This window comes from Abramis brama (genome assembly GCF_963993115.1).
Source record: "Abramis brama genome assembly, chromosome: 12".
Classification (NCBI taxonomy): Eukaryota; Metazoa; Chordata; class Actinopteri; order Cypriniformes; family Leuciscidae; genus Abramis; species Abramis brama.
The window spans coordinates 10,440,163-10,567,122 of NC_139974.1; the positions used below are offsets into that span (position 1 = coordinate 10,440,163).

At 37.1% G+C, this 126,960-nt stretch overlaps 8 protein-coding genes across 29 annotated transcripts; 6 read left to right on the plus strand and 2 right to left on the minus strand.

Annotated features, from left to right (window-relative positions):
- Positions 1-6,387: 6,387 nt before the first annotated feature.
- Positions 6,388-22,762, minus strand: LOC311093183 (interferon-induced very large GTPase 1-like). Of its 3 annotated transcripts, XM_084130363.1 has the most exons (9): positions 22,706-22,762; positions 22,404-22,461; positions 21,270-21,359; positions 18,211-18,271; positions 18,011-18,117; positions 17,377-17,616; positions 12,282-12,557; positions 11,895-12,167; positions 6,388-11,501 (listed from the first exon to the last, which is right to left on the minus strand). In XM_084130363.1, exons 3-9 carry the CDS (start codon positions 21,352-21,354, stop codon positions 6,862-6,864), a joined length of 5,682 nt encoding a protein of 1,893 aa, XP_083986489.1. In that variant the 5' UTR covers positions 21,355-21,359; positions 22,404-22,461; positions 22,706-22,762; the 3' UTR covers positions 6,388-6,861. The 3 variants fall into 3 exon arrangements, with proteins under 3 accessions (XP_083986489.1, XP_083986490.1, XP_083986491.1); XM_084130364.1 differs by lacking the exon at positions 22,706-22,762 and having other exon boundaries at positions 22,404-22,648; XM_084130365.1 differs by lacking the exons at positions 21,270-21,359; positions 22,404-22,461; positions 22,706-22,762 and adding an exon at positions 19,469-19,537.
- A 4,158-nt stretch (positions 22,763-26,920) lies between these two features.
- tuft1b (tuftelin 1b) lies at positions 26,921-44,312 on the plus strand. Of its 5 annotated transcripts, XM_084130817.1 has the most exons (12): positions 26,970-27,022; positions 33,438-33,504; positions 33,695-33,771; positions 34,859-34,979; positions 35,056-35,121; positions 35,334-35,423; positions 37,909-38,019; positions 38,116-38,336; positions 38,694-38,799; positions 42,124-42,207; positions 42,293-42,384; positions 43,489-44,312. In XM_084130817.1, exons 4-12 carry the CDS (start codon positions 34,947-34,949, stop codon positions 43,559-43,561), a joined length of 876 nt encoding a protein of 291 aa, XP_083986943.1. In that variant the 5' UTR covers positions 26,970-27,022; positions 33,438-33,504; positions 33,695-33,771; positions 34,859-34,946; the 3' UTR covers positions 43,562-44,312. The 5 variants fall into 5 exon arrangements, with proteins under 5 accessions (XP_083986940.1, XP_083986944.1, XP_083986941.1 ...); XM_084130814.1 differs by lacking the exon at positions 33,438-33,504 and having other exon boundaries at positions 26,921-27,022; XM_084130818.1 differs by lacking the exon at positions 33,438-33,504 and having other exon boundaries at positions 26,939-27,017; positions 33,699-33,771.
- Positions 44,313-45,426: 1,114 nt separating this feature from the next.
- ubap2l (ubiquitin associated protein 2-like) lies at positions 45,427-72,202 on the plus strand. 12 transcript variants are annotated; one of them, XM_084131192.1, is made up of 31 exons: positions 45,451-45,493; positions 46,073-46,221; positions 47,238-47,375; positions 49,663-49,740; positions 50,735-50,845; positions 52,059-52,233; positions 52,982-53,077; positions 54,214-54,259; positions 58,213-58,257; positions 58,596-58,702; positions 58,854-58,913; positions 59,001-59,053; positions 59,134-59,219; positions 59,973-60,153; positions 60,435-60,636; positions 60,728-61,050; positions 61,178-61,356; positions 61,458-61,578; positions 61,667-61,706; positions 62,776-62,968; positions 63,048-63,114; positions 63,424-63,742; positions 64,022-64,110; positions 64,209-64,262; positions 64,368-64,449; positions 64,579-64,799; positions 65,319-65,424; positions 66,617-66,766; positions 69,458-69,525; positions 69,630-69,824; positions 70,575-72,202. In XM_084131192.1, the coding sequence occupies exons 3-31, from the start codon at positions 47,280-47,282 to the stop codon at positions 70,668-70,670; spliced, it is 3,639 nt and encodes a 1,212-aa protein (XP_083987318.1). In that variant the 5' UTR covers positions 45,451-45,493; positions 46,073-46,221; positions 47,238-47,279; the 3' UTR covers positions 70,671-72,202. The 12 variants fall into 12 exon arrangements, with proteins under 12 accessions (XP_083987319.1, XP_083987318.1, XP_083987314.1 ...); XM_084131191.1 differs by lacking the exon at positions 45,451-45,493 and adding an exon at positions 45,503-45,674; XM_084131193.1 differs by lacking the exon at positions 46,073-46,221 and having other exon boundaries at positions 45,427-45,493.
- An 893-nt stretch (positions 72,203-73,095) lies between these two features.
- Positions 73,096-80,828, plus strand: hax1 (HCLS1 associated protein X-1). The gene is made up of 7 exons (XM_084130747.1): positions 73,096-73,279; positions 74,324-74,583; positions 77,997-78,217; positions 78,630-78,693; positions 79,423-79,544; positions 79,697-79,817; positions 80,027-80,828. The coding sequence occupies exons 1-7, from the start codon at positions 73,209-73,211 to the stop codon at positions 80,089-80,091; spliced, it is 924 nt and encodes a 307-aa protein (XP_083986873.1). The 5' UTR covers positions 73,096-73,208; the 3' UTR covers positions 80,092-80,828.
- Positions 80,829-82,425: 1,597 nt separating this feature from the next.
- Positions 82,426-88,450, plus strand: aqp10b (aquaporin 10b; the record flags this gene model as incomplete). The annotated part of the gene is made up of 6 exons (XM_084131376.1): positions 82,426-83,374; positions 85,075-85,201; positions 85,275-85,412; positions 85,514-85,632; positions 87,009-87,226; positions 88,207-88,450. Exons 1-6 carry the CDS (start codon positions 83,288-83,290, stop codon positions 88,448-88,450), a joined length of 933 nt encoding a protein of 310 aa, XP_083987502.1. The 5' UTR covers positions 82,426-83,287.
- A 640-nt stretch (positions 88,451-89,090) lies between these two features.
- Positions 89,091-98,708, minus strand: znf687b (zinc finger protein 687b). 3 transcript variants are annotated; one of them, XM_084131435.1, is made up of 11 exons: positions 98,628-98,702; positions 97,283-97,318; positions 94,884-97,185; positions 94,491-94,792; positions 93,461-93,645; positions 93,166-93,342; positions 92,875-93,037; positions 92,188-92,532; positions 91,096-91,208; positions 90,901-91,003; positions 89,091-90,829 (listed from the first exon to the last, which is right to left on the minus strand). In XM_084131435.1, the coding sequence occupies exons 3-11, from the start codon at positions 97,162-97,164 to the stop codon at positions 90,242-90,244; spliced, it is 4,257 nt and encodes a 1,418-aa protein (XP_083987561.1). In that variant the 5' UTR covers positions 97,165-97,185; positions 97,283-97,318; positions 98,628-98,702; the 3' UTR covers positions 89,091-90,241. The 3 variants fall into 3 exon arrangements, with proteins under 3 accessions (XP_083987561.1, XP_083987563.1, XP_083987562.1); XM_084131437.1 differs by having other exon boundaries at positions 94,884-97,205; positions 98,628-98,664; XM_084131436.1 differs by lacking the exon at positions 97,283-97,318 and having other exon boundaries at positions 98,628-98,708.
- Positions 98,709-100,166: 1,458 nt separating this feature from the next.
- Positions 100,167-102,409, plus strand: cks1b (CDC28 protein kinase regulatory subunit 1B). 2 transcript variants are annotated; one of them, XM_084131862.1, is made up of 4 exons: positions 100,167-100,224; positions 100,573-100,646; positions 100,938-101,065; positions 101,156-102,409. In XM_084131862.1, the coding sequence occupies exons 2-4, from the start codon at positions 100,588-100,590 to the stop codon at positions 101,206-101,208; spliced, it is 240 nt and encodes a 79-aa protein (XP_083987988.1). In that variant the 5' UTR covers positions 100,167-100,224; positions 100,573-100,587; the 3' UTR covers positions 101,209-102,409. The 2 variants fall into 2 exon arrangements, with proteins under 2 accessions (XP_083987988.1, XP_083987989.1); XM_084131863.1 differs by having other exon boundaries at positions 100,180-100,318; positions 101,156-102,282.
- A 9,846-nt stretch (positions 102,410-112,255) lies between these two features.
- LOC311093061 (uncharacterized protein) lies at positions 112,256-120,085 on the plus strand. Of its 2 annotated transcripts, none has more exons than XM_084130173.1 (9): positions 112,256-112,425; positions 114,147-115,461; positions 115,760-115,968; positions 116,054-116,099; positions 116,245-116,300; positions 116,379-116,605; positions 118,679-118,841; positions 119,055-119,165; positions 119,277-120,085. In XM_084130173.1, the coding sequence occupies exons 2-8, from the start codon at positions 114,269-114,271 to the stop codon at positions 119,159-119,161; spliced, it is 2,001 nt and encodes a 666-aa protein (XP_083986299.1). In that variant the 5' UTR covers positions 112,256-112,425; positions 114,147-114,268; the 3' UTR covers positions 119,162-119,165; positions 119,277-120,085. The 2 variants fall into 2 exon arrangements, with proteins under 2 accessions (XP_083986299.1, XP_083986298.1); XM_084130172.1 differs by having other exon boundaries at positions 112,288-112,425; positions 113,725-115,461.
- The last annotated feature ends 6,875 nt before the right edge of the window (positions 120,086-126,960 follow it).

The window sequence follows — 126,960 nt, forward strand, 5'->3', positions numbered from 1 at the left end:
TTGCAGTAAATCGCGCTGATTAAATCTAACGATTGCTTATCATATCACGTCAAGCCGTGCAAATTATACTTTGTTCTCAAATTGTTAATGTTAACAACATCAGCATTGCATGACTACATTTAATGCCCTTCCGATATTTATCCTTTTTTTTCCGCATGGGCCCGGTGGCAGTCTCCGAAGTCCGAAGTCTTTTGCATTTTACAATGGGTGAATCTCCAGTTGTCACTGGTGATTGTCGTTTGAACCTTTCTGGATCCGCCATCAAGTTTAATTATATCAAGTGCTGTGAGAAAAGGCTATAAATCTCCACCTCCAACATCCTCACACACAACATAGCCTACTAGCCGAGATGTCTTTATGTGTTCAGATGTGATGTAATGACGCAAAGACAAGCTCGAATTGGAATTAAAAACTGGAATTAAAAACATTATTACCGTTTTGAATCGAGCTAAGGCAAGCAGATAGTTTTGAACTACTTGCTCAAAAATTTATTTTGGATAATTTTAACCCAAAAAAGTTACAGACTGCAGCTTTAACTGTTAAAAAAACATGGTCTACAATAACTCAAATTAAGAATATACTATAATACTCACAGGTGGATTCAGTGTATTATGAGAGCTTCATCTTCCTTGAGATTCAAAAGACAAAATGATGGTCTCTAGTCTCTGTCTAATAAATGACACATAGGCCTATATATACTAAGCAGCAAAGTGGCTTTCGGTTTTTACATGAGCTCAGTTCCTGTCATAGGTGTGGGGTTTGGGGGGGGTTCACTGGTTAGACTGGTTTACACTTACTGAAAATGAAAAAAATGTGTATGTATTGAATGTTAGATATGAGAAAGATTTTGGTAATGTACTGGGAAAACAGTGTAAGATGATAAGAACATAAATCAAGAAGCAAATTACAAACCTGCTGACACAAGCTGATGCAAAGGAATGTTTGACAGTGAGTACACGCTTTTAAAGTGAAAGGTCTGTCAAAGTGAAAAGGTCTATATTTGTTTATTTTGAGCTTAAAGCTGTGCTTCTGAATGCCATTCGACACTGTCATCATAAAGACAAATTGACTAAAGGTGTTTTTACAGATGCAAGATTAAGCAGCCTTTTGTTGAATATATGCCATTTTTGCTGTAAAGTTGATATTGCACAAATAGGAACTTTATTGAAATATGATATTGGAGGCCCCTTTAGACACAGTGCTGATTTGCCATCTTTTCAATAGGCTATTTGAAAACATCATTTATACATGATATTCCTTTTCAAATAAGAAATAAAGTACAAAATGGACAAGTATTTTAATCACATGACTAATAGGAAAACGTATCTTCAAGTGCTTTTCTTGTAATTATGATGGCAGATTTTAATAGTTGAACTGCTGCCCTCACCTGGCAATTGGCATTACACAGAGAAAGTTCTTATAGGGTTAGTTCACCCAAAATTCTGTCATTAATTACTCACACTCATGTCGTTCCAAACCCGTAAGACCTTAGTTCATCTTTGGAACACAAATGAAGATCTTTTTAATGAAATCCGAGCACTTTCTGTCCCTCCATTGACAGCAACTTTCAAGACACAAAAAAGTAGCAAAGACATCATATTGTTGCATTGTTGTTGCATGAACGAGCATTGGAGATTAAAATTTTGTAAATAAAGTGGTAAATTATGTTTTTTTTGCACAAACAAAGCACTTGCATCGCTTCATTAAATTAAGTTTAAACCACTAGTCACATGGATTACTTTAATGATGTCTTTACCTTTCTGTGACTTGAAAGTGCTAGTTTCGTAGTCGTCAATGGAGGGATGGAGATCTCTCAGATTTCATTAAAAAGATCTTCATTTGTGTTCCGGAGATGAACTAAAGTCTTACGGGTTTGGAATGATATTAAGGTGAGTAATCAATGACAGAAATTTTAATTTTGGGTAAACAATCCCTTTAATCTTTTACTGGATATATAAGCAATTCAGTAACATTTCTATGCCCATCTCTATCCCCCCTTTTTTTTTTTACAGAATACACTACCTTTTAAAAAGATTCAGTTTTATAAACTGTATAGTATGTATGAACTCATTCATGGTTTATGTGATTTTTTTTTTCTATTTGGAAAAGCAGATACAATATAAAAATGCATTTTTCTTATGTTTTCTGGCAAATGTAAATGCTGTCTTTCCCAGAAATGCTTCACTTTCTTTCAAACTACATTTACATATAGTACAACAAGTATAGTATTACAAATATGTCCTATTGCGTGATGTGCTACAGAATGTGATCCCCCTGAGAACTGTGGAGAAGATATATTCATATAAAGAGTATTACATTCATGGTTTGATTATAATGCATAAGAAACTTTCAAGGCCTGAATGAAAGCATAAAATGTTTCAAGGTGAAATTCATGTTATTTTGACAGACCAATAACTTGTATTTACTTAATGTGAAAACCAAACCAAATAGAATGAAATGACTAAGTGAGAACAAATGAAGAGTTCAGATAAGTGCCATCTGAAATTTTCTTGTAGAATGATCATTTTTATCAAGCTTGTATAGAATCGGGCATTTATATAGCGCTTTCATATGTACTACTGTACACCCAAAGCGCTTTACAATCATGTCAGGGGATCTCTCCTCAACCACCACCAGTGTGCAGCATCCACTTGGATGATGCGACGGCAGCCACAGTACAACGGCGCCAGTGCGCTCACCACACACCGGATATAGGTGGAGAGAGGAGAGAGAGTGATAGAGCCAATTCAATGTAAGGGGATTATTAGGAGGCCATGATTGGTAAGGGCCAATGGTGTGTGGCCATGACACCGGGGTTACACCCCTACTCTTTACGAGAAATGCCATGGGATTTTTAATGACCACAGAGAGTCAGGACCTCGGTTTAACGTCTCATCCGAAGGACGGTGCTCTTTGACAGTATAGTGTCCCCGTCACTACACTGGGGCGTTAGGACCCACACAGACCACAGGGTGAGCACCCCCTGCTGGCCTCACTAACACCTCTTCCAGCAGCAACCTGGTTTTCTCAGGAGGTCTCCCATCCAGGTACTAACCAGGCTCAGCCCTGCTTAGCTTCAGTGGGCAACCAGTCTTGGGCTACAGGGAGATATGGCTGCTGGTCAATACTTATGGGGGATAGAGATGGGCATATACACAATACTTATGGCTGCTGGTATACTTAAGTTCAGTAATTTCACTTAAATGACAATTAATAGGTAATTTTCATTGCCATTTAAGTGAAATTACTGAACATAAATATACGAGCTTGATAAAAATGATCATTCTACAAGAAAATTTCAGATGGCACTTAGAAGCTTTTGCATCTGAACTCTTCAAATATTTTCTTTGTAGAATTTGTCATTTCTTTGTCATTCTTTGTCATTTGTGTGTGTGTTGGGTAAGTTACTCAGTTACACCACATCAACATGTAAGTGTTCGCCCTATTATCTTTAATGTTATGCACTTGTATGAATAATAATGAAGGATATTTAGAAAGCTTTTTTTTTTTTTTTTTAGCTTTCAAGCAAGTTTTAATTTCAGAACTAAACTTGCAATATGAATGACATCTTTTGTGCCAAGACAGAAAAAGGAAAACATCTTTTGATGTAATGGCTTCATATATATATATATATATATATATATATATATATATATATATATATATATATCATATATATACTGATTCATATATTATTTATCAGTATGAATTTACCTGTCAGATAACAAGTGATTTTCTGCTCTTAAAGACCTGATTTGGAACACAATTTCATATTACACTGTACAATATATATGTATATACTGTCCTGTTTAAAGTTTATTCTTCCACTACACAGTAAAAGTTTTAAAGTACTTGAACTTTTGTCATGTTACTCTGATCTCTCTCTCTCTCTCTCTCTCTCTCTCTCTCTCTCTCTGTGTTACTGAATTGAATTCTAAATTATCTTGTAATCCTGAATTTCTCCTTTATGTCAGTTATTTCTCAGCTTCAGTCAGTGTCCTCCTGTCGATACCATTCATCATTTATTAGGGGCCAAGCACCGAAGGTGCGGAGGCACCTATTGTAACTGTTCCCGTTCTTATTATTCTTCTTCCGCCATGGGAGTCTATGGCAGCCCATAGAACCGATTGCGGGAAAGTTGTAATGGTTTGACATTCTGATAGAGGACAGTCCCAACATTAAATACACCAATTTTGGTGTGTCTAAGTCATTCCCTCTAGCGCCACCACCTGTCCAAAATTTCACTAATATTTTGCTAATAACTTTTGAACCATAAGGCCAATCAACAAAATCCTTTTTTCCTCTGATTCCTGAGCTCATGCCGATTCGATTGCACCCTATGTCGTCATTTTCCGTCATAAAAATATGCCCACCATTTTGAATTTTCCAAAAAAGCTACTTTTTCAAACTCCTCCTAGGCCGTTGCTCCAATTTTCACGAAAATTAAACCAGATCATCTACAGACCATGCCGACAAAAAGTTATGTACTCACAAGCATGACCTGAGGCTACATGCTGCGTTTCGGCACAGCGCTACCTACTGGTCCGGAGATATGAAAAATGGGTAATTTTGCTCATAACTTCTGAACAGTTTGTCCAAAAATCATAAAATTGGTCTCGTTAGATTCAGGGCAACATGTCGAGTCGACTGATATCCAATTTTACCATATCGGCCATTTTGACTGTCGGCCATTTAGAATTTTGTGCTAAAATGCTGTATTTTAAGAACGCATGAACGGATTGTTACGAAACTTGGTATGGGTCATCAGCACGATGCCCTGAAGGAGCGTGAGAAGTTTCGAAACAGCGCCCCCTAGTGGTGAATTTTTTTCCCCAAATGCTTATAACTTTGGGTGTGGTTGACTTATTTTAATGAGACTCATCTCATTAGACTCCTGAATTGTTGCCTTACGGTTTGTGTAGCGTTGTGATTTAGCGCTTTAAAAACATTTGGCTATATCTTCGAAACCGCTAGTCCGATCGAGACGAAACCACCGTCAGAAGTTTGAAAACATAGGTCAATAGCTATATACCAATGCCCAAATGCGAAAATATTGATAGTAAGGGGTAGTAAAATCCAATCAAAGTCATGTGTCAGTCATTTTTTATGTGTTTTTTTTCATATAAATGTATATAACTTCGAAGCGAATTGAGATATTTTCACCAAAATTGACACAAATATGTATGGGCTCACTCTGAGGACACGTAAAAAAATGGTGGGACTGAGCCTCTTGGTGGCGCTATAATAGAATAAAACGTGAAATTCCCATTGACTTCAATACAGTTTTGTGAAATAAAATGCTATACTTAACAAATGCATTGGTGTAAAATTACGAAACTCAGAATGTGCCATCAGCACCATCCCCTGAAGGTACCCAAAATATTTCGAGACAGCGCCACCTAGTGGTCAAAAGTTATAACAAAATGTCCAAAAAGGCTAATAAGTTTTGAATACATAGGCCTATTGAAATGCCACTGGTCTTAATAGATTCCTTGGGTCAAGCCGAGAACATAGATTCCAAGTTTTCCTTATTTGGCCGGACTTCCTGTCCGCCATCTTGATTTTCATTCAAAACCTACTTTTTCGAACTCCTCCTAGACCGTTTGTCCGATTTTCACCAAAATCGAATTGTATCATCTCCAGACTGTGCCGACTAAAAGTTATGGATTTCGTGTCGATAGACGAAACCGTTTTCGTATAGCGCAGCAGCAAAGTTGAGGCATGATGCTAAAAGCACTATTCAGTCTTTATTTCTGCAATGCCTTGACATATTGACACCAAACTTTGTATGTGTCATTGTCACTTCACTCTGACCACATCACATCAGTTTTGTAACTGCGCCACCTATTGGTCGAAAGTGATAATCCATTAAATCATATTTTTTATTATTATTTATATGCTTTTTCAGCCATTTCACCTAAAATCTTCTTTAAATGTCTTTAATTGCTCATTGTTGCTGTTGGTCTGACACTTTCAGCCATGTCTTGTCGTCTTATTCTGCTTGGCCCCGATAATTGCTGCTTGCAGCTATATTTTTATTATTATTATTATTTACCATAAACGGCAAACATTTTTATTCATAATTATAAGATTTTGTTTAAAATATAGGTTTAGCCTTTAAGTGAGCCATTTTTTTTTTTGTCGTTAGGATTACAGTTTTTGGTAACTTTTTAACCATAAATGCTTTGAAAATGTTAATATGAGTGCAGTTTTAGTACAACTCAATAAATCGTAAACTGTGTGTACATGCATATGGATACGTGCTTTATATTTATATAGTATATTTCTATAATTACATTCAGTAAATGTTTAAAAAACAATCATTATTCATTCATATGTTTTTTTTTTACATTAAGTACACACATTAGAATGGCGAATGTAAAATCATAAAACATTTCAAACATTACATTGACACTGTACACAGTGTAAGAGGTTTTCAAGAGTCAGTGTGTTTACAGTGCAGTGAGAAATCTTTCAGCTACTCTAAACCATGATATGGTACAAAGACAAACTGTTAACCATGAGACAAAAGGTCATTCATTTTGTTTCATCCAAACATTGATTGATAGTAATATAAAATAAAAATAAAAATGTTTTTCTTTGTTATCCAATATTGTGGTTAAATACTTAAAAAGATGGCAATGCACAAAACAACATCAAAAGCCCTATTCCTGATTCCAAGGCAGATTTCTTCATTGATTGTCATTCAGGAAAGCAAAAGGAAAATTGCTGTACAATATTTTAAATCCCCATAAGCCAGGGTCACATTCTATGCTCACAGACTCAATGTCTGGTCAGTGATTTCAGTAGGCTACTTGTGTTATTTATTGATATTAACAAATTGTCATTATTTTTGTGAATTCAAAAGAATGTATCATCCAAGCATTTATTTGCCTGATGTACAGTGATGGTATACCAATCACGAGGTATGTCTGCTGGTTTTAAATTGTATCTCTTAGCAAATTTTGTGTTGTACTTAGCAAAGATGTACTTCCAGAAGTCAGTGGCCTCAATACTAGTGTCAGGCTGTATCCTCCAGTCTGGAAAGATTTGTCTGTATTCTTTATTGGGATGCCACTTTTGTCCTGTTTCTTTACAGCGGAAACTCAATTCACTAGCAACAACAGATGAGCATATGTCAGGGACTAATTTCTCTGTATGAGCCCAACTGTATTTATCAATGCCTTGTGGCCGATGAACTGAAGCAAAATGCTCAGTATGTTCTTTTCCTCCAGCTTCGCAAGGTGCACTGCAGAATGGACACTTTTTCCCGCAGCCAAACACTCTGCTGAAGAGCACCTCTTGAGGTCTGTTTACTGAGAGTCTGGTTAGCTTGACCTTTACATCGTTTACACTACGTAGCTGATCTTCTAAAGTCTTATACATTTTGTCTATTGAAGATTTAAGGCAATCTGCAAACTCAGCAGGGTCCGAGTTGTTTAAAGCCAGAGTAGCACTGAGAGTGTCAATTGGTATGACCAACTCTTTATCGAGACATTTGAAGACATTGGTCACAAAATTGCAGCTGTTGTTTGTCATGCTTTTTGCACTTTCAATTGCTGTTATGAGTTGGCTGACAATTGCGTTTAAATGTTTCATCTCTAACTTGAGAAAAGCGTCTTCCTTTGAAAAATGTTCAATGATCTTCTCTGAAATCCACTCGGTTACAAACTTCTCATAATTTAGCACATACTCCAAAATATTTTCGAAGTCATTATCCTGAAGCAGTTGTTTTAAGAGTGAACACTGGAAAAATGTTCGTGTGCTGAAAGCAACGCCTCTTTCGCCTGTCAACATTTCATCCACGATGTCAGGTCCGAGACGTTTCTGGATGTAGTCCATCACGGCAGGGGCGAAGCATTGCTGGGCACACATCTCGGCCTTGTTCTGACACTGGTCTCGCTGGTAGTAGAGGTCTTTAAAGTCAGCTAACCATTGCTCTTTGCACCTTTCAAGAGATGTCAAAGGGTCAGTTCTCTGTATGTAGTCGTCATGCATTTTCTGGAAAGCTCTTGCTGCAATCCCGCAAATGTGGATCTTGAGAGATGCTTCAATTTCAGGGCTGATCTCTACATCCTTGCAGTCTTCCAATTTCTTGTCAATGAAGCACAACAGTTCTTGTATGTCAGCACTATAGTCTAATTTTGCACTTGTTTTAGACGAAATAAATACTTTGCTCTCATTTATTATTCTGTCGCATGACATTTGTATGAATTTGTGTTTTTTATTCCTCTGCATAGGTAGAAGGGAATTCTTGAGTTTTTTAAATATATTGGTTTTTACAGTCATTGCATAAAAAGGTCCAGTGCCACACTTATCTAGACTGGTGACATTTAACAGCATCTCACGTACGGCTCCACCTTTTGTTTCCATGTTACTGTGTAGGAATCTGTATGTTTCCTTCCCCAAATCACATCTTGGTAGTGCTGTAAGGGAAAACTGCTTCACAATGTCATCCCACATTTTTTTAAATTCCTCATTTAGTTCAATATCAGAGAGGTTGTGTTTTGTATTCCTGCAGGCACTGATCAAGTTCAGCACTTTTTCTTTCATGGTATCCCTTTGATTTTGTCTTATAGCCTCCACCTTTTCAATTCCCTTCTGTATCAATACAACATTCTCCAGTTTGTTTCGTAGATCTGTCTCAGTCTCCCTTCGAAGGCCTTTTGCACTATTTAAAAAGTCCTCCTTGTAATTTTCGACAAGGTGAACATTTTCATCCTCGCTTTCAAAGTATTGCTCAATTTTACCTGAAAGGCTTTTCTCCTCTTTGTCAAGCTCTTTACTAGCTTCATCTTTTAAATCAGCCACTACTCTGTCAACGTTAAATGCATTTCTTGTCCGCACTGACATTACACTCATGTTAGTGATTTTGGTTTCAGATTTTGTGTACCAGCCAATCATGTGCTTCTTGAAGGCCCATTCCCAAGTGTTAAACTCAACACAAAGTTTGGAGTAGGCTTCAGCGACAAGACTGTTTCGAAAACTGAAAATAAAGTTTTCAAACTGGACAGCCTTCCAGAGACTTCGTATCCATTCTTCAAATTCCATCAAATTCTGTGCTGGGACTTTTGTCACCTTAAAGATGTTAAGTATCCCATCCTTCAACTTGCTCACCTCCTCACTATAACTAGTGCTAACAGGCGCCATTGGTGGAACTCCAAGCCACAATCCAGGGATGTACCAGTTGTTTCCATCAATGTTATACTCTAGAATGTCTGTAAATTTCTTGTTGTTGCCAAGTTTCTCCATTCTAGCAGCCGCTTCTGTCATTTCATCTAGCTGTTTCAAAAGAATCTTTCTCTCTCTCAAGGTCTTTTCATACACAGCGACATCTGCAGTGTTTTGATGCACAAAATGACAACAGGGCCTTTTCCCCACCTCTTTCATGCGGAGAAAGGCATGGACAACAATTTGCAAAGTGTCTTTCATTTCTGTGGCATTTTCCATGGCAATGTTGACAATAGTAACATCGCTGAGCCCAACAACCACAGTTGCAAGTTCGTTATCGTGCTCGTAACTATTTGCTAGTTTTGCCAACTCCGGAGATTTTAATCCCTCGGTGTCAATCACAAGGATATAGTCACATTGAAGCTCTGATCGGAATTCCTCAGATATGCCTATTAGAAGCATGAAGGCGCCTCTTGTGCATCTTCCACTGCTAACAGCAAACTGAATTCCAAACATTGTGTTGAGGAGAGTAGACTTACCAGTGCTTTGGACTCCTAAAACTGTTACAACTCGTATCCTGTTGTGAGGTGTTGTCAGTTTGTTAAGTGCCGTAAGCACATCTCTAATCCACGTCAGTGGAATGTTTGATGCGTCTCCGTCAATAAGTTCTACAGGGAACCCAGTCAGCATCAACTGAGCACATATTTCTGGCAACTTCTTCAGGGCAGGGTACATCTTGTTTTTTGGGGAGTGTGTTGATTCATAGAGTTGACTCAACTCTCTCATGAAGTGTTGAACTCCTAAAGAGCTACTGGCCATCTCTTTTTCTAGATCTCTAAGATGTTCTTTTTCTTCTTTGGGATTATTACACGCTTCCCTATACTGCTCATCAAGCCTTAACTGGTGCTTTCTTGCTAGATGATCTAAATTTATTTTCATCCATTTGAGAAAATATAACTGCTCAAGTGGGGAGCAGCTCAGGCCAGAGATGAATTGATACATTGTTTCTCTCATGTCGTTGCTTCCTTGTTGCTTTCGTAGTTTCTGGATTTGACTTTTAAGTTCACTCTTGTAGTGCTCAATATTTTGATTCTTTGCCTTGAGTCGACACATCTCTTTCTCCAGTTTGGATAACTCCTTCCATAGTTTGTCTTGCAATGACAGTTCCTTCATTCTGAATTCTGGTATATTTGTGATGTCTTGTGTGATTAGGTCTGCCCTTTTCTTTGCATTTTGACAAATGGTATTGTTTTCATCGACAAGAATCCCTAGATCTGGTGCCATCTCCGACATCTTTTCAATACTCATTTTAGTAGAATCTGCAAGTATATCAACAACAGCCTTCTGTAGAGTATCAACAAACTTAAAATCATTCATGCTTCTATCCCTAAGGATTTTGGAGTATGGTTTGAACTTTGTTGTCAAATCGTCTCCTGACGTTGAACTGTCTGTGGTGCAAACCAGAACCAATTTCGTACTAATTTGCAGAGACTCCAGAAATGTCCGATTTGAGTCCAAATCATCACAGAACAGAAAAACTGCAGAGGATGTTTGGCTCAAGAAGTCGAATTGGGCCTTAAAGGCAGAAATATCCCCACGGAGATTTGCTACAGCTACTGGCTCTTTGAATTTGTCAATAGTTTTCTTTCCCCCAGGGAGATACCAGCTCATTTCAACAAGCCCATTGGACATCTTTCTTGGAATGTTCCCATTTTCCAGTTCCTTGTGGAAAAAAGTGTCATGATGATGCTGATTGTTGCTGAGGAGTTTGTTCAAAAACTCAGATTTGGACACACTGCTTTTTCCAAGTCTGACGAAAGAGACCAACGGCAAATGAGTTAGTACGATGCTGTTTTCCTTCAAACTGTCCTCTTCCAACGAATAAGATCTAAACTGCTTTGTTATGTCCCTCAAGGCCCAAAGCATTAACGTGCACTCCTTTGTGTCACAGTTTGGCAGCAGCAAAGGCACAGAGAACTGACACATTGACATTTTTAGAGCCATTTCTTGCTGGAGGAAAGGATCAGCACAGTGGAACAGAGCTGTGATCAAATCTAGTGGATTGATTCCTTTCTGATCTTCATAGACACCAGAGTTACCAGAATTAGTTACAATTTCAGAGTTACAATTTGAAGCACATTTTATAATTCTGGCTGATGAATTGACCATCATGAGCTTTCTGATGAAAAGCCACGGCAAAGATCTAAGACTATGTGCAGTTTGGACCTCATCAGACGGTTTCCTCAATTCCAACACAGACTGTAAAGTCAGTTTATTCTTCAAGTGGTTTTGTAGTCCCAGTTCTCTTAAAACAGATTCCATATTTATGTCTGAAATGCAAGATTATTCAGTTCATATATCTGTTTCAAATCATTGTAAGTAATGATTGTGTGAAATGCTTCATTCTCTGCTGAAAAGACCAGCAAATACTGTATATTTTGGATGCTGGTGCCACAAACAAGCTTCAGAACTAGCTTTCCTTTTGCATTCACACTCCTTTGAACTATTTGAACTGCATTCAGGATATTAATCTGATCAGTTTATGTATTTCTTGGGGATTGAACACATGACCTTGATGTAATTAGCATCATGCTATACTTTTTGAGCTAGCACCAAACCAGCACTAACCTAAACCAACCTAGATCAGTATGAATGTTCATGCTGGTCATTTCAGCAGGGTCATATTGGTCTTATTATTTGATTAGGACAAAACAGTAACTCACTTGTGCGATGTGTGATTGTAACCGGAGCACTCTCAATTTTTGTGCCATTTATCTCAACTACAGTGCAGACAGAGAAGGAATATTCAGTTCCTGGTTTTAAACTCAATAGATGAACCTCTGCCTCATCTGTAAAAGATTCCATTGCATTGGCTTCACTTCTCAATATCACCCTGAATCTGTGAGGGATCTTGTCATCAATGATCGGATCAATCCATTTCAGAAAAACTGAAGTTGCATCATTTTTGATCTGTATGTTTTCAGGTGGGAGTGGCTCTGTACAAGATTATAAAACATCATTTTGTGCATAGCAATTCCATTTGCACATTGGCTAAATATTATGAAAATGCATTGGCTGTAAATGAGCAGGCTCCTAAAGCAGTCACTTACTTGTGTGGATGATTAAAACGGCTGGTTCACTCTGTTTTCCATTGTTCAGTATTGTGTTAATTGTAGCTTTGTATTCAGTAGCAGGAAGAAGATCTTCCATTAAATTTGTATTTTCATTTGATTTCACAGTCACTGATTCTGTTTTCTCTTCATTTTTATACATAATCACTTGAAATTTGTAGAGACTGGGATCCATTTTTTGTGGTGCCGTCCAATTTAGTTTTACAGTTGTTGCATCCTCTGACACATATTCAAAATTCTCAGGTGCTGGTATTGCTTTGGGGAAAACAACAACACATGAGTAAACACAAATAATAAATAATGCAACCCACCTTTGAGACTTTTTGTGTAAGTTACATTGTTACGTCAGTAGGTGGCGTCAAATCTTTATGAGTGAGTCAATGAATCATTCACTCAACTGATTTATTCAAAGACACTGATTCATTAAAGCTGTTTAGAGAGCATCTGAGCCTTAATCAGTGTTGGGAAGGATACTTTCAAAATGTATTCCGTTACAGAATACAGAATACATGCCCAAAAATGTAATTTGTAACGTATTCCGTTACGTTACTCAATCTGAGTAATGTATTCTGAATACTTGGATTACTTCCACATTGAATTGCATTTTATAAGTGTCGGCCATCAAATCCTGCTTAATAAACAGGCCTATTCTTGTGGGGTGGGGGTGCGGTGATGCGGTGGTGACGCGTAGCCTATGCCAATAAAGCACCTAAAAGCTGTCACAAAGAACCGGCAAAAGTAATAATCATGAATATGTCAAATATAGAAAGGAGAAATTGTAATTGTTTATTAATAAACAAGTGTTTTCTTTGTCAGTGTCGGCCGCGATCTTTACCCCGGTCTTAAAGTAAAAAGATGACTGTGAAAAAAAGCAGTATTTAATTAAATACATTTATGATGGTATTACTACATTTTATTTAATTAAACGCATTTATGGTGAAATTACTACATTTTCAGCTCAATCTGTGTTCATTTTGACCACGAAACATGCGCTGTCACTTTAATTCAGCGTTTGCGGCACAGCAGAAATAGACTCGGTGCGGAAACGATCTCTGCACAGCTGTATACTCACCGCAACTGGGACGGATAAACGGACCACAGTGTGAAAGCTCTAACCTGTTAACATGGGTACGGAGAAAAAAAAAGAAAAAAAAAAAACGCACTGCAAACAGAGTAGGCTGTGAAACGGGCGTTGATTTATGAGACCAGCTCCAGTTCACGCGCTGGCGCCTCTGTGTCCTGATTATCTTTTGTCTGCTATATTTACTTCTTATTTAATCCAGGCAATTGGTTGATGAAACATTGATTAAAATTAAAGCTGCCGTCGGCAACTTTTTTTTGATCATATTCAGTGAAATCGACACTATAATCCGACAGAACAACATAAATAAATTGGTTTTAGAAAAAAACCCGAGCTTCTAACTCCACCTGGAGCGTGTTATTTGTTTTGCAAAAATCCACCGCTCCCGTCTCATCGGGTCCAATCAGCGCAGGGGGGTGTGAGATCTGACTGTCAATCACAGTTCGTGCACACGCCACAGATCCCCTCTCCCTCACACAGACGCGCACATTACAATATCACATGCACACGACACGCCTGAAGTTTGCCTGAAGATTGTAGGAAGCGTGATGGCGGAGAGAAAATCTACTAACAAGCTTCCAATTCCTCTGTTATTGCTATCTATGGATAGATTAGCCAGGGCAGCCTACCTCCGAGTCCATGGTGTTGATCGATGCTGAAGAGACGCGCGCGTTCACAGAAAATCAGGTACACATGCACTGACGATGGGCGGGTGCTCGTTGGTAGTGGGGGAGGGGCATGAGAGTTGTAAACATTCAAAATTTTGGCTAAGTCCACTCAATCTGCCAGACTTGCCGACTGCAGCTTTAAGATACAATTAATACAAAACGAAATTCACTTTAAAGAAAGGCTTTGTGCTTTTTGTTTGAGGTCTCTGTGAAAGTTTTAAAGCAGTCTTTTAGTGCTGCGTTCAGAGCGCTCACGTCCGTAACGGAGAACTGTCACGACCATAACATTGTTTTTTTTTTTTCCTCATGAATGCGAATACGAAAAATAAAATAAAATAAATATTTTATGTTCTTTGGAGAGCCAACCCTTCTTCATCCGGTGAGTAGTATTACTTTTGGTTTGCGCAGTGTAGCCTAATTCACAGAATAACAAAATATATTTTGCCACCTAAAAGTTAAGGATTTTTTGTGTCACGCATGTTTATTTCCCTCATATTAAATTTAAAACGCATGTAGACCGATATTTTTCTAACGGTCTGGACTCCTTTATTAACAGACGTTTCACTATTGGTATTAATGCATTTTCTGAGAATTTATATTTCAAGTTTTGACTGCACGTATTTGAAAAAAAAACGTAGGCCTACTTTAAGATGCTTCTTCAGATTTGAGGTGGAGTCTTTGGACGCTGAAAGGAGGTTGGTTGCTGGCAAGCAGAGGTTGCACTGCACAGTTATATTTCGTTCTCCCTTCTCTTTCTTTAATGTGAAATGCTGTTTGAATTTCCAAGATATAACGCATTCTTGTCCTGCTCTGTTGTTCTGGCTCCATCTACCTCTAGCTCCCGCTGTTCCTCTTCCGACTCCATTAATGGATTGTGACTGGTCACGCAAACCGCACATTTTTTTTCGTTTTCATATTGGGGCTTCTGGGAAATGCATGGAGTTGCCTTAATTTATTTAGAGAGTGAATAAACTCGTGAAACAGAGAAGTATCGTCATGTAATCCATTGATTTCAACAATGTAACTGTATTCTAAATACCAACTATTTAAATTGTAACTGTAACGGAATACAGTTACTCATAATTTGTATTCTGAATACGTAACGCCGGTACATGTATTCCGTTACTCCCCAACACTGGCCTTAATAATCAATAATCAATCTTTTAATAATTTCACGCATTTTTCAGAACAACGGCACTTTTGCTTTTCCGATGTTGCTTAAATAGAGTAAAATGTATCAATGAGTTAGTAAAGCATGATATTGTGAGAGATTTATGAGTGAGAGGGATGTGTTTAGGGGTGGGGTCAGGTAAGGGGCATCATTTTCATTGCATGATTTAGAAACACCCACCAGTATGAAGGCAAATTTAGTAACGCCCACTTTTGTAATGCAGAGACCTCAATCTCATGCAGGTGACATTGTCCTGCCTTTGCTATTTATTTTGATTAAGGATTATGAGAGCACATGCATTTTAAAAAATAACCATGTGCATGCAGTGGCGTCATGCCCATTCAAACTTTATTCCTATTATGCTCCATAATATACCAGAGCCTACAACGACTCAAATGTATTCTTCTGGATGTGTAATAAATCGGTCAGCATCAGCCCGCCCCTTTTTCCTAATATGGTGTCTGTATCAAATCTAGAGCGCTACGCGCGTCTTTCGATAGGAACGCACGTTGAGCTGGCAAAGTTTTACAGATGGTCTTGAAGTGGTAAGTGGGCAAAGCAACAAATCGGCATTGAATTAGTTATCGGATGATATTAAAAGGTAGTGGGATTATTTGTGGTTGACCTGGAAATTTTAACTTGATCAAAAAGTTATGGATTTGATATTAGCTGTGAATTCAGAGCATTAACTTAAGTTGTGTCATTGTAACATTATCAATAGCTAGCCTAGTTTAACCGTAAACTAGTTGGCTAACGTTACTGCCATACAAAGCCATAGTAACGTTATCTGATCGGTTTTGAAACATAATAATGAGCAGTGTAACTACAGTATTTCAAGTATTTTACTAAAGTAATGTTACATATTACATTTGATTTGATTATTTTTTTACATTTCTGTCAAATATTAACCATTTTCAAATAAAAGGGGTAGTGTTAACCTTATTCAGCACTGAAATCTGTCAAACTTTTTTCAAAGTCCTTCATCACATATTAATATTAAAATAACTTAATTTCAGAGCACCACAAAGTCAGACCTCAGCACCTTTATGTACCTTTAATGTAAGATCGTTCTTAGGTCACATACCAATTTAAAATCATAACATAAAAACTGCAATGGTACTGTTTTTAAAATCATGTGTAGTAGGCCTAAGTGTACAGTAAATGTGTGTGTAAACATGCTTTAATGAAGCAGACTTCAAAAGCTTTTGAATTTGAGCTTACAGTTCTTTCATCAACCTGTCTTTTACATAAACTTACAAAATAGATACTTTAACTTAGTCCTCAGATAGAGGAGGGTTGCTGCTAGCTCTGTTAAGGTATTTCTGTCCCTCCCAAACTGCATTGAAATGGTATGTTTAGCAGCCAGAATTTAAAAATTTTCAGGGGGAGAAACCCCCTTACCCCTCCTAACATGATCCATATCACCCGTCAGAAAACAATTTCAACGTTTCAGATTGTGCCCCCCCAGAATTTTGGCTTGCATGACGCCCCTGTGTGCATGGATAAATAATTATAATCAATACAGCAGTATTTCATAAAAAATAAGAATTACCCATTTTGATTTCATAGTGACATTAATCAATGTAATTTCTTCTTGCAACAACTTCTCTTCTCGCATGTGATCACAGCAATAGCAAACCACAACCATCCAATGACCCAATCAGTGCCGATGGACAAAATCAAGGCCCACCTACAGTTTTTCTTGTCCAAGAAGCCACTTCACAATATGGAAGAAAAGACTATCACAACTTCTGTTTCATGCTGACTTTAAGAAATTTTCCAGATTGACAATGGGTAATTTCAGTCTTGATTTCATGAGGTCAGTGAACCATAATCTTTAAAATGTTATAATCCTTTCCCAAAGACTATTGAATGTGCTTCAAATACACATCTAGGCCTAGCTGGTTTCACAGACTGGGCTTAGATTAAGCCAGTATTAGACCTTAGTTCAATTAGGACATTTATAGCTTTTATAAACATGCAATGGCACTTACATGTTTGAAGATTTAATTTCCTTAAATCAACTTTAAATGTTCTTTATTTTAACTAACCTTATAATTTGTAACAAAATGCATCATGTAGCTTTTATAATTTAAAAGTACTTCATCATAATATAATTTACATGACAAATGTAAGCAGTTTGCTATAGTTTACCTGTACACACAGATGCAGAGAAACTCTTCTTTTCCTCAACCGCCACTACTGTGATGTTATAACTTGTGCCAGGCGAAAGCTGTTTTATCTCAAAACGGTTTTCATATGTTGTTTTAGTATAATCTTTTTCTTCATTCTTCCATTCGATTTGGAATTTTTGTTGTCCATTCGCAGCCACATCTGGATCTCCCCACTCGAAGCGCACTGAGTGCGGGCCTACATCAGTGAATCTAATGTGACCTGAGGGAGAGGGAATATTTGGAAAATAATTTAAGGATCAATGCTTTTGTTAAAGATGAAGTGTATAATTTCTCTGCCGCTGACAACAAACAGAACTGAAAATATAATATCAGGTTATTTTGGTTTTATCTTCATATACAAACAGATGGTCCTGCCACAAACTCACGCAACTGGTTGAGCCAGTGTTGCTGCTTTGGCCTTTTTTAGATGCGCAAATCAAGGTTTATTAGAGCCACAGTGTTTACAGTTTTTATGAAAATCATCCCACACATGACTTATAGTTTACCCGTAATCTGAGAAATGACATTATTTACATAATGACATTATTACATGTATTCATAAGAGATTATCCTATGAATACATGTAAATGAAAAAAATGTATTTACTTCTATACCTTCAGTTTCTTCTTCTTCTTCTTCTTCTCCTCCTACTTCTTCTTCTTCTTCTCCTACTTCTTCTTCTTCTTCTTCTTCTTCTTTATCCATATATGTTCCTGCATTCCTATTATACACAAAACAAACGTATTCCAAAAATGTCCATTCAAAATATGAATATATAAAATAAGCTTCTCTCCAGTATTTGATTCTAGTTTACCTTTGAATGCCACTGCTTTCATCCCGGTCCTCCATCTCTTGCTTCAAAGCCTGGCAGTTTTCTTTGAGGTAATATTTTTACAATAATGTTGATTGTAAGACATATTTTCTCTATGAACATCACCTTAAGATAAATACTAATTCAATCTTTCAAGATTTAAAAAATATTTAAAAAATATTAATTTTAAAATGTATTGTTTATGTACGATGTACATCAGTACAGAAATAATTCTTATTTAATATGTAATAATATGTATGCATTTGGATTATGAAATATTTGAAAAATAAAGGACATGGTTGAATTTAAACTACATTTTACTTAAAGCTGCAGTCCACAGTTTTTCCTCTTTGTCGCCATCTCTGTTCAAAATCTGCAATTGCAGTTATTCGCGTAATTATCAACTTAGCGTGGGTTGTGCCTCGGCACGGCACAGCGCGGATGAATCCAATGTTTTGAGGAAAATGTGCGGCTGTCAGTCCCCGCGCTGGTGTGGATACTGCCATTCGCAATCACAGATTCTATTTTTTGGAAGTATGACCAACATAAAGAATTTTTAACCCGATTTTTAAAAAGTAACATCCACTTTTGTTCTGACCAACTAAGGGAAAAAAAGCATTGCAGTAAATCGCGCTGATTAAATCTAACGATTGCTTATCATATCACGTCAAGCCGTGCAAATTATACTTTGTTCTCAAATTGTTAATGTTAACAACATCAGCATTGCGTGACTACATTTAATGCCCTTCCGATATTTATTCTTGTTTTGGCATGGGCCCGGTTGCAGTCTCTTTTTTCTGTCCCCACTCCGAAGTCTTTTGCATTTTACAACGGGTGAATCTCCAGTTGTCACTGGTGATTGTCGTTTGAACCTTTCTGGATCCGCCATCAAATTGATAAGTTTAATTATATCAAGTGTTGTGAGAAAAGGCTATAAATCTCCACCTCCAACATCCTCACACACAACATACTACTGTGTGTGAGGCCTACTAGCCGAGACTCCTTCTTTATGTGTACAGATGTGATGTAATGATGCAAAGACATGCTCGAATTTCCTGCGGAAATCCACCAGTACCACTGGAATTAAAAACATTATTACTGTTTTCAATCGAGCTAAGGCAAGCAGATAGTTTTGAACTACTTGCTCAAAAATTTATTTTGGATTAATTTTACCCAAAAAGGTTACGGACTGCAGCTTTAACTGTTAAAAAACATGGTCTACATACAATAACTCAAATTAAGAATATACTATAATACTCACAGGTGGATTCAGTGTATTATGAGAGCTTCATCTTCCTTGAGATTCAAAAGACAAAATGATGGTCTCTAGTCTCTGTCTAATAAATGACACATAGGCCTATATATACTAAGCAGCAAGGTGGCTTTCGGTTTTTATTACCTGAGCTCAGTTCCTGTCATAGGTGTGGGGTTTGGGGGGGGGGTTCACTGGTTAGACTGGTTTACACTTACTGAAAATGAAAAAAATGTGTATGTATTGAATGTTAGATATGAGAAAGATTTTTGTAATGTATTGGGAAAAGAGTGTAAGATGATAAGAACATAAATCAAGAAGAAAATTACAAACCTGCTGACACAAGCTGATGCAAAGGAATGTTTGACATTGAGTACACGCTTTTAAAGTGAAAGGTCTGTCAAAGTGAAAAGGTCTATATTTGTTTATTTTGAGCTTAAATCTGTGCTTCTGAATGCCATTCGACACTGTCATCATAAAGACAAATTGACTAAAGGTGTTTTTACAGATGCAGCATTAAGCAGCCTTTTGTTGTAAAGTTGATATAAGTGCTTATAGGAACTTTATTGAAATATGATATTGGAGGCACCTTTACATACAGTGCTGATTTGCCATCTGTTCAATAGGCTATTTGAAAACATAATTTATACATGATATTCCTTTTCAAATAAGAAATAAAGTACAAAATGAACAAGTATTTTAATCACATGACTAATAGGAAAACGTAACTTCAAGTGCTTTTCTTGTAATTATGATGGCAGATTTTAATAGTTGAACTGCTGCCCTCACCTGGCAACTGGCATTACACAGAGAAAGTTCTTATAGGGTTAGTTCACCCAAAATTCTGTCATTAATTACTCACACTCATGTCGTTCCAAACCCGTAAGACCTTAGTTCATCTTTGGAACACAAATGAAGATCTTTTTAATAAAATCCTGGCACTTTCTGTCCCTCCATTGACAGCAACTAAAACTTTCAAGACACAGAAAAGTAGCAAAGACATCATATTGTTGCATTGTTGTTGCGTGAACGAGCGTTGGAGATTCATATTTTGTAAATAAAGTGGTAAATTATGTTTTTTTTTTTTTTTTTTTTTTCACAAACAAAGCACTTGCGTCGCTTCATAAAATTGAGGTTAAACCACTAGTCACATGGATTACTTTAATGATGTCTTTACCTTTCTGTGACTTGAGAGTGCTAGTTTCGTAGTCGTCAATGGAGGGATGGAGATCTCTCAGATTTCATTAAAAAGATCTTCATTTGTGTTCCGGAGATGAACTAAAGTCTTACGGGTTTGGAATGATATTAAGGTGAGTAATCAATGACAGAAATTTCAATTTTGGGTAAACAATCCCTTTAATCTTTTACTGGGTATAAGCACTTCAGTAATATTTCTATGCCCATCTCTATCCCCTTTGTTTATTTTTATTTTTTTACTGAATACACTACCTTTTAAAAAGATGCAGTGTTTTATAAACTGTATAGTTTGTATGAACTCATTCATGGTTTGTGTGATTTTTTTTCTATTTGGAAAAGCAGATACAATATAAAAATGCCTTTTTCTTATGTTTTCTGGCAAATGTGAATGCTGTCTTTCCCAGAAATGCTTCACTTTCTTTCAAACTACATTTACATATAGTACAACAAGTATAGTATTACAAATATGTCCTATTGCGTGATGTGCTACAGTATGTGATCCCCCCCCAAAATAAACACAAACTGGTCAGACCAGCGCAGAAAATGTTCTCCAGAAAGGGCCAAATACCAAAGAACTAACCCTGATTGAACTATGACAAAGCACGTGATTTACCGTAAACAGTATTGTGCCTGATGGAACAAGCCTGGTCAATGATTAGTGTCTTTCCCTCAGTGTGTCCAGTTGTGACCACCTTCATGAGATCTGTGGACAAGATATACACTCTCAGAAAAAAAGGTACAAAAGCTGTCACTGGGACAGTACCCTTCAAAAGGGTTCTATGTACCATTTAGGTACTAATATGTACACTTTTGGTACCAATATGTACCTTTGAGGGACTAATATGCACTCTTTAGGTACAAAGGTGTACCTTTTGAAAGGGTACCGCCACAGTGACAGCTTTTGTACCTCTTTTTCTGAGAGTGTATTCATATATAGAGTATTACATTCATGGTTTGATTATAATGCATAAGAAACTTTCAAGGCCTGAATGAAAGCATAAAATGCTTCAAGGTGAAATTCATGTTATTTTGACAGACCAATAACTTGCATTTACTTAATGTGAAAACCAAATAGAATGAAAGGACTAAGTGAGAACAGTCAGATTTAGGGCAGGTGAAGGATTAATCTGTTTTACAGTACAAAAAACAACTGGACGGTTGCTAAGGCAATGTGGTAACACTTTATTATAAGGTTTAATTTGTTAACATTAGTTAATTACTTTAGTTAACATGAACTAAGAATTAACAATACTTCTACAGCATTTATTAATCTTAGTTAATGTTAATTTCAACATTTACTAATAGTCTACATTACAAAAATCAAATGTTGTATTTAATGCACTGTGAACTAACATGAAGAAATAATGATCAGCTATTTTTTATTAACTTTTTTAACAAATCTAGGTCTATTGCTCATTTTTAGTGTGAAGAGACGAGAAACATTTTACGTTTATGACATATTAGGCATACAAATAAAAGTAGGATATGTGCATATTTTAATGCTAATATAATTTGCAAGTAGTTAAAAATGACTATTTCCCAACTTGAATTTCCTAGAAACACTGTCAAATGTTCAAGACATGGTTATGGCCTTGGTTCATTTCAGTTAATACATTAATTTGAACAAGTGAGACCTTATTGTGAAGTGTTACCGGCTATGTATTAGAATAATGGTTATTGTCAGTATTTAGGAAATTGAAGCACCTTTAGCTGATTTAGGAAGGGATGGGGTGTGAGATGATTTTACCTGATTGTTCCTCAGACTCAGAGGCTCGACAACAGCGTCATCTGTTGGCTCGTAAAACCTGGAAATACAATGCATTTTATCAACTGTGCAACGGAGGAATATTTTCTTTGTAGAATTTGTCATTTCTTAATTGTGTTTGTGTGTGTGTGTTGGGTAAGTTACTCAGTTAAACCACATCAACATTAAAAAAATGTTGCCAAAAAGTAGAAAAAAATCTATTTATGGACAAATTAAAAATAATCTAGGCTATTGGTTCGAAAATTCAGAGTAGCCTACACCACACATTTCAAAATTCAACCAACCAGACCGTGCAGACACGCAACGCCAAATGATTCAACAGAAATTGAGGCATCGGATCGTTTGTCATCACGTGATTTTTCTGAAAACAAAATAGGAAATTGCGCTGGGTCAGCTGATTCTCTGCTGACGTTAAAAACTAAGGCAAATATCAAGCAAATTGATTTCTGCAAACATAGGCTATATAGACCTTTTCAGTACTTTGACATTAAAAAACTAGGCCTACTTGGTTTGTTTAAATACTTTTGAGTGCAATTTAGAGTATTAGGCCTAGTAGGCTATAGATTTTTTTTTAAACAGAAATACTGTAAGTAAATAAGACTAAACAATGTTTAAATACACAGATGTGTATTGTAAAATGCTTCAGTAATAGGCCTATTACTCCACGGCCTATTAAGTATGCAAATTATGCAAACAAAATTCCTTGTCAGTGACCTACATGCCAGTAGCTATTGGTGATGAACCATTAATCACTGTTAATACTAGATAAAGAAAACCTGTGGAACCACAATCCACATCTAAACTGCCAAAAATGAACTGAACACTGTTTAATTCAGATGTTTTCCAATTCTAACCAACTGCGGCAAATAACAGAGGACCTCTTATATTAGTTAGTTTTCATTCTTTTAAATTGAATTATTAGCTGAAAACAACACTGTTACTATTTGCAACTTCGAGAGTTTTACTGAAATGGTTAAGTTACACGTTAACGGCTTGATTACTAAAGTTTTTCATGTGTGATCTGATTTTATTGTGCATGTATTATGTAAATGTATTATGCAACTTTTGTTGCTAGAAGGAGGACAACCGAGGTCACTGGAAACCGCACTGATAGCTGTTCTAAGTTATAAATTAAACAAAGATTAAACAAAGATTGTGTTTTACAAAAAAACTTTTTTCTAATCAAATTTTCACGTTTAATTCAATGTGTTACTTGCCATTTCTTTAATTGCTTGTGAGATTTACTATTGTATTAACTATATACTATATCAGTGGTGATAGGGACTGCTGTTTTCACTAACAACACCTCTTGTGTTGTGAAGAAAGGCACATCTTTTATGGTATTTATCAATTTGTGTGTTACACTCACCAGTGTCAAGTAACGATGACAAAGATATTTCATTTAATTCAATGAACTCTGTTCAGACAAGTTCACTTGATTACATGGGTTGAGTAAAACTAACAACAGTGTAAGTTATGCATACAATTAATTGTACTAATGAGTTGTGAAATCTATAATATTACACTAGGCTACTGTTCGAATGTTTGTGGTGGTAAGATTTTTTAATGTTTTTACAATACATCAAGGATGCATTTATTTGATCAAGTAAAACAGTAATATTCTTAAATACAATTTAAACTAATTGTTTTTTATTTTAATATATTTAAAATTTTAATTTATTCTTGTGAGGGAAAAGCTGAACGTTTTACTCCAGTCTTCAGTCAAAAGATCCTTCATAAATAATACGCTGATTCGGTGCTCAAGAAAAATGTCTTATTATTATCAGTGTTAAAAACTGTTATGCTACTAAATTTTGTTCGTGGAAACTGACTTTTTTCAGGATACTTTTATAAATAGAACGTTCAAAATATGTTGTAACATAACAAATGCCTTTATTTCTTAAAAACTTAAACATTTCCAAAAAAAAAAAAACATTTGCGTGTTTCCAAAGGCTCACAAAGAACATACATTTTTTGAAATTATATATATATTTTTTTTAAATCTACCACTTCAGCAGAAATATGCCAACCACACACAGTGTATTTAGACCACACAGCCTCTCTCTTACAGTAACATTGTTTATTTTGCAGACATCTGGCTTTCACAATGTATACTTTCTTATTAAAGCAAAGATCCTTACTCAGCTCATCGCTGTTATATAACTGACACTGTTCTTTTAAAACCACTGCAGCATGAAAATATTCTGCCATGATATTGATTTTAGGATAAAGCAGTCAAGTCATGTTTTTGTTGTGGTGCTGTGTTTGCTCAAATGCCAAGAAAACATAAAGACACGATCATAAAGTGTACATATATGTAAAGTATTGTTTCTGCTTCATTTGAACACTCAAACTTACAGACACACTCCTTGCAAGGGGAGTCATTTCACATTAGAAATAATACCACGCTCTACAAGGGTCAATAACATATACAATAAACATATTTAATGTTTGCACTAGATCTAATCACAGGACAGTAATAATCTAGCTATGTTCCATAACCTGCTGAGCTAGATAGCATTTTAAGGCACTTGATGGGTTCATGTAGAACTCGTTTTTGCATTCCATGGTGCTCTTCAGTTGTTTTTCTGTAAACAAATGCGCCAAAGGTAAACACATCTTGCTGCCTTTCAGCATTTCACTCATGATCGCCACATTTTTAAGATGCTGTGTTAAGTTAAGAAGTTAAACTTTCAAAATCCATCTTGCATTTTACCTTGCGTTATCCTCTATCACTCAGAATTGCCTCAATTATGCTGCCTTCTAATGTAGCACCGAATTCTGAGATATAAAGTCATGTGAAAAAAAGGGACACCCTACTGAATTCTATGGTTTTACATATCAGGACAATAAAAAAATAAATGTAAAAAAAACATCTGGTCCTTGGCATGTCTTAAAATTAGGTAAATACAACCTCAGATGAACAACAACACATGACATAGACTGAGTCATTATTTATTTAACAAAAACTAGGACAAAATAGAGAAGCCATGTGTGAAAAACTAAGTACAAACTTACTGCTGCCATTATAAGCAGTCAGGCACTGCTAATCAAATAAACGTATAGAAGATTTGGCAGTTTGCTGGTCTGGAGCATTCAGGTGTGTGTTAACACAATGCCAAGGAGGAAAGACATAAGCAATGACCAGAGAAGCAATTGTTGCTGCCATCAATCTGGGAAGAGTTACAAGGCCATGTCCAAACAATTAAAGTCCAGTATTCTACAGTGAGGAAGATTATTCACAAATGTAAAATATTCAAGATAGATGCCAATCTTCCCAGGACTGGACGTCCCAGAAAATTCACCCAAATGTCAGACTGTGCAATGCAAAAAACAAGAGCTACATCTCATACAGACCTCAGATAGCATGTTAAATGTTAAAGTTCATGGCAGTACAATTAGATGGGTCAAGTATCACTTTCAAGGAGAAAGCTTCTTCTTTCTAAAAAGAACATGGCAGCACTGTTTAGGTTTGCAAAGTTACATCTGAACAAACCACAAGACTTCTGGAAAAATGTCCTTTGGACAGACGAGACCAAAATGGAGATGTTTGATCATAATGCACTGTGCCACATTTGGCAAATCCAAACTAATGTGAAGCCATGTCCGACAGCCAAAGCTTTGCCAAAATTGGGTCATGCAACAGACAATGATCCCAAGAACACCAGCAAATCTACAACAGAATGGCTGAAAAAGAAAAGAATCAAGGTGTTACAGTGGCCCAGTCAAAGTCCAGACCTAAACCTTATTTAAATTCTGTGGCAGGACCTTAAGAGAGCTGTGCATAAGCCCAAGGAACTGAAGCAATGTCGTAAAGAAGAGCAGGCCAAAATCCATCCAGAACAGTGTGAAGACTGATAAAGTCATACAGAAATGATTACATTGTTACTAAGTTATTGCTGCCAAAAGTGGCTGTATACACGCAACTGAATAGCCTAGTTGGTCATCATTGGGTTCTCTTTTGGCTTTATTTTGTTAAATAAACACAGTGTAAGTTAATATGTAATGTGTTGTTGTTCATCTATTGTTGTAATTACCTCATTTTGGTATCATATGTCCTAATAGGCTTCGTAAAACCATATAATTCAAAAGGGTGTCCTTTCTTTTTCACTGTAAACTCACAATTGCTATAAAGTTCGAATTGAGATAGCCTATATAAAATATGTGAGATTAGATGATAGATAAAAAGTCGCAATTGCCATTTCTTTTTTATTCTTTTTTATTGATTCTGTGGCGGAAACAAGCTTTCATATTTGTGTGAAGAACAAGACCGTAGATGTAAAATAAATGTGCCTTTATTAGTATGTTCATATGACTGGTGACCTCACATTAACGTACATGATTTAAACATATTTCAAAAGTACAATTCATATATTTGTTTACGACTGTTTACTAATTTATTTCTAGAAAAAACGTCTTCCTTGGATACATTAGTAGTTGTGTGAGTCGTCCTGTAGGGAGCGCTGTAGAGAGACGGTATCAGGGCTGGTCCTCTGGTGATGTCACTCACACTGCCTTATACAGGAACACAACATGTGAGAACACACACAAATACAACACATGCAGAGTGTAGAGCGGACAGTCTGACAGTCTGAGGCAAGGTAAAGCGCCTTTTTCATATTTATGTGTATTGTTGAACGCTATAGTAAACTATTGCATATGGAGATTTTAAAGAATTGTATTAAATGTTATATTACTTGATACTTTCTCAATCAATTGGGAAATTCCGATGACTGAAGCTTTTCAGTCGTGAGAGTAGCGGGTTCGGTTGTAATAGTTTATTTAAACGCGGTAACTTACTAGTGGTATCGAATTATTTATGGGAAAAAGTTTTTATAACACTCAACATTACATTTTTAGAATGTCACACAAAAATGTTTGTGGCTTCTCTGCGTTCCATCCTAACCAGTAAGTGTAGCGATAGTACAGCGAGTTCCCCATGTAATTATATTCATAACATGTGTTTACTGTTGTGTTGTTTAGTGTAGGCTATATTCAGTGATTACATGTCTGTGATTTTAAGTGCACCAACTACTAAGCACTTAAAACTTTATGACCGACTTTCTGTTCTGATATGGTTTGGTGATACTGTATCATATCAGATGCCCTCTGTGTGAGAAATATCACATGCTGACTCATTGGTTTATCTCTCTTTATGCCCATCTCTATGCAAACCATTCCAAACACACTTTACTATGTTTGACAGTGCAATGCTTTATGAATACAAATTTAGGCTACATTTGCTTAAAGGTTTAGGTAAAATATGTAAATATTTGAAACGATCTGAATATCAAAAGCAGATTTCCTTCTAGCAAATTCTACAGGTTGTTGTACAGAGCACCAAAATTTATGCATAATTTCACATTAAAAGATAACAGTCTATGACTGATTTCAACTTAGAAATTTGACCCATTCTGACTGTTATCTAAGTTTATGTGCTTTGCTGACTCACTGAGTCCTCTTCTGTGAGATAATGTCTTGGCACAAATGATTCACAGTGTCTCTTGGGGGCGAGATGAGGTCATTCCCCCTCGATCAAAATGATAAATGAGATTGTTGATAATCTCACCTATATGTTTTTTGAGCGTCTTTCTATGCCTCGATGATGCATGGCATGTAGCCTTTCAAAATAAGATGCATGTGTGTGTGAAATCTAGCAGTCATCTTAATGTCAATACAAATTCACATGCAAGGAGAATATGTGTCTATTTATATATTAATATGTCACATATGTGGAGATTTGGCAGGTCTCTGTCAAAGGCAAGTGGCCAAAACATTTGCCAATCTTACAATGAACAAATCTGTTTTTTTTGTTGTTTTTTTTTACATTGCATTTGTATGGTTTGAGGTACTATTCAGTGAAGTACAGCTTGTGGTATTTCATAGAATGATACAGAATTATAGTTCACAAAAAAATAGCTCACCTTCACGATGTTCCAAATCTTTGTGATTGATTCTTCTTGAAAATATTGGAGTATTATAGTATAAAAAATGAGATTTCTACAGTATAACCGTGGCAATTTTGATTTGCGTATTTGTTGCACCATTCTGATACTCTAAACCTTTGATACTTTGGAAATATGTAAATTTAAAAAAGGAATTTGCAACACAAGACCTTAGGGCAGACTTGTCAGCCACAGGCATTGACAGAAAGCTGCATGGAAATGAAACAAAATCATTTGCGTTTCCACTTAAATGATCAGCTTTTGTTGTTTTTGGATCAGTGTCAATACATGAACAAGTCATTACCAGCAATAAAGTTGTGCAACAACAGCAATACATAAACATTCCGATTTAACAAAGACTGAACAAGTTTTGCATATAAGAAGGCTTAACAAGATTCATATCAGCATGAGATGACGGCATGATGCAGATTACAAATGTAATCGGGCTGACTGTGTTTCCACTTGTTTGCAGAAGGCTGCTATTGGGGGTCCACTGAGATCAGCAGATATTCCAGGTTTTTACTGTATGGATGAATGTGCACTCAGCAGCACCTTCTGCAAACTCCTGTTCCGCACCTGAAGGGTGTATGGATATGTGCGTGTGTCTGTACATGTTTGCTAAGTGAAATTTAATAGTTTAACTTGTCAAACCTTTAATTATACCAACCACTTTTGAATGATTTATGTAGGGCTGCCCCAAAAGACAGCTAAACATTAGTCAACTAAAAGAGGCTTAGTCGATCAAATTTTAATTAGTCGTGTAGTTGTATAAAAAAAACCTCCAAAGGAAGTGGTGAAGTCACGCAGTCCGTGACGGACTGATCATTAACACAATCCAAATGTTCGTCTATCATTCATCGGCCTCAAATATGGCTTATCATTTGAAATATGCAAGTATAGTAGCCTAATGTTATAAGAGTAATACATAATTCGAAACTTTCACTCAACAACAAAACTTTTGCTTTTGTAAAATAAAGAAAACAAACAGAATGCGTTTTCTTAGTCTCGGTCTCCGTGAACTTCTTTGATGAAGCGTGTCACAAAAATGTGCTGTTAGCCGACTATTCGCTTAAATTAACAACTACTAGTCGACCAGAAAACTCTTTAGTCGGGGGCAGCCCTAAATTTATATATATCTTTATACAATTGGGTTCCAAAGGTTTGAGACTTCTATATATTTAGCATTTAAAAAAAAAAAAAAAAAATCCCTTACATTGTCACATGTACATGTTTTCATGTCTTTTATTTTGTATAATATTATCAGTCATGTTCCTGGTTTGTCATGTGATTTCCCTGACCCCATCAAGTGTCTTGTTTTCATTGGTTCTTTGTTCCTTGTGTCACTTTTTGATTGGTTCATTGTTTCATTAGGTTCAGGTGTTTCTTGTTGCTCATTATTCTTGGTGTATAAATAGCCTTCATGTTTCATTGTTCCTTTGTCTAGCTTTGTTCCATGTTACTGCTGGTGGTGAGTTTAAGGGGCTGTTTAACACCGGTTTCAACTAAGAATGTAAAACTTGTTATGCTTTTTGGCCGTTCATTTACACGACAACAGCGTTTTGGGTGCCTGAAAACGCAAAGTTTTGAAAAACGGGTTTCAAAGTGCAAGTTTTTGAAAACGGTCTCCTTGTAAACAACAAAAACGCCAAACTCGAAGACGATGACGTCATGCACATGCTTATTATCTAATGGCCTGGCAGCAGAATACAGCGTTTTTAGTCGTGCGTGCGGATCCGTGTGAATGGGGATCGTTTTGACAATGTCTTGTACGCGGAAAAAAACTTCTCCATTTTAAGCATATTGTTGTTGTGTAAACGATTGGGGGCCTGACAATGCAAACTTTTTGAAAACAATACTATTATCACCTCCGCATAGTATTTCTTTACAAAGTGACATCGCCAACTACTGGCCTGGAAGAATAATACAGCATTTTTAGTCGCTTTCGCGGATTCGTGTGAACTGGGATCATTTTGACAATGTCGTCTGGATGCGAAAAATGCAAAGGAAAACTTTTCAGTTTTTAGTACATCATTTTCGTGTAAACGTACCCTTACATTAATTTAGATTCCCAGATTTTTAGTGTGCTGACTGTGCTCTCAGACTTTTTGGAGTTTTTTTTTTTTTTTTTTTTTAGTACCATCAATCTGTTTCTGGTCTGTTAACTGTAAATTCTCTCAAGCAGATGTGCCAGACATGCTTGTACAAAAATGAACACCAATTGCATGTACGCTTCTAGCAAATTCCTCATGATCCGAACTTGAAACAACACATAAGACCGGATTATCTTCTGTATGCAAAGATCGCAATGAAAAGTCTAAAAAATGAGAGGCATCTCGTCTTAGATCTTTTAAGTTCTTTGCAGTGGTCATAATTATATTTCCGACAGGCTCACATTATACTCTCCATTCATACTTGACCTTGTGTTCAGATCACTTGTGTATAGTTCTTTTATCACTTAAAGCATCCATGCATTTACAGTAAACAAGTTCCAGGCACTTAGGCAGTTTTAACCTAGCCTAGCCACAACATGTCCATGTTTTTGGTCTATCAGGTTTTCCAAAGCAAACTACAAGTGCTTTCTCTGTCCTGGCTCAGGTAATGGGACACCTCCGGACTGATTTAATGCTGTGAAGTCTATCGTACACGCTGTGGAATGAAGCCTGGAGGTTGGATTCAGTACAAAGAGTCTGTTTGAAAGTTCATTCTGTTTTCTTCACCCTTCGGAATGGTCATTTTGTGATTTTTAAATGAGCTGTCAGTGAATGTAGACTATAGGGTAGAAGCTGGGCAATTCTGCATTGCAGCAATTTCTGGTCAAATACCTGAAAAACCAAATAACTGCTTATATATGCAAATAGGAGCCTGTCTGGTGTGTCTCAATGTATAGGCTAAACCATTCATAAAAGGACGTCAATCTAATGGCACCAAGGAAAAACCATTAGGCTACAAACAATTAAGGTAATTATGGCGGAAAATGCAAAGTGCTGCATGACCGATGGACGAGTTAATGTGAAGGGTGTGAGAGCTCAACAAGAGAACATTAAGTCTTGGTCGTGAAGTTCACAGGGTGTGGTTGCGCTCCTTTAAAACTTTCTTCATTTTTTCCCCCCAGAATGCACTTTTTTTTCTGTTGATTGTCAGGCTGCATGTTTTTTTTGTTTTTTTTGCCACATTAAGAGTGTTCTATTTCTAAATTGCTGTGGTTGGTGTGTCAGTTTGCAGATTCCCCCCCGAGGCTGTTGTTCTTTCTCTTGCGCACGTCCCCTTCGCTCTGCCTGCAAGGATAAAACATCACAGGGCTGATGATTTTCAGCTCAATATGCACTTTACATGCACACGTGTGCTGCAACGTGTGTGTGTGTGAAATATAGAAGACAGGTGAAGACAGGCTGGTTTGCATATGACAGAAATGAAAGTCCTAGAAAATCAAGGCAGGTGACTCAAAAATGAATCATGATTCATAAGAACGGTACACTGCAAAACTTACATAAGTGTTGTGTAGGCTCTTAAATTGTATGGGAGCAAAGTAAAAGAAAATCACTTATTTTTAATAAATGTAAAAATAAACCATAAACAATTTATTGTTTATCAGACACACTTCAAAAATCCTTCAAAAATCATTCCAATATTCTGATTTGGTGCTCAAGAAACATTTCTTATTATCAATGTTGAAAACAGTTGTGCTGCTTAATATTTTTTTGGAATTTGTGATATGATTTCTTTTCTTTTTTTCTTTTTTTTTCAGGATTCTTTGATCAATCAAATTCTTTGATTCAAAAGTACAGCGTTTATTTAAAGTAGAAATCGTTTATAACATAAATGTCTTTACTATCACTTTTGATCAATTTAATGCATCCTTGCGGAGTAAAAGTATTAATTTATTTTTTACGTTTCTTTTAATGAAATGCAGTTAGCTAGTTCAGATATGTCTTTGATTTACCTGACCAGCAGATAATTTACTTTGTCCTGTAGTGTGTTATTGCATTCATGTTGTGTTTAACATATGTGGTATTTCACACACTAGCATAATCATGGCACATAGACGCTAATCCACAAACTGTGTTCTTATCTCTTTAAGAACCATTAGCATTAAACTCTGAGGCAGCGCATACTAACCTGGTAAAGCCACCTACACCTCTTATAGTTGACTTCCATAGAAGGCTCACCATCTATTTACACAGAAGCTCTCTATCGTGCCTCCACCCTTCACTGGTATCTGGTGTAACTGGCAGTGGAGTGAATCAGCAGACTGTGCGAGTGATCTCACTCTTATTCAATATCTCTTTCCACTGTCTGTGATCTAATCCCAGAGGATCAAAACCTTTTCTCCTCCTTTTCTCCTGCATAGACATGTTGACATCTCGGTTAGGTGTAATCACTTCCTCTGCTGTATGAAGCGGATGTTACTCTTTTGTCTGCAGGAACAAGTTAATTTATAGTAAACCACAGTTTGAATACGTTAGTAGAACTTTGTTTGCGATTGTAAATGCTTTGTCATGATTTATAAAAGGGTTTTGTCATTTTGAAAGGGAAACCGTTTTGTTATGTCACCTTTATTTATTTAGTGCTTCATTACAATACAGATTGCGCAAAGCAGATTCACAGTGATAAACAAGAAAATAACGATCAGTGATGCAAAATTCATCTAGTATTCAGTTTAGAATCAGTGCATACATAGTGTCAGTGCAGTCAAATCAATAATATTACTGAATATTAAGTGTCTTATAAACCCCAACTAACCAAGCCAACCCAAGCAATTGTACTAAGAATTGCACAAATGACTGTTTTCAAACACTGACTGTTTGGTTGAGCCATTGCCGCTGTGTCGGGCTGGTTTGGATGATCCGATAAATTCATCAACATTTTAATAGCAACACAGTCATTGTGTTTACACTTTTTCAGGGAAATCCACCCACTTATAGCGTACTTATACTTGTCTCTACATATTAAGCTAGGATATCATAAAGCGATTTATCACGGAAAAACATTACATCATCTTTAAATCTCTAGATTAACTCCTGAATTATGTAATGTAATGATGGTTTTTTTTCCCATTCTTTTTTTTTTTAAGCTTTCACTTCTCCATCTTTCATTCACATAGCCTTAAAGAAGGATTTTGATTTGTCATAGAAATAAAGGTATACATATGTTCCCATTATGCTCATTAAATTGTACTGTTTTCTGTGGAAATTACATCATTATAATTGGGCTTTTATTGTGTCTAATTGCCAGTTTTTTCCACTGTCTATTGGAAACTTGTCTCGTTTTCTCTAATTATCTATCCTGCACACCTTATGTAATTCTTGTCTCTTTTTTGTTTCCACTTAGAAAGATTGCAAGCGTCACTGGCACTGCAAAACTACATCCAGAATTTGATCGCCAATACTTCGTAGAAAATCTTACAGGTACACACATTTCCTCTCATATTTAGATAAATATATGTAAACAACCATGATGTAATTGTGTGTTGCTTTAACTATAGGGCACTTTATATCCCTATTAAAGCGATTAAAGGGATAGTTCACCCTCAAGTTGTTCCAAACCTGCATTAATTTATTTCTTCTACTGAACACAAAAGAAGATATTGTTCATCAGAAGAAAGAAATTATGACACAATTGATATTTTTGGGTGAACTATCCCTTTAACTATTATAGATTTTATTGTTTTACCCTTGTCTCCAGTCACAGACCTTCAACTTTTATAAAAAAAAAAAAACGTTTTTAACATTGATAATTAAAAAAAAAAGTTTCTTATTTCTAGAACACATTAGAATGCTCTCTGAAGGAGTAATGATGCTGAAAATTCAGTTTTGCATCATAGGAATAAATTACATTTTAAAATATATTAAAATAGAAAATGGTTATTTCAAATTGTAATAATATTTCACAATATTTCTGTTTATGTATTGTATTTTTGATCAAATAAATGCAGCTTTGGTGAGCATAAGAGACTTCTTTCAAAAACATAAAAAAAATCTTGCAAACCCCAATTTTTTGAAGAGCACTATGTATGTGTTGTATGTGCAGCACTGGTTGTATAAAGACAACAATGACAAATCAAGGTAAATATCATCAGTAATTAAAATACTTTTATTTTGCATAATTTCCAATAAATTAGTAATTTTTTAAATTGTCAAAATGTATAATATTATAATACAACATAATTGTTTGACTTTAGGATACATTACATACTAAAAATGATGATATCCTTAGCAAGACAAATGTTTCAGCTGTTTTATAAAAAAAAATAAAAAATCATTGTCATTTCCATCAAATAGTGCATAATATGAGTACAAAATTTACATTTGATAGTTCAGAAGCAACAAATAAAGGTCCACAGGGTCAAAAGTGCACATACAAAACACCCAATTATACACCTACTCAGAAACATCCTTCAGAACCTTGCCAGACTCCCTGGGTTTAGAAAGCAAGTCTCTGCACAAAGTGACAACTTCAGAACGAATGTGCTGATGTCTTTGTTTGCTGTTCCAGCTGTTGTAATTGAAGTGTCAAATAATTCACACCGGACACAATACGCAGCAGAGGATCAGCTGTTGGCAGGAAGCAGAAACGTGTCAAGATGTTGACCGATGAGGTTCCACAGGTGCAAGAGGTCAGTGTTGTCACCGCCCACTCATTAACCATGAAAAATGAGTATGTGTTCATAATCTCTGTGTGTTTGTCTTCAGGTGAGATACTGCCTGAAGACTCTGAGGGAGCAAATGGCAGCCAGACAAAACAATAACAACAATAAGGTACAATATTGACATTTTTACCTGTTCTGAAGGATCTCACAAAATGCATACATACACAATATTAGATATTTCGAGTAGGTATCCATTATTTCCTTAGTTGCTACACTGTATTGCTGGTGTTTTTTCCCATCGGCTTTGAAATGCTTTGCAGATTTCTTCAAATTACTTGGCTAAGTGGTCTCATGTATAAAATAATCTGTTTTGTGCCCTAGATTCCATCTAATGGCTTTAAAGTTGACGTGCTTGTTAGCAAAGCCAATGGCTCCAATGGGTTTTTGAACGGATCTCACTCTAAAAGTCAGGTAAACTATTTGTCATATACAAAGATTATTCATTTGCACCATTATAAATACACACCAATACCTCAAGAATGTATAGGCTCCTTACAAAAGCAAACAAACAGAGACACTCCCATAGAAAGAGAAAGAAAACATTCAGTCCACTCAGTCTATCACATTTCAGTTGTTTTGGACAGAATTTAATGCTGTATTATGGGTAAAAAATACCCTTTCCTCCATTTAAGGGTATTTATCCTTCAGTCTCGAGTACCTTAAAACTTTCGAACTAAATTGAATAACCAATGGATGGAAAATGGGAGTCCTGTTCTCCTTTACGGACTCTACGGACTCCCAAATAATAACGTTAATGTACACGAAGGAACAGAGACAGTTCAGCCCTTTTAATGAGGATACGATGACGTACATGGATAAATAATTTGGCCAAAACAGACATTACCATATCTTGGTTCATAATTGTTTTCATGTAGATGTGCTGTGAAGTTCTGAGATTTGGGAGCGTACACACATTAACTTTTTGCTTCTGCCTGTGAAAAGTCACACCCTTGACATGATGCCTTTGGGAGCAGCAATTGCCAAACTTGTGGCTGCTCAGTAAACAACCTGTCATTCTGCCTTTACTACACACCTACAGCGCCTCCCATGCACAGACTTGATTTTTTCCTTATTTTATTTAATAATAATATTTATGATGGTAATACTATTATCATAAAATATATAATTATAAAACTAATTAATACTTATTATTAATTGTGTTTTCTACAAGGTAGAGAAAGAATTAAAAGAATATATTAAGTATAAAGAACATTCTAAAAGAATATCCCATGTAAGTTATAATATCCACACACCATGCGCACAGAGGATATTTGTACTTATTTTATTTAAAGAAGACCTATTATGCTTTTTTTTAAATTCCATCTTTCTTTAATGTGTTATGTTGCTGTTTGAGCATTAAAAAATGTCTGAAAAGTTACAAAGCACAAAGTATACATCAGTAAGCACTGTATCTAAACTCCCTGAAACAGGAGATCGCAGTCTTGAGTTTTCTTCCGGGAACGCACACTTCATATTATTCCCCATTTGCAACCCCGGCACATTTGGTAAAATGCAATAAAATCAAGAATCTGTTATTCGTTAATTCTCTTTAACCTTTATTTAAACAACAAATGTACAAAGAAAGTTTTCACTAAACAACTTAACTGTATTTTGTAAATATAAACATTTTTTTATTTTAATGGCTGCAACACTCCAAAAAAGTTGGGACAGAGGCATGTTTACACCTGTGTTACATCACCTTTCCTTTTAATTACACTATTAATCATTTGGGAATTGAGCAATTTTTCAAGTGGAATTTTTGCCCAATCTCGCCTGATACAAATACAAGACAGCTGCTCAACAGACCTTGATCATCGTCGTCTGATTGAGTTGTGTTAGTTGGGTGTTGAAACTTCTCAAAGCAGTTGACCAATCACAACACACCAGTCCAGCTGACCAATCAGAGTACATTGCGCTTTTTGTAGTGTTGGGTCAGAGTCCACCTTGTCTAGTCCAAGTCCTTAACCAATTGAGTTTGACTGGGAGATGTTTATTAATGTCTTATCTTAATTTTATGTTGTTTCTTATTGTCCGAGTCTGTGTCAAGTACGAGTAGTCCACCCAAGTGTGTCAGAGTTTATTACTAAACAGAAGGTGCCTCCCAATTTGTGTACTTGTGCACTATTCTATGATGTTTTGTAGTATAAATAGTGCAAGTAGTGTGTTCACACTGAAAATTCCAAATAGAAAAAGTGCACTTTAAATACTCGGATGATGTACTTAATTAACCAGAAAAAAAACAAGCGTGGAATGTTGGACACTGTCGTAGATTTAATTACGTAACGGAGGGGGAGGGGCATCAGACTCCGATGTTGAATGACAAAATAACCTTATAAAATTCATACACTACATGGTTGAGTGTATAAGTGAATAGTGTGCCATTTGGGATGCAACTAGTGTGTTACTGACAGACTGGGAAGAGAGGTGCTGCAATAATGTAAAATATATGAAAAATAATGTTTTTTGAACTTTCAAGCATGAAAACCTATTCTAGTAGACGCCAGAAAACAAAATCAAGACTTTGTAAAAGGGCATATTTTGCCTTATTTATTATTACTATTATCTAAATAGTATATTAAGCATATAAATAATATACTAAAAAATATACAAAATATGAAACTAAGTGCAGCTGCAAATGATGCTACACTTTTTATCATATACTATTGTACTATTTGATCACCATATTTATATTTTATGGTATTTAATTCTTTTTTAAGGTAATACAAAGTATTCATGGTATTAAAATTACGATAAAGGTTCCAAAAGTACATATTGCCATGCTTTTCCCCTGGTATATTTTCTGTAATAGCATGGTACTTTTTTGTAAGGTTGACAATGCAAAATGAATATATTAAATATAGGTGCAATTTTAACATGATTTCTTATGTTTGCACAGGGTCAGGAGGATGATAAAAACTGTATAGCCTTAAAAGAAGTCACCAAACATATGTACACTCGTCTGCAAGAGATGGAGAAGAGACACCAGGAGGAGAAAGCGAGACTACAGGTCAGAAATATAATTAAATGCCAGGCAAATTAATATAACTGTGATATAAAGTGGTTTGCCTAAAGTAAGCACCTTATATTTTGAAACCTACATTAGGCAGAAAACATTGAATTTCAGCGGCGGTTTCTGGAGGATCATAACTCTCACATGCAGAAGGCAGAAACCAAGGCAGAGGAACAGAGCAAAAATGTGGAAGAGATGCAGAAGCGTATGAGTGGTTTGGATCTGGAAAATGCCACACTACGAGAAAAATTGGCTGCTAGTGAGGCTGAACTCGAGAAACTGCGAGAACTGAAGAAAATGGATAGTGAGGACAGGTGAGCCCTTTTTTTTTTTTTTGCCGACCCAAATGGCTGCTGTTCTTCTATACATAATGCATTGTTCTCATATGTTTAACTGTTTCCTTGGCTACATTAAATATTTTCCACCTCCATTTAGTAAGCAATTAATTGGCCTAATTATAACTCTGTTAGTTGCATTGTGCTGCCATAGAAACCATCCTTCAATGTCACGCCTCTCACATGAAATTCGACTTGCTATGACTCATTCCTGTGCGTTGAAAGTAGACTCACCCTGTGTTGCAAATGCAGTTATTTCTTTGTTACACACATGTGTTACTAAAAGTGTCATTGTGAGTGTGTACACATGAAACATACAGGTTTTCTGCACTGCAGGTCTGAACAACTGAAAAAGGAGCTGGCAACTCTGAAAAATAAAAACCATAACTTGGATGACATGCTCAAAAGTCAACAAAGGAAAATCAGAAACATGATCGAACAGGTAATAAGAAACCTGAGCATAAGAAACACCCAATCAGAGACAAATCATTAAATGGCATTTGCAAACCATTTTATTTATGCAATCTGATGTATTTTGAAGTGAAACAGGATATTCAATGAAAGAACATTTTGGGGGAGGACTGGATTTTAAACCAGGGTTTTTGCAGGTCTTAAAAAAACTGTATTCACCCTTACACAAATTAAGGCCTTAAAAAGTTCTTAAATCAGAGCAGAAAGCCTTCATTTCATAAAGTCATGGCATGAAATGTTGCATGCACTGCAAAAAAAAAATCTTTGTCCTGTTTTCCAGTACAAATATCTAAACATCTTTGATACATTTACTTGAGATGCAAATGTAAATATAGGCTTGAAAAAGATTTATGATTAAAACCAGTACAAATATTTGGCAATGGGCTCAGAAAAATCTAATTATTTCAAAGAGAATTTTTCATAACACATTGACCGATATTTGTTCTTGTTTTAATCATAAACGCACTTCATTTTGTACATTTTTTTTTTTTTAAAGACTATATTTACATTTGCATCTCAAGTAAATGTATCTTGATTTAAGAATCTTTAGACCACTGCATTGGAAAACAAGACTAAAATTCTGAGAAAGAACCACTTTTTTTGCATTATGATCAAAGAACAGTAAGAGTTATTTGAATATTCAATTGGCTGGAAGCGATTCAAGGTGCTTTTTATTTGTAAAATTAATTCAAAGTAATGGATATATGATGAAAGTTGTATTTTCAAACTCTGAAGTGTTGCTAATACAACTCATTGTTTCTCCCTATAGACGTTTATGTTTAGAGAACACATTGTCGTATTTTCCCTTAAATTTATTCCTTAAATTTTCTTTAATTTGTCTTAACATCTTAAATTCACCTTCATAAAACCTGCAGAAACCCTGTGTGTGTATACTATATAATGTATTTTTGTGTGTGTGTGTATATATATATATATATATATATATATATATATATATATATGCGCGAAGCGGAGGGGTCTTGAATCAGCCTGAAGGGGTTGTATTCGCTATAACAACCGCCTCGCTATACATTATCCCGCTTATTACATGGCTACCTACCAAATAAATCAATCATTTGACACAAAATATTGATTTTAAAAACGATTGCATTACTTCCGCTAAAGAAAATAGTCCGTTCCGTCTCTACGGTTAGAATCCTGCGTCCATAGTAACGCTCTGTTTTTCATGGCAACGGTGTGTTATACTTAGCAGGGTAAGCTTAGTTTATTTCTTGATAACAGACCGCATTCTACATTAGAATTCAACCAAGCCATTAAATAAATAAATAAATAAATATATATATATATACAGTGAGGAAAATAAGTATTTGAACACCCTGCTATTTTGCAAGTTCTCCCACTTAGAAATCATGGAGGGGTCTGAAATTGTCATCGTAGGTGCATGTCCACTGTGAGAGACTTAATCTAAAAAAAAAATCCAGAAATCACAATATATGATTTTTTTAACTATTTATTTGTATGATACAGCTGCAAATAAGTATTTGAACACCTGTCTATCAGCTAGAATTCTGACCCTCAAAGACCTGTTAGTCTGCCTTTAAAATGTCCACCTCCACTCCATTTATTATCCTAAATTAGATGCACCTGTTTGAGGTCGTTAGCTGCATAAAGACACCTGTCCACCCCATACAATCAGTAAGAATCCAACTACTAACATGGCCAAGACCAAAGAGCTGTCCAAAGACACTAGAGACAAAATTGTACACCTCCACAAGGCTGGAAAGGGCTACGGGGAAATTGCCAAGCAGCTTGGTGAAAAAAGGTCCACTGTTGGAGCAATCATTAGAAAATGGAAGAAGCTAAACATGACTGTCAATCTCCCTTGGACTGGGGCTCCATGCAAGATCTCACCTCGTGGGGTCTCAATGATCCTAAGAAAGGTGAGAAATCAGCCCAGAACTACACGGGAGGAGCTGGTCAATGACCTGAAAAGAGCTGGGACCACCGTTTCCAAGGTTACTGTTGGTAATACACTAAGACGTCATGGTTTGAAATCATGCATGGCACGGAAGGTTCCCCTGCTTAAACCAGCACATGTCAAGGCCCGCCTTAAGTTTGCCAATGACCATTTGGATGATCCAGAGGAGTCATGGGAGAAAGTCATGTGGTCAGATGAGACCAAAATAGAACTTTTTGGTCATAATTCCACTAAACGTGTTTGGAGGAAGAAGAATGATGAGTACCATCACTACTGTGAAGCATGGGGGTGGTAGCATCATGCTTTGGGGGTGTTTTTCTGCACATGGGACAGGGCGACTGCACTGTATTAAGGAGAGGATGACCGGGGCCATGTATTGCGAGATTTTGGGGAACAACCTCCTTCCCTCAGTTAGAGCATTGAAGATGGGTCGAGGCTGGGTCTTCCAACATGGCAATGACCCGAAGCACACAGCCAGGATAACCAAGGAGTGGCTCTGTAAGAAGCATATCAAGGTTCTGGCGTGGCCTAGCCAGTCTCCAGACCTAAACCCAATAGAGAATCTTTGGAGGGAGCTCAAACTCCGTGTTTCTCAGCGACAGCCCAGAAACCTGACTGATCTAGAGAAGATCTGTGTGGAGGAGTGGGCCAAAATCCCTCCTGCAGTGTGTGCAAACCTGGTGAAAAACTACAGGAAACGTTTGACCTCTGTAATTGCAAACAAAGGCTACTGTACCAAATATTAACATTGATTTTCTCAGGTGTTCAAATACTTATTTGCAGCTGTATCATACAAATAAATAGTTAAAAAATCATACATTGTGATTTCTGGATTTTTTTTTTAGATTATGTCTCTCACAGTGGACATGCACCTACGATGACAATTTCAGACCCCTCCATGATTTCTAAGCGGGATAACTTGCAAAATAGCAGGGTGTTCAAATACTTATTTTCCTCACTGTGTATATATATATATAAGATGAGATGATAAAAAAAAATAGGAAGATCCTTTTTTGGTGATAAACAGGTTGTGTTTTATAGTGTTTGCTCCGAGATGAGAAGTGAAAATCATCCTCAGTCATAAATAAAAGATGCTGTCATTTCCCTGCTGATCAGCCTCGGTGCACTTTAGATCTCATGTTACGCATAATAGCTTCGCCCATGAACAATGAAATAAAAGCAAGAAAAGCATTCTGCTTCATAAATCCAGCTCCATTTAATGTCTGTAGATTATGCACATTTTATTTCAATAATGACTCCTGATTAACTATATCCTGGAATACATTTAAAATCAGTTTGAGCGTGATTAGTGCTTGCATTCATTTATTTATATGTCCATACTGTACATGTTAACAGGTGCAAAATTCACGAACCGTAATGGAGCAAAGAGACCGACTGATCGCCGACCTTAAAGAGAGGGTGTCTTTCCTTGAAGCTGAGGTCAGTGTCTGTGTTCTTTCAGAGAACCTCTTTATTTTTTCCCTGCCTTTCACTGTGTGACTGTAACATCAAATGTGATCTACAGAATAGAGAGATGCATGACCGGATGGAGTTTTATATGGGCAGTCAAGAGCCTAAACCATATAACTCAGACATGGGGTCCAAGGTTGTCTACAGGTATTTCTTTCTTATAATGTACACATGTAAAGGAAAAAAAAAAGTGTGTGTAAAGTGGATCAAAATCTAAGATTGAATCTAAGTAAAGCAATTGGAAATGGGAGGGAAATCTCATTATGAAATAAATGTTTTCTATAATACACATTGGCCACAAATAATGGTACCCTTTTATTCAGTACTTTTTGCAACCTCATTTGCCAAGATAACAGTTCTTGAGTCTTCTCCTCTAATGCCTGATGAGTTTGGAGAACACCTGACGAGATCAGAGATCATTCCTCCATCTCTCCAGATCCTTCAGATTCCCAGATCCATGTTGGTGCTTCTCCTCTTCAGTTTTCTAGGTTCAGGTCAGGGGACTGGGATGGTCATGGCAGAACCTTACTTTCATGCTCAGTGACCCATTTTTGTGTGGATTTTGATGTTTGTTTTGGATCATTGTCCTGATAGAAGACCCAACCATGGCCCATTATACAATTTTTAGCAGATGCTGTCAAGAGGATTTTTCTTGAAACCCTTCCAAACAACTTGTGGTGCTGTTTGATATTTTTTTTTTAGGCTTTCTGGCCCCAAGACTCAACTCATTTCTACAATTCTCCAGCTTTGATCCTTGGAGAGTCTTTGGCCACTTAAACTTTCCTTCTCGCCATGCATTAAGTCAATATAGAAACACGTCCTCTTTCATTTCCTGATGATTGGAACTTCTCAATTATTGCCCTGAAACAGGAAGTCATGTCTGGGTAATTTCATCTTTCTAGTCACCCTGGTGCGGTAAAAACTGTAAATGAATATACCTTAAATATATTTTACGCATACGAATTTCTAGGGGTACCAATAATTGTGGCCAACATGTAATAGAAAAAAAAAAACATATTTAAAAAATGTGATACCCCCCCCCCCCCCCCACACACACACACACACTTCTTAGTTTTACTTCAATGAAAGGTTAGATTTTTTTTTTTTTTTTTTTTTTTTAATGAAAGATTAAAAGGATAAACAATGCAGATTTATTTTCACAGCCTTCTTTTATCATATTAACCAAGGATGCCGATAATTCTGACTACGACTGTATATATTCAAAAAAGTATTTACCATTTTGTATTATAGCAAACCTCTGACGCCAACAAGCCCAGGAAACAGGTCACTGCCATTCATCAAAGTGGTCGAGATCAAGTCTTAAACAACATGAGAAAAAGATGAAGATTACTGATGGATAAGAGGGAGACTGTGAGTGAGAGACGCATTGTGGAAATAGCAACAAGCATTCCTTCTCTTCCAACATTTATGCAACATCCATGAGTTTAGTACATATCTAGCAATTATTTTGTAAATAAGAAATACAATACTTTGTATATAGGACTGTTCTGTCTCGCTTTAATTGTAATGTCACATGTATATTGGATTTGTAGATCATACGCTACATTTTCATGCCTCAAGCAACTTTATTAATTGTATTAGATCTTATAAGTGGTGAAATTCATATTTCCTAATGATCTGTCACTATGTCTGTTTCATCATGTTACAATCTGATAATGCAGCCATTGTATAATATTGTTACTGACAGCCAATTTGAGTAATCTGATGAAGCCAAAATTTCTCCCATAGGCTATATAATAAAACACAAACAATATTTCTGTGCTACTTATCTAACTGTGTATGTACATACTATATACTGATATACAGTTCTGAATTAAAATACCTTGCATAGTCTTTTCCCATTGGGAACTGTAATTGTATTGTGTTCTGAAGAACTATTTTTTTTGTTACTGTATTCAGTGCTTGACTCTCTACCATCCATCTCTCATTAAATGTGAAAAATTGTGTAACTGTAGATGGAATTGTTCTACTTTGCACATTTCTCTGGTATTGTATTTAGTTGGTACATGTATTTATCTTAAGGGCTAATAAAACGTATTTAAGACTGCTTGCAATATGTGTAAGTCTGTGTTACCTTTAGTTTAGCGAGCGACTCCATTTTGTTTAGTAGGCTACTTGAAGAAATTGTGTATTTTAAATTTAAATTAATTTTTAAAACATACAGTGACATTATTTGGTTACAACTAATTGTATTAATATTTTTTGTTGGCTGAAATTACTGAAGCAGCCCGTTAATAAGAGGTGGGTGTATGTGCACTTCCTTTTCTGGAGCTCGTAAACATTCAGCGCGGACCACTAGCGACATCTACTGATGGCACTGTGAACTACGGTTACACTGAAACAAATGTCACTGTCTTTCAAATGAAATACGAAATGAAGATAAAAATAAACAAAGCTCGTTAACCCTGTAAAGCCACTATGAATACAAAATTTTAACATCAAATCTCTGTAGTTTTATTTGAGAGGGTCAATAATGCAATAAAATACAATGATGATTGAGAGATGTACAACAAACACTTTCATGTATACAAAGACTTTATTGCATTGGTAAATAGTTTTAGGGCACATTTTAATACAGTAGGCTACCGTTTGATGTCCCAATTTAAAAAGCATTAGTAAACCATGTATCTAAATGTAACCTAGTGTTACAATTAGCTTGTTTGAAACTCATTATGGCCTGGTTTCACAGACAGGGCTTAGATTAAGCCAGGATTAAGCCTTAGTTAAATTAAGACATTTAAGTAGCTTTTATAAAAAACAATGGCACTGACATAAACTGCTTCAGGTTAAAACAGTTGGGACTATGCTTAAGCCTTGTCTGTAAAACTGGGGGAAATGTTTGTAAGTAAATGGTGACAAACTAGTTAACCTACTGACCTACAGTTAAATTTGCAACCCTGTACCATTTTCATTTTAAACAAGTGTATATTAATGTATTTAATGTTTGTTAAATAAATAAATAAATAAGGTTCAATGTCTATTGTAGGCTATAACTTATTCATGGAATTTGTATGTCATAGGCCTAACGTTACATGTATTTGTGATATAGAGTCAAAGACACATAATAACATAACCGACATCAACTAAAGGGTAACAAATTACATAATTGTGTTTAAGTTGTTATATATGCACTCCTACGTAGTCGTCACGTGGTTGGGCTCTGCGAGTGAAGCCGCAGTGGCTGTGATAAACCACGTGACGCGGTGATCCGGGTGTCAGTGTGGAAAAGAAACAGGTAAATTTTGAGTCTTTCGCTTATTGTCTGCGCGAGTCGGTTCGGCCTTGTTGTCGGCATTGGGGAATCGATTTAGGACGCGAAAGAGTTCGTGTTTTGTTTCCTCCTGATTAGGAGGTCGATATTAAAGCCTCCTTCGGTCGGCGTTATCTTCACATTCTGACATCCAGCCTGGTCTTTGGTTAGTACCTCGCCTGTTAATTTTTTCATCATTTGGGGCCTGTAGGCCTCGGTGAAGCCTCGGTGTCGAGTGCACATGTGAACTGACGAGAATGCGCCTCACCCCGGGGGGCGTGTGCCTCCCAGTTAAAACAAACGCAAATTACTATCGTGTCGATTAATCTAACGGACGATTTGCCCAGTCTTTCATTTACGTTGATAAACTAAATAGTTGATTAACCACCGGAAAAGTTTATTTTTGGGCAGCAGGCAGCATAATGATGCCCGATAACCGGCCATGAGGTTATTATACGCAGTCAGAGCGGAAGCCACCCATTATGCAGCGCATGTATGTATTATTTGACGTATAAATAACCCTTTAAGACTATTAAAACCGTGTGTATGTGTGTGTTCATATAGGATCGTTGGATCTGCTTGTTTGAGTTTATACCGAGTTGCTTTTCCAAGGCCCATCGCCTGGACCAATCATAGCCCTTCATCTCTGAAGATTTTTTTTTTATTTTTATTAACTAAGTTTAATAGATTACAATTTGCTTACTCCTTGACCGGTAAGTCAATATAGGATTCCCAGGATGTCGATTTAAGCACCACGGGTAATGTAGGTTAACTTACCTGTTGGATGCCTATTGTACAGCTTGCTTGGCTACTTTTTTAAATGCACAAGGCGATTTTATACGCCTTTGAATGGCTTTAAGTGCCTTTATTCTTAAGCAATTTCCATGTTATATCTAGCAAATTATGTATTTGATTTTTATTTTATGTACTATATGGTGTATTGTGAAAAAAAGAACATCTTTGATGTTGACAATGTGCCTACACCTTTACCCCATGGGCTGTGTGATTGTTTTCACGTCTCCAACATACTCTCAGTGTGACAGATATATCCTCGCCCTATTCAAAGGCCGTTAAGTTTGTTTTTCTTGAGCTTTGTCCGTTCACGCACGTCGTCCGTCTGTTCTCCCGCGGCTGGTCCCGCGTGTTTCTGTCACGCTGGTTGATTCTGTGCGCGTTATAAAGTGCGCAGTTTCTTTCGGCCACCACATGCCCTGCATTTCCTCATGCGCAGAGCTGCTGTGCTGTTTGTTATAACCATACATGTAATATTGCATAACTTGCACCAGGTGGATTGATTTTGGTGTTATTTTGTCGAAATATCTGGCGTGTGGAGTTCCCCCCCCTCCCTCGTGGTTTTAAAACATCGATAAAATGAGGATGTTGAGCACCGGAAGCGCGTTCATAATTGACCTGTTGCTGCTTGACTTGTAAACACCGTTTTGTTTTCACGTGTAATAATTGCGCAATATGAAATTCCCGGAATTGAATTTGTGTCGGTGTTTTGGTAAAGTTGTGCCGTCGTTTTATGGGTAGAGCGTCAGGTCAGACATGTGACGTTGTTTACTTCCAGTTTTGGCTAATCAAAATGGCCACACAAGGTGTATCGTGTTTGTTTGCATCCATGTTTTATGTTGAGATGGTTTGCTTAGACCCTGTGATGGTTTTAGGAATGTTGTTTTAATTTTTAGTGAGCTGTTAATAACATCTTTAATCTGTTTCTCTTTTAAAGGCGTTATTCCATTGTAAATACTGTTATTTGTATATACTGTAAATGATGACTTCAGTGGGCGGAAGCCGGGCCCGGGGCAACTGGGAGCAGACGCAGGGTCAGACACAGAGCCAGTCACAGCACAAGCAGAGGCCCCAGGTAAGATTACTCGCTTTACTTTCTATTGACATTTTCACATTTCTGGGGTTCTCAGAAGCGGAAGTCGTCATTGTTGGGTAAACTTCTTTAGCGATGAAAGGGAGACGACCGCAAATATAATTTTTGTATTTCCATTTGCTCCAATAGCAAAAGAAAAACAAATTGATCGAGTTTGACGACTTTTGAAATGGGAAAAATTATCGAGAGATTGCATTCAGAAAAGGGAAGGATTTAAAATTTGCCATCAACTCCCATAGCTGTTGTATGAGAAACACTCTGGCATCAGCGTTAATTAATTTATTTTTCTTGTAATTTACTGCCAAGGTAATATAACAAAGTATAGCATCATATATGTATTAAATTTTGAAAATGTGATAAACGGTTCATAGTGTTTTGAGAGGTCTTAAGGTACTAAACTAAAATAGTTAACATTTGAAGTGGATCAAAAAAGTTCAGAGTTGTCCTAAGACAAGAACGGGTATTGTTCTAAATTCATGTATAACTTTTAGGGCTTGGCGGTATATCGAGTTTTTACAAAATATCGATATATTTTTTTGAAAATAAATGGAATGAGGCAATACCATTTATATCAATACAGTAGTTTGATACGAGCACATCTGAAAAATAGCTGAGGACGCAGTGTGAGCTCCTGCAGTGAAAGTACATAGTACAGTTTGTCCTAAACATCACAAGCTTATATTAAGGGCTTCATTAAGGGCTTCAAAATAACTGGTAAGATATAGTTAAGTTTTAAGCAGCTTGCCCTGTCAGATGCTCTGACAGATATTGTTGCTGACTGACAGATAAATACTTGCACTGTTTAATGCGTTTGAGATGTGGTGCTTTCCTCAGTGTTAAGCATACATTTGACAGGTATATTCTCCATTTGTAAATGTTAGAAATTCAAACAAATGTCTATTTCACTGTCAGGAGAGGACGAGCCTTCTGCAAGTGAATCTCCACTAAAATTCAAGCTTCCGTGAACGAGCACCGCCGCGCACATAAGCGCCACACAGACGGAGCACAATAGAATAGTAGCGCAATAATTCTGACTAAAATATACATATTGCTAAAATATTTGTTGTTGGAGAATTTTAAACCTACAAGTATATTTTTATGAAAGCGACCATTATAATGGGGTAATCAAATGCAGGCTAATATAATTAGTTTGTGCTTTTGTTTTAGTTTAGCCTTTAGTCAATTTAAAAACAAAAGCATTATTTTTGTTTTTACATAGTAATGTGATTTTTACCACCTTTTTGCACATAATATATTGCATAGCCTACATTACATTCACTATATTTGTTTCCATATCCTTCAATATCAACATTGTTTGTAGGATATCATTGGGCAGGATGTGAAATAAATGTTTTTATTATTTTTTTAAAAATTAAATAAATACAGATTTTCTTTATCCAAATGGAAAAACGTACAGAGATATTTATTGTATATCGCCATTTAGCCAAAAAATACAGAGATGATTTTTTTGGCCATATCGCCCAGCCCTAATAACTTAGAAAATGCTGACTACTGTAGCTTTTGGATGTTAAAATATGTTCTAAAGAGTAAGCCCAAATCTGTGATGCGACATTTACGGGCAGGTTACGTAGTCAGTTATGTTTTCGAGCAGTTTGCCGTTTCAACGGAAAAACGTTGGCATGAGAACAGCACCATTTTGGTGGAAAATGAGTATCCGTGGCATCCATCAGACTGAGGCCTATGCTCCGAGTCAGTGCCGTCTATCACTCAGTATGTTCTGAGTTAAACTAAGGGCTCTAGGAATAAATCACAAATCTATGCCCAAGCAAATGCTATGCCTGACCTATTTCTCCTTAGCTGTATTCTAGCTCACTTCAAGCATTGGATTGTTATACAGTTTGACTGTTATGATGTGATTGTAAAAGATTGCCAAATCAATATCCAGAGTATAAAAATTCACCTGCCCAAGAACAGAAGCTGCATTTTCTTTAAAAAACGTCTTTGTTGGCAGTATGAAACTGAAGCCTAAAGTAACACAGTTTTATGATTGATCATTTTGGAATATATACAAGAAGCCAGCTGATTTTAAAGAAATCATATTTGATCTGTAAACGAGTGCAAAAAATACAAGCTAACCATTGTACACTAATTTTGATGGTATGACATTTTTTTTAAAGTGTTGAGATGAAAGGGAATTATGTATGATTGACAGTTTTATGTTTGAACTTATAATTATTGCTGAATTTTTCACAATTAGTCATTAAATCATCCATCAGACTTAACTATTTTCTCTTTTTTGTTTCTTCAGGCCACTGCTGAGCAGATCCGACTCGCGCAGATGATCTCGGACCATAATGATGCAGACTTTGAGGAGAAGGTCAAACAGGTGAGTAGGGATCTCAAGAGTTTGGCTCACAGGAAAATATTGACAGGTTCTGCTTTACCCCCATCCCAGTTTCAAATGGTCCCTACAATACAGAAAAAGGCCATACAATATTTTTTGGGGGAAATGGCTTGACCGTAGCTTCTAATTAGTTTTTCCTTGGGCTATTTCTGATGCGCTTGTACCTGCGGTTTCATTTTCACTTGCACACAAAAGTTCCCTCACTGCTTTCATTATAGCTCTGACGGGGACCATATGTGCAAAAGTAAAGTTTGAGCTGCTACCGGATACTCTCTCTCAGTCTCACTCTGAGTTGGAGAGCAACATAAGGCTCAGACACTTCATAGTTCTCTCAATGTTTCCATCAGTCCTCTCAGACACTTTCTTTTTGCCTTCAAAATATATGGGCTAAGTCATACACCCATGTGGAGATTATTAGGGGTGGGAATCCCCAGAGGCCCCATGTTATGATATATCACCATTCACATATTACAATACTCAGCATATTGCAAAACGTTTAAAAATCGCTATAACACATTGTGATTTATTAATTTTTTTTTTAAACTGCAAATATCCGCTGAAGGAAAACTTACCAAAAAATCTTTATCCAAATGTTTTCATCTAATAAGATAAAGTTCAGTCTATTTCACATCTTCATATTCGTCTGATGGATAATGAACAAGGACTCTGGCAGTGTAGATATGCCATTGTATAGACAGATTCTAATCATCACAGCGTGCAACGGCTGGCTGGAAGTGCATATACAGTGTGATGGTATTTGCATGTCGAATTAACATGTTTACTTAGCATTATCCGAGCAGTCCGTGTTCAGAAATATATGAGAAGGTGCTTCGTTTACACTCACGGCACGTGTCTAAAAGAGAAAGCACAGATTTACTTGTGCTGTTTGTGATATAACTAAATATTGTGATGCTTTTATCTTTTTCCCCATCACTAGTGTTTACATGCTGCTTATTGCTCCTTTTCTTTTTTCCAGCTGGTTGACATCACAGGAAAGGATCAGGATGAGTCCATGATAGCGCTTCACGACTGCAATGGAGACGTCAACAGAGCCATCAACATCTTGTTGGAGGGCAGCCCTGACACGGTGGGTTTAGAGGTGGAAAGGTTTGTTTGTAAGAGAAATGAAATGGCCCAAAGATTTTTTTTCTCTTTTTTTGTAACCAGTGTTAGTGTGTTTTTTTTATATACTAATATAATATTTATTAATAATTTGATATCTCTTTTTTATTTTATTTTCACTTCTCCTTTTATTTTTAGGTTACATTTTTAATTTGTTGTGCTTAACTAGTTTAAATATATTTCTCTATAGCCCCCCCCAGTTTTAGTAATTTCCTTAAACTTAAACATTTCAGTTAGTTGCCAAAGTTTTCCATGTAATATATTTTCTTATTTCAATCACCGAAAATGATTACATTTTCATTTTGAACATGATTCTGTGATAACCGTGATCATTTTTGTCACTATAATAATGAAATTAAATGTTCATGCCATTTCATCTCTAGTTATGATCAACTAAAATCAACTAATTATGTGTTTTTTACAGTATAATATGCAATTTTCTATAAAAAAAATTATATCTGATTCTGTTCTTTTCTCTGACACGCGTTGTTGGGTGTGGAAGGTTACTAATGTGATTTATCTGTAAATTAAATTAATGCTTTTTCAATAACTGAATTCATTGAAATAAAATGAATTCTTTGATTTGAATATTTATTTGGTAATGCGTCGTGTAGGTCTTAAACTTCAATCTTAAAATGTCTTAAAAAGGTCTTAAATTTGACTTGCTGAAACCTGCAAGAACCCTGAAGAAGGTGGCTTTCTGCTGCTTGCAAAGGGACTCTTTTGAGGAGACAATGGATTGCTAGCCATTCATTTGCCCCTCAGATTGCACTTACTATGCATTACACTGCACGCTCACTCTCGCTTGTATCCCAGGTAAATCATCATCATCATTGTCACACATTTTGTTTGACTAATGAAGTCGTCATCAGCTAAAACGCATGTGCTTTCACATTCACGTGAATCGCGCCACAGTTCCAGTGCTTCTGAACTCAGACCACCTCCTACAGGTTGTCTCTGGTTGGGTACCCCGGTGTGCTCCTGGGTCCGCATGACAGCTTTCACATTACCAACATTTCATGCAAATCGTGCCCCATTTTGAACTAAACTGCCAGTTTGAAAGGACCCCTTAAACTGTCCATCAAAATTATTTAGACTGGATTCAAAGTGTCACATTTCTCAAATCTCTCTTTCATTTCCTCAAGTTTCCCATGTTAAATTTGCCTTTTGCTTTGCAGGACTCTTGGGAGATGGTTGGGAAGAAAAAAGGAGTTTCAGGTCAGAAGGAAAGCACACAGACAGAGGGAGGAGACGAAGGAAAGGAGAATAGAGATAGAGGAGGAGAAAGAGATGTGGCACGTCGCAGAGGAGGGGCCCCGCGGAGGGGCCGTGGAGCTAGTCGCGGACGAGAGTGTGAGTGGAGAGAACGCTTATGCTGCACTTGTTGACACTCCCTTTTTTTGTCTGAAATACTTCGACACTATTTTCCTATCAAACAAGGCGTTTTGTTAAATGATGCAACATTTACTGTCATTTATTAGTCTGTAGTCAGCCTTTTCTCTGTCTCAGGACAGACAGCAGCACACCACAAACCCATCACTGCTCTCTCTATAGTGCTGAAGGGATAGTGTGTGCCACAGTAAAGTTTGAGCTGCTACCGGATACTCTCTCTCAGCCTCAGTCTGAGATTAAGAGCAACATAAGGCTCATATACTTGATTGACTCAAGTCTTGTAAACGCATTTTACAAAACTTGAAAAAACCCAGATGTAAATCAGAAACTTGGGCTGCCCAGTCTCAGTGAGGTAATGATAAAGCAGAATAGATGCTATTATTCCTAAACACCAGAACTAATTATAAAATGTGTGAAAGTTTGCCAACAATTTTTTTTCTGATGATTTTAAATAAATTTCTGATGATAACAAAATAAAGCTTGCATGCCAATTAATGCAAGTATTTAAGTGCAAAAAAATAAATAAATCCAAGCAAAATGGATTTATATGCATTTAGCAGCGTTGAGACATTTGGAAAGCTCAAACTTGCAAGTTGTCTTTTTAAGAGTGTTTTAAAGAACTAATGGAGACTTAAAGGGACCGTATTTACATTTATTCTCACTCTTGTATATTTCTCAACTCATTTCATCCTTTGTTCCCTCTCTTTAGTCCGTGGACAGGAAAATGGGTTAGATGGGGCCAAGGCAGGTGGAGTTGCTGGCAGAGGAATGGAGCGAGGCCGTCGGGGAAGGGGCAGAGGAAGAGGCAAGTACTACCATTGGTTGTGATTAGGGCTAGGTGATAAAACTAAAACGTTAATTATTGCAATACAATTTTCCTTGATGAAACGATAATGTGTATGAAAAAAAGTTTGATCTAATGTTTAATGCACCAAAAGTGTAATGAAACGGAGCCACTCATTTGAACTGCACCACACGGACCATTTATCCGCTCAGCTCAAAGTTCAAACGGCAGCGCATCACGAGCATCAGTAGATGCGTTTACTCGCTGAACAAGTTCTGTCACCCGACAACTAAACAGCACTGTAAGATCCAGTGAGAAGCGTTTGAATTCAGCAAAGAGCACAAATGTCTCTGATTTAAACTAGTTTAAAGCCAGATGAAGCAGCACTGACAAACAGGAGAAGCACTGCACGCCGATACAGTCTGAAGGCTTTTCAATCTACAAATTGCCATACTAAATGTATTTAGGCTGCTGTTTTTCATACAAATACCATAGAAAACATATAGCTACATTTTAGCATGGTATTGAGTTGCTATGTGTGGTTTTAACTGGTTATCATGATCTAAATGTATGTTACTATGGAAGTAGCATCATTTTAATAACTAATAATTAATTTTACCATATAAAAATGAGGTTGTTACAATTTTTACAGATGTTACTGTTTTTGTTAACGAACATAAATTTACTACATCTTAACTCAAGCTACTGTCAAAAGTGCATTTCTAAGAGGTAAAATGTTATATTAATATTGCAGCCTGCCCTGCAATTAGATATGTCATCAAAGTCAGGCAACACAATAGCAACCATTAGCACATCCAGAAATTAAGAAATTTAATTATATTTATTTTAAGGAAAAATTACTGGAAAAGTAAAGAATTCAAAAATGTGAAGTGTATGTTATATTCTGACTATAAAGAGTAGTTTAAAACCACAATTGACGGTCTGGTTTCTACAACTTTCACTTGGGAGCAATAATCTGCCTTTAAACTTGAAAGAAATTAAGAGTTTACTTTTTTTGTGTGTGATAATTATCGTTTTTGACTGACATGAACATTTTTATTGTAATAATTATTTTTGGCCATATCTCCCAGCCCTAGTAGTGATTAACAAATAAATAGGATGATGTGTTTTGGTTTGACTATCTTCCTTTCCTGCAGGTGGAGCTGGAAGACGAGGAGGGAGGTTTTCAGCTCAGGGCATGGGGTAAGTTTGTGTGCCTCCATCCAGGTCATTCCTCTTTTTGCATGAACACTAATGATCCCCCAGAATGACAAGTTCTGGGAAACGCTGATGGTATTCAGCTAGCTAGTAAAATTGATAAACTTTTGCTTCATAAACTGTTAAAGGTATGGCACAAGTTTTTAACATAAAGTGCTTTTCTGGGTTTAAGGCCTGCTGGTGTGCTTTTCTTGAGACTGTATGTGCATTCATAGTCTGTAAACCTTAAAGTTTTTAATGTGTTTTCCATGCAGAAGTTTAACCAGGTAAGTAAGGCTACGTTCACACTGTCAGTCCAAATCCGATTATATGTGTATCTGATTGGAATCTGATCTGAAATTATTTACCGTCCACGTTTTGTATCACAATTGTTCGGATCCGATTTGTGTGTCCAATGCCACTCTAGTTTTCTGGAATATCTGCATTGGTTTCTATGGTATATGCAGATGATGTCTTATTTACATCATGACGATGTGTAGCCGCCGCACTGGACTACTGCATCTTATGAGGCAGAAACGTTCATTTCATTAATGCTGTTGTTGCCGCCGGTCTCAAAACATGTCTCCGTTATATTGTCACTTTCTGCTTGTCCTGCACTTTGCAATGCAAGTCCCTTAAACCATGCAAAATCCGATCAGCAGTCAGACTGAAGCGGATTTCTAGAAATGTGTTTTTTTTTATATTTTTTTTTGTTTTTTTATAATGATTTCAAACCACATGAATATACCTCGAAACGGACTTCATTTCATGTGATTATTCGCCGTTCACACTTGCTAGATCTGATCGTATTTCAATCGGATATGCACAAACTGATTTGGACTGACGGTCTGAACGAGGCTTAAGAGCTATTGTGGGTTTATTTGCTGCTTTTTGGTGCTATGCCCTTTCAGGCTTGTTGATTTACAGCGTTCATTAAATGGTTTCATGTCAACTAGGGTGGGCGTTAGAAAGGTCAACCTTTGAAATTTTTTAATTATCATCACATTTATGCAAAACGCCACCTCTGGGTATGGAATGTCTATGGTTTGGAGTGAAAATGGACAAAGTTGTTACATGATGTGGAAGTGAAGCTCTGCTAAGCCCTCACATTTTCTTATTTTCACCATCACTTCCATTAAACGTGTAGCGAAAACCAATTATATTGAGTGAATTACCTTAGGGGAGTATTACAATACCGTTCAAAAGTTTGGGGTCAGTAAGATTTCATAAAGAAATTAAGACTTATTTAGCAAGGATGCATTAATTTAATTGATAAAGACATTTGTAATGTTAGTTAAAAATGTAATGTTAAATTTTTTTCAATATTGTTAAGAAGAAATGTTTCTTGAGCAGCAATTCAGCATCTTAGAATGATTTCTGAATTATCATGTGACGCTGAAGACTGATAAAAGTAATAATGCTGAAAATCAGCTTTGCATCACTGCAATAAATTGCATTTCAATTTTATTAAAGTTAATTTAAAATTGTAATATTTCATAAAATTATTGTTTTTACTTGATTTAATCAAATGAATGCAGTCTTGATGAGCATGAGACTTCAAGCTGAAAAAAAAAATGACAGACCCTATAACAAATTCGTACTACTTTGGGTAAAAATTTACTATAAATCTGAAAGTCTTTTTGGGAGGGATCTACATCACAACTGGTTGAGGTCAAGAAAACAATAGACGACAACTGATTTTCTTAAGAGATATATTATGGAAATAAAAAACAACAACGAAATGCACAATAATAAACCCAAAGCAAAGTCACATATTGTAAATGTACAAATTACCTAAATCTATCTATCTATAAATACAAATATAAAATTAATGGTTATATGAGCCTGAAATGTTGCATGCAATGAATGTTGTGATGCTTATGACACTGTCCATAGGTGAAAGAAGAAACCTTGTAGACGATGTAGATGTAAATTAGTTCAACACTGGTAAGTGTCCAAACCAGATTCAATAATACATACAGCAATTCCAGAAACAAGCAGAAAAAGGCAATAAGATACAGTGATTGGCACCGAGTCCATTCTATTTCCACCAAATACCATGCAGTAGCAAATGTTACAACCTAAAGAGTTACAAATTTTACCTAGAGTAAAAGGAGTCCTTCTACAAACAAAATATTAACAAACATTAGTATAAACAAAAAAAGGGACCTTACTTTGAGCACAATACGGTACGTTTCCCAATCAGGACATCAGTAACTGCGTTTACGCCGCCGGCGAGAGCGGCAAAATTCGCTCTCGCCGCCCTGCCAACGACGCCGTAGAAAGATTCGGGGACGCTCTGACGTAGATCGAATGCTTGGTCTTTTTTTTTTTTTTTTTTTTTTTTTTTAAACTTAATTTAAAGGGGCCACAAAGCAAACAAGCATGTTGATCGTTATTTTTGCAGACTGACCGCGAAGGGTATATGTTAAACTCATGGAATCTTTTAAATGTGAAAGTAAGAAATTGATCGATGGAAAGAACTTACCAATTATAGTGACATGTTTGCAAACGAAATAAACCAATTAAAAGCCATTTATGTGGTGTGTATTTTGTGTTCATGGTTAAGTGCTAATCTAATTTGCATTCCCGCTGAAAAACAAGCATTCTAGTGTGAAAAAGTTGCCTATAAATAGTGTTGCGCGCTGCCTTATCAAATTCACATGATCAACCTCTCCTCTATTTTGCTTGGGAACTAATGTGGTCGGAACCAAAGTTTACTTGACTACATTCTCTGGAATCCTCAAGCGGAGGACTTCTACATTATGACTGCTCATTACCATAAAGTTGACTTCAACTCTTCTCGCTGCTCTCGCCGTCCAAGATGCGCCGTGCCGCCCTCGCTGGAGGATTTGTTCGCCGCCGACTTGCATTGAACATGAATGACTTCCGGCCCACTTTGACGCTCTCGCCGGTGTGAACGCACAGTAAGGGTACCAGAGGGAAGCCATGCTTTCCTCTTACCAAACAGCTTTTATGTTCTACTACCTACTGTATTTAAACTTAACAAAAAGTAACAATAGTAACTATAGAACAGTAGTAACATTTAACTTTTACAACCCTAAATTTTTGAACGGTAATGTATCTGCATTAGCGATGCATTTGTCAGTTATAGTCACTAAATGGCCACCACACAGTTTTCCCGAATAAACCCCTCATGCTCCACTAAGAAGAAAAGCCTCATTGAACAAATGGTTGAGCAGATATGGTTGATTAATTATAAATAGTTATAGTATTGATGGTAGTTTTATTGCAATATAATGTTTAAATAATAAATTTACAATTAAGTTATTTTTGTCAGTAGTTTAATTTTTCTATATATGTGAAGATGCAGATTTTTTTTTTTTATGTGTTGCCCAGCCCTAAAAGCAAACAAGATGCATTTTAATATCTTCAGTGGCATCGAGTATTGAATGTGTTCAATGTGTCTTTCATGCTTTTTAAAAATCTCTGAATTTCAATGTCAACTTTAGCATCTTAGTTTGGCTATATTTTTATTTTTTTATTTACATAGTGAAACTGCAATATCCTGTAGTCTAGAAGTGCTGATATCCCATCTATGCCATGTCATGCCCTGGACTGATTTTCTGATTCTGTCAAGGCCATTTGTGGTCACTCTTTGATGGTTTCCTTCAGGCTTCTTAACTGGCGCCTTTCGCTTGTTTGGTTTGAAGTGTGCGTTTGGAGTTTGCATGTTTGGTTTTCAATTCTGGACCTCCAAGTACAAGTTTAGCCTTGTATGAGTTTGTAAGTCACACCCCACTAGCTTAGGTGTTTCATTCTAAAGCTTTTACGCCTATAGAGCAGGTGTGGTGGTTTGACCGGTAATGGACGCAAGCATGACGGTTGCCATCGCGCTCTCTCGTGCACACACACAAGCACACTGTTCACACCATGCACCCTCGTCTTTCTGCCTGTGTTGAGATGCTTGTAATTCTCCTTGTTGTTTCTCCCTAAAGCCAGATTGATAAGGGCCCCAGATATGATTTGTCAGGAGATGAGAGGTGAGTTAAATAAATTTATTAGCGTGTTGGTTTTTGTTTGTGTAGGATCAAAGGGTTTATTAGCGATTAGTTGGTTACTGAAGAATGCATCTGAATTTGAGATTCATATGTTTAGCTTCCACCGGGTTGGTTTCAGAGTTTGAGAATGATTGGAAAGCCCATTTGTTTCTTTGGTATAATTGCAATCAGCACATTACGACAAAGGAGTGGTTTTTTTAGGTCATAGTGGAATTGTTGGAGTGATTTTTCACTTTGTTTACTGATGGGCACTGAGTGAATGAGGGAAGCAAGAAATGACTTCAGTGTTTGCTCAAAAACAATTTGAACTTGTTTTTTAGTACGTTCAACCCAGCGGACTACACTGAGCCAGCTCAAACAGAGGAGAGCTACACAAGTGGAAGCACTTGGAGTAACACAGGCAACCTGGAACCTGAGGATGGAAACCGTGAGTAATGCTTTAAGTGTCTCTTGTAAACCCCTCATCCAGTTTCCATCAGTGTTGGCATGTATTCAGGCTGAAGTACACTGAACATTCTATTACAAATGCTTTTTTTAATGGACTGAGTTGCTATTCTGACCCAACTTTGTTTCCGCAGGGCTTGAGTTTACAGGTGGAGAGGGAACAAACTATCCTCGCAAGTTTGACTCCGCCCCTGGTGAGTCTTAATGGCTTGACCAGACTATTTTGTAAAGGATTTGTTCACCTGTTGTCATTGTAAGTGAGCTGAGTGTCTGTGTAACAGGTGCTTGGAGAACTGCCACGGAAGAGTGGGGCACGGAGGACTGGAATGAGGATGTGAGTATTTCAACAGAGACCAAAAACCTTCTTTCCATTTTAAGACTGAGTAAATCTAATTCTTGGTCTCTTCTGTCTAGCTGTCAGAGACCAAGATATTCACTGCCTCCAGTGTGGCGTCCATGCCCATTCCACAGGAGAATGTCACCATTACAGCTGGACAGAGGTATGCTGGTGGCTTTTTAAGGAAACATTAAGGATTTAATTGATCTATCAACGGCATCTGTGAACTTTTCAGTTACCTTATGAAATTATTTTGGCCTGTTATTTATCTGCCTACACTGCTGTTCAAGTTAAGGGACAGTATAATTTTTTTAAGTCACTTTTTCTCACAGAGGCTACATTTTTGATACAGTAAAAACAGCAATATTGTGAAATATAATTACAATTTAAAATTAAAATATTTTGAAATGTATTTAATTCATGTGACTGAAGACTGAGCTGTATTTTTAGCAGCCATTACTCCAGTGTCACATGATCTTTCAGAAATTATTTTAAAGTGCTGATTTGGTGCTCAAGAAACATTTGTTAAAAACTGTTGTGCTGCTTAATGTTTTTGTGGAAACCGTACATTTTTCAGATTCTTTGAATAGAAAGTTCAAAAGAACAGCATTTATTTTATCTTTTGTAACAACAATGTAAATTGTCTGTTCTGTCACTTTTTGATCAATTAATGGATCCTTGCATCCTAGTCCAAGTATTCATTTCTTTAAACAAATATACATTAGTGTTCAAAAGTTTGGGGTCCGTAATAATTTTGTCACAACATTTGAAAGAGTAAGTTTCAGCTTTAAGGAATGCAATTTCAACACTCAAAACCACACTGATATGCTTTCACAGATGTGTACATTTTCCTGATGATCTGCTGCAGTCATAGCATTATGATAACCTTATTGATGTAAGCATGTTTGACGTTCAGGATTGATTTGGCGGTGTTGCTGGGGAAGACGCCTCCCTCCTCTTCCTCAGAGGCAGAGCCTGCTTCGCTTGAAGGCCCACAGCCGCCATCTCTGTCGCAGTCTCTGGTGTTTAGCAACTCAAAACAGACAGCATCACTGTCCCAGTCCTCCTCCAGTGCTCCTTACAGCCAGCACAGCATGGTAAGCCAGGTGATAAATGCTCTGTCCTGTCTTAGCGGTTGATAAAATGTGCATTTTGCGGAAATTGGTTTCAGTTGTTTTTCCTTTTTTATTAAGGGTCAATTTGCTGTAATTATTTTTTGGGGGGCATATTTTAAGCTCTTTTTTTTTTTTTACCCATAATTTCTGTATTGACCAGTCAGCGTCCAGAATTGGAATTTAGTTTTTTAATAAACTGTATCCTACCTAAAGTAGCTAGAGGCACCCAGACGCTTTTTAATTGCTCTTTGTCCTTTCCTCAGGTGAGCATGCTTGGTAAGGGTTTCGGTGATGTTGGTGATACAAAAGGCACCACTGGAGGCTCCACGACTGGTTCTCAATTCCTGGAGCAGTTTAAGACGGCCCAGGCTTTGGCCCAGCTTGCGGCCCAGCACTCACAAAGTGGACCGCCCAATGCTGTTCCTTCTACCTGGGATACCAGCCCCACTACACTGGGGCAATACGGTAAGAGGGCCAACATGGTTTGAATTGCTTCTATGATTGTTTAGCCCTCTCTGTGAAGTCTTATTTTTTTTGTTTTTCTCTGTGCTGTCAGATATAAAACCTCAAACAGAGCCTGTGCACAATCCCTTCACCAAACGGCAACCCTACCAGCCCACCTCCACTTCCTCCTCCATGATGGATGCCTTCTTGCAGAACAAAGCCACGCCCACTTCTACCACCTCATCTCTGCTCCCTCAGTCCACCCAGTCATCTTCACTGCCCCAGGCCGTCACCACCCCTGTCTCCAAGCCCTCGGGACCTGCCCCAGGTCAGCAGAACTCTTCCAGCCCAGCCGACCTGCAGGCGTCCAGCCCCCTCCCCCTGCAGCAGCACAAACTCAAACAGCAGAAGAAGAGGGCTTCCATCACCACCAAGGTCATGATTCTACAGTTCTTTCTGGTCTCAGCTAGGACTGTCATGATTATGAAATTTGGCTGTCGGTCAGATTTGCCTTCTAGCGTTCCATCAGTCCTTTTTACTCAAATGTTGTTGTGATTTACAGATTCCAGCCCAAGCGGTGGAGATGCCAGGATCTGCGGATATATCCGGGCTCAACCTGCAGTTTGGAGCATTACAGTTCGGCTCTGAACCGGTGCTTCCTGAGTATGATACCTCGGCAGCTGTCGCCACGACGACACCAGGCAACCAAGGCCAGAACAGCCTATACACAAGTGCTAGCAAGTGGGTATCTCGCATCACTATATCCAACGACTGAGACTCTTGAATGATGCAGTAACACAATCACAGCCTGACTATTGATTGGTTTTCCGGTTTGTCCACAGTGAGCAAGCAACAGCCCTGTCCAACCCTAATCAGATGGAGCTATATGAACCAAGAGCCAGCCAGACACGGCGCTACCCTCCTTCTGTGTCGTCCTCACCACAGAAAGACATGCAGGCAAAGGTGAGACAGAGTTGCCTATCAATGTACCACCATAAGTCTTGTGAAAATGATGCTTCATCTAAGCAAACCTTTTTTTTTCTGCCCACAGAATGGGTTCAGTTCGATACAGACGTCACAATCTCTGGAAGGTATGACAAGCTTTAACAAATGGTTTCAAAGTAAAGGGCCGTTAACATCAAGGAAGATAATATACATTGCAAACCCATAGTTAACATTATTGTTTTCTACGATAATATTGTAATTGTGGTTTTAACGATCTGACATTATCAAGTATGTCCCTCACTTTACAAAAACATACTTAGAGTGCATACACTGCATGATGTAGCCTTTTCGGTTTAGGCTAGACCAACACGTATGCCCATTTAGGCATGCCCGCAGCATTTTTGAGTATATAGTATGTATATAGTATATCTGTGGGCATACGTATATATACATATGCCAACGTATGCCCGTTCACACGAAAATGCGTTTTTCCATTCCGTTGCGCTACTCAATAAAAATTCCTCTTATGATAAAAACGTAGATGAAAGTTAAAAAATCAGTTTAAACTTGGGAGCTTTGGGAGTCAGTTGTCCACGGCAGTCCTAAACCTGCCAAAGTACGCCACAATAACACACTCAGCAAAATTGTCTGATCATCGTTTATCGACAAAATAGACAAAAAAATGATTACTGATATTTTCTGGTATCGTGCACACCCCTAATGTTAACTGTAAAAAAGCGTTACCCTTTATGATTAGTGTCTTAGTTTCACGTTACATGTAATTACTGTAGATTGTGTATAATTACATGCAACTAACCAAAACCACACCCTAACCCTATAGTAAGTACATGCAGTTAGTTACTCGGTACTTCATTATATAATTACACTAATACAGACACCTTAAAATAGTTGTTAATCATTATATAATTACACTAATACAGACACCTTAAAATAGTTGTTAATCATTCTAATTCTGTGACAATAGGAAAGTGCACATCACAGATATAACGGTACAGTCAAATATCAATTGAATCCATTTTTTATGATTATCCCCCCCCAGCTGATAAATGATAAAAAAAAAACATTGACAGCCAATCAGAATCCATCCCACCTTAGAGAGCTCCATTTGAAGCAGCTGAAAGCGTAACTGTGTACATTAGACCATTATCATCCATTGGTGTGGATGCTGATAGTTACTGTTATTATCCCTGCCAGCTGCAGCAGGCTCTGCAGTGTCCATGAAACCGGTGTCCGAATCAGTCGTCCCACCATCAGTTTCCAACATAACCTCATTGGCTGACCCCTCATCAGGTCCTCCTTCCCTGCTGACTACATCCAATCAGACGCCTCTCAGTGCTCTCGGGCACGAAGATGCCTCTTCCAGCTCACTGGCCTCTCAACACAATAAGTAAGCCATTTCGTTGTTGTTGCTTCAATTTAGTATGTATGGATCAGAGATGCTAATAATACTGCATGTTTCCCATCAGCTCCCACCCTACACAGCAAAACAGTTTGGCACCTTCTTCAGTTCGCACTTCAAACTCAAGTCTGCTGGTGAGTTTGCAACTAAATGCACTTTTTTATATATATATATAGATATAGATATAGAGCAAAGTCAATGCGAAATCCGTATTGTTCCCTATAAATTTCCATTTATTTAAATTTCCTTGGGCTTGTTTTTCATGACTCACCTGTGTACTATATAATTTATTTTCCCCTGAAATGAGTGTCATTTTAAAATGAAGTTCTGTTGATTTATGATTTGTTGATTTATTTAAACAAATGGCTGTTTGTGAATCTTTTATTTATTTGTATTAAATTATCTCTTTTGCTCACTGTGATCTTCCTTCAACTTCATCTCAGCACCCAAATGTGGATGCTGATTCCAGCTTACACTCATCCTTCTCCTCGGTATCTGTGGCTCCATCTTCAGTTCCCCCACCCTCTTCAGCTACTTCAGCAGCCCCCATCTCCCACAGCGTCCCTGTTGCCCCCTCTTCATCTGTCAGTTCGGTCTCAGCGCAGTCCGCCCTGGGCCCCGTCAGCAGTCTGACCATGGGATTGAACAGTGTTGCCGGTGTGGCTTCAATGGTCCCCCCTTTGGCTGCTGCATCTTCATCTGCTGCCTCTGCCACTTTGGCACCTTCATCTGCCTCGTTGTCTCGCAGTACGGCTGCCTCAGGTAAGAATTGCTGTTATTAGTGTTTTGGATCAAATATGACAAATTGTATAGGCCTATACCATTGCATAAAAGTCCTCTTCCTATGATAATGTTAAGTAAGGATCCTTCAGAAAGACTTTTTAGAATTATCTTTTTTTTTTTTTTTTTCTCATTCACGTCATTTTCGACTTGTACAACATCCCTTTCATTATCTCCGAGATATGTAAATTTGTGAAATGCTTGATATAACTGGATAAAACCATTTCTACATCTTTTAATTGTATGCTGCTGCTTCAACAGGGAAAGCACCTCCAAACCTGCCTCCTGGAGTGCCGCCACTGCTGCCCAACCCTTACATTATGGCTCCTGGCCTGCTTCACCCATACCCAGTGAGTGTTTGGCCTGTTTTTTTGTTTGTTTTTTGCTGCTGCATGCTTTGACATATGTGGTATCTTGTTTTAACTCACAAACCTCTTATGTCTTGCAGCCTCAAGTTTATGGCTACGATGACTTGCAGATGTTGCAGACCAGGATACCACTGGTGAGGGCTTGTTCCTGTTTGATAAGCTGAAGTATTTGACATGAAAGCAACAAAAATGGGTTTATTTGTGACGCATGAAGTTGTCATTATTTTTGCCTTATGTAGGACTACTACAGCATCCCATTTGCCACTCCAACCACAGCATTGACTGGCAGGGAAGGCGGTTTGACGAGCAACCCTTATTCTGGTAAGATGCAGATTTATTTTCCATTTTAAATTTGGTTTGTGCATTTTGTTCAGCATCTGGACAGGGAACCCAGAGGTTGTGAGCCCAAAGCTTCATTATCTGAAACAGTGTCTGAAATCTTTCTCTTAGCTGGCGACCTGTCAAAGTTCGGTCGTGGTGACGCCTCATCTCCTGCCCCTGCCACAACGCTGGCCCAGCCTCAGCAGACCCAGACACAAACACACCACACTGCCCAACAGCCCTTCCTCAACCCAGCCCTTCCACCAGGATACAGCTACACCAGCCTGCCCTATTACACTGGTGTGCCCGGTCTGCCCAACACCTTCCAGTACGGCCCTGCCATGTTTCCGGTAAAAGCCTGCTCTGATCCATCTCAGTCCCTAGTATTAAAGCAGGGTTCCTCAAACTCGGTCCTGGAGGGCCGCTCTGTTTAGTGTTTAGCTCCAACACTGATCAAACGCACCTGAGCAAGCTAATCAATGTCTTCAGAATCACTAGAAACTCACAGCTAGGTGTGTTTGATCAGGGTTGGAGCTAAACTGTGCAAGACAGTGGCCCTCCAGGACCGAGTTTGAGGAACCCTGTATTAAAGTATATCTTTGTTGGTGGCATAAACACATTTACATTGAAATGTGACACCTCTGATTTATTTGTTTCACTACTATAACTGGATTTCTGTTTATATGCAGGATTTAATTTTACCAATCATTTAGTCTGCTTAAACTCTTGCCCCTCCACAATTGACTGCAAGCATTTATTTTTGAGTGCACATCTCAATCCAGTCAACAACTTCTGAACTGGTAGTGAAGAGATCTATCTCTTTAGTTTAATTGTGACTTTTAAGGACCGTTTCTGAATGTTCCTCCCAGGTGGCTCCTACCTCCTCCAAACAGCATGGTGTGAATGTCGGTGTCAATGCGTCAGCTACAGCCTTCCAGCAGGCTAGCGGTTATGGATCACATGGATATAGCACTGGTAATGCATTTTCTCACTTTCATGCAACCTTTAAAATGCAGAAAAACTTTCAGATGGAATGATGTTCTTACAACAGAATCTGCAGAGAATTAGTTTACCAGTTTGCGAAAAACTCTACTGACTAGTAGGTCTCAATACCATCTTGTTCCTCTGGCTGAGTTTAAGCCATGTTTAACTAAACTTTCTCAGTCACCTCTAAACCCTACATTGGCCAAGTTTGATTCTTTTCTTGTCTGTGAAGTTCAAGCATGAGACAATTTATCTTATTAAAGGTACAATCCATAGTACTGCTTGTTTGGTTTTGCAAAACCAGATGACCTTCGCAATCACAAGTGTTCTGCATGGAGTTTTGTTTTGTGTCGCTAAGCTTTAAACATTGATCCTACTTGTGGGGTAGTTTTAACAATTGAGCATCATACAACTTGACTTGGAGTGTCGTGGACTGAAATCAATCTGCAGCTTCAAGAATATGGCCATTTTTGAACATTTTAAGAGCAATCATCTACTTGAGAATCTGTACAACTATTGAGTCCCAACTGTGGCATTTAAACTATTCAGGGTTTGCCCACAAATAGTCTTAAGCACTTCAAAGTGCCGCCAGTGGGTGGGTTTCTGTGGAACCAGTGATGTAAGGAGAATGAGGTGGGAGGGAGGTCGCTTGATTTAGGGTGTTGGGTTCACACATGCTTTCCACACGCTGCTTGCTTTTGACCATCCACCACTTTTGAGCACTGTTTTGTTGTACCCTCCCATTCCTTTGCTCTTACGCTCTCCCTCAATCTAACACATCCATCTTTTAAAATATTGTCTCATACTTTAGATTCTTCTTGTTGTTATTGTTTCTTCATTCTTTTCAAGTTCTTCATATTGTCTTTCCTTACATCTTTTCTTGAAATTACCTTTTTCCTTAATGGATATATCTTACAGCTTCATCTTAGTCATTCCTAATGTTCTCTCTTTTTTGCCCCATTCTTATTTCTCCATTTCCATTCCTTTGGTTGTAAATTGTCCATCACTTTCATATCTCCTCTTAAATGTTCTTAACACCACCAGTACTCCTTTCCGATTAGGCCCCTCCCCCAGCTTGCTGCATCCCTGTGCCCCGTCCCCTTCTCTCCTCCTTCCCTCTGGCCCTGCCTGGTGTGTGTCTAATGCTGTGGGGCTGTGGCTGTGTGTGTCTGACCGTTTGCAGGCTATGAGGATTTGGGCCAGGCTTCGGCAGGGAGCGGGGATTTCTGTAAGGGCGGCTACGGCACTGCCGTTGCCGCAGCCGCTGCTGCCGCCGCCGCCGCTGCTTCTGCACAAAACAAGCCCGCCAGCTCTGTCACCGGGCCCGGAGTGGGTGAGTGCAGCCTCACGCTAAACCCCCCAATTTCCTTGTTCCTCCTCCCTTTTCTTTCTTAAGCTCTCTCTCTCTCCCCTCATTTGCTCCTAACTTACTCCTGGTCGAGCTTGATGAAGCCGTCACATGCCTCCTCGTCTCCGATGGAAGGAGATCAGGAAACTCTGTTGAACCTAGGAAGTTCTGTACAGGGTGGAGGACACTGAATTCACACTTCCTTTAGGTTGAACATCAGGGTTGTTACACTCGTGACATAAGACAGTGACAGTCTTTTCTTTAACACTTTCAAAAAGGGTTTCGATGCAAGAAGCCAACTGTCCAAAAATGCATTAGATCAGATTAGTGGTTTTGTTTGAGCTGCCTTTTTCAGTATTTGATCAAATATCGGCAAGTTGTTTCTCTGAAATGGACTACTGTTTCTTGTTAAACGAGGTAAAATATCAGTTCTAATGAGAGCAGAGGTGGTCTCATTTACTAATTTATTTTATTTATTTATTTATCACTTAAAATGATTTATGCATTATATTTTGTTAATAGGTTTTTTTAATCTTGTGAACATTTTGTCAGCTTGATTGATCTGACCTACATTTGTGTTTACACTTGTTGGCAGTGTTCTTTTTCAGGTTGGTTTTTATGAAAGCTGTGTGTGGTTTTTTTTTGTGTTTTTTTTTAATTGCATAATGGTCAACAACATGCTTTGGTTAAATTAAACTAAGAGAAGTCATTTTGAAACTATTAATGGGGATATTTGTGAATAAAGAATTTAATATAAAGATGCATAACTTTTTGTTTTGTTCAAGTACTTTACTACAGAATTGCTCTAAACCATGAGACCAAAGATGAGCTTTACTGTCAAACATTGTTTTCAAATGTACCAAAAATACTGATGTTATTTTATGCTCAAGGGAATTGTTCTCAACGTCCTTGAATGTTTTAAATGTTTTAGTTAGTCACTGAATTACTGAAGTGTCATTTTATTTTAGTTTGTGTGAAAGCCCCTATTATTTGTCCATTAAAATTAACCCTAATTAACTAGCCACCAGGGTGATCCCCCTAGAACTAAATATTCCCCTAGAACATTTTTTTTCTGGTTGCATTCGTTCTGCCAGTAGGAACTCTGACAGACTTGCGTCCTGCCGCTCTGGTTGTTGTGCGGGACATTAATTTTGTTGGTGGGCAGGCATTTATTTTGACATCGCTGAGCCTGTTTAACAGTCCTAACTTGTACGCTATTAGATAGAACTGTTAAACAAAGTAAACGGTATTCGAAAAAGTATTATAGTGTTGGCTGTGGGGTTGATGCCCAATGTCGCTAGCTGAGCAGAAATGCATCATGTTTTGCTTGGTCCCTTCAAAGTTGTGTTGGATTTCCTCTTGGACTTTGACGTCGGTCCATCTATCGCTGTTTTCCATGTTCGTGAATATAGGTTATAAACTGGTGGGTGCATGTTTTTTGCATCGTTTGGCCAATCAACGTTCACTTGCGTCACTGGTAGTTCCTGTTGTGCTGGGTTAGATCCTCATCTGAATTAGGAGATAATTTAGTTCCCCCAAAAAGCAGTTCTCAGTTTCTGCATTGCGCACAAGCCAAAAAGCATACTTCCGCCATTAGTTATAGGAACTATGAAAAGATTCCTTCGGTGCAAAAGCCCCTAATGTTAGAAGAACCCCTTACAAATTGTAACTTTCAACTCCATTGCTTCTGCCACTGTATTTTTCAATGTTTCTTTCTTTTTTTTTTCCAGAATGTACCAAAATTTGTATGATTGGCGAGTACATGACTCTTAACTGAATCCCTACGATATGCTTATAAGTGTTTATATTGGGACTATTTTAGACCTGCTCTGGGATTACAACCACTGTGGAGTAGCCCAATACCTGTGACTTGTCATACAGACAGGGTTCGTACAAGGTGCTTAAAGTGGTTTAATTTGACTTTTTGAAATGCAAGTCCTGGAAAACACTCAGCCATATTTATGAAAAGGCACTTGAAAAGTGCTTGAAATATATAATTATTATTATTTTATTTTTTATTTTTTTACAGATAAATCACAAATACAATCTTTTTACACACTATTAAAACTGTAGCCTGATACTGCTCAAATATGTCCAATGTATGATACAGCTTTCATTCTTCAGGTCAATCATTCATGGAAATATGAGTTGAATGTTCTTCCGCAAGACGCATGCAGTTTTGGTTAACCGCTAGAGTACCAAAAGTAACATCGTAATACCCTTTTAAGTTATTAGTATTTTGATGGTTATGTACTATTTTGTGCCTCATGCACATTGCATGACATGTTGTATGTGTGGATTTTCATTTATTTGCAGTTTTGCGCCTCAATCTGTTAGCCTTGAACTGGTACCGATCTATGACAGAATGTGGTTCCACAGATAATGAGCAGTTTTTACACAGCTGTCCACCTAAAAGCAGTTAAGGAATATGTTCCTTTTAAGTGTCACATTTTAGCATTCCTCACTTGCTGAATTTGCTTATTTTTACACTGGTTTCTCCAATCATATGCAAGTCAGAATTATAGTGACTTGGTTAACTATCTCAGGTACAATTCACATTTATTTGTGTAGCGCTTTTCACAATACACATGCATTTTCTATAAAGCTGCTTTGAAACGATGAGTCCTGATGTTTTGCTAGTTTCAGTGATCACCATTTCATGTGTTTTGACTTTAGGAGTCTCGGTGACATCAAGCAACACGGGAGTCCCTGATATTTCAGGGTCTGTTTACACAAAGACACAGGTGAGCACCCTCGTCAAATTTTAATTTGATTAACTTATAAACTAAATTGAGGCGCCAAGCATGTGGTTTCACAAATGCTAAAGTGTCTTATTCTGTCCTCCCAGTCTTTTGAGAAGCAGGGTTTCCACACAGGAACCCCCAGCGCTTCCTTCAGTTTGCCCTCAGCACTTGGGAGTGGCGGCCCCATCAACCCTCCGGCTGCAGCGGGGTACGCTCCGGCCCCTTACATGCACATCCTGACCCCCCATCAGCAGCCACACTCTCAGCTGCTCCACCACCACCTGCAGCAGGACGGACAGGTGAGCTTGAGCCATGCTGCCGTGTGTTTACCCATCAGGCTCAGGAAATAAAAATCCTTCTTTAATGCTTTTTGTTGTTGATTTATAGTTTTATAATTATTTTCCCCTTCCAAATCAAAGCTTTTCATGTTGCTTGAGTTTGAATACTTTTAAAAATGGTTTAATTTTTATTACTATTAGTAGTAGTATTTTTAGATTTATTATACCTATTTTCTCCTTCCAAATCAAAGCTTGTCGTGTTTGACTTGGAGTACATTTGTTTTAAAAAATATATTCTATAATATAATTTTTTTTTCCCCCATGTCTTAGTCAAATTGTATTTATAATTAAAACATTTAAATAAAATGTGTTCCTTATCTTAAACACTATTTGATTTAAAAGGGGGGAAATAATAGCTGCTATAATAATAATAATAATAATAATAATAATATTATTATTATTATTATTATTATTATTATTATTATTATTATTATTATTATTATTATTATTATTATTATTATTATATGGAATACCTTTTATTTAAATGCAATGTATTAAATCAATTTAAATAACAAAAGGTATTATATTAATATTCTATTGTTATAATATATAATATTAGTTGTTATATTTCCCCCACCCCCACATGTTTATGGCTGTTTTTAAATCCTTATGGGTAGGAAGTCTATTAAAAGAATGTGTTTTTAAATATAAATGTCTAATTTTTACTATTTGAAATTAATTTTATTTCAATTTGATTGTTTCTTCTTTCAGGGTGGCTCTGGACAGCGCAGTCAGAACGCCTCCATTCAACAGAAATCGCAGATCAACAAGTCGGCATACAACAGCTACAACTGGGGAGGCAATTAACCCCCCTGTCCTGTCCTGTCTGGTGTTCCAAAGGCTGGATTAGTGGAACCTTTTTTTTTTTTTCTCCCCAGATACCTCCCCCTTTTCTTTGTCCTCCACGGCGCTCCCTCTCCTCTCTCCGCACGGTCACCCTGCAGTACCAACCCCATTCCACTGGTGGCACTGTCCCGAGAGAGAGATAGCACTGTAAGGCGCCGCTTGAGGAGGGGGCACGGGGGAGAAGTCTTAACGGGGAGCGTGATATCGCCAATATATGGATAGTTACTTAGGCCTTCATGATCGGAGTATTGAGTATTTGGAGTTTGTATTGTTCAAAATGCATAAAAGCCCAGAATTCCCCCCCTCCTTTTTTCTGGAATATGTAACATAGATCTGTTTTCTAAAAGGACAAATGTTTAGTTCTTTTTCCCCTTTCTTTTTCCTTTTACTGATGGATATAATAAAAAGAGAGGGGTTTGATAGAGGGAGAGAAGGCAGGATTTTTTTGTTTTCCTCACATCGTTTGTTATTTCTTTCCTTTTCTGCTGCTTGCTTGATCAGCACCTGCAATCCAGATGTACTTGCACCTCTTCTGTTTCTCCCCCTTCAATGAGTTTTTACCAAATTTTATTTTGGGAAAAAAAGGAAGATATCACTCTAAATCGGCTAGTGCAGTTGTGAAGTTTATTTTTTACCAAATATAAATAGATATATGAAAAAAAAAATGTATAGGTGAGTTCACAGGCTTTGTTTCTGTACTGCGTGTGTATGTGCATGTGTGTGTGAGTTTGGCTTTATTTTGTGTGTGAATGAATGAATTGCATCATCAGGGTGGCCAGTATATGAATGTTCTACTTATAGAATAGGCTTCAATGTGTATTCCTTTTATTGGAGCCTTATTGTACTCTCCAGATGTGAGAAGTGCACTGGTCACCTTAACTTAAGACTTATTTTCTGCAAACTTTTTTCTTTTTTCTTTTTTTTTTTTCTTTACCACCCTTCATGTTGCAGGGAGATTGGATTACGTTAAGGCATGATTTTTGACCTCAGCGTTTTGCCATAAGCGTGAAGTTTCTCTCATTTATTTTGGGATTGAGGTCACTTTTTTTTTTGGCCACCCTGTGTCTTTCCACAGCCTTTGTCCTTCTGTCATACCTGCAGTCATTCTCCTCCTGAAACGCCCCACCTTCTGTCCCCAAATAAATTCTTTTAGTAATATGATTATTAGGAAAGTGCTGATGGACAGAATTGTACTATGGTTTTTTTTTTTTTTTTTGTCAGTGACTTTCTTTTTGTACTGTGCGTTTTAAAAAGATTTAATGGATAAACTTGTCTTGTACATATATATACATATATATATAAACACAAGTACTGTAGTCTGTTTGATGGCTTCTTTTCTCCCCTCTCGAATCCTTACACAGACTTGTTAGCATTTTTGTTTTGTTTCATAATGTTTTTTTATTTTGTAAAAAAATATATAAATATTAAGTAAATAAACAAGAAAAAGACATTTTCATCATTTTTGGATGTGAATGTCTTTTTTAAGAAAACTATGTTTGTGTGCCTTTTAACTGCAGTCTGCTTCTGTGTTCTAGTTTTAAAAAGTTTAATCATTTGTTGCTTTACAAACAAGAAATGTAGGAAAGTAGCCAACAAATGATCTTTTAAACTCAATATGAGGTGTACAGTTGATGCAGCCCATTTTAAAATGTCAAGTTTATAGGTTCCTCAGTTCATTCTTTGCATAGAAAAAGGTTTAGAGAATTTCTAACTTGCGTCTTGTGATATTAAAGCCAAATTGTTGCTATACATGAAACCTGTGTCTTGCAAGAGGTATGATTAAAATGCTAGTTGGGGGTTTGTTTTTGTGATTTGATTGTAGCAGCTGTTGAGAACTAATTTGCTTAATTCCAAATATTCATAGAGAAATTTGAGGTTGTAGGTCTCATCTGAAATAAGCAGCTTTTTTTGCCCTTCAAAAAAAACATGGGTTTATCAGTGGATTACCCATAAAGATTATTGCCACACATTGTAGTCAAGTTAATAAATGTGCTTCACATTTCATAATGTTTACACACACATCATTTTATTCATACATGAACGTCCATGCTAGTGAAGTGGAGGTATTCTTTTATATGCTACTGAACTTTAATAAAGTTCAGAGTTTTATTTATTAAATTAACTAGTGGTGAAGATTTATAAAACATTATTATAAACCTGTTTCCTCTCATGAATGTTTAAACTGATGTAAACGATAAAAAGCTGACATAAGTCATATTTCTCAACGCATTATAACGCTACTGGATATTTATTTTATTTAAAATATTCTTTATTAAGTGTTATTTTTAGTTAATTTAAAGTTCGAAAAGGTATTACATAACTTTTTTTTTTAAGTCGATAATGACGTGGAAGGCATGCGTTAATGCAATGTACGGACTTTTATTTTGAAATCTGTTTTCCGGTGGAAAGATCTCGTAGGATTTCCTCGGTGTCCTGGATCTCTGATGCAACTTTGTTATGGTCCCATTTGTGAAGAATCACTGGATACTTCGTCCTTAAATGAGCGTATTTGATCTGTTTCGTGGGTTTTTCGGGGTTCCCGGTGGTCATTATCGTGGTGATGGCCGCAGGTGAGTCTGCCTAACAGTTCAATGTGGAAATGTACCTGACAGTTGACTCTTAACAGCTATTATGTCGTATATTATTATAACAAACTAATACTAATAAGATATAAGCAATAACATTGTGTATAGTGTTATAAAGTAACATGCTTCACAATATTTCTCAACTCATATTGCTTTAATGTATGGCTGTTTCTGTAGGGTAACGTTAGGCTAATTGGTGTCAATAGAAATAAACGCTTGGTGACTGTTTTATGTGCTTCACATGTTCATTTTATGGATGAGGCTCGCCCAGGACCGACAGACCTGGGCAGATCGTTGTGGTCTGCGCTGACCACTTTTGGCCGGCGAAGACAGACCGATTCTGGATTCTGGATTCTGGACTGTTTTATACAAATAAACTTTATAGAGCATTGTGCTATTTTAAAGTATTTTCGTTTGTCCGCACAATTATAAATGATTTTGTAATACATTTTTGTGCTGTTTTGTCCATCCGTGACAAGTTGCTAAAATACGTGAAGCCATATGGAACATAATACACACACACACACACACTCTTTCAGTTTTACTTTGACACATCAGGACATAAATAACAGTGGGCTGGTGCTAAAACTTAGTAATACACCTATGAATACATTTCTTAATTGTATCATAGATTTTTTATTATTATAAAATGTGAAAAATATTAATAATGAAGAATGAGAAATCAAGCCTCAGATGACACATTAACAGATTATTTTAATATCCTACTATACAAATATAAATAAACTGTATTTGGTATCTAATGCACATATATATATATATATATATAAGTTTCCTGTCACTTTGAGTTTACACATCTTTCTTTCTTTATTAATTAAGTGTTTAATGTTTTATGAAAAATGTAAAGATTGTATTAGTTCTGTTTTAGGAAGTATTAGTTCTGAATGCAAATATAGACCTTGTTGGCCTGGTGTATTTATTTTTCCTACACTGTTCCTGATTAATACACTACAGTGACATTGTTTAGTTCAGATTGGTTTGCTAATTTGAAAACACATGTGTTTTAATCAGGGACCCCTTCTTTGATGGGATGATTCATGAAGATGATGATGATGATGAAGATGAAGACAATGACAGTGGATTTCACTACGATGACTTTAATAGGCCACGTCGGGACCCGTTAGATGATGCCTTCAGATTTGGTTTCAGCGTTGGGCCCGGCGGGATGCGCTTCGAGGAACCTCAGCTGTTCGGCCAGATCTTCAGGGACATGGAGGAGATCTTTGCTGGTCTAGGTCGATTTGATGAGCGCCATGACTTTGGACATAGAGGTACGTTTGCTCTGTTCCTCAAGTTTTTGTTTATTTGCAGTGATTTTTTTTTTTTTCTGTTTTGTGCAAAGTATTTTTCTAGGCATCTGTACATCTTGCATGATTTAAGCAGATTAGATGATGGTTGAATACATTTCAAGTAGTCATCTCAGTAAAATCAAATTAGAAAGTAAATAGATAGAGAATACCTATATACTGTATAAATCACAAAATTAATAAGCTCTATACATGTAATACACACAGATAAAACACAGTGTGTTAGGCAAACATAGTTATACACTCTAAGAGTAGGTTTACACAACAACGATGTACTTAAAACGAAAAGTTTTTCCTTTGCGTTTTTCGCATACAGACAACAACTTCCGTGAAAACAAGGATCTGTGAAAACAACTAAAAATGCTGTATTATGCTTCCATGCCAGTAGGTGGCGATGTCACTTTGTAAAGAAACACTACACACCTATAGACTGAAGACGTAATATGCATGCGTATGACGTCACCGTTTTCACAAATTCATGTTTTTGTAGTTTACATGGTAATGATAAACCCATTTACAAAAGTTTTACTTTTCAGGCCCCCAAAAATGCCATTGTCGTGTAAATGAACGGCTAAAATGCATAAGATTTCCATTTCTAGTTGAAGGGTAAGGATGACACTAAGATGCAGTGTGTGATTTTTAGCGGCATCTAGTGGTGAGGTTATGCATTGCAACCAACAGAAGTTACGGTGGCCAATAGGAAAAGATGTCATCGTCTGAGACAGCAGAGAGTAGCCAGTTAAGCAATGAGGTTTCTTTAAAAAGATAAATTAAGAAATTATGTTTACTTTATTATTCAGTAAAACGATATGTTATTGCAAATATTATTGTTACTTGTTCATCATTGTGTCAGTGTTAACTAGCTTATTTGCACGAAGAACAACATAGTGACGAAACGAGTTTGTCCGTTCAGGGCCACTGTAGAAACATGTCGGCACAAAATGGCTATTTCAATGTAAGGGGACCCGTGGTGTATGTAGATAGAAATGGCTCGTTCTAAGGTAATAAAAACATAACGGTTCATTATGTAAGGTCTTTATACACCACTGAAAACATAGTTAAGTATATGATATTGCATTTCTGTCTACAGATCCTCCTAAATATTACACAATGCACCTTTAAAGTGAGGGTTATTATAGTTAGCTAAAAGTAAAACCATAAAACAAACATTTTCATTACTTGAAATAAAATGAACATTAACTGAAATCAATAAAATATACAAAATCTTATTTTATTTTAGCTTGTTGCAGAGGGAACATTCCTTTTTTCATTTAGTTTAATTGATGTAACTAAAATAAAAAAAATACAAAATTATATATTTATAAAATTTAATAGTATTTAAATCAGGCCCGGCTCCACGGGGGGCCAGGGTGGGCCTAGTCTCGCGTAGCCAGACCTTCAGACTGACGGCTGAAGGTCTGGAATTCATAGCAGCTTTCTTTGGCCAAGGCCCGCCCATAAGGCCGTTTGACCGACATGTCAAACAACCAATTACAGTTCGTTTCGTTCAGCGTCACGTTTCGGGGCGTGGAAATGTCCCCACAACAACAGACCGGCGTGCAACAAGTCAGTCAGCATAGAAAATCAAAGAAGGAGAAGAAAACAAGCAGTAAGTCATTGATCTGTTCGTGCACGTATAACCTCGCATACTTTTGAGAATCCTACGTTTAGCTGATCTTGATAAATGCTCATTGTCACTCATGTAAACACAACAGTTTTTCTTCCGCAATCACACGTCTGCGCTTTGTTTCCCGGCGGACCGAAAATAAACGCGACACTCGCGCCCCCGGAAATCCGATAAAATTCAACCAATCAGATGACGACTTCGACATTCCTGAAGTGTTTCCAGTTAAGTGTACCATATGCATCAGACGTTTAGCCAACGTTCCGTGGGCGTGACGTCTGAGGCTGAGACTAGGGTGGGCCTGGCCCACCCAATCAGAAGCTTGGCCCACCTTGGCCCCACACCACATAACAGCTAATCACAAAATTGTTCAATCTTCAGTATTCAATTGCTGCTCTCACGCTACACACCATGTTCTTATGCAGTGAAACATACATCGTGGAGCAGAAAGGACACTGACAACGCGCTGACAGACAGGACAGATCAGGTTACTTTTAAAATGAAACAAAGTCTCAACTTTCAAATTTGGTAGAGCCTCAGTTAAAGCTGCTGGTGAACCGATCATCTCTTCCTTCTAGTTAATTTATAGCATCAAATAAACATACAGTAAATGAACATCAGAAGGAATGTTGTTTTAACCGTGGAAAGACGTCAGTACACGCCGTTATTCAAGTTCAAATCCTCCAACGTTAATCTACTAATTCTCCTGACTGCTTTCGTCGGACGCAGATGGTGGATTATGATTGGTCAGATCGCCTGTCAATCAAACTTCCTGCGAAGTTTGAATCTTCATGATGACTTGTAATCGAGAGTTACCACACTCTGTAGCCTAATAAAACACAACATGCACAGATTTCTTGTTCCAAAAGGAAAACTTTGTGTTTTTAGCTCATGAAAAAGCAATAACACATGAAATGGACATGGGTGAGTTTGTAACAGAATTCTCTAAAATGAGTAGAAAGCTAATGTTGTAAATTATAGTGATGTAAGTAGATCTTTTTCAAGACCTGCCCCGTTTTCTTCAAATCTAAAGTTACTAAACTGATACAAGATCTGTTGTGTGGTAAAAGAAAAAGAAAAAAAAGATTCTAAATATACATAAGAATGTAAAAATAAAAATGCAAAAAATAACAATGGATCTGTATAACAAATAATAACAAATAACAAATAACAATCTGTAATGTTATACTACATTAACAGACGTGAGAATAATTCTCAAGAAAAACAGCATTTCAGATAAAATTAACATTTTTAGTTTGTAACTACAGCTGTAGCTGATGTTGTAAATGGTATAGTGATGTAAATAGTTATTTTAAAAGACCTGTCCCTTTTTATCAAATCTAAAGTTACTTAATTGATACAGGATCTGTTAAGGGGTAAAAAAAATAATAATATTACAAACGCAAAAAGAGAGAATGTAAAAATAAACCTGTTAAACATTTTTATTTCTAAATAGTAGCAAAATATATATATATATAAAAAATAATAATAATACCATGGACCATGACTTGGCCCACCTTTCATCTCATATCTGGAACCGGGCCTGATTTAAATGATACTAAATAACAATGCTTAAAATATTAAAAGGGCTCCAAATTATAGAGAAGAGCTCAGGCTTCTGTCCCACTGTAACTCGAATCTTTTCCATTTTAAAAGCTTGTAAAAAAAAATATTCAAAAACCTAATAGTGATAGCAATGCATTTTAAATGTATGTTGCTAACTCCTGCTGCTCTCTGTTCCCCTGCCCAACAGATGTCCCATCAATAGAAGCTCCGCCTCCTCAGGAAGGTGTCGAGAAAGGCAGGAGCGGGACAGGAAGTGGTAACCCGTTCAGAGATTTCATGTTGAAGTCTCCTGAGAGCTCACCCTACAGTCCACCCCTCCCTCCCCCCTCTGTGGCACCAAAGGACAAGGATTCCTCATCTCCGCAAGGTCCCAGCAGCCCCTTTCCCCAGTGGAGCCCCTTCTCAAAGGTGAATCAAAGTGATCCGGTGGACTTTTAGAGCTAGGGTGTCCAATCCAGCTCTGTCCTGCAGAGTTTAGCTTCAACCCCAATTAAACACACCTGAACTAGCCAATCATAGGCTGCGTCGGAAATCGCATACTCTCTTGAGTAGGTACTCATTTTGTTTTAGTAATCACTTCACGACCACTAAAAAGTACATTCTATGTAAATGTTTAGTATGAATGTTATCCGGGCGTACTACATTTATTGTCATGATGTGGCCTCATGGGATAGTAAAGTGTCCATCATATGCACACTAGAAACTTCCAGGCCAGTGTCCTGAAGGATAGTGGCCATTCAGGAGCAGGTTTGGACACAGTCACTGTTTCAGAGTCTTTCTATACTGTATTCTCATCTGATTGTCTTCATTTAATTTTTAGTTTCATGATCTTTGGAAAGATAGTCTATTAAGACCGAAGGAGAACGAGAAAAAAGAGGATGGAGGTAATGATCTTTTTTTTATGATTTTTAAATGCAAGCACAGACAGTAATGTTATGAAATAAATAAAAAAATCATCCCCAATTATTCAAGTGAAATAAAAAAAAATGTAATTCATGAAGAAGTTTAGATACTTTAATCTATTGTTCGACATGCACAACTTCAAATAAAAGAATGGTAGATCACTGCAGTTTGAAAATTCAGACTTAATATGAAGGAGTTGGAAAAAAAGAAAATGCAAAGGGGTTTAAAAGACACTTCATATTCAATAATATTATTGATTTGACTGCACTGACACTATCGGATGAATACATAACTGAATTGAGCTGGATGATGACACTAGAGCTTTATTGCTGAATCAACTTCATTTCATAATTGACGAATTGTGCAAATTTGACACTGTTATTGAACTGAATGAATCAACATTGAACTGACTCGAGCTGAATAATGACTATTGTTGTAGAGCAGCTTATAGCCGAATAGAACTCATTTCATAACTGATGACCTTTACACAGTTATTGAACTGAAGCTGAATTACTGTGAAGTGCTAAATAAGAAAAGCTGACTTGACAAAGAAATGTTATTTTCATGTTATCCTTGTTTACCCTACTGACATTTCAACCTTTGAATGAATAGGCCTTGATTCCCTAATTTCTTGCCTGATATCATTGATGCAACTCCTATAAATTGTCTTTGGTTTACAAAAACCTTTTGTCTTCTGGTTCCACCCTCAGATCTGGACTCGCAGGTGTCTTCAGGCGGGCTGGATCAGATCTTGACTCCAGCACCTTCACAGCCAAAGACGAGGTCATTCTTTAAGTCTATCAGCGTCACCAAGGTGGTCAGACAAGATGGAGTGAGTGTTCCTGTATAATTTGATCCTCAAAAGAATTTCTGATTATAAATATCGTAATAATGTACAGCAAGGCTCAAAATATGCCACACATGTGTCCAGATGGTGTCTAACAAGTAATAATCGAGATTGTGTATGTGTGTGTGTGTGTGTAGACAGTAGAAGAAAGGCGAACAGTCAGAGACGGTGAAGGTAATGAAGAGACTACAGTGACCATCTCAGGGGGTTCTGGTGTCCAAGATGGGCCGCAAGATCAGTCTGGTCCTCTCATGTCAGGTTAGCCATTTCTACCTAACACTTTTCCCCATGTGTGGTCACAAAGGTAAAATATAAAAATTGTATTTAATATGAACATTGTAGAATTTAGAGTATTTAAAACGCATTCTGGTTAATATAGTATATTAGCAGTGTTAAATTCCTGAAGCTTTTACAAGATCAGTTTTGATTCTTGAATCACCCAGTGATGTATTTTCTGCATCTTTCAGGCGGTTCTGACATGCAGGATGATTTCTCAGTGTTTTCGAAGTTCTTCAGAGGCTTTCGAGGCTGAAAGGGTTCTGGACACAAACCAAAGGACAATCTCTTTCTCAGCAAACCTATCAACTGCAAGCTACAATGATAATTAGTAAATATTTTCATTCTTATGTATGATTGAATTCTTCAATGTATATGTGGAGATCCAGTCTTGATGATGTGAGTAAACAACAATTATTTTCTGCCACAAAACGACCCTGATAACTTTGCCTACTTCTTTCTTTTGAATATAATTTCCATTAAGGATATATAAATAATTATATCAGTTTCCTGAACTTTGTTAGCCTGGTTAAAACCAGACCATTCTCAGTAGTAACTGAGTTATGGTCTGGCAAAGCTTCATTAATAACTCATTTCCAAAGGGGCGTCACCAACGGACGTCGCTCAAATGCCTCTGGGCGCAATTGGATAGACCTAAAACCAATCAGAGCGATCGTAATTGTGTAAAGTCCGCCCCAACGTTTCTGATTGGTGCCTCGATTTGGACGGATTAGAAATCTGCAAGTAGTCTGGCAAAGAGCCCATTCAAGCCGAGCAAATCTAAATTTGCCGGAAGTTGGTCTGGGTTTTTCCAGGCTAGAACTTTGGGGCAGTTGTTGAAGCCACAGTGTTCTGGAAAGGACGGACACACATTTTTAGTTTGTTGGTAAAGAAGATCCATTGGATTTTGTGAGACTGCAAATTATGGGCCACAGTATAATATATATATAATTTTTTATTTTTTTTCAGAGTGAAATAAAGGAAAAAAAGTGATTTGCCTTGTTTTTCTTCTTTTGTGTGGAAGGTGGGATGCTTCGCTGTCTCAAGTTGATCATTTCCTTTAAAATAACACCAATTTAAGAGAACAGGTCAATATTGATAAATAATAATAATCTCTCTAGTCTAACAATAGTTACACTGATGCAAAAGGGTTCAAAACTAGTGAACAGTTCGTTCAGCTGTATTTTTGCGGCTTGTTAAAATCCTTCAAATGTAATGGTTTCTTGTTGAATGTGAACCTGGATGTAACCTATTCAGAGACTTTATATTTTATTACAGAACTCAATGTTCTTGTGAAAATCCAGCTTTTAATGTTGTTTATATATCAATGTGGTGTTTTTAATATGCTTTAACAACAACCATGTGCAAATTCATGTCAACACCATTGCTGAGTAGTTTCTCCTTAAAACTGTAGTAAATCAAAGACAGTTTCAAAAACGCGGTTTGAAATCGCTGGTGTTTCTGACGTCATAAACTACCTTGTAACCAGTTCTCTCTGAGCTGGTGTGAGTGAGTGGAGGCGGGGCTAATTAGCATATTCTTAGAACAGCATTCTAAATGAGGCAAGGGTGTTGAGTTATATTCAAGCTATTTTAAGATTATTATTTTTTTCAAGGAAAAAAACGTTTAAATGTAATTTTGGTGATCAAATGTAAGTTTTCAGGGATAAAATGATTGACTACAGGGTGACTTTAAAATAAGTCAGTAGTAAATGCACTTAAAAATAATGTAGCAAACAAATCTGGAAAAAACAATATATATTGTTGTGCAGCTGTTTCAGGTTCCTGTTAGTCAGTGTCTTTCCAGTATATGATGTATACCAGTATGTAGTATGTTTAGCAACACAAGGTGTTTCATTTAGAATCTGGCAGTCTTGTTTCACAACAGGCTCACCCAGTTCTGCCACAGACTTACCAGTCTAGAGATTTTCTATCTGTTTTAGTAAACTGACAGTCTGTGGCATTTAGAGCAATGCTGACAACGTGAGCTAATAAGAAAAGTAAACAATAGTTCACTGAACATTTTTCATTTTTAACAGGTATTTAAAGTGCTTTAACAATGAAGAGAAAAAGTGAAAATCTCACAGATGAACACCAAGCCTGGTACACTACTGGTTATGGTGTGTATCACACCCATAATTGTGAGCATTGGTTAGCCTTGCACCCAATCTGATCTTTATCTAGTGACAGATGAAACACAAGTGACATCAGCTTTATGGAGATTGACTTTATACTCAGTTATCTAATGATTATCTCCTCTTAAGTAGAAGCTAAGACAGATATAAGTTTACCTCAAAACTGAGTTTAGCTAAATCAGCAGAGTAACCAGTGGTGTAGAAAGTGTCCGAATTATGTCTATGGGCCACTTTTTTCTTGTCAGAAATGACATTTTTTTTGTCCATTGTCAAGATTACATATAGTACATAATGGGAACACTGAGAACTGCTGCACGGACACATTAACTATTCTGGAGGCAATCATGGACATCAGGGTCAAACATTTACACGTCAGATGTGTAGCTTTGCTTAATTGACTAGAAAACTAGTTCATTAAGAAAAACACTGAGGAAATGGGGCCTGAGAACAAATTTACCAAGAGATAAAAAAAAATGGTATGTGCTTATGTTATGAGACAACATGAATGATGAAGAGCCTGCGTGCTCGAAACGTTACATACGCTATGCGATAGTTGTCTTGAAAATAAATATTTTTGATAATTTTGGAGCTTAGGTGTTGCCGACTTTATACTTTATTTTTTATGAGACAACATAAAAAATGGTTAGATATTGGTTAATGGATAAATGCAGGGTTGTCCAAACCTGCTCCTTGAGGACCAACGTCCTGCAGATTTGAGCCCCAACCCTTATTAAACACACCTGAAACCAGCGAATCAAGGTCTTCAGACTCACTAGAAACTTCCAGGCAATGGTGTTGGAGCTAAAATCTATAGGACGCTGGTCCTCCAGGAGCAGAATTGGAAACCCCTGCATAAACGCTTCAGCTGAGAACAAGGCATCTTCTGTATTGCCCTATTGCACTCTGACTATAGAAAGGGAGAGGTATTTTGCATGAATTGGCAAAAAATAGAACCTTTACTTTTCTTTCAAAATAAACAGAGTAGATGATTTATATATCTGAGCCTTGTATAAGCCAGCAGTGCATCACAGATAAAAGTTAACAATAAACTACTCATCATTTTATTACAAAAGGGCAATGTACTACATGTAATTGTCATTCCTCCCCCTGACGCGCACATAAAACACACTAACCACAACAGATAGTCTGAGTTTACCTATGTGGTGTGATAATTATCCAAACAGAAGACCATGCGTTCTCGAAGGCGCTGACTGGGACCTTCTCAATGGAGCCCTGATAATCATCTGTCTGGAATCCCCGATCTCCCGGCCTGCATTTACTCTTATTGTAAAGAACAGAAAGTACAGAGGGCAACATAATGGATCGTCTGCTGAGGAGATGCCGAATCAAGAGCAGCTTGATCAGAGAATGTCTGGCTGAATTTTTCGGAGTCTATGTTATGATAGTAAGTCTATAATCTTCTGTATTACCCTGTAAAAAAATGATTTAAATAAAACAAAGATTATTGGAGTACATTTTACAAGAAAATACAATTTCAGTCTTTCAAAATTTCATGTTTAATCAATGTGTTACTTGCCATTAAATTTTCTCAAATAATTACAGTGTACTTGTATCTTTTCTAAAATTTGATTTTCTTTGGTAATACTTTAAGGTTCCATGAAATAACATTCGCAATGACAATTTGCTACATTATTTATTAATCTCTGTTAGTTCTTTTAATTGCTTTGGTGCAATTTTCACAAGCAACTGGTACATTTTCAAAACTCCTAGTGCTAATATCACAACAGTTCATCAAAAGTGCACTTTTTTCAAACATTTTAGCATATTTTCATTTGTGTTGGTACAATCCACAAAATCACAAAGTATCATTTTCTCACAAAATAAGTTTCATATAAATGTTTCATTCACAGTAACTGCATTTCATGAAGCTTTTACTATCAAACTTTTGATTTGCATCTCCTCTCGTTCAGTTTAATACATTTGTCTATTATTATATCCATTTGAATGTAATGGTTCAATTAATCATTTGGTACACTTATAGATATCTGCAATTTCCGATATAGGTAACCAAATGTAATTAAATGTTTTTACATAAGCGATTTATCTTAAATGATAACTACTGTGTTCAAAGTGTGTGCACGCACATTTATATATACTATTACAAACATTATGGATTCAATTACATAATGTACTTACATAATGTAAGTGTATTTTCTAATCTGTAGCCGTTACTGTAATTAATTCAGCAGTAAAGGTGATTTAAACATGCTCTTGCATTGTTTGTTGCTGAATGGACTCATTGTTGAAAGTACTAAATTGAAGGATCATACTGTTATTAACATTACGGTGATTAAACCAAATGTTCTCATTATATATTTGTGTTTTGAAACAATAATTATGTAGAATGAAAATAAGTAAAACTAGAATGAAAGCATGAGATCAGGTTTTGAAAGATTGACTGTTACAAGTGTGATCAGTTTGGAGTTTTGTACTAAGCGTTTTTACATCTTGTGAAAATAGTATCAAATCGGAAAAAAAAAACTGTAACATGAACTAACAATGAATAGTTGTTCATTGTTAGTTGAACAGGCCCAGAAAGTAACATAGTGTCCACATCGGGCCGTATGGAATCCACGTGTACCAGATGCGGGCCGGATCTGGGCCGACACATGTTACTGTCTGGTCCATTAAATAATATTAACAGATACAACTTTTGATTTTAATAATGTATTAGTACATTTTGAAATTCATATTAACTAAGATTAATAAATTCAAGGAAAGTGTTTTTCCTTGCTAATTCATGTTAACAGTTTACCAATGAAAGAAATCTTACTGTAAAGTGTTATGTAAATTGTAAAGCACTTATAAAAAGGTGCTTATTAATATCCTATTATCTACTGAAATGTCTATACTGCCTTGTGTATATTACATCTCTTTAGTAGCACATGTGCAAAGAATTTCAGCAATATTCTAGAGGTCAAACTTTGAAGACTTTGAATAATCTTTTGCCTCTTCTCAGGAACTGCAGTCACCATAATGCCCAATAATCTCTGTGCGATAAAGCTTTAAATTACAGACATCATATCTGCGTACACGTTCACACCAGATAAAAAATGTCTTGATGTTACTGTCTCTACACTCCAGCTTTTTGGGTGTGGCTCAGTTGCCCAGGTGACGACCTCTCAAAACACTAAGGGCGACTACCTGTCAATCAACCTCGGATTTGCACTGGGCACCACATTTGGAATCTACATCGCAAAAGGGGTCTCAGGTATAAACTCTCCAGTACAGCTGTGTATATTAATTATGTCCTTGTAAAATAAAATATTTCTCATCTGTTTAAGGAGCTCATCTGAATCCAGCCGTTTCCCTCAGCCTGTGTGTCCTGGGCAGATTCTCCTGGACTCGTTTTCCTTTCTATGTGTGGTCACAGCTTTTAGGAGCATTTCTGGCTGCAGCAACTGTTGCTCTTCAGTACTATGGTGAGTGCATGTTGGCCTATATGCAATCTCTATATAAAAATACTGTACAGTAAGTACATCCAAATGAAGGCACTTATTCTTACAGTATGTATTTTGTTTAGATGCCATAATGGATTTCACTGGAGGGCATCTGACAGTTAGTGGTGCCACTGCCACAGCTGGTATCTTCTCCACTTACCCAGCAGACTACCTGAGTCTATGGGGGGGAGTGGTAGACCAGGTCAGTAACATATAAAATGGATGTTTTAAATCAATGTGCTTACTTACCCACTAAAGTACTGAGGAATTTAAGGTAAATACTGTATATAGGTTAAATTAAGGTTTAAGGGTAGGTTCAGGGTAGGCTACCTACCAGTGTTATTACTACAATAAGTACATATTATGTTCATGCAAAACAGGACTGTAAAATAAAGTGCTACCGACAGACTGCATAAAAAAAAGAAGCAAATATTCCCTCAAACATGATAAAGAATATCAGCTTCATGATATTCAAATTTCACTTGTGTAATAAATTTGAAAGGAGACTGAGTAGAGGTCCACAATATTTCACTAAGGTCCATCCTTAAGGAGATTTCTGGCCTTGTAACTGATTTAGTTAGACATTTGTATTTAACTATTCAAAACGCAAGACAAGAATTCATACGTTTGTATAGCTATTCACAACTATTTGTAAGAGTTTCATAATTAGCTAATCCTTTATTCACGCACAATTATATGCCCATGACGCTGACACGGCTAATTATTACTGATATCCTGAGATTTCAGTCCATGGGAGTTTAACATAAATATAGAGGTAATAAATTCCAGTGCCAGTAAATATTAGCAGAACACTAAGTAATGCATTTCTGTACACCTTTAAAAGGATGATTGTTTTTTTTAAAAGTAGTTTGGGTAGATAAATGACCTCAGGAGTCACGACACCAGGATCACGCTGACCTCCGTTTGGCTGAATCAGGAAAAAACTGTTCAGCTCAGTTCATGGAATTCCATTTCTGTTTAAAGCTATTGTGGTGGTGATGGTATTCCAGGATGCTTTGCAATTGAATGAGTTTGAACAGGTTTGGGTCCAAATACTCTGAAGTGAAACGGGTTTGCAAGTGTGTTCTTTGTTATTTAAACGTACAGAATGTTATCAATGTTATAAAGCTGGTCGTGTATGTGTGTTACCATTGTTGAGATTTCTAGTCCCAGGAGAGTAGTGCACTATTCAACCTAAAGGCTCTATATTGCCATTGATGGTTCCATGTAGAACATTTAGCATTCATGGAACTTTCCATTGCACAAAATGGAACTTTTAGATTCTTAAAATGTTCTTTAACCTGAATTTAAAAAAAGGTTCTTCTAAGAACTCCTCACTGAAAGCTTCTTTGGGGAACCCAAGATGGGTCTTATATGGCATTACTGCGAAAACCCACTTTTGGAACCTTTAGTTGGTGACTTGTTGAATGCAGGGTTTTTATGACAAAATAACACCTATACTCTGCTTGAGAAATTGGTGCATGTTAGTTTCCTTTACAAAATAACAATAAAAGAAAATATTACGTCATTCATAATGCTTTAAAAAGATTTCTTAAAAAACTTGTGCTTGTCCTGCAGATAATTGGCACAGCCGCTCTTCTAGCATGTGTTCTTGCATTGGGAGACCCTCATAACACACCAGCACCTCCTGGTCTGGAGCCTGTCCTGGTAGGAGCAGTTGTCCTGGTGATCGGCATTTCAATGGGATGTAACAGTGGATATGCCATCAACCCGGCACGAGACATCGGACCAAGACTCTTCTCTTACATTGCAGGCTGGGGAGACGAGGTGTTCAGGTCAGTATTACATACACACAATGTCAAAGGCTTCTGATCAGTTAATTATGCACTAACATATTTTCTTTGTTTGTTATTTATACTGTATTTTACACCACTGTTCAGACTTTGGTGTCGGTAACTTTTGTTAATGTATTTGAAAGTCTCTTATTCTCACATAGGCTGCATTTATTTTATCAAAAAATCTGTAAAAACAGTAATATTGTGAAATTAAAAATAACAGTTATCTTTTTTAATATGATTTAACATGTAAATAATTCCTGTGATGGCAAATCAACATTTTCAGCAGCAATTATTCCAGTCTTCAGTGTAACATGATCCTTCAGAAATTATTCCAATATGCTTATTTGGTGCTCAAGAAACATTTCTTATTATTATCAATGTTGAAAACAGTTGTGCAGCTTAATATTTTTGTGGAAACCGTGATACATTATTTTCAGGATTCTTTGATAAATAGAAAGTTCAAAAGAACAGCACTATGATAAGGTATTGACTTGCTAATACATACAAGACATGTTGCTGCTGTACTATACAGCATACATTAATTACCCGTAGCAGATCTATACAGGTGGAGCTGGGGAAGGTGGAGGGTTTCTGAAAGCACGCTGCACTGCTACAGAAAACGCTGACCAAGTATTCGAAAGTTGGCTGCCATTCACAAGGAACCAATCAGCCGTTCTCTATAGAGAACGATGTGATTGCAAGCCAGTTAAGGACCTATCAGTCTGTGCCATCTAGAGTTTTGTGACAAGACTTTGAAAATAGAAATAGAAATCTTTTATAATATTATAAATGTCTTTACTGTCACTTTTGAGCAATTGAATGCATTTTTGCTGGATAAAAGTAATATTATATAGCTCCTTTTATAAAAAAAAAATCGTATAGTCCCCAAACTTTTGAACAGTGGTGTGTATATATATTTACAGATAATTAAAAAAACAACAACTTTTGGACACTAACATGAGAGTATTTGTTGTCAGGGCCGGACATGGATGGTGGTGGGTACCGTTGGTTGTAACATGTGTTGGTGCTCTTCTGGGTTCATTACTTTATGAGCTGCTGATTGGAGTACATCATCCAGACTCAGAGCCAATGGATCCCGAAGGCCTGACAGCGAAGGACCAGCAAACTCTGGAGTTAGAGGGTGTGCAGTCCAAGTTTGACACCATTAAAGAAAACGGCAAGGAAAGGATCTTTTCCATGACCTCAGCGGATATAAGATAAAGTGAAAAGAAACGGTCAAACGCGTGATGGAATCTGATTTGTTACTATTTATATGGTAAAAAATTGGGAAGCACAATATTTGTCAGGCAAAGTTTTATGAACTACATGACCTTATTGTGGTCTTCAGCATCTTGTCTAGTAATTTTGGATTTTTTTGTAGGTTTATAATCAAATATATCAACAATAGCGTTAGGGTAAAAACCCGAAGGCTCGCTGATGTCTTAAAAACTTTACTTTTTAAAACAGTGCAGCACAATATCTATTCAATGCTGAATTGTGGTTCAGTAAAGAGTACTTTATATTTTCTTTTGTTAGCAAAAATCTAAATATACTCAATTCCAGTTCTAATAAAAGTTCTAAAGTGGTAAAGCTTTACAATAAAAAAATGTTTGTTTGTTAATGTTAAGATGAATCATTTTAACAATAATCACTGTGAACTAACATGAACAATGATTAATGCATTCAAAATCGAGACCTTATAGTAAAGTGCTATCTATTAATTTTCTACCTACAAAAATTATTTATTTTATATGTATTTTCAAGATTTTGCTAATGTTGATATTAAACTCTGTGCATTTTACTATTATTAGTGTTTCCCAGCATGCACAGGGACATAAATCATTAAGGACACCATCATCTGTACCGTACCAATTTACTGTTTTATTTAGAAATAGAACTGACACAGATGTACGGCAGTGAAACAGGCAGGTCATCACAGAATAAGATGGCTGTCTATAGACTGTCTATGTATGGGATGTATACATCTATTACTGGAGAAAGTCACACTCACACAGATGATTCACACGATCACAATATTATTTTTAAGAAATGTGGTTTTCGACAAGCACAGAACTTTCTGATAGAAAAGACTCTTATCAAAGAAAAAAAAAATACACAAACAACATTCATATTTGTACATAATTTGCCATAAAACACACAAGCAATCCTTCAAACTCAGTGTCGATTTTTTTCAATCAGATGAAGTCGTAAAAATTACATCAGGTCCCGAACACAAAATGTCACTAGTAGCATTTCAATATCACCTTTCAGCTAAAAAAAAAAAAAAGAGAAAAATACAGACTGAACTTATTCACATTTTCAAATGTAACACCCATATCAAACTGATGTACTGCATTTATACACATGTAAAATGTGCTCAAGTGTATCTGTGGCTGAAATGTTTGCATGTTGACTTATATTGACCTTTTTTGACTATTTAAACTTTACAATTCATCTTTGACCTCATATACGTGTTCTTCTTGCACAAATGAAACTTTTTCCACTCACTTATTTTACGTTCTCAACGATTATCAAAAGACTGATGAATGCTTCAATATAAATAAATATCAGTACTACAATGTCTGTACAATATCATTACATTTTAAAGTCAGTGTTTTCCTTTATTTGTTAAAAAAAACCCTTCACTAGCACCCTTTTTGCTTTAATGCTTTTGTGGATTGACGCTCAGCTCAGCAAAACCCAGCAGACGCCGAATTGCTCGAAATGTAAAGTAGTTTTCGAGCAATGCAAAGCCTGTCTGAGATGCAATTTGACCTTGTGTAAATTTATTCAAAAGGCTGAGGATGTTACGAACAGGGAGCGATTGGAGGAAAGGGGGAAATAACTTTATATCTTTGTATTTCGGAAGACAGATCACATTACAATCATAACGACAGGTTAAATTTTCCAAATTATATGCATTATTTTCAAACTCGTCTTATTGGCAGGTTCAAAACCGTGTCCTGTTTTGCAATGGCTTTTCCTTTCTTTTCTTTTTCCGTTTGACTTATTCTACAAGGGCTTGTCGGTCCTGTGTGCCGTGATGAAGGCCATGCCATGCGTGCGGAAGTGTGTGTTAAGGTCCGAGGTTTTGTCGAAGCGCCGGCCGCACACCCTGCAGCTCACCCCTCCCTCCCCCTCCTCGCCCGCTTTAGGCGAGGACGGCGAACCGTCCTGCGGAGACGCGCCAGGCGATGTGTTTCCACCACGACTGTCCTGCTGACCTTGGCGCAAGCGGTGCGTGATGAATTTGTGTCGGCTGAGAGAGCCGGCCGAGGCGAAACAGGCTCCGCATTGCAGGCACTGCTGAGACGCGTTCTCCGCATCACAGTGGACGGGAATGTGGCGCTGGAACTCTTCCCAATCCTGGGTGGTGAAGCCGCAGGGCGTGCAACGGAACGTGCCGTCGTCTTCCTCCTGCTCGACCGGTCGGTTTTCAGACGCTCGAGTTCTCTTCGCTGGACCCGAGGCGTCCTCTCCCGCGACGTCATCCGTATCGGTGCCGCCCCCTCCAGCTGGAGCTCCGCCCTCATTGTCAAGCTCAGATGAACTGCCCGCCCCGTCACCTGGAAGTGAACGCTTTCTGGTGTTTGGAGCGCTCTGAGAGAGGAAATTAAAATTAATGTGTGGATAATTAAATATAATATACTCTAAAGAGTGTCCAAACTGACCTGTCTGTCTGTTGTCTGTCGCGCTCTAATGCCGTGTCTGACCCGAATGTGCTTCTCCAAAATCAGACGACTACTGAATGTACGCTTGCCCTCTGAGCAGTGCCTGAAGAGAACAACATAATAATCAAAAAAGATCATTTTAGGAAGGAAAAGAAAGATTCAAATAAATTGGTGGTTGATAAATATTTGACTCACGGGCAATGGAAGACTCTCTTGACGCCCTCATGGATTATTCTGACATGACGACGAAGGCTGTTGGCTGAACTGAACGAACGCTCACACAATCTGCAGGGGAACTTCTTCATTAACTAGAGGAAGAAATTAAAACACAAGGCAGAAATAAAACAAATTTGAAGAATTGCCTTTTTTATTAAAAGAAAACACGTGTGTATATATATATATATATATATATATATATATATATATATATATATATATATATACATATATATATATACACACACACATATATATATACATACACATATACATATATATATATATATATATATATATACACATATAAGTCAAAGATGGATTGTAAAGTTTAAATAGTCAATATTGAAAATATGTTTGGGGTCAGCAAGATTTTTTAAATAAATGTATACTTTTATTCAGCAAGGACGCATTAAATTGATCAAAATAGACAGTTAAGACATTGTTAAAAAAATAAAATTTCAAATAAATGCTGTTTTATATGCCTTCAAATAAATGCTTATGAACTTTCTATTCACAAAGAATCCTCCGCAGTCTGCAAATTAGAATGATTTCGGTAGGATATTGTGACACTGAAGACTAGAGTAATGATGCTGAAGATTCAGCTGTGCATCACAGGAAAAAATAACAATTTAAAAAATATTGAAATAGAAACCAACTATTTTTAATTGTACAAATATGTAAACATATTGATGTTTTTACTATATTTGCAGCCTTGGTGAGCACGAGAGACTTCAAAAACATAAAAAATCTTACTGACCCAAACTTTTGCGCGCACATTTTTGTAGAAAAGTAAATTAAAAACTACTGGGGAAAATAATGACATTTTGAATTTTTTTTGTAAATTGAAATTAAATTGATCAAAATAAATAAGCTATTTTAATTATGAGCTATTAAATTATTTTGCTATCAATTATAATTTTGCATCAATTACAAATTCATACAGAGAAATATATATTAGAATCACTTATTTATTATAGAATATATATCTTAAAATATATAATAACTTCTGTGTTTGCGTTTTCTTGTGATTGCTTCTTGCTGTGATTGTATGTTTTCAAGAGTACCAACCGTGTCGTGGTCGTTCTTCATGTGGTCGATGTAATCCTCTCTCTCAGCAAAGCGTTTCTTGCACTCCCTGCACCTCCACTCCATATTCCCGCTCTCTGGAGAGCTCGGCTGATCTTCCTCCTCATTCTCCTCCTCTTCTTCCTCTTCTCTCTCCTCCCCTTCCTGCTCTCCCTCCTCTTCTTCCCCCTCCTCTTCCTCCTCTCCCTCTCCCTGTCCCTGGCTCAACTCATCTGAATTGTTTTCAGCTGGTTTGGGTTTAGTGGTGGAGTTGTTGGCAGGAGCTGAGACAGGAGATGAGGTGGTGGGCGGAGTCTCTGCTTTGACGGACAGGCCTCTATGAGCCGTCTAAGGGGAAATAATGAAAGGCAGCTCTGGTCAAAAGCATGAGTGAGACAGACAGGAAAATAAGACAATTCACATTGAGGTGGCTTTTGTACTTGGTATGAACTTTAGACAAGGTGATAGACGGAAATCACTCAGTAAAAGCCAAACCAAGAGTTTTACTGTATGCCTTTGCTGACACCACATACTTTAGGGGAAGTGAAAAGAATGGGTAACACAAAAGGCAAAATGACAATTCATTAATTTAAAACTAAATCAATTAATATACTTAAATGGCTTGTTTAATAATAAACTAGATCATAAGCTTATTATTAATATTTGAATTATTATTGTTAAGATAACTACCTTGATGTGTTCCATCATGGAGCCTTTCTGGGCATAAAGTTTAGTGCAGTCTGGGCATTTGAACACATGCACCTTCTGTTTGGCCAGGTGAGTGTCAAAATGCATGTAGAGCAAAGGTTTCTGGGTGAACACAGTGTCACACATGACACACTTGTAGATCATCCTGTAGAATGAGTATAAGAATATAATGAGGATCAGAGTTCATATCTTTAAGGCATTTATTTTTAATATCAAAATATTGCACATCCATGGCACTGTTCATGAAAAGCTGTGGGCGATGGTTCAACCTACTTGGCCTGTGCAGCTGTGAGGGCGGGATGCTGGGAAGTGATGTGCCCCTGGGCGCTCTGCGCAGATTTGAAGGCCATCGGGCAATTGGGGCACTTATGAAACACCTCACAGTGAGCTGTCTGAATGTGGGACTTGATAGAATTCAAACCTCCGAACACAACTTGACAACTGGAGCACCTGGAATAAAGGAAGTAGATTTGAGCATGTGGAAGTATTTTATTTCTTTGCAGGAAAACTCACAAGGAAACTGCCTGCAATCTTACAAAACACTGATAGGAAACTGAAAGCCAGGAACCTGTAGCCGATGCGCCTGGCAAAGTGCAGGCAGGACTCTTCCAGATGGGTTTGAAACGTGGCCTGGCGGGCAGTGCCACCACACTCTGGGCACACATGGGGTGCGCGGTGCTTATGGATCCGCTGATGGGCCGACACACTGCACCAGTTAGGCAGCATCATGGGGGGAGAGCAAAGCATACAAGTCTGAAATAAAAAAGAGACAGCAAGGGAAATATAAAGGAGTTAGTAATTTTATCTAGTTCATACAACTTATAACTTACATTCTTATGTAATTCACATTTCATCAAAAATAAACAAAAAATGCATAGCATTTTTTTATGCAAAAAATTTACAGTCAGACTGAATGCAAAAATATGTCAATGATCCTTATTATCATATTACTCTAAATATATTATTCTTTTTTGGTCCTGGTCTTTTATCGAAAGCCATTTGTTTTCTGAAAAAAATGACACATTGTTTCACAATTTTACAGTAAAAAAACAAAATGTGTGAAAACAACCTATTTTAGCTTCAGGTTCTAAAGGGTTAAACAAATATTGACTGATTTAATATTATATTAATATTTATTTAAACATAAATTAACTGTCTTGTTGTTTCTATATTATTTTGCAGATTCAATATGAAAGTATTACAGCATAACATATATTAAAAAAACTTTAATGTTAGGTGAGATTACAGAAAAAAAATGCTTTTTTAATTGATTGACATCACTAATTTATATATATATATACACACACACACAGTCATTTATTATCTGTCAGAAATAAATGTTATTTACTTTTTACAATTATATATATATATATATATATATATATATATATACATACACACAGACACACACACATTTTCTATATTATTTTAAATTCTATAATATATAAAATGTATTTCTAACAGATATCAAAATATGTTGCAAAATTTTGTGGTGAAGTAGAAATGCTGGTAGAGCATGTAAAAAACACACAGATTTTTCATACCCATCAGAAAGAATGGGTATGTGTTTACAACATGTTTACAATTTTGCAACTTACCGAGTTAGGAGTAGCTCTGATTTGCTGGAAATGTGTCACTAATTCAGCTTTGTTTGAAAACTGGGCTTGGCATTCAGGACACTTGAAGTTGTGATATTGCAAGGCCTCGCCTTTCTTGCAGGGCAGCGGCATCAGGGCTTGGGGACTCTGGGGTCCGCGACGGGCAGGGCTTGGCTGGGTTGAAGCCGTGCCTGGAGAGGGGGAATCCTTCAATGGACTGGAAGTGGACGGTAGAGGGGTCGCCCCTGTTGGGGTGGCGGAGGATGACAGAGGTGGAGATGACAGCGATGGAGAGAGCATACCTAAAGGAACGAGAACATTTATTGTTCATTATTAAGATGAACAAGTCCTATTCAAATCTTGACAATAATTACAGTATTTTTCATTACTTACCAATGGGAGTAGTGTCTTGCTGGCCAATCATCTGCTCCACTGTAACTGGTCTCATAACCAAATGTGAACACTGCATGACCAGGCCTCGTTCCTTGTGCTCCCGAGCATGTAGCAGCAAACTGCACTTATTGAAGAAAGCCAGCCGCTTTGCGCAGTGATTACATGTCACTTCTATTCTCAAAGAGCGCCGGTCGTAGTGTCGTGCCAGGCTGCGCTCCAAAGCGAAAGAATCTCCGCACTCCAAGCATCGGTAGCCAGCAGCAGGCAAAGGAAGACCCCATTCAGGGGGTGGGGGGGTCGAGAGGTCCGGGCGGTAGCTGGGCAGCAGGTTCTTGCTATTCAGGATCTTGTTGAAAGCCTCAACCAGGCTGGACTGGCTACGGGAAATAACAGCACCGGTGCTGTTGACGATAGATGCTGGTTTACATGGCACGGTACCTCCATTGGCGGTTTTAGCGACTGTAGGGCGCACGCTTATTCCACCGACAGCTGGAGCGACTGGTAAAGTGGTGGCTTTCGTGATGCTCACTGCTGTGGCAGAAACTTTCATTTTATCGGATTGCACTGTCATTTTGTTTTGGACCTTGCTGGCAGCTGCTAACATGGCACTGCTGGCTTCTAGAGTGGATATTGGTAAGGTTGAGCTTTTTACCACTTGACCAGCAGTGTCATTTTTTCTGGCACCTTTCGCAGTGCTGGCTCGATTTCCCGTTTGGGATTTACTTCCATCTTTGCCTGCATTGGCAGCACCTCCCTTACCTGCTACTCGGGTAACTGTGCGGGTGATGCCTCCTGTAGATGTCTTAATGGTCTTGATGCGGACTTTAAGTGGTCTGGAGGGAACATTGCTGCCAGCTACAGCTTTGCCACCAGTGCTTGGTGATGAGCCAGTGTCCGCTGGGAGTGACTGCGCAGTATCTACCTCCAATTTCTCTCCATCCCTTTTCCCACTGTCCTTACCATCCACATTAGCCACATCTTTTCCATTCTCTGTAGACCCTTTGTCTACTTCCATCTCCTCTTCTTCTTCCTTGGGTTCTCGAAGGGCAGCAGATGGTGATGAAGATGCCACTGCTGGGCTGCATGATCTTTTGGTAACTGCAGACGTTGGCATGGAGGACTTGGGCATCTCAGGCTCAGGGCTCTCTGGTGAGTCTCGTTCTTCAATCACATGCTCTGGGTTTCGCTCCTCTTGGGGTAAACTCTTTCCAGTTCCTGTTTGGACTGGTGAGGAAAGCCAGTTCTGTTGAGCTCGAGGTGAAGCGGGTGAAGCCAAGGGGATGTCACCTGGTTTGGGGTAAGCGCTAGGTGATATGGACGTCGAGGGAGGGAGAGAAGGAGACTGTGAATTTTCTGGAGGTGACCTCAGCCTGCGTGACAGTTTTGGAGGGGTGGGCGAGTCCGGACTCTCGTGGATGACTAGAGATCCTCCAGAATCAGGATCTGAGTCCTCTTCATCCGAATCTACGCGTCTGAATGCAGACGAACTAAGACGTGGTGTTCCGTTAAACGGCTCTGTTAGAGATGTAGCGAGGGGAGACGATGCCACAGCCCCAGAAACTCTGGAACCAACTGAGGGAGAGGATGATGACGGTGAGGAGGATGAAGCGGTGGAGGGAGTGGAAAGAAGTGGTTTAGGTGGGGGAAAGAAAGGAGATGCAGCTCCACTTGCCCCACTAGGAATTGCAGGGGCTTTTGCCTTGTCTGCACCTTCTATGTTCATCTCCTGCTGCATATGCTGCTGTTGCAGAAGCTGCATTTTCCGGGCCCTTCCAACAGAGTCTCCAGCACCTTGTGCCATTAAGGGCTTCAACTTATTGAAGATGTTGCTGCCCTGTTTGGAACTGCCAGAAGATCCAAGGACAGATCCTGCGGCCTCTGGAATCGTCTTTGAGCTGCATATGGGCCACTGCTCCCCATTCGACTGGCAACGGGTTTGCGACATTTGTACTGACCCACCGGATGACACAAAACCATTATGGTTGAGTGGGTCTGGTACAGAATTGTCACCACCATCAAAGGGCTCAGGGCGAACACGGTTCTTCACAATCACGCTAACAATAGAAGGGTCACTCTGAGAATCCGAGGATGGGCTGGGTGATCTTATGGCTGAACTTCCACCTACTGAAGCATCCCCAGACTTTATGAGTGATCCTCCACCTGCTCCTTGATGCCCCTCCACCTCATCCGGTGCTGACTGGATAGCCTCTTTGGCATCAATGTCAGGAATGTCAAATGCTGCCAATAGGTCATCGAAATCGGGGGTTTTCATGTCCCCCATGCCGGGTCAGTGGACTCAATCCTAGAACACAAATAAAATGTCTGAAAAAAGTGTGTAATAAGAATTGCATTAAAGAGATAGTTAATCAAAAATTACAATTCTGTCATCATTTACTCACCCTCATGTTGTTCCAAACTGTATGACTTTCTGTTTTCTGTGGAACATATAAATAATGGAAGTCAATGGTCACCAAAACAGTTTGGTTGCCAACATTCTGCAAAATATCTTCTTTTGTGCTTCACTGAAGAAGGTCATACATGTTTGGAACGACATGAGGGTAAATGATGACAATATTCATTATGGGGTGAAGTCTGTGTTGACATTATTTTCTATTTAAAAAGGAAATAAAGACCCAGTATTATTTAATATTGTTCAAATCACAGTGTGATTTAATGGGGTCTTTCACATTAAGGCAAAGTGTAATGTGTTATATTTTATACAATATCTAATTGCAAGTCATCTGTTTTCATAAGGTGATTTTCGTATAAAAAGGCTGTTGTGCTCAAACATAGTTTATTAAAACATTTCAAGTATTCCAGCTATTTGTAATCCTAATAGAAACGGCTTCGTGTTGAGGCACCACTAAGGTAAAATTGATAATGATTTTAGCCACATGCATTCTTCTGTTTTACTAATAGTCCATTATTTACTTATTTACAACAACAACAAATAAATAAATACATCGCGCTACAGCAAAATGACATCGAACGGCTTTTGTTAGCTTTGGCTAACAGCCACGTAATGGTTCTGTATAAACTAAGCATTGATGTCTGAACTGGAAGACATATTCACTTATGTAATATAATATATATATTTATTATTTTTCTTTTTTTAATATCATATGATCCAACACTCATTTGTTCTTTGCTTAACAATGGATGTTCAGGTAACAGAGCTGTTTAGCACGCTACAGCTGCTATGGTATCAACAAGAGAATCCAAACAAGCCCTCTTATATTAAATAAAAACATTGCATAAATACATACTTGGCCAATAAAGAAAGACAATGATCCAGTAACCATTAAGCACGTTACAGCGATCAATTTGGTATATACAAAACAAACACAATTGCCTGAGAACGGCTAAACCCTGCATCTGACCTGGCTAACTACAAATGGGGACCGAAATTTAATCGCTAATGGTACGATTAAAGGGCTTTTGTCACATTTTGTCCATTAGTTGTGGTTTTGCTGTTGATATATTGATAAATAAAGAGCTCGTGGGATGATAAACAGATATACGAGGTGTATTTTGGGGTTTGTTCTGTCATGACGGCGGGGTCCGTGCTGCCCCGTCGCGAGGGTCATTTAAGCGCAGGCCACTGCATGTGCACAGCAACATTTACCTGTTTATAAATAACCTCACATGGATGCCACAATATATCTTTAGGATCATGCATTTTTATGTACGTGTGTATTATTTTTGTATTGTGTATTTTCATGCACGGACAGTGATTTTGTTTACCTGTTTTTTTGAGATTCCCGACTATCCTCGCTCCAGATGAAGCGCCTTAACTTCCCGTCATCGATCGAGTACGGCCAGGTCTTGGCAGATAACAGTGATAATAATGGACAGGAAAATTATTTTCGGTCTTCTTGGGTTATATTGGTATGTTTGCATGAATAGGTCTGGTGAGATTTAGCTTTTTATATTAAACTCAAGGGAAATCATTAACATTACAATCGCATTTTATTGATGTATAGACGATGTGTATTTACATCCTTCCAGGATCTCATGTTTCACTGTCTTTAGGTTGATTTGGTTTAGGCCTTTATTAGAAGGATTGCGTTTTTTCATCCCCCAATGCGCAGGCTTCATGTTTATCATAGTATCGTATAGTATAGTATTATTGTTGAATAGAAAACAGCCCAGTTTCTTTTCCTATATGCTTTAAAAATGTTGTTGCCGTTTCATACATTATCCACAAAATATTATTGCATTTACAGACATCTCAGATAATAATCAACTATTTAATCAATAGATTGGCAACCAATATGAAAGACAGTCAAGTGTTATTGTAATCGTTATTATGAATATGTTTGACTCCTGCGTAAATAGACAGATACAAATTCATGGGAAAATTATACATAATAACATAAATCTTTAATTTGTAAATCGCCAGTCCTGTTATTTGGTGAAAAATCTTAAAATCGTATTATTCCCAATCTTGGGACCAAGTGCATTGAAATGCATAAATAGAGCTAAATTTATCTCATCTGATGTTTTCATAGACTAGGTTTTACTGCCATCTAGAGATCATTGACGGCATGCACAATCACTGGCACATTACCTCTTCCAGCATTCTTTAATTCGGAATAATTATTTTTTTGGTTGTCGTTATAGCAACTGTATAAAGAAATAACAAATATGTACAATAAAAAAATGGTATAAGGAAAAATAAATAAATTAAGAGGTCAGAATCAGGTCAGAACCATGTGATGAGCCGTGCAGAAAACTGAAAGGTTTTTTTTTAAGGGTTATTCTTATTATTATTATTTGTAGTGAATAAATATCAAAACAACAATATTGTATTGTATACAAATAGAATGCAATATATTTCAAATGCTAGGGGGAGGTATAAACAGTATTATATGAATATTTTAGTTTAAAGAGTGTACATGCTTGTAAAATTCTAATAGCTTTTTGTTTCTTCGAGGGCAGTATTGACTAAATATAATGCTTCAGTTCATTTTTTAAATGAAAACTCCCCCCCTGAAAATTTACATTTCATGAATGTGAAATTTAGCCATCAAAATAAAATAGAAAATAATAAAATATGTGCGGGGTTTGTTTATCTTTGGATTTTACAATAATACCTAGAAGAACATCTTTCCACAGTAATTACAAATTTTCATCAACATTTCCAACAATGAAATCAAGTACATTTAGCCAGAAAACAAAGTGACCATAGAGACTTTTATTTGTGAAACGTAATCACTGACCGACGTCTTAGTGACGTCTTTACATCTTGACCAATAAGAAATGACTTGTAAACATTCGAACGCTTATGGGCGGGATTCGAATTCACTGAGAGGGAAGTTCAAGCGCCAGTGAGTGAAACGTAAGTTTGGAAAAAATAGCTTTCAAGCTCAAACGAAAGTATTATTTGATGAAGTAAACGCCAAAATTATTACATTTTCAAGAAAGAAGAAACAGTAAGTGTTATGAATATAATAATCCATGGAAAATGTTGGATTTGCTGTTGCGTTGATTAGCTAGAGTGGTATGAGCAGCTAGCAGCGGTGCAGCACTGTAGGAAAAATCTGATTTCTGTATGAATAAAATCTCTACATTTATTGAGAAATAAACCTGGTATCTACTGTTGTCCTTTAAATTTAAAAAGTATTAGTTGACTGCACACGATGTAAAGTTTACGACATGTCAGTAATTCCATATGTTTATTATCCAGAAACAACATCACGCCATGTCCCACAAGCAGATTTATTACTCTGACAAATATGACGACGAGAAATTCGAGTACAGGTAGGCAAATATTCAGTCCATCTGTACCGTTTACAATTATTGTTTTCCGCTGTTATGTTTCCAGTGTTCCAGAGACCACAGTGATGTAGGCTACATGTACAAATAATAATAACAATAGTGTTCCAGTGCTTAGCCAAAAATTAGAAGTAATTAAACGTTAGACAACAGTTGAAAAGCAGTTTAGTAAAAGTATAAACATGATATGCAAATACTACTTTTCTGAGCGATTAAAATGACATCTACAGACATAATGAGGGTAAAGTGTGATATGTTGTTTTCCATTCATTTTAGGCATGTCATGCTTCCTAAGGATATTGCTAAAAGAGTTCCCAAGACCCATCTCATGTCGGAGACAGAATGGAGGAACCTGGGTGTTCAGCAGAGTCAAGGATGGGTGCATTACATGATCCATCAGCCTGGTATGTGTGTGTGTGTAGTAGGTGTCAAGAACATGCTCAGATATTACGGTTTCACTGAGTGTTCATGATTTTGATTTCTTTTCTTTATAGAACCACATATCTTGCTCTTCAGACGTCCTCTGCCCACTGTCCAATCCCACTGACCCCAAAACCACCGGAATTCTGTAGCATGGACACAGTCTGAAGATCTCTGAGAGATGCACCCCAGATCAGATGGTGTCGATATCATTTGTGCTGCTTCTGCATTCATTGTAGACTATTCTGTGGGTCAGACTATTACTGTGCTTAATCTCTGCCTTAAAGGGTTAGTTCAGCAAAAAAATGAATATTCTGTCATCATTTACTCACCTTTGTGTCGTTCCAAACCCGTGAGGTTGTTTTTCATCTTCGGAACACAAATGAAGATCTTTTTGGTGAAATCTGAGAGCTTTCTGTCCCCCCTTTGACAGCTACGCAACTACCACTTTGACACTTCAAAAAGTTCGTAAAGAGGTCGTAAAACTAATCCAAATGAATTGAACAGTTTAGTCCACATTTTCTGAAGAGACACAATCACTTTATATGATGAACAGATTTAATTTAGGCTTTTATCCACATAAAAACATTCATCAACTCACACATCAGCTATGGTAAACAGAGGCTCAAGCATTTTTTCGCTTGAAGTGCGAGAATCAATAAGACACATTTGAGCTTCCACAAGAACCAATGAGGTTTGTTCTCGCACATCAAGCAAGTACGGTTGAGCTTCTGTATTCGCTGATCAATGGTTATATGTGAATAAAAGCCTAAATATAATCTATTATTTAAAGCGATCGTCTCTCTTTAGAAAATCTGGACTAAACCACTCAATTCATATGGATTAGTTTTATGATGTCTTTATGAACTTTTTGAAGCATCAAAGTGGTAGTTATGTAGATGGAAAATGGAGGAACAGAAATCTCTTGGATTTCATTTTAAAATATCTTCATTTGTGTTCCGAAGATGAACGAAAGTCTTATACGGTTGAGTAAATGACATAATTTTCATATTTGGGAGAATTATCCCTTTAATTGAGAGTTGTGCACAATTTCCTACTGCACATATATTTATTATTACTACTTATCAAGCCTATGTTGTCATGATTCTGCTTTACTTTATGAATTTATTGGTGGCCCTAAAAGGTCAATTAATAGTGAAAAGGTTACTGCTTAGCTAAAATAAATTTCCCTTAAAAATAACTACTGTTTCTACAAATATCTGTTTCAACATCACTAGGAAGCAGCTGAACCGATTTTTGATTCATTAAAAAACTCCCACAATATGTATAACATTTGACTGATAATATATTAAAAATAGCAAATTACATGCCTCACCTTTAAGATTGTTTCTGTTTTATGAGTATGACCAGCATTACCTGCAGTTGTAATTTGCATGGCTGTGTGTGTGACCACAATGGCCACAAAAGCAAACCTACTTTTCCATTATATTTGGATATATTGAGCTGCATAATCCCCATGTAATGTTGGATCTAGACATGAGTACATTTTATTATAACTAGTTTTTAAATGTGTTTCAGGCTATTGTTTGTCATACAAAATGTAGAGACAAGGGATGTTATTTTCCCGCATTTATAGGGATTTCCATATTTTCCGACCGTAAAATTATGACCCACGTGAAACCCCATAAATCTGAGAAAAAAATGTACGAGCTCACGGCGCAATCTGCGGGACAGTTAGCCTGGGTTCAAAGCGCCAATGCGAGTAAAAATTGGCGCCGAAACGGTGGTAGGCCTACTCGCCAGTTCCCGGAACTTTTTTATGAATTGACAATGCATGGTTTTGAGAATGTTATATGGCTTAGTGCGATCATCAAATCCCAATAGTTGTGATGCAATTATATAAATGTATAGTCTGACGAGCTGCATGTTTCGAGTAAAACACAGCTTTCGGTTTCGATTCGCAGTAAATAGTTCTCTGCAAGTGCTGAGTGTTTGAGTCACTTATAATTTGCATTTGGGAACGCAAAGTGCGCCAACCGTCTTCCCTAATTCTTAACGTGAAACGTTTAGGCCTATATGTCTGTTGTTGTCATGTGCCAAAATAAATGCTTAATACGTTTGAGAGCAAGAAATTAAGACATCCTAGTAGGCTAATATTGTAATTTTACAGTTTTTCTATTAAACAAAAAAGATCTCGTACTCAATACTCAATACTTTTATTGTAACAAATGCCTATTGTATAATGATGTAGTAGACTATTATTAATATCACAAATACTCGATTTTTAAAAATTTCAGTACAATAGTATTAAGACATTTCCTTCGGTTTTCATTTATTTATTTTTTTTGTCTTAGCTGATCACATGCCTGAGAAACCAACGTTACATTGATGAAATAATGAAATAAGCCAGGTTTTACCTGCGTTTTCAGAGTTTTTGTTGAAAAATACCAGAGTAAGAGCTATCCTAAAAATGTATAAAACTGTTACGTTCTTCTGTTTTATTGGCAAAGATTTGGGCAAAGACTGTAGGGGAATCTTACTATTATGTCAGGAGACCCGTGAATACCACCAATATTTATTGTGATCACAAACTACTGTCATTTTATGTGTATTTTGCATACTTTCAGTTATCAGGAATTCTTATGTCTCCTACGCATGTGTCAAAATACTCAACTAAAACAACATCCCTTAAGAGAATCTCTATCTAGTAAAGAAGGATACTGCATCATTCGACTTGTCTTTATATGTTAAAGGTTTTTTGTGCTACAGTAGTTTAGCATAAAAGTAATAGGCCTACACAGCGGGGGAAATAAGTATTGAACACGTCATCATTTTTCTCAGTAAATATATTTCCAAAGGTGCTATTGACATAGCACCTTTGGACATGATCCTTGGCTCTTGGACAACTCTTCAGATTATTCTTTTCACTCCTCTATCAGAAATTCTTGCGAGTAGCACTGGTCGAGGCAAATTTATGGTGAAATTATTGTCTTTCCACTTCCGTATTATGGCCCCAAAAGTGCTCACTGGACCATTCAGAAGCTTAGAATGGCGCCTATAACCAATGCCATCATTATGTTTTGCAACAATTAGGTTGCGAAGGTCTTGAGACAGCTCTTTGCTTTTACCCATCATGAGATGTGTCTTGTGTGACACCTTGGCAATGAGACCTTTTTGTAGGCCATCATTTGGGACTGAACCAGCTGTTATTAATTTGCACGGACAGGGGGCTGGATTACTTTTTAATTACTGTAAGTTTTCAGCAGTTGTCTTGGCTTTCCATGCCTTTTTGCGCCTCCCTTTCTTCATGTGTTCAATACTTTTTCCCTGTGTCATTTCACATTATTACACATAACTTAATATCTGAACTTATTTTTGTTTGTTTCTTTGTATGTATGGCTTACTTGGGTTGTTACCAACATCTGGTGAAAATGTCATGTCAATAGCACCTTTGGAAATATATTTACTGAGAAAAATGATGATGTGTTCAATACTTATTTCCCCCGCTGTAAGTATTGGTGTATGTTTTTTGTTTACTTTTGTTTTTTGTTTACTTGCCTATAAGGTCATGAGAAGACAAATAATGTGCTAAGACTTGTGTTTACTGATTAACACTTGCATTTATGTTTACAATAAGTGAAATTAAGTGTTCTCTTCTGAAAAACTAAATAAAGGTCTAAATCATAAAATAAAAATGATTTAGGAGAAACTGGTGGCCACAATTCACAGATTGTGTAGCACACATACACATCCTGTAAGCTGACATATGCACCACATGCTGGTTCAGGGTGAAAAAGACATTGCTGTGTGTGTGTGAAACTGCCAATTGAAATTATGTAGAGAGTTAGTAATGAGATGCATAGAAAGATAGTCAGAAATCTGATAAAGTGTACAATTAAAAAAAGGAAAATTGTATCACCATTGAATTACCTTCGTAAACAGCAAGTGCATTCATTCTAAAATACTCAGATATTTGCGTAAGATTAGGGCAAGTGCATGTTGGCATCTCACTTACACTGACTGCTCGAGGAAGTATTCTGTAGCTCTTTGGGTCACTTCCTTTGATCTGAGAGAAGAGCACACAAATCTCAAGCAGCAGGAAGAGGAAAGCGGTGCTTCAGATCCAAGCCTTACACCTGACGTATGGTAAGCCGTTTTAACATTTAATCCTTAAAACCTACTAGTCTCTATTTTCATGCTACTAGTACTTATTTTTTAGATACTAGTATCTATTCCATTAAGTACTAGTACTTATTAGCTACAAGTGCTTTTTCTTTAGGTACTAGTGCCTATTCTTTAGATACTAGTAAATATGCTAGTAGTTATTCATTAGATTCTAGTGCCTATTAAATTGGTACTGGTACTTATTCATTCGATACTGGTACCTATTAAATAGATACTAGTTCTTATTCATTAGATACTAGTACTTATTTCAATAGTGACTTAACTATTTTGTTACAAGTAACAAATTATTTTTTTTGCCATTGACTTCTATGTGGATCATGTCATTCAGATATCAACTATTCAGTTCTGGCTAGTATGTATTACAATTGTGACTAGTACATATATCTTAGATACTAGTAATTATTCATTAGGTAATAGTACTTATTTTTTAGATACTAGTATCTATTACTAGATACTAGTATTTATTCAATAAATACTAGGACTAAATCATTAGATACTAGCATTGTCACGGATTGGTAAAATAGTGAAGCGAGGATTCATGTGCAGGAAACTCAGGATCTTTATTAAAAGAAACAAAACTACAAACCAAAACTCCCCATGGGGGAAAACAAGACAGGCATATGGCATCAAACAAGAAACACGAGGGAACATAGACAACGAACCAGCACAGGACTGCAGGCGGCCCGGAACAGACACCGGCGCAGGAGCAGGAACAGGCGCAGGAGCAGACACCGGCACAGGACCAGGAACAGACACAGGAGCAGGAACAGACACCGGCACAGGAGCAGGAGCAGACACCGGCACAGGAGCAGGAACAGACACCGGCACAGGAGCAGGAGCAGACACCGGCACAGGAGCAGGAACAGACACAGGAGCAGGAACAGACACCGGCGCAGGAGCAGACACCGGCACAGGAGCAGGAACAGACACAGGAGCAGGAGCAGACACCGGCACAGGAGCAGGAACAGACACAGGAGCAGGAGCAGACACCGGCACAGGAGCAGGAGCAGGAACAGACACAGGAGCAGGAACAGACACCGGCGCAGGAGCAGACACCGGCACAGGAGCAGGAACAGACACAGGAGCAGGAACAGACACCGGCACAGGAGCAGGAGCAGACACCGGCGCAGGAGCAGGAACAGACACAGGAGCAGGAACAGACACCGGCACAGGAGCAGGAACAGACACCGGCGCAGGAGCAGGAACAGACACCGGCACAGGAGCAGGAACAGGAACAGACACCGGCGCAGGAGCAGGAACAGACACCAGCTCAAGAACAGACACAGGCTCGGCGGTGGCCATCTTGTCCTGAGACACTGGCTCGGCAGACGTGACGTGAACGGTCTCTGGATCGGCAGACATGGCGTGAACAGTCTCTGGATCGGCAGAACCCATGTGCTTCCTCCATGCATGCAGAACGGCCAATGCATAGAACGTGAAGACAGCCCTCTTGGCCATGGCAGGACTGATGGTGGAAATGGTAGGCACAAGAATAGCCTCCATGGCCATAACAGGGAGCTCTGGAAACACAGGACATGGGGGCTCGGGAATCACCGGACCAGGTGAAAGGAAAGCCTTCCTCTTCCTCCTCAGTTTACGACAGCACGGCGATTCAGCAGCCTCGTCGGCCACCACTGGCCATGACAGGGAGAGTGGACAGCTCTGGGACAACTGGGTCAGGGACCACCAAAGTCAGGTCCTCCTGGACCACCGGGCTTGGGACCACTTGGCAGTTTGTGAGGTAAATGGGAGGTGGGCCAAGAGGCGGAAGACCACCCTCCCATCCGCGATGGTAAACATACTCCACAAACTGCCAGAATGATCCCCAGCATTCTCATATCCCAGACAGGCACAGGCTCATTAAGGCTGGTGTTGAATATGTCCTTGAGTACTGCGTCGCTGATGTTGAGCCCCTCCGTTACAAACACAAACTGGTGAGCAAACTCCTTCACACTGGCTCTCCCTTGATGGAGAGAAAGAAGTTTGTTCTGTCACGGATTGGTAAATTAGTGAAGCGAGGATTCATGTGCTGGAAACTCAGGATTTTTATTAAACAAAACAAAACTACAAACCAGAGGGTTGTTCCATAAAACAAGATTAGAATACAAGCCAGGCTTATTTTGGTTAGTCAGACTTATTGTCGGTGGATTATGTTTCATAAAGCAAACTTAAAATAGTTCAAACTCAGTTACCCTGGCAACTTATGCTGGGAAACTAGCCTGGTCCAGGGCAGGCTAACTGTCAGGCTAAGCCTCAGCTGTTACACAGATCCTCTAACACTGACCAACAAGAACACAATGGTATTACCACTGACACTCTCTCATACCATTATTGGACTTTATTAACCACTATTAGTCCAAAAATAAATACACAGTATACAGAAAATCAACTTAAATAAGGCTACAATGATAAATTAGACAATATAGACCTCTCTCTCTCTCTCTCTCTCTCTCTCTCTCTCTCTCTCTCTCTATATATATATATATATATATATGTACTGTATTTATAGATATAGATAGATAAATACAATATATATACTACAGGTTTTCTTTTTTTACTGGCTGAATGTTTTGTGCCTAAGATTTAATTAGATTGTTTTAAAGATTTATGAATACATTTCTCTCTGGTTTTGTTTGGCAGCAGTAGTACATGTTTATGATTATTAGAAGAACATTAGAACACAATCTAAAAAAAAGCTTTTTAAAGCAGAAGTTAAAATCACAAAATTGAAAATAAATAATTACAAAAGCACAATATAAATTTTAACTGGTAAGATGAATCTGAGCTTAGTAATTGACAGTATATTAACCTACATTTGATTTACCCCATTACAATAGTCCCTTTACAGTTATTGCTATCATAAAAATACACTTGTAGGTTTAAAATTCTAAATAAGGGATCTAATGTCCAACTAACAAATATTTTAGCATATATATATATATATTATGTCTTTCAATTCAAACACATTTAACACAATTATACAAATGGACAGTTCCTTTAAAGACATCATATTTTCCCCCAATAAATATTCCTTATTTTTCCTTCTACTTATTTTCTTTTGTGATAATACCCACCAACACATACATATGATTTAAGGGGAAAAAGACAAAAACAATAAATAAATATTAATCAAAATCTAACATTCACATATTTATATCAAACTCTTATAATGACACATAATTCCTAATAGTTATTCAAGTAATATTATTTAAATATCAAATATTCAATATTAAATAAGTAAATAAATAAAATAACTAGAAATAAAAGGGAGGGTGATATAAAAATGTAGTTAATGTAGGCTAATATATATTCCTTTATTTTATGGAATATTCTTTGATTTTAGAGTTGCACATATCTTTTCAAAATGTATACATTTGCTCTTAATTTCATGTTATCCTCTCCATAATGTACTTTAGAAACTAAATCTACTCATTTAAAACTGGGGATTCTTGCTTTCTCCAAAAAGTATTGCATTAAAAGCTGTAATTCTCAGCATTCTAAATAAGTATACATCATCTTTATTAAGTAGCATAGGTCCTATACCCAAAACTATATTTTGTATCTTTATATATTTAGTTTCTTAAAATAAACTTCTCTGAATTAGGCTACTTCTGTTCACTTTAGTACTTCTGTTCGCTAGAAATTCACTGCAACGTATCCAACATCCTAAAGATAAATTATTATAATTAGAAGATATTTCTAGTGTTATAAAATATCGCGTATTAATTTTCCAAGCAAAATGTATATTTTAGTCAGAATTATTGCGCTCCTATTTGGCGCGCATGCGCGCAGCAGCGCTCGTTCAATATGAAGATTAGCAGCAAAATGGATACATTTGCATGACTTTCTAACATTTACAGATGGAGAATATAACTGTAAAATGTAAGTTTTGCACTGAGGGGGAAAAAAACAGCATAAAATATACGCTGTTTGATGGTGGATCGATTTGATCCACGATCGACCTTTGCTCAAAAACGCGTGCACATGCAATTATCTAGACTTGATAAACCTGGATCAAATTAGTGAGATTGCGTGAACTTCAATGACCTTTTATGGAACCACTTTAGCCCCAACTTATTTGTTAGGCTCATGTTATAGGTCACTTTTAAAATCATGTCTTTTATAATTATATCCTGGCCATGGATGCATTAATCATAGCATCTGTCTTCCTCTTTCAAAGATGTCAGGTAAAAAGCAATTAAGCATCCTCTCATTCGCCCTGAGAGGAAAGTCCCCTAAAAAGGCCTGGTTAGAGGATGCTGACCCAGAGAAGGTGGCGAAAAGGGTAGGCCCATTAGAGGAGGAGATGGAGGAAGAGACAGTGCAGGTGGAAGGCAACAAGTCCAAAAAGGCAACAAACACTTACAATAAACAACACCATTCATAATCTCTCTCTCTCTCTCTCTCTTTTTCACACACACACACACACACACACACACACACACACACACACACACACACATGCACATGTGGATATTGAATAAATACTTTGTATTTGGTATATGAGCAATTATTAATAACAACAACAAAAACACTAATAATAATATTATTAATGTTAATGAAACACCCCCATTCCCGCGACCCGTCCCTTTGACCCCCTGATGGGGGGTGGGGGGGAATGTCACTCTTGTCTGTCTTCAAAACTTGAGAGCCCTGCAGTACAGTAAGGCAAGGTTATTACATTAGCCTGCAATACTAAAAACTTTATTTATTGTCACACTATTTATAGTGTAGCCAATTAGATTGCAAATGTGTATTCATTAGTTTATAGGTTTATTATAGACATTTATATACAATTTGCAGTCAGATGTCTAATGTTTATTTGTTTGTTTGCTTTTATTCAGCTCTTACGGTGTGTTTGGAAATGAAATCCTTTATAAACATCAGTTCCTAAGAGTAAATTGCATCTGTTCAGCTGGGAATGCTACAGCAATTTAAATTTGGTTTAAATGTCACCAAAATACATTTGAAGTTTATGCTGAGTGAATTTTGCATTTCAAAACTTAAATACAAGAGAAGATATTTAAAGTGTACATAAGTATAGTTCAACTTTAGCACAAACAAGTATATTTAATACAACTTTAGTTGAACTTCAGCACTGCTTTTAGACAACTAAAATGCATTTAGTACAAAATCAGTTGTTCCAATTTAACAGACTAAGCATACCAATTTATAGTGCCACAAATACATTTAGTTATACAAAAGTAGTACATACGAATAAATTGAATAAAATACTATTTTTATTCTCTAGGGATCAGGGATAGGCGTTAGTCCTGAGTGCCGCTCAGTTTGGAGCTAAACTGCAGGACAGCATGATTCCTGGACCGACGTTGACTATCTCTGATATAAATACACAATAGAAGTGAATTTGCCCTCGTCATTTACAACAGGACAAACCTGGACACTGTTAGTGTGGGGTCAAGAAATAAGGATAATGTATTTCTAAAGTAAAAGATAAAATATGAACATGAGACAATCATGCTACTCTTTAAAAAATGGCCGTAACCCGTGTCTATTAAGCTCCAGGAAAAAGAAAATAGTTTTAATAAACATTTTTTTTTTTTTACTTATAATCTAAATTAATGCTAAATTATTATTAAAATGATGCTTGAGGCAAAAATCCATAGCTAAACATTTTCTGTATAAAATATTCTCAATTATTCTCACAATTAATATCTGCTTTTCCTTATATTTAGTTCAGCTCAAAATCCTCTGACATGGATACATTTGCAGTGTATGTTGAAATTTCAATAATAATTAGTTTTTTTTAACAATATTTCTCATTTCTATTTACAATGTTGGATAAACATTAAGCATTAAAGTGCACCAAATCATTCAATTCCCATCTATAGGCCAATAATCTTAAATTGTCTTTAAACAAATATTAATATTCAATAGTTAAATATTATCACAGCTTTGGTTACATGTTGGACTGGCTTAATGTTATTGTGATTATACAGGGCGGTGGCAAACAGAAATGCAGTTTGTCTTGATTTTCATGCTTGACCTCACCTGGAAAAACAGAGAGCTTGTAACACAAAAGAGAAATGCAAACAATTGGCAAAATATTGTGTTTCCTTATTAACTTTTCCATCCTTTGTGAGTCAATAACAAAACTTCTGCTGCTGATGTTCATCAAACAGAGCCGAGAGGTTTGGTGAATCAACCATCCTCAATATAAATAAATAACCTATGATCTTGTACAGATAGCTAGCAATCAAGCTTTATTTTTTATACATATTTATCATTTCTACACACTAAATGATAAACCCAACAAAAATGGACAACTGCCAGTGACTCTTATGCATCAAAACCTCACCCAGATATGGTAATGCTAATGCTTCAGTAAACATGAATCAATTAACTATACTGACCTAACAACAAAAAACAAAGAAAAACTCTTAATCTTTGTCCTGAAGTTTTAGAAAGGTTTCAGAAACACTTTTTTTTTCTCATAGCATTCTCAGTTATCTCAGTTCATTGAAAGATAACAGACCTGAAGCCTTTACATGCAATAATGATGTTTGATTGTTTAATATGCATGTATCCATTAAAAAAATGTTTGATCATCTCCACTTCGCCTACAGGGCAAAATTTGCTTTCAGTTCATCTGATTTCACCTTAATTTCCCCCTAAACCTGTTCCTATTCTTTTCAGATAGGAAATGGATATGGAAAGTATAGGAATAGTATGTATGCTACAGATTTTACAATTATTCTGTGCAATATAAATTCAAATAAATTTTACAAAGGAGAAAATTTTGTCTTTCCATTTGCTTAACACACTAATAAGTCCACACCTGTAACGTGTGGCTGTTGTATACGCTCTGTTGTATACACATGACAAAGGAGACAGGGAAGGCGGGGGCTCTGGAGGAGGACGTGGAACAAGACCGGGATGAAAACAGTCCATGGGGGAGTGGAGTGGAGGGAGGGAGGAGCCAGAAGCAGAAGGAACCAGGAAGGGACCCAGGATACAGCCAGCAAGATGTTCCATGGCAGAGTCGCTGGAGGGAGGAGCTATGGTGGAGGCCTGGTAGATACTATCACAGGGAACAGGAACAGAACCAACAGAAACACAATGAACAAAACATAATCCTGACAACACCCAAGATACAAGGTCAGAAATCTTACTCTGTTCAACTTGACAGCTGAATCGACGACAGTCTACTGTCCCACACATTATCCTGAGATAAAAGGTAAATTTTCCTTCAAATTATTATGATGCTTAAAGTGAGCTAAAATTCAAAAACTGTAGTTTACGTCCAAAATGTATTTTGTCCTTCTTTTTTTTTTTACTAAAAACAATCGAAAAAAATTAATAAAATAATAGTATTGTTATTTAAATTGTTGTTTAATTTATCTTACAAACATTTGACTAAGCAAGAAAGGCACCCATGAAGAGAGAAAAAGCCATTATTAAAAGAGCTATAACATTAAAAACCACAACTGAAGTGTTGTATTATGTTACTATTATTATTATTATTTCGTTTTTTTGTTGTTTTTTTCGCAACGTGATCTCATGAGAATTCCTATGTATTTTACATAAAGTGTGGATCTTCCACACACAATTACTTTTATGTTTGGAGCTGCACTTATTTAGTGACGTTTGTCATCTGTGCGCCTTTACAGTGTACCATATCGGAATAAGATCCTCAGAGAGGATTTCAAATTTAACAACTTAAATTTGACTATGTATATCATTCAAAACTTTTATGCCAGAGAGCATTGCGAATGCAATCATCATTTGAACTACTTTGATAATGCGTTTTGACTTTTTTTTTTTTTTGGACAAAATGGTTATGTCCAGGCATGGGGGTAGGGTTAAGAGTATAAAATAAATAAGTAAAATGGTAGAAAAAAACTATACCAATATATTCATGTTATGAAAGATTTGTAAATATCATCTGTTTCTATAGCTGTAAATAGCCTACATAATGTTTACATTTTAAATATTGTCAATATGGCCATATTGTACATTTCAGCATCTATTCAAAAATACAAAAAAACTATGTTTTGTCACTGTAAATGTTACATACTTACACCAGTGTTGTAAAGAACTTAGTACTGTGGTGTCTGAGTTCAGGACTTTTATGTTGAAGTGTGGTTTTGCCTGATCTTGACTCACTTTTGTGTTTTAAACCAGTTGACATGTTGCGCTCTGTCTCAACTGCCAGTATCCACTTTTGTGTCCTTAAACGCTCGTTTTTTGGGGTTGACAGCTTATAAAAACTTAGTTCTGGGTTTTTTAGCTTGTTTGCATGGTTTTCAGATTATGACGTGTGTCGCTCTGTCTCTATTGTGGGTGTAACAGATACATGATAACCTGTCTAACAAGTGTCAGATAACACCATACTCATGACTCAAAATTACAAAGACAATAATACAATAGGAAATAATTTTTTGGGACATCAGAATGTTTAAAACTCAGTCTCAGTAATTCTCTCAGAATGCAAAACAAAAAAGTTCCTACCCTCCATCCCTCTTTGTTTTGACAGGGACCTTTGGTCTGTTAGAGCAGATCTGTCGATGGCTACACAGACAATACATTTTGTTACCTGGAATGTTAATGGACTTAAACGAAACAGAGATGAGAAATTTCAAAAATTACAAAATGCGGACGTGGTTTTCTTTCAAGAGACACACATTGGAGAACAAGATGAACGTATTATTGAAGGTCTAAGAAATGAGTGGCATGTTTTCTACACAAAGTTTACCTCCCAAAAGGGAACAGCCATACTAGTCAGGAAAAGACTAGATTTTGAATGTATAAGTGATGAAAAAGATAACTGTGGAGCTTATGTTGTGTTGAAATGTAAACTGGAAGGTCAGCTGTACACTCTGGTTAGTGTTTATAACCATGAAACAGACACAAAAACCCTTGATAAACTTTTACCTTACCTGCATTCAATGACCACAGGGCTGCTGGTGATTGGTGGAGATTTCAACACGGTTTTCAATCCATTTATCGACAAAGACAATTCAAAAGGGGTGACAGACAGCTCAAACCACAGAAAGCTGCGCAGTTGTGTGAATAAGTTCATGAAATCTCTTCAGCTAGTTGATGTCTGGAGAAGAAAGAACCCTGTAAAGCAGGAGTATACATTCCACAGTCAAGTTGCGTCCAGGCTGGATTACTTTTTTGTTCCAGAAGAATGTATGTGGCGAGTCAGAAGTTGTGAAATCAGAGACTCAGAGATGCGTGACCATCGTCCTGTATACTTGGATATTAACAATGTTTCCACAACCCTTTTTGAGAAAGATACCCAGATACAATTAATCTCCCAATGGCTGAATCTAAAAAAGGATCTTTTGACAGATGAGACTGGTTTATCACTGGGTGAAGAAAGCTCAGATGCAGTCAGTGAGATTGACATTGTGTCAGCTGTACAGTCTCTTCAAGTGTCAGACACACCGAGACCAGACGGCATCCCAGTTTCCTTCTATAAAGACAACATTCAGGATCTAATTCCATACATAAAGACACTCTATGACAGAATCCACAGAGGTGCATTTAACTGCTCTGAGACACACTTTAATGAAACTGTGAAAAGTCCACATGATGAGAATCAACACTTTTTTAACGTTGACTACCTCATCATTGCAAATATTCTGACAAAACGTCTAGATGATTTCTTGGAGTCTCAGTCAAAGGGTCTTGTACCAAAAAATTCAGCTTCTGTCATGATCACTCCCAAAACCTTCTGCACTGAGATGAGGTTGTCCTGTATTAAGGATAAAATAGAAGAGCAAAAACGGTCAAACCCAACTCTGTGTCAGGATTACCTCATTGTGAAAAACCTTCTCAGAGATGCACCAGAAGCAGAAACTGAATCTGTAGAAGCTTCAATTGAGAGAGACAAACTGCTGGATCAGGGCTGCCCTTTGACCCCAGTTCTCATTACACTGGCTCTGAAATGCTTTGCTTCCGCATTAGCTGGGCGTTTAAAACAGAATGATATTCTCATTTTTAAACAAAGTGTAATACTTTGCATCCAACCTGAGGACCTTGAGGAAGTAATAGCAGCAGTGAGAAACAGAGATAACGAAGTGTATTACATTAAGGAATTATCCAAAGGAAACGTTGATGGTAAACAATTAAAGTGCCTTGGAAATGAGTCTAAGGAAGAGGATTGGAGAAAAAAAAGGAAGGAGGAAACACTTGTGCACAACACAGAAGAAGAATCAGAAGCCAGTTGGTCTAAAAAAGACATTTTGATGGAGGGTGATGGAAGGTGCAGATCTCAATTGCAGAATTTTTTTAATTTATTATTATTATTTTTTTATAATATACATAGCTATGGCTTGCATACAGTGTATAAATTTTGCTTATGCCATAAATTTTGCAACAGAAGTAGTCAAACCAATGGGGCAAAAATACCTGTGAATTTGTTTTGTGTATTTTGTCAGAATTTCATCAATCCCATGACTTTCAGATGATTGGTTTGATTAACTTTTCAATTTACTATAAAATTAAGTATATATATATATTTTTTAATCAGAGCTAAACATAATTCTGTCCCCCTTCACTAGACCCACCATGTATGCAGTTGTTACCCTGCAAGACTCAGATGAGGTGATGGTGGTCGCATCACACTGGTTGAGCTCAGACAAGAAACAAAGTTACTGGCCTCCATTCAAATCACCAGAGAAGTGCATGCAAGCTGTTCAGAACAGACTTAAACCTGAAACAGGAGGAAAAACATGGGAGAAATTAAATATTAGCTTTCACAAAGAATATGGTAATGGTCACTATTTTAAAATAATCGTTTAAATTTAGGATTTTTTTAAATCAAATAATATAATAAAATAATTATCTTATTGCAGTCTCATTTGGTGAGGCAAAAGAGGGGCAAAAAGAAATGACAGAACGGTAAATAACAGATACTTGCACTTTGTTTCCAAAAACAAAATTTGTTTAAAATATTTTACCTATCAATAGATCAAAGAATTAATTTGTACTGTTTTGTTAAAGTATTGTTTATTTTCAAATTAAATTTTCTTCTATCACCCAAAAGATTCACTGGAATACTAAAAAGACAAAGACCAGAAAGCACTCAAGAAATTCCTGATGGTGAGTCAACTTCTTTTGCCCTAATAATCAGTTTTTTTCTCTCTTTTTTGTAATTACACAACTCATTTTACACAACAGACAAGGATGATCTCCTCCAAATGCTGAGAGACATCAAGAGCACAGTCCAGGAAAACTCTTCTATGTTAAAGAAACTACTGAAAGACAATACGGTTTCTGAAGCCCCCAGCAGTAGCAGCTTGCCCACTGAAGATGTTAAAACAAGCCTAAATCTGCCTCTTAGAACCTTTGAGGATGTGGTCAGGACTGAAAATGAGCTCAGAAATGCAACAACACGACAAAAATATGTGAGTCAACACAGCATTTTAAGAAAGGGATAATGTACACTCAGCTGTAATGCAATAATGACTGCACATTATCCTGCTTGTATCATGGCTACTTAATAAATAAATAAAATAAATGGGCATTAAATACAGTGTTATAATATTTATGCAGATTCATTATTAATCTGCATTATTGTTAATTTCTTTTGATGAATTAGCATAACACAGATAACTATTTCATGTTCTCTCTCACCCAGCTCCGGTTCTTTGTTCAACTTTAGGTGGTGTAAGATATATTCTATATTCTATATATTCTACACACACAGTTTCATTACACAAAATATTTGACCACTCAATGCTGTGTTTGACCAATAAGAATCAAGTATTTCAAGACATGTTATAATAATAAACAACACTTAATAAAATATTTAAAATATTTTTGGTAACACTTTATTTTGATGGTTCCTTTTGAATATTTTGTTGACTATAAGTAACTTTGCAACTAAACTCTAACTCTCATTAGATTATTAGTAGACTCTCTGCTTAAAGGTGAACTATGCAGGGTTTTTTTTAGCTTAATTTACCTTAACCAAACAGCTTCGGAGTCATTGGAATGGTTATATGACTTTTTTCGGGTTGAATGATGGTCTTCTTGCACCCCCCTAGCGCCTGTAAGCGGAAAAACCACCCTTGCAACTTTGGGCCGGCGAGCCGCCGGCCTCAGCATCAGGAAGTATCACGTGATATCAGATCTTGCGATGTAACAAATTGCTTTATGGCACTGCACACTATCTAAACATTTATGTGCTAGCCTTCTGTGTATCATACATCCCTCAGTGGACATGGCTCCGTGCGTTTGCCGGCTTCTTTGAAAACAATTGCACATGACCATAGATATACATGTATATCTATGCACATGACCAGAGGGAGAAGATGGGAGGGGGGAGAGTCGCCAATGCGTCTGTACTTGTGTTCTTGTGGACTCAATATGTGTTCTTGCTGCCCAAGTACTGTTCCAATTCAAAGTTCACATCTAGCCAAGTCCAGTTCAAATCCCCGGATGTGTTCTTGATCCGCCCCTTTTACCGAGGATGCATCGAGAGGTGACTTGTGCGGACTTGAGACAGCCAGCTATCCCAGAATACATCTCACACCAACCAGCAAGTGTCAATAGCAGATTAGAAAACTTGCGTAATTTAAAAATGCTACTGTTATTAGCTGCGTCCGAAATCGCGTACTATGCAAGTAGGTACTACATTTAAATTAGAACGTACTTTGCGACCGTTAAAAAAATACGTTCTGTATAGTATGAATACGGGTAGTACACTCTTTTCGCTAAATGTCAGTTTTAATGATCAATATTATGTTTTTTATGTATCATATTTTTAAAATAAAAACAAAAAGAGTCAGGGTTGTGTTTTATATTTCTTGTTGTTATAAATATATGCAGTGAAAATAATCAAATGCGTTGCCAGAACCACATTTGTGTAGCCATTAATATGTTTAAGATTTTTTTAAATGAAAATGAAAAGAGGCAGAGTAGTGTTTTATAACATATTTTGTTTTATTGTAGCCTAAATATACATAAAGAGATAACCGGAGTAGCCAGAGCGAGCTGAGTGACGCTATCAAGAACGCCGCTGTTCCATTTGCAGAATTATTGGACTTGCGCCCTCCCGTCCTCGGGAGTTCGTTCTCCTGAGTCGAACTTGTCAAGTCCGAACTACCAAGGACTCAAGTCCGAAGTTTGTGTACTTGGTATTGATAAACGGCCTCTATTCCGAAGCTGTAGGGGGAGCTCTATAGAGAAACCTGCGAGCAAAAAGCGAGTAAACTGCAAAAAAATTGCCAAAGCTGCATAGCTCCGCTTTAATGTCTGCTAACTCTTTAATGTGATGGTCCAACAGACATTCTACTGACCATAAGTAACTTTGCAAGTACATTTCAACTTATTTTAACCCTAACCCTACCAGTCTACTAATACTCTACTAACACTCTAATGAGAGTTAGTTGATATGTAGGTGCAATGTTACTTATGGTCAATGGAACGTGTTAAAGGGACCATCAAAATAAAGTGAAACCACATTTTCTTTACAGGTAAAACATCTGTCAAGGATTGGAGGTTTGGGGGCCAAGGATGTGGTTAAGAATATTATGCAGCAAGTCCTAACAGATGATCTGGCTATGGAGTTCAACTGGCAGGGCAGAGGAGATAAAAGGCCCTTCTCTAAGCTAGCTATTTTAACAGATGTAATCCGAGGTAAACTCACTGCTGCATGAACACTTCCCTCATACTAAGAAAGTTTGTATTTTACTTAGCCTATGTTTTTTCTGTATTTGTAAATTCAATCACTTGGTGAACTCTGTGATGTCTGCAAATTTGATCCTAAGAAGAGTGTACAAGAGCAGTTGTGAGTATGAAGGACTACCATTCAACATGTTTCCAATTCATTATTCGAGTTTCTTATTTCAGATGCTGCATCAAAACACAGTGTAACGAGGGCAGACTGTGAAACTGAAATAAAAAAATATCTCTGGCACGGAATTGATCAAATCGTTAGGAAGAGAGCAAGAGTTTGAGGAGGTGAGGTCGATCTTCTATGATGGTTGAGTCAAGGCATCTATGTTAAGAAAATCACCTTCAGTTGTTTAATGATCATTGTATACTTTGTATAAACCCCTCCTTCCCCTGCAGATGTGACTTCAGAAGTTTCTTCAGAAAGTTGACTTCAGAAACTTCCTTGACTTACAATGCCTTCCAGTCAGAGATTGGAATGTCTTTTATTTATGACTTTTCTTGATGAGTTTTGGAACATTTATTCATAGGTCATGTAAGCTTACAGATTAAACATTCATTTTGTATAAAACTATAGGCTATGTGTACTAAACTAGCATGACATTGTGTGCTCCAAATATTGGTTGGTGATAAAATGCTTACAATGTTTCTGTTTTGTTTTTTAAAGCTAACTCTAATTTCTCCTTAGCTAACTGAGGAAATAATTACATACAGGAGAATGTGTTTGACTGTGGTGTCACTGCATGCATGGACAGGTTTTCAGGTGTATAATAGTAGTGGTTTTAGCATGTACATCAATAACAAATAAATCAAATGCATACAATTTTTAAATAGTTTTTAATCTATAAAGGCTATTTCTGTCTTTTTCATTGTTAAATCAATAAGATACTATTTCAGTATAAACCATATTTGCATATGACATTCACCCTGCTTTTGCCTTTTTTTCTTACAATCTTACAAGTCTTACAGTCGTGAAATTAGATGTCAAACATGTGACTATTGGATGACATTACAGTCCTCAGGGGAATCTTCAACTGATGATGTACAAATTTCGCAGACTGTAAAAATAATGAACTTTTCTTAGAATCAACAGGTTAGAGTACACCGTAAAAAAAATAATCGGAAAAAACGGTCAAATGACTGGCAGCTACGGCTGCCAAACAAAAACCGTAAAATTATAGTAAAATATCTTAATTCCAATAAAGTGCAAAAAAATAAAAAAAAATAAAAAAAATTTATTAAAAGTTTTAGAAAAAAAGTTATTTTACAGTTTTTTCCTTGTTTGAATTAAGATATTTTACATTAATTTTAAGGTTTTTGTTTGGCAGCCATAGCTGCCAGTCATTTGACCATTTTTTAATTATTATTTTTTTTACAGTGTAAAACTTTTATTTTATGTATTTTTCCTAGATTATAATGACCAAACACCTTTAATAAAGTGATGACACTAAAAGTTCTACTGAGAAACACTGTTATTTAACAGACCTTTCCTAAATTATAACGATCAAACACATTCAATAAATTGTCAAGACATGCTCAAGAAGGTAAATAAACTTTTATTTTGGAAGACAAAATAAGTCTGTAAAAAAAACTGTATAAAACTGATAGAAATCATCTCAAACTTTAAATTGCAGCATTTGTGTTTACATATAATTTAATAGTATTTAAATCTAAATTACAGAAACGTCTGTCTGTCTGCATGTCTGTTATTCGCATATCTCTCGAACTGTTAGTCCGATGGATTTCAAACTTGACAGGTGTCTCGCTACAGGCACGAGTAAGTGCAGCGCCAAGTTTGACATTGTTTGGATTAGAAATGCAAAAGATATAGTTAAATTTATCGGTAAAAGAAGCCCCAAGAAAGTTGTGGTTTAAAAATAAACATTCTGACATAAACACTCTGTCAGCTACACTGTTTACTAATGAATATTATATTTTATTCACGGTCATCATTTGTAGTAACCTATTCACAAACTGTTTGCTTAAGCGTAGGCCTAGCATTTTTTCGGAGTTCACTGTTGTAGCTGCTCCCTGATTCGTCGAGTTCACTGTGTAACCTGCTCCCTGATTCGTCGAGTTCAATGTGTAGCCTGCTCCCTGAATCGTCGCGCTTATTCATTTGTGGATGTTAACTGAATCTGTAAGTCACCTACGCTGTTTACTTCTGTATATTATATCTATCTATAAATTACGGGAACGTCTTTCTGTCTCTCTCTCTCTGTGTGTGTGTGTGTGTGTGTGTTTTAGTCGCATATCTCTCCAACCGTTAGTCCGATGGATTTCAAACTTGACAGGTGTCTTGCTACGGGCATGAGTAAGTGCAGTGCCACGTTTGACATTGTTTGGATTAGAAATGCAAAAGATATTGTTAAATATAAATCAGTAAAAGAAGCACATACTGGCTTTTGCTGCTCTAGCCGCTGGCCACTCCCCCTCTCACACTGCACACTGAAGGTGTGTTCGACATGGGTGTCTCTCGACATCAGCTGCGGCTGGATGTAACCGATCGGCGAGAGTAGCCGCGTGCAGGCGGGGAGGAGCTGCAAACGGAGACGTGAAGTCGGACACTTTCTGGTTCCCGTAGTGACCGCTCATGTGGTGTTTGCATACTTTACCACAGCTGAAGTGAAATAAATGCAATATTTGCCAAATAATACACAGATGTTTCAGAGACATTTTCATTCGATACTTTATGTACTGCTTCATACAGCGTCTGTTTGAACAAGAATAAAGTTCAACATATTTGACAGAAGTCGCATGCACCTGAGTGCAAGTCACACCGGATCATGTTGAGAGAGAAACGTGCGCGCGTCAAATCGTCATAAAAAACGCATTTTAAATTCAGTAATAGTGTAAAAGACCTGTAAAAAAAAATACAACATTTACATGATAAAAACTATTAACATGTAGGCTATGTGTAGCCTATTTTACTTTACCTTACTGTATGACAAATCCTTAAATGAATGCAGAACAACAAGAATGAAAAAATAAGTAGCCATGTATAATAAAATAATATATAGGCTACATAGCCTATAGCCTATATTGTACCCTTTATTACAAACAACATTAGCCTATTTTAAACGCCAAGCCTAAACAAATGTATTTATATCGAAACGGTCACGCATCTCTCATTCAGTCAAAAGTTTTCATATTTGCAATGTAACATTTGGATGCTAACTATTAATATAAAGAAGGCTTCATACTTCAGTCGAGTCCCAATATACATGTATAGGCTAAATCAGGGTCTTCACAGCAAGGGAAATGTTTGGAATAACAAGTAGGACTGTGTGGCACAGCTTGCCCTTTATATTGTACAACAGACAAATTCAATTAGGCAGAATAACTTTTTATGTTTGGTTGACCTAGTTTTATTTTGATATTGTTTTTTGTTTTATTTTGAACAGTCTGCGATATGAAGCAACGCCAGAACTGATACTATGTTGTGTGAGAGCGCGATGCGCCTGAGCCATCACTTGGATTTGTTCCATGGGAAATAACTTAATACTCTGTTATTTATAGTCAAGTCATACAGATATGACATCATTCGAAACAATAAAATGTATATTTTTATTTGTGTACATTCAAAATTACTACAAAATATCATGCCATTGAAAAATAAATAAACAACATGATGCGCTGCTTTAGCGCGTCTCGGTCTCCTTTAAGATCTTTCTGGCGCACACCAAAAATTAACCAAAATACAGCGAATAGCCTTCTTGGCGCGCCTACTTTTGAAAGTCAGCATTTAGATTATTTAACATTAAATGCATTATATATGCCTGCCTGAGTCACTTTGGAATAAATCACAGCGTGTTTCATGATAAAACGTGACTTAGCCTACAGTCCGGAAAATAGGCTAGGCTATAAGTTATAGCAAATTCAGAACAACTGCTGATCTATACAGAGAGAAAGCCCTGTCTAGGCTCTTCTGTTGTGTCGAGCCATTCGTTAGTCTAGTTGTTTGATGAGAAAATGAAATGTAGCCTAGTTGCAATACACGCGTTAAGTTTTGTAGCCTATAGCTCCGTGCAACTGCAGCAGCGGAGGACTATTATTACTAGAATAAATCTAATACTCAAGCTGTTTTCTCATTTTTCTACTCTTAATATTAAATTTACTTATAAAATATTAATCTACTTAGAAAACTAGATTCTGTGTATCATGCAGCTTTGCGTTTTGTTTCCGGTGCAGAGTCACGGACGCATCATTGTATTTTATATGATTCTTTATCTTGGTCATCTTTATATCAAAGGAGAAAGCTACACATGTCCCAGTCAAGCGTGCCGCACAAGCCCTGAAAAGTGAAGCCAAAACGTCTCGATCGCCCCCCGGTGACTGGTCCTAGTATAGGTCATAAGCCCCGCCTCCCTGTGTTATTCAACGGGACGTGAGACCAACTAAACAATTAAATTACACTTCAAATATCTTTTTTCCAAAGGTGGTTTCTTTCATTTGCTGTCGTTTTTATCACGCTGATGTAAGTTCAAGTGTCTGTTTCAAAAATAAGTTGGTTTTTAGTTAGTTACGTGATGCGGTGGTGTAACGTCATGATTGACAGGTTCTCTGAGCGAAGTAGTTACTGAAGCACCAACGGACATTTTTTCGGGATCTTCGGAGGACTGAGGAGATTGTATTTACTTTATTTTAACAAGCCTCTTGTCGTACTGCAATCAATTTTTAAAAAAGTGTGCAGAATCCACTCTCCCTGAGTGCATTCTGCGAGAGTGAGGGCGGAGCGTTGATTTCGCGGCTTTACTTCCTGCTCACTACTGCGCAGGTCTGGTCCCGACATCGCTACTGCGCAGACTCAAGTTCCAATATGTCAGCGCCATATCGGGACACTGGCGGCTTCAGTTCTCATCAATGGAAGAGAGCGAAGGGGCATCGTCCATCTTTTTTTACAGTCTATGGTCCCAGTAAACAATTACCGTCTTTCAACGTTGAAATATGGTTGAAAATAAGTCGTTCCACCTTGGACTGGTTTACAACGTGATTTCAACTAAGTTTCGGCCGGACTGTTGTGTTTTCAACTGATCATCTAAGACATGTTTTCAACTGAAAATCTAAGACAGCTAGGATAGTCTGTTATACATGCTAAAACAACGGAGAAAACAAACTACCAAACCATGTTCATTATTATCTCAAATAAATGTAAAGAGTTTTACATATTCCGTCAAAGTTATAAAAAAATACATTGAAACATACGTGCAATGAGGATTCATACTTGGAAAGAATTACCACACCCCAGCTGGCGGTGGTAATGCACCATTAAAGTTAGTTGCCAACCGGCATAAAACCGAAAGAAGAAGAAGCAATGAGGCGCACGCGCGAACATCATAGACAGTAAAAGAAAGGCGAACATGCATGCAGCAGAGAAGCGCGCGCTCTGTATTTTTCCACCCATCAAGCCAACCGCCAGAAAGCGAAAACGTCGTAAGCAGCTGTGTAAAGTAAAGCCTAGTTCACACTACACAACTTTAAACGTCGGCAGATCGCTGTGCTGTTTAGACTACATGACTTCGTTGTGGTGTTCACACTACGTGACACTACGTAAATCTTCTGCAACAGGGGATTACACACTACACGAGCTAACAACAACTCTATCACCCAACGACTCTATCCGGTCCCAAAACCACATTTTGTCATGAAAACATGCGCAAGAAGTGGAATGGAATATGACGCATTGTCTATTTGAAAATGGACGGCGGGACAAAATTGGCCGTATAAAAAAATAAAAATAATATATATATATATATATTAGGGGTGTGACGGTTATAGTTGAACACCGTCATTAGAACTCTATAACCGCCAAAACCGTGTTATTAAAATATTGGTAACACTTTACAATAAGGTTCCTTTATTAAACATTAGTAAATGTATTAACTAACATGAACTAACAATGAGCAATACATTTACTACTGTTTTTGTTAATCTTTGTTAATGTTAGTTAATGAAAATAAAGCTGTTCATTGTTTGTTCATGCTAGTTCACAGTGCATTACCTAATGTTAACAAGATTTTAATAAACTATTAGTAAATGTTGAAATTAACATTAACAAAGATGAACAAATGCTGTATAAGTGCAGTTCATTATTAGTTAATGTTAACTAATGTAGTTAACTAATGAACCTTATTGTAAAGTGTTACCAAAATATTTTTTACAAATATTTTTTATCATAGAGAATGTTTAAATACTAATTAAAAACAATTGTTGACAGTCTGTGTTATTATTGGTCTACATCGTTTCCAACTGTATTTGATTCTTTGCCAAGTACCCCCTGACCGACCGCCAATCATCTGAGATATAAATAAAAGCTATGACTATGATATAGTGTGCCATCATTATGAGATTTATTAAACAAAATGAAAAACATTTGCAATAATAAACATTAGCAATAAACATTTGCAATAATAAACAACGTATCATTACCGATCGTGCAGTTTAATTACCCCATGATTGGCCCCAAACATGTTTGATAAAAGAACATACAGTGTGTATATATGATGTGTATTACATTTTAGCTCAAAAACAATTGTAATAAAAGATAGGATCATAAGATGCGCAATATATTGGGTTTTTACCACTTAATGAAGTTTTGTTTTGTAAATCGTCAGACATGATTTTTACCACTTCATTAAGTTTTGCTTTGTAGAAAGCCTTTCTTTAAAGCGAATTTCGTTTTGTACAAATTGTATCTTAATTTTAATAAATGTTTCATCAACCAATTGCATGTATTTAATAAATAAAAAGCAAATAGACAATATAATAACCGTGACATGGAGGCGCCGGTGCGCCGCGTTCACTTGCATTGTATTGTGAACTAGAGCACATCTCATCGTAAATGAATGAAACTCAGCGTAGGCCTATGCCTCATACATTAGCATTAAATATCTTTGCTGCATCCTTTCTAGAACAGACAAGGGCTTTCTTGCAGCTCGCATCAGCAGAGCATTGCATCGTACATAGACCGCAAAACAATCAGCGGATGGCGGGCGGTGTGGCTTTGAAATTTGGTCAAAAAACCGGATGATTAGTTTTGTCATTTGACTCACGTCATAACCGTCACACCAATTCTGAAACCGGCACACCCCTAATATATATACATATTTATATATATATATATATATACACACACACACACACATATGCATAGTATATATATGTAGGCTATATACTGTTTGCACAATGATCTGTTTAGAACCCCCCCCCCCAAAAAAAAGAATGTGGGTGAAAGGATGGATAAGCACACGCGGGCAGCAGGGATTGTCTGTCAGAGAGAGTTGGAAGTGAGTAAAACATTATAATGAAAAAGCAGCTGCCTGTTGTGGTTTGGCAACGATGGTTACAAATACAAAGGGCTTTTGTAATGTCATAACAAGCTGATCATTGGCTGTTGCTCGTCGCGACACGTGACACCACAGGCTATCGAGTCGGCCGACAGCTCCGGATATCTAGCATGCTAGATATTTTTCTGGGCAAGGCGAGGCGTCTGCGAGGCGTCTGCGAGCGTCTTTGATGCGTTGTTGGCTCTTTCATACTAACAGATTGGCGAGCGTTCATCGCCCGCTAATCCCCCACGATTTGCACGCGATAACACCCCGACCTGTCGGCGAGCTCAACGATTTGCAAATCGGGCTTAAATCTGGCTTAAAATCCTGTAGTGTGAACTTGGCTTAAGTAGCAATGACAAAATAATTAGCTATGATGGCAAAATAAGTGTAACATTATAAACGTTTACCTTATTTCAACCAAACCTAACTTTTTTTTATTGTAAAAGTACTAGCTAGACATTATGCAGCTAGCTACCACGTGTACACACCACACCGATCTGTGTGAAATTCCCAAAATGCGGATATTAATAAGCTATTAAGGTTTAACTGTTTGTGATTTTTTTTTATTTTTTTTTATGCTAGTTTTTTTAGGCAGATAGCCAGATTAATTAATTTCAGCTTTGTTTAGGCTATTTCTAAACTTGCGCTTACCTCAGCTAGCTAGCTAGCTTGCCTAACTGACACAATTTTGGTCCGTTTTGTGTTTTTAGCAAGCACGAAGCCCCATTGTTAGCTATATGGTGAAGTTCGAG

What these genes read in the sequence shown, in the direction of transcription:
- tuft1b (XM_084130814.1), top strand. Translation starts at nt 34,947, where the DNA reads ATGTTGACCGATGAGGTTCCACAGGTGCAAGAG. An exon ending in AGGTTCCACAGGTGCAAGAG is followed by an intron (nt 34,980 to 35,055) that starts GTCAGTGTTGTC and finishes GTTTGTCTTCAG; the next exon opens with GTGAGATACTGCCTGAAGAC. An exon ending in GATCTCACTCTAAAAGTCAG is followed by an intron (nt 35,424 to 37,908) that starts GTAAACTATTTG and finishes ATGTTTGCACAG; the next exon opens with GGTCAGGAGGATGATAAAAA.
- LOC311093061 (XM_084130172.1), top strand. Translation starts at nt 113,756, where the DNA reads ATGGCTACACAGACAATACATTTTGTTACCTGGAATGTTAATGGACTT. An exon ending in TAGCTTTCACAAAGAATATG is followed by an intron (nt 115,969 to 116,053) that starts GTAATGGTCACT and finishes ATCTTATTGCAG; the next exon opens with TCTCATTTGGTGAGGCAAAA. An exon ending in CAACAACACGACAAAAATAT is followed by an intron (nt 116,606 to 118,678) that starts GTGAGTCAACAC and finishes TTTTCTTTACAG; the next exon opens with GTAAAACATCTGTCAAGGAT.
- cks1b (XM_084131862.1), top strand. Translation starts at nt 100,588, where the DNA reads ATGTCCCACAAGCAGATTTATTACTCTGACAAATATGACGACGAGAAA. An exon ending in GACGAGAAATTCGAGTACAG is followed by an intron (nt 100,647 to 100,937) that starts GTAGGCAAATAT and finishes CATTCATTTTAG; the next exon opens with GCATGTCATGCTTCCTAAGG. An exon ending in TTACATGATCCATCAGCCTG is followed by an intron (nt 101,066 to 101,155) that starts GTATGTGTGTGT and finishes TTTTCTTTATAG; the next exon opens with AACCACATATCTTGCTCTTC.
- znf687b (XM_084131436.1), bottom strand. Translation starts at nt 97,164, where the DNA reads ATGGGGGACATGAAAACCCCCGATTTCGATGACCTATTGGCAGCATTT. An exon ending in GCCAGGCGCATCGGCTACAG is followed by an intron (nt 93,343 to 93,460) that starts GTTCCTGGCTTT and finishes CCTTTATTCCAG; the next exon opens with GTGCTCCAGTTGTCAAGTTG. An exon ending in AAGAGAGTCTTCCATTGCCC is followed by an intron (nt 91,004 to 91,095) that starts GTGAGTCAAATA and finishes TGTTCTCTTCAG; the next exon opens with GCACTGCTCAGAGGGCAAGC.
- LOC311093183 (XM_084130363.1), bottom strand. Translation starts at nt 21,354, where the DNA reads ATGAAGGTGGTCACAACTGGACACACTGAGGGAAAGACACTAATCATT. An exon ending in CTCTGCATCTGTGTGTACAG is followed by an intron (nt 12,558 to 17,376) that starts GTAAACTATAGC and finishes TTTTCCCCAAAG; the next exon opens with CAATACCAGCACCTGAGAAT. An exon ending in TACAATCACACATCGCACAA is followed by an intron (nt 11,502 to 11,894) that starts GTGAGTTACTGT and finishes CTTGCATTTCAG; the next exon opens with ACATAAATATGGAATCTGTT.
- hax1 (XM_084130747.1), top strand. Translation starts at nt 73,209, where the DNA reads ATGAGCGTATTTGATCTGTTTCGTGGGTTTTTCGGGGTTCCCGGTGGT. An exon ending in AGTGGAGCCCCTTCTCAAAG is followed by an intron (nt 78,218 to 78,629) that starts GTGAATCAAAGT and finishes TTTAATTTTTAG; the next exon opens with TTTCATGATCTTTGGAAAGA. An exon ending in CGAGAAAAAAGAGGATGGAG is followed by an intron (nt 78,694 to 79,422) that starts GTAATGATCTTT and finishes TTCCACCCTCAG; the next exon opens with ATCTGGACTCGCAGGTGTCT.
- ubap2l (XM_084131193.1), top strand. Translation starts at nt 47,280, where the DNA reads ATGATGACTTCAGTGGGCGGAAGCCGGGCCCGGGGCAACTGGGAGCAG. An exon ending in TTTTCAGCTCAGGGCATGGG is followed by an intron (nt 54,260 to 58,212) that starts GTAAGTTTGTGT and finishes TTCTCCCTAAAG; the next exon opens with CCAGATTGATAAGGGCCCCA. An exon ending in CACTACACTGGGGCAATACG is followed by an intron (nt 60,637 to 60,727) that starts GTAAGAGGGCCA and finishes CTGTGCTGTCAG; the next exon opens with ATATAAAACCTCAAACAGAG.